Source organism: Chenopodium quinoa, unplaced genomic scaffold, assembly GCF_001683475.1.
Source record: "Chenopodium quinoa cultivar QQ74 unplaced genomic scaffold, ASM168347v1, whole genome shotgun sequence".
Lineage (NCBI taxonomy): Eukaryota > Viridiplantae > Streptophyta > Magnoliopsida > Caryophyllales > Amaranthaceae > Chenopodium > Chenopodium quinoa.
In genome coordinates this window covers 2,241,940-2,386,118 of record NW_018743946.1, presented here as the reverse complement: position 1 = coordinate 2,386,118, position 144,179 = coordinate 2,241,940, and the positions used below count along the sequence as shown (strand labels likewise).

The 144,179-nt window shown below is 34.6% G+C and overlaps 3 protein-coding genes and 3 long non-coding RNA genes across 15 annotated transcripts; 2 read left to right on the top strand and 4 right to left on the bottom strand.

Moving 5' to 3' along the window:
* Positions 1 to 54,988: 54,988 nt before the first annotated feature.
* On the bottom strand, positions 54,989 to 55,553 carry LOC110689072. Its single transcript, XR_002504799.1, has 2 exons — positions 55,309 to 55,553; positions 54,989 to 55,150 (listed from the first exon to the last, which is right to left on the bottom strand). It is a non-coding gene; the product is annotated as an uncharacterized LOC110689072 (long non-coding RNA).
* Positions 55,554 to 63,681: 8,128 nt separating this feature from the next.
* On the top strand, positions 63,682 to 68,173 carry LOC110688985 (50S ribosomal protein L18-like). Its single transcript, XM_021865729.1, has 3 exons — positions 63,682 to 63,841; positions 66,567 to 67,071; positions 67,739 to 68,173. Exon 2 carries the CDS (start codon positions 66,637 to 66,639, stop codon positions 67,006 to 67,008), a length of 372 nt encoding a protein of 123 aa, XP_021721421.1. The 5' UTR covers positions 63,682 to 63,841; positions 66,567 to 66,636; the 3' UTR covers positions 67,009 to 67,071; positions 67,739 to 68,173.
* Positions 68,174 to 71,341: 3,168 nt separating this feature from the next.
* Positions 71,342 to 73,333, bottom strand: LOC110688984 (NAC domain-containing protein 92-like). The gene is made up of 4 exons (XM_021865728.1): positions 73,146 to 73,333; positions 72,739 to 72,958; positions 72,319 to 72,596; positions 71,342 to 72,086 (listed from the first exon to the last, which is right to left on the bottom strand). The coding sequence occupies exons 2-4, from the start codon at positions 72,929 to 72,931 to the stop codon at positions 71,532 to 71,534; spliced, it is 1,026 nt and encodes a 341-aa protein (XP_021721420.1). The 5' UTR covers positions 72,932 to 72,958; positions 73,146 to 73,333; the 3' UTR covers positions 71,342 to 71,531.
* Positions 73,334 to 88,118: 14,785 nt separating this feature from the next.
* LOC110689052 (pentatricopeptide repeat-containing protein At5g15280-like) lies at positions 88,119 to 91,877 on the bottom strand. The gene has a single exon (XM_021865798.1). It carries the CDS (start codon positions 91,875 to 91,877, stop codon positions 88,119 to 88,121), a length of 3,759 nt encoding a protein of 1,252 aa, XP_021721490.1.
* Positions 91,878 to 105,786: 13,909 nt separating this feature from the next.
* Positions 105,787 to 109,037, top strand: LOC110689071. 3 transcript variants are annotated; one of them, XR_002504798.1, is made up of 4 exons: positions 105,787 to 106,083; positions 106,701 to 107,847; positions 107,996 to 108,062; positions 108,758 to 109,037. It is a non-coding gene; the product is annotated as an uncharacterized LOC110689071 (long non-coding RNA). The 3 variants fall into 3 exon arrangements; XR_002504797.1 differs by having other exon boundaries at positions 105,787 to 106,790; positions 107,736 to 107,847; XR_002504796.1 differs by having other exon boundaries at positions 105,790 to 107,847.
* Positions 109,038 to 115,716: 6,679 nt separating this feature from the next.
* LOC110688983 lies at positions 115,717 to 125,360 on the bottom strand. Of its 8 annotated transcripts, none has more exons than XR_002504757.1 (14): positions 125,312 to 125,360; positions 124,772 to 125,226; positions 124,415 to 124,684; positions 124,128 to 124,311; positions 123,725 to 123,811; positions 123,477 to 123,606; positions 121,908 to 122,191; positions 121,498 to 121,626; positions 121,193 to 121,310; positions 120,970 to 121,059; positions 120,779 to 120,848; positions 120,145 to 120,367; positions 119,760 to 119,852; positions 115,717 to 116,160 (listed from the first exon to the last, which is right to left on the bottom strand). It is a non-coding gene; the product is annotated as an uncharacterized LOC110688983 (long non-coding RNA). The 8 variants fall into 8 exon arrangements; XR_002504753.1 differs by having other exon boundaries at positions 123,725 to 124,311; positions 124,415 to 124,471; positions 124,605 to 124,684; XR_002504755.1 differs by having other exon boundaries at positions 123,725 to 124,311; positions 124,415 to 124,471; positions 124,646 to 124,684.
* Between the last annotated feature and the right edge of the window lie 18,819 nt (positions 125,361 to 144,179).

Genomic DNA, 144,179 nt, shown 5'->3' with positions numbered 1-144,179 from the left:
GTGAAATTATCTACATACATTATTGTTGTATTCATCTTTTATCTTTTTTTCATATGATGTTACCAAGTAAGAAGGTTAAGGTATGTCATGCAATAAAAGTCATTGAAGAATCTATCAAAAAAAGGGCAAGGTTAAGTAAATAAAGACATATGCCCTTAGTTTTTCTTCTTCAACATAATTATAGATAAAGTTACATTGATTACATAGTCAACTGATTGAACGGCGTTGTTCAATTTCAGATAGTAAAAAATTAAAGTAAATAATAATTGAGTGAATGAATTGATTAAAAAAATGAAAATGTGAAAGTGAAGATTTATTAGTTGTCATGATAGTGTGGGAAATGGTCCAGGGGATGAAACTAAATGCTGCATAATGAATAAGTTAGCTATAAATAAGTGCACCCTACAATAAAAGTGCGTATATAATTGGGATGTGTTCAGTAAAGAGAGAGCTGCATTTATATTACACAGACTTTATTGTTGTTAGTTTCACGTCACCTTCACTTCCATAGACAAGAATATAATCAATTCTTTGTCTTTCTTTGCCCTCTTCTTTTCTTTTCTACCTTTCTCCTACTTTTTACCGTTTAACCTATGCTATACTAGGGATTGTATGTCACTACTCAAATCGTGATATTATATTATTATTACTCGCTTTCTTTGTATCTTAGAGTTCTTTAATTTTTGTTTGAATGGTAATTGTCTGATGGCATATTAGTTTGTATAATGATGGAGTGTATGTCAATACAGATTAACCAATTCAATCTTTATTGTTACTCAATCATGACTTGAAATCTAGGGGTGAGAAATTAAATGGTAAAAAGCTAACATCAAATGCACATATTTCTCAGTATAGAATTGATTTTGAGGTGATTCAAGTTAGAGGTAATAACTTGTTTCAATAGATTTTCAATAACTAACATATCCCCATGTATAATAAGAAACAAGAAAGTTACAATCTGTTCGGGTGAGTTTTGGTAACTTGTATCTAGACTAATAATGGTTTATCGTCTTATTGGAAACTTGAACAGTCGACGTATATTAGCTGCCCTCGGGGATTGTACGAGAATAATCGTTCATATGCTAAAGTCAGTAATGGGATGATATGAGTAGCACGCTAGAAAAGTGATTTGAGAGTGTTTAGGTTAAGAATATAGTACCATAGATATAAGATATGTTGGGGTATTTACAGAAATCCCCAAGCATCTGATTTGCTACATGTCGGTCCACGTGGGTGTCTTGTCAAGTGGGCAGTGGGTGTCCACGTGGCCAAAAGAAGGTCGGTCTCCATGTGGCAGGCTCGAAAGGTCAATACGGATATGAGCCATCATTGATCATGATCCAAATGTGCAGATCCGGCCTGGTTATCTAATCCATATCAGTGTATATTATTATTTCGTACAACTAGGTGCCCAAGTGAGCTAGAGCATACGTGAAACTAATGTGCTCGTTTGAAAGGTTCGTTTGATCGGTGAATGTAAAAGTTGCCTAAAATCATTTGATTCCCTCTTAGTGAGCGTATCCCCCCCAAGGGAGCGTGTCGATCGAGGAAGTAGATATTCTCAACTTGAAAAGCTTAACCGGCTTGAAAATTTCGAGCAATTTCCCTCAATAATGTTAAAACAAAAACAAATTCCCACTATACACTCATTTAAAAACAAATTCCCAAAATACCGTCCATGTATGATTGGTATTTGGTTTGGCTTAAAACCACTAGCAACATTAGCTGGAAAAAAAAAAAAAAAAAAAAAGCAAAGAGACCGGTTATTAATGAAATTAGGTCTCTTTGAACTTAACAGTAATAATGTGGGCGCTCTCTTTCCTGTTATTGGCTAAGACATGGTTTCAGAAAAGAGACCTCCTTTTTTATTGACAGGTCTCTTTGCCTCCTTACTTTTTTGTAAAAAGATTAAGGAAGAAAAGAGACCTGTTTATTGAAATAGGCGGTCTCTTTTCTGAAACCGCTAATAACAGTAGCGGTTTTAAAGCTATAACCGCTATTGTCATTAGCGGTTTTGAACTGAACTGAACTGAATTAAGCTGAGCTGAACTGAACTGAACTGAACTGAACTGAAATGAAATGAAATGAATATTTTATAAGAGAAGGAAATTAGGAGCTGAGCTGAATTGAACTGAACTGAACTGAAGTGAGTTGAACTGAATTGAGCTGAACTGAACTGAACTGAATTTCAACGTAAGAGAATAGGCCCTTAGTTTCCAAATTGACGCACAAAGGAAATTTATTTTTATTCTAGCATTATTGTGGGAAATTGCTTTGAAAATTTCTGATTTTCCCCATGTGAGTGTATATCTGAGAAGTAGATGTGTAGAACTTGAAAAGCTAAGCCAGCTTAAAAATCTTTGTTGTCCATAAGTGAGCGAACATGGGAAGCGAATATACTTCACTTGAAAAGCTAGGTTGGCTTGAATATCTCTAATTTGCCAAAGTGAGCGTATCTGGGAAGCAAATGTGCTCAACTTGAAAAGCTACATACCAGGTCAACATATTTAGGAAGTAGATCAAATCAATATAAGAAAATTGTCTTTTCGTAGCTATTATTTTGTAGTGAATATACATTCGTTACAATATGCATGTACATTTGTGAAAAAGAAGAAGAAATTGTATCATTTTACAATCGTGTCGTCATGGAAATCGATCCCATATAAAATCGATATGAAAAACATAATTAATCATATCCACCCTTTCACTACAAAAATTTGGCCTATTAGCGACAAGCGAAATCTGTTGCTAATTTCTAAAAATCCGTCGTTGGACATAGCTAGCTACGGATATATTGACAGAATCACTCTGTTGGCAAAAACCTTGTCGCTAAATGGATTTAGAGATGGAAAAAAATCCGTCGCTGGATATAGCAATGGGAAGAAAAAAATTCCGTCGCTAGATTTAGCGACGCAAAAAATAAATCCGTCGTTGGATTTAGCAACAAAAAATATTTTGACTCTAAAAGGAGAGTCTATTTGGTTCGACCTGACTCGGCTTTGCATGTAAGGCTCCTTGAATCCCCAATCGCAAGAATTGCAATTGATAGGAGTCAAACAAGTGACCTCAAAGTCACATAGTGAAACTCTTACCAACTATACCAAATATTACTTGTTTACTTCTAAACACATAATTGATAAAGTGAAAGAAATATTAGAGACGGAACTTAAATCTGAAAATTTTATCATACACCCGGGTGTACCATGCATGGTACACCTGGTCAAAATACAAGACTTGTAAAAAACGCGGAAAGAACATTGTATATTAATATAAAGAACATTGTATATTAACATAAAGTACATGAGAAAAAAAAAAGTTCAAAACATTTCCTCCCTTGATCTAACGTATTGGTTTGTTACTTATATTCCAAAATTTGATTTATTATTTACACTCCATCTTATAAATTACTGTTGGTTAAAAAACTTTCATTTCTTTGTATGGAGAGAGAAAGTGGTTTTACATAGAGAGAGAAACAATAGAAAATTATGAATTTCAAAGTGATTTAATATTATTATGGAGTTGTTTCAATGAATCTTGTAATAGAAAGATGTAATTGACGAATTCGTTGTTTAGGAAAAAGGTAATTTTCAATTTATCTATTTATTTTACTTTGTTTTTTCTTAATTTTGTGTATTTTTAGAGGTTGAAGAAGATGTTCTTTAACTTATGATGAATGTTCTTTTACCTTTTTTTGGATCCATATTCATTTTTTTAATTGGAATGTTCATTGATTTTAATTAATATGTTTTTTGGGTCTGAATTATATGTTCATTACAATTAAATTTATTTATATTCTTTAAGTTATATAATTAAATTTAATATTCCTTTTTAGTTTTAATAATACAAGATATGTCCTTTTTACTTGAATAGTTTTTTCTTTTATGTTCATTTGAAAACTAAAATTTTGAAAATAAAGTTTTAAATTTTGATTTTTTTTTTATATCTGAAAACAAAACCTCGAATTATTTTTTTCAAAAGATAATTTTAGATAGAAACTGAATATTTTGAAATAATTTAACATTATTACGGGACAAAAATCAATTAATAATTATCTTTTACCTTTTTTGAAACAATTTCTCTGAATTTATTGTGTTCTTTATATATCAATGTTACGTTGTGTTCTAGTTTAGAGACGTATTTAAAATTTCGTTTCTAATTTGGAGACGGATTTGAAAATCCATTTCTAGTTTAGAGACAAATTTAATTTACATAATCCGTCTCGCTCATATAAGCAACGGAAAAAAATCCGTCTCTAATTTAGCAACGGAAAAAAAAATCCGTCTCTAATTTAGCAACGAACAAAAAAAAAATCCGTCTCTAACTTAGCAACGGAAAAAATAAATCCGTCTCTAAATTCAGCAACGGAAAATAAATTCGTTGCTAGATTAAGCAACGTAAAGAAAAAATCCATTCTAATTTAGCAACGGAAAAAAATCCATTTCTAATTTAGGGACGGAATTTCAATTCTGTTGCTAATTTAGAGACAGCTTTTTTTAATTCCGTCACTAAATTAATTTAGAGACGGATTTTTAAATTCCGTCTCTAATTTAGAAACGGATTGAATTCCGTTTCTATATGGACATTTTTTTGTAGTTTTTTTTTTTTTTTTTTTTTTTTGCACATTTATAAAATTATGGAAAATCGTATTGTTTGTGGTCACCACTAAACCCAAAAATCGACATGAAAAGCCTTTTATACAGTAGATATGTAAATATTGTTTAACAAAGAATACATAAATATGTCATAACTTTTTTTTTTTTTGAGAAAATATTTCATAACTTATTGGTAAAACATTTAAAATTAGACATTGAGGTTGCATGCATGTTTGAATCTTGTAAAGATCATATGTATTTTTTTTTAAGAAAATGAGTTCAACATGTATAGCGATTATGAGTAAAATGAGTTCAACATTTATAGCGATTGTAATCGCTACAATATATAATCACCACGATTTGGTATAGTTTTTCGTATTGATTAATGAGGACAACCCCAACATTATCGAAAAACAATACTATAAGCTATGGTAATGGCGAATATTTTATCGAATAACCATTTGCTGGAAAAGCTTTTTGTAGCAAATATCGATACCAAAAGTTAAATTAATAGACCCCTACGAAAAGATAATTTTCTTGCAGTGAATATGCTCAAATTGAAAAGCTACCAAGTGAGCATATCTGGGAAGCAGATCAAATATGCTCAACTTAAAAGGCTAGGCAGGCTTGAAAATCTTTGATTCCCCCCCCCCCCAAATAAGCATATTTGAGAAGCATATATGCTCAAATTCAAAGGCCAAGTCGGTTTAAAAATCTTCGATTTGCCCGCCCAACTGAACATATCTAGAAGAAGATATGCTCACCTTTAAAGGCTAGGCTAACATGAATGAAAAATTACTAGTGGTTAGTCATAACATCTATCACTTAAAATTGATTTATTTTTAGGGAAATTTGTCTAGGACAACCTTTTCAAAGATAGTTTTTGTCTAGGACAACCTTTTAAAATTTACTTGGCAAAGACAGACCCTAATATATTTTTTTTTTGTTAATGACAACTGTAGACACCCAAATGTGTCTCCCCAAAACCAAACCCAGTGATGAGTACCTTTCACGTAGAATCATAATCGAATGAAGCGAAAGTGTGGAAAGTCTAGTGTTGCGGATAATTTTAATTTCTTTTCTCTTCTCTCTGTTTTTGAAAAAATATTTTAAGAAAACAGCCAATCCAGTTTGTTTGTTCCATGATATGGGTCCAATAGTAGTGTAGTTGGATGGGGATTAACAAGAGCTTTCCAACGATATATTATAAGCCCAATTCCGATGAATATTGAGGAAGTTATGGCCAATTTACCAAACTTGGCCCCGTTTGAGCTTTATGTGCGGCCCAATGATATTGGGGAGGGCCTAATATGATTTATAATTCCTAATGCAATTAGGAATGGTTTTAGTCTTCTAGATCCTTCTAGAAGGTTATTTTCATTCCTAATTCAATTAGCATTGATAAATTGACTTTTGTTGACTTTTCAGAGTTTTAATTAAAATCAAAAAGCATTTTCGAGGAAAAGATACGATTTTATCCTCCAGTACGACAAAACTTATCTGATTTTTGAAAACGCGTCAAAAACAGGCCTGGCGCCTGACTCCAGGCATTGGCGCCTGGAACCAGGCTTGGCGCTTGGCGCCAGTCATTGGCGCCTGGTGCTAGCCACTTGCGCCTAGCGCCAATAAGCTGGTGTTGGCGCCAGCTCTGTTTTGCGTGCGCCAATCTCGTTTTGCGTGCGCCAAGTGCTCTGTTTTGTTATTATATCTTTTTGGTTGATTTCTCTATAAATAACGTATTAAAAACTCCGTTTTCATTCATCAACAATCAGTTTTCAATTATATTCACCTACAATCAGTTTTCATTCGCAATCATTAATTCTCTAATTCTCTCTTAATCATTCACCAATTCTCATCAAGTTTTCTTAATCATCTCTCTTTCTTTCTATTCTTTCTCTAAACCTTGCTTTTACATACAAAATTCCGCATTCGCAAGATCTAGAAACACTTAGCCATATTCGAAGTTGCCTTCGCCCTAGACGTGAAAGGTTTAATTTCTGAGGGTTTGGTCCCAAATCTCTATTTCAATTATTTAATTTAATTGTTGATTATTATTTTCCTTGAAGTTACTAACGTGTGTATTTTGTTATTAGAAAGAGGTACGAGGCATCAAAGTAAGTACTTTAATGGTTTTAATTGATATTATGATGTAGAAATCATGTTTATATTGTTATTATGTTATTCCTAGTATCATGTTTAGGGAAAAGGTTATAATATCAAATATGCTTATTATGATTCTTGCGATGCTTCCTATGTTCTTCCTAATGCTTATGATTGTTAGTATCATGTTAGGGTTAAATACTTGATTTTTATTGCTTAGTGACATGCTAGGATTTGTTATTAATCTTATTAGTATCATGCCTAGGATCTTGCTATTATTATGCTTTAATATTAACATGAACATGATTATGATTATAATTGTTATTATTATTATTATTTTGATGATGATTATTTTAATTATTATTAATATGATGATTATTATTATGATTTATTATGTTGCTTGATGATTTTATTGTTATTGCTTGATCACACCTTTTATTGCATGTTTAAAGGGAATTTTGGTACTTGTAATCACGCTTAATAAGATAATTAATAATCTTGTTAGGGTTAATTATGATTATAATTCAAGTGATCGCCAATAATAGATTTGTTTGTGCATCATACTCAACCAACATAGATAAACAGGTTTAGGGTTAAACCTATTGATTGCATGTTAATTAAAAAGCACACATGAATACGATCAGAATAAAGTAGAGGCCTATTATTAAGGCAGGTTCAATTTCTTTTAAGTTGGATTTGTACCTTCATCCCCGAACCCTTATTTGGTTCTAGACCTTATGGAGTTGACGATCTCTTGGATCATTAAGGGGTGTAACCTTCACCCTGTGAACGGTTTACAAGTTCCTAAAACTTGTTGGCGACTCTTTTGCTCTATCTTCTTCCCTTTTGGACGCCACCGTACTTTAGTGTATGATCACAGTGGGGTCCAAGCTAGGGGTTTAACGCTTGAATTTATTCCCTACAGTTTTTGGCGACTCCACTGGGGAGGATTTCTATTTTAATTCCTGAATTTCTTTCGGCAATGATTTAGAATGAGTGGATCATGAGACTCGAAAAGTTCTAAGTATTTCATGTGCGTAATTTTGATTAACATTATTGTCATATGCATAAAAAAAGATCTCATTGGAAAGACCATCCGTAATGAGTTAAAAACATAGGATTTTACACGTAGGAAATTTGAGAAATATCTTTCACAACTAGGACCGAAATAACACCGCGCGAAACTGAAAAATTTTATCGAGCACAGAATGCTGCTGAGGCATGTGGGAAGTAGCGTCAGGGGCCAGAGCATTGGCGCCAGCATTTTAACCGTAGCGCCAGACGCCAGTATTGGCGCCAGGCGCTACAGTTAAAAGCTGGCCCCAGTCTCTGATTGCTGGTGCCAATTTCCCCCAATACCGAGCCAGAAATATGCGTTCTAATTTTGACCGATTTTTCGTATTGTTTGCTTTATCCTACTTCCTGATTGAATTTTTTCTCACTTTTCTGAAACCCATATGTGTTCTACATATGGACATAACCCTTTGGGAATTCATGCTCCATCTACCCGATTGAACGCTCCGTGCAACAAAGGGTACATCCGAGATGTTGAATTTACCAAACCATGGAAGCGAGTTTTTTCTAAAACTCGCGGTGTCCCATCCATTCGCGCCAACCCTTCACGGTTAGGCTTCCGCGCGGTGCATCCGGACAATTAACCGTGGACCCTATATTGACTAAACCATATCCCGATCTTTAGAGAACTAGAGCCATGGTTAGGTTGCGAACTCATTGCATCATATTGTGCCTACTTGATTAATTGTGCATACTCTATGTTATTTTTCCTAACCGTTTGTTTGACTTGTGTTAAGACTAAATAAACTGATTAACGACTAAAGGACATTGTTTAATTAATTAATTTGAGCTAATAAATAAACATAAAATCGAGTCATAGTTCCTTTAAGTCAACTCGGATTTTATTCCCGTATACTGCACAAACGTCAACTTGCTTTGGTCATAGCCAAAGTTCTAGGAAGAACTACGAGTCGTACAACCTATGTATCTGTAGCCCCGAGTTTTATCTTTAATTTAGTGTTGGTTTCATCCAAATCAGAGTCACAGATAAAAAGGTATGACTAAAATACCACAGTCTATCCAATTTAATGCATATACGTGAAGTCTTAACTTAGTCTTTGCTTGAGTCTAGTCACATAGTCTAGCCACATGGTCATGACACGAGTCTTACCGTACCATCTACACTCACTAGTCTTAGCACACACTTTGAGTATATGTCACCATGACCATGTCTTAGGTTCATGCATGAGTCGGTCTTTTTCCGTCATTTGAGTTGCGGGGTACATTCTACTCCTAATTCTTCATATCCCTCCATCTACATCATTCTTCTTTCACATTCCATTCCAATATTTCTTCACTTCCTCCATCCATTGCATGTTGAATAAAGTTTGAGTCAAATAATTAACAATGAATATCCCCAAATTCCTTTTTCACAGTACTTGGTCGAGGAGAGAAGGGCGATTAATCAAGGACAACACCTTTGTTCAAGTCTTACTTTTTGATAAACCGATTCGTCAAAAGAGGAAGGCTAAAAAGATAATGGCAACTCAAGAGGAAGTTAATGAGCTTAGGAGTCAATTGACTAACGTGACTGAGACACTGAAGCTACTCACACTCAAAATTGATGACCCTGTGAAGCAACAACAAATGAACCTCATGCAAGAAAGTCTAAGCACGCTATCTAGCGACTACAAATTTCAGGGCATGAGTTCACAAGGGGTCTCGCTGGACAAGGAACTTCTTCCGCATAAGTTCAACGCCACTGACATCCCAAAATTCAAGGCAACAGATAACCCTTACTTCCATCTAAGAACTTTCGAAACTATAATGAGCATTAAGGGTATCGATAAGAAGGTTCTCCCCTCTCTATTCCCACTATCTCTCGAAACCGTTTGCCAACAATGGTTCTTCTCCCTTGACAAAGAGAAAACCTCTACCTGGGAATCGATAGTAAACGCTTTCGTTGATAGGTACAAGTGCAATATCCAAGTTGAAACCGACCATAGACAACTTGAGATGTTAAGACAAAAAGAGAATGAAGGCTTTACTTCTTTCTTTAATAAATGGAGGGAAACTTCCGCCAAGATGATTGAGGTCCCCACCGAAAAGGAGTCTGTGAGGATGTTTATCAAGAATCTCCAAGAAAAGTATTCAAAGCACTTAAAATAACAACACAACTTGAATACTTTCAAGGCCGTTTATGACATCGGAATTGAAATCGAAGACGACCTCGTAAAGAAAAAAGATACTAACAATAGTAACCACTGTGGCTGGAAAGGAAAGAAGAACGACAATCCTTCTTCTTCCGAAAACGCTCACTCTAGTAATAATGTTAGTACCTCTGACCATAATGGTGTCTTAGCCATGGACAATCAAGGATCTAAAAGGAAACCCAGGCGAGAGTTCACACCCATTGGAATGACCTACGATGCTGCTTTCGACCGTCTTTACAATCGAGGATTAATCAAACCTATTGGCCCTACCGAGGACCCAACACCAGAAAATTGATCTTCGAGATGGAATCCAAACTCCTATTGCAAGTACCATCGAGGACGCGGTCATACCACTGATGAATGCTACAGGTTTCAAAATCTCATTCAAGATCTCATAGAAGCAAACAAGATCCCATTGCCTCTAGCTAGCGAGAAGACTGGGTGATGATGAAGCGAATGACGCAAGACAAGAGGCGAGCTTCAACGACAAGATTTCGTGACCTCTTTTTCTATTTCTTTTTCATTTTTTCCCTTCCCCAATAAGTCTAGCATAGGCACCTTTTTATTCTCCTTAGTTTTATTTTGTAGGATCATTATATATTTTCCTTTAATAAAAATGAGCATTTATTTCCTTACATATGATCATTTCATTACGTTGCATATAAAAAATATATATAAAAAAAAATCCATGTCAAACTAAGCACAAGGTATACCAATGATTTGAGGCACCCTTGTAGCCACATCATATCTCCTTTCACTTTTCAAATTTACAATCCTTTCTTCATAAACCACTTTGAGCCTCGTCTAATGATAGACCTTTCTTTCTTCAACCTACATCTACCTAACCTTGGGATGGGATGGTGAGTAACTTATGCAATTATAAAAAAGTCTTGAGTGAATTCAAAAGATTAAAATAGCAATAAATAAATAAAAGTGTACAAAAGGGCAAGTGTTCCAATGTCTTTGATATGAAAATATCTTTGATATGAACACGTCTCAGATTGCGTTTCCTATCGAGTGCTCGGTACCGTGCCTGAGAAACATGGATTCCAAGTGAGTGATAGACCGCATGATCGGGATTGCCCACACTTACAAAAATAAAATAAATGCTAGAGCAAAAGATAAAAGAGAGCTAAAAAAGAGTAAAACCTCAAGCAAAAAAAATATATATATAAAGATTCAAAAGCAAGGTTGCACACCTTTGGGGCTTATCTAGGGTCTTGAGCCCTTATCCTCTTCTTCTTTAACCTTTAGCCTAACCACGTTACAACCCTTAAAAGACCTTTTTGAGGTATACACACTTGTGCGAGGTTCGGCTAGAGCTATGTTCGGCCTGATTCCTAACGGATACGTAGGAAACCTCACATTGAGGTGCGGGCGTAATAAACATGCATTCATATTCACATTCACACACTTTCACCATGGTCATATCAAGGGATTTCCAATGCTCATCCCTATTCACTTAGAGCTAAACTTGGGGGCTTGATCCCTACATCATTAGCTTACCTAGCCTAAGAGTCACCACCATTGGACTCTTTCAATAAATAATATCTTTCCATACACTTAGCTCTTGTGGCTTAGCTTTAGTGTCACTTTCACACACATCACAGATACATGACTAAATATACTTCCCTTAGGGACCCTTTGTCATGAAATATTAACGCTGAAGCATGCCTTGTCATATCAACATCACTCATCAATCATAATCATCATTGCATCACGAAGTATGAAATGCTTAGCCTCTGTGCCTAAGTTACCCTAGTACTTTCATTTGAGATAGCCTAGGATGGATTAATCCTTGCACCTTGAGAGATAGTATCAAACAACATTTGACTAAGCTCATTCAACATGCATCTTCAAACTTTCGATTCTTTTTCGCGTCTTTCTTTTTCGGGAGAAAGTCGGTACCCTCCACAAAAATGAAGGAAAATATTTTCTTTTTTGCATTTTCGAGTCGCACGATCACATTACAATGCACACACGAGTCATGTACACATTGAGTCATGTCGTGTCATATCACTTTGATTTGAGTCTAACACATGTGTCAAACTCTTTGAGTCGAGTCAACCTCGAGTCAAGTTTATACCTTGAGTTCTGTCAAGTCAATGAGTCAAGTAATGCTAAACCTTAGGTCAACCCTAAGATGGTTAAAAAGATTAGAAATGTTCTATAGTCAAAAATAAATACAGGTGCAGCTGAATAGGGAAGACCCTATCACAGCGTTCGGCGACAGAGTCAATTCTTGGCGCCAGAGATATTTCAGCAGCGACAGAGTTCGAAGCCTCTCAGAAAAGTGATTTTGACCTTATACAACAATTTCGGGTTCCTTGGTACGCCAGTTAGCCCCTATAAAAAATTTGACATGATTAAGTAGTCGGTTTGATTACAGTCTAAGTGATCGACCTGACGAAAGATCGTCTCACTTAGCTTAAGCGCCTAAAACACTGGCTCATTACAATCGGTTTAAAAGCAAGCACTTAAACAACAATATTTCAAAATATGGATTGTCGCGCATTCTTCTTAAACAACAATTTTTCCAAGATTGGATTGTCATCTCTGGCAAGGTTTCCAAGCGTGGATTGTCGTGCTCCTTCTTTATTGGCAAGTTTTTCCAAGTTCGGATTGTCATACATTCATAGATCGCTGGCAAGTTTTCCGAGATTGGATTGTCATACACACAGTTCCCTGTGGCAAAATTTCCCAAAGGATTGTTGTAGGTCTCTACTCATCATAAATTTCGGCAAAGGTTCCTCAACGTGGATTGTCATTCATTTCAGTAAGTGGCAAATTTTCCCGAAGTGGATTGTCGATCGACTCTTTTTTGCAAATGTTCCAAGACGCGGATTGTCAATAGTGGCAATATTTTCCCAAAAGGATTGTCGCATAGCGTTGGCAAATTTCCAAGGTGGATTGCTTTCAAGAGTTATATTCCAAGATGTGGATTGTCGATCGTAGCAAAGTTCTTATGAAAGATTGTTACGAAGCATTGGCAACTTTTCCAAAAATTGGATTTTTGCAAATTTTCCGAGATACGGATTGTCGCTTCATCGTGGCAACATTTCCAAGGATGGATTGTTACGTGGTATTGACAACTTTCCCTAAATCGGATTGTCATACATCATACAAGAGGAGTGTCGACATACTGGTTCACAAGCATCAAAGCGCCGACGTACTGGCATAGCAGCATTAAGAAGCAGTGATCTCTTCGAAGACTATCACAGCGGAAATTGGAGTCATATCAAAAAGAATCTCTTTGTTCAGAGACGCGTGAACATATCTCTTTGTTCAGAGACGAGTGAACATCAAAACAGCAAGGTGACGTTCCCTAGATTGTGGAGAGTTGTCACAACAACTGAGGATTGTTTCGAGAGAAATAATCTTCGATAGTATTCCCTTGGACGTGGAATATTATCAAAGCGGAGGAGGATAGTTTCAGGCGAAGCAATCTTCTAATTTGGAAGCAGTTACAGGCGTAGCGGTTTTCAAGCGGGATGACATTCTCTAGCTTGCAAGAGGTCATCAAAACAATCGGTTACTTTCAGAGACGTGTGCTCGGCGGTGCAAGATACGCGTTTCTTAATTCTTTTATCTGTTTAACTAATGCTAGTTTTGCAGGTATCGGCGTTACAAGAGTGGTTTTAGATCGCAGAACGTTCTGAATCATTCTCCGTCCCTATCGATACTTTGACTTTTGTTTTCGAAAGTTGCGTTTCTCCAAACTCAGTCAAAGTTGGGGCTTCTGTAGACACCCAAATGTGTCTCCCCAAAACCAAACCCAGTGATGATACCTTTCACGTCGAATCATAATCGAATGAAGCGAAAGTGTGGAAAGTCTAGTGTTGCGGATAGTTTTAATTTCTTTTCTCTTTTCTCTGTTTTTGAAAACTTATTTTAAGAAAAAAGCCAATACAGTTTGTTTGTTCCATGATATGGGTCCAATAGTAGTGTAGTTGGATGGGGATTAACAAGAGCTTTCCAACGATATATTATAAGCCCAATTCCGATGAATATTGAGGAAGTTATGGCCAATTTACCAAACTTGGCCCCGTTTGAGCTTTATGTGCGACCCAATGATCTTAGGGAGGGCCTAATATGATTTATAATTCCTAATGCAATTAGGAATGGTTTTAGTCTTCTAGATCCTTCTAGAAGGTTCTTTTCATTCCTAATTCAATTAGCATTGATAAATTGACTTTTGTTGACTTTTCAGAGTTTTAATTAAAATCAAAAAGCATTTTCGAGGAAAAGATACGATTTTATCCTCCAGTACGGCAAAACTTATCTGATTTTCGAATACGAGTCAAAAACAGGCCTGGAGCCTGACTCCAGGCATTGGCGCCTGGAACCAGGCTTGGCGCCTGTTGCTAGCCATTGGCGCCTGGCGCCAATAAGCTAGTGTTGGCGCTAGCTCTGTTTTGCATGCGCCAATCTCGTTTTGCGTGCGCCAAGTGCTATGTTTTGTTATTTTATCTTTTTAGCTGATTTCCCTATAAATAACGTATTAAAAACTCCGTTTTCATTCATCAACAATCAATTTTCAATTATATTCACCTACAATCAGTTTTCATTCGCAATCATTAATTCTCTAATTCTCTCTTAACCATTCACCAATTCTCATCAAGTTTTCTTAATCATCTCTCTTTCTTTCTGTTCTTTCTCTAAACCATGCTTTTACATACAAAATTCCGCATTCGCATGATCTAGAAACACTTAGCCATATTCGAAGTTGCCTTCGCCCTAGACGTGAAAGACTTAATTTCTGAGGGTTTGGTCCCAAATCTCTATTTCAATTATTTAATTTAATTGTTGATTATTATTTTCCTTGAAGTTACTAACGTGTGTATTTTGTTATTAGAAAGAGGTACGAGGCATCAAAGTAAGTACTTTAATGGTTTTAATTGATATTATGATGTAGAAATCATGTTTATATTGTTATTATGTTATTCCTAGTATCATGTTTAGGGAAAAGGTTATAATATCAAATATGCTTATTATGATTCTTGCGATGCTTCCTATGTTCTTCCTAATGCTTATGATTGTTAGTATCATGTTAGGGTTAAATACTTGATTTTTATTGCTTAGTGACATGCTAGGATTTGTTATTAATCTTATTAGTATCATGCCTAGGATCTTGCTATTATTATGCTTTAATATTAACATGAACATGATTATGATTATAATTGTTATTATTATTATTATTTTGATGATGATTATTTTAATTATTATTAATATGATGATTATTATTATGATTTATTATGTTGCTTGATGATTTTATTGTTATTGCTTGATCACACCTTTTATTGCATGTTTAAAGGGAATTTTGGTACTTGTAATCACGCTTAATAAGATAATTAATAATCTTGTTAGGGTTAATTATGATTATAATTCAAGTGATCGCCAATAATAGATTTGTTTGTGCATCATACTCAACCAACATAGATAAACAGGTTTAGGGTTAAACCTATTGATTGCATGTTAATTAAAAAGCACACATGAATACGATCAGAATAAAGTAGAGGCCTATTATTAAGGCAGGTTCAATTTCTTTTAAGTTGGATTTGTACCTTCATCCCCGAACCCTTATTTGGTTCTAGACCTTATGGAGTTGACGATCTCTTGGATCATTAAGGGGTGTAACCTTCACCCTGTGAACGGTTTACAAGTTCCTAAAACTTGTTGGCGACTCTTTTGCTCTATCTTCTTCCCTTTTGGACGCCACTGTATTTTAGTGTATGATCACAGTGGGGTTCAAGCTAGGGGGTTAACGCTTGAATTTATTCCCTACAACAACCAAACCCCATTTTCAGGCGTTGACCCACCGAAATCCGGCGTTGACCCTCACGTGACCCTTATTTCTCCTAATTGCATCCCACCATCATACCGCCGTCATCATTGACCACCACCATCATCACTGACCACCATAAGAACCACCAACACCATGAACACATTCGAGATCAGATCGACCACCAACACCAAGGCCGCCATAAACACCTTCGACATCGAACTATTACAACCACCAATCTTCTTCATCTTCTTTACCGCCGTCGCCGCCACCACCATCACTAGTCGCATTCTTCTTTGTCTCAATTAAGGATCTCAAATCGACACAAAAGAGAGAGAAATGGGTGTGCAATCTTAGAAAATCGACGAAAATCTATTAGATCTAAAGCTAGGGTTGGTATTTTTGTGGTAGATTTCGATTTGTTGCGGTCTTCGTGGAGGGTGGGTGATTGTAGCTAGGGTGGGGTTTCAGGATTTTGCTGGTGGTGGGGTTTAGGGATTTTGGGATTTCGCTGGTGGTGGGTTTTAGGTGGTGGTGGGGTTCGTTTCAGATTTCACTGGTGGTAGGTTTTAGGTTGTGGTGGGGTTTCAGATTTTGCTTATGGTGGGTTTTAGGTGGTGGTGGGGTTACTAGTTGTGGTGGCCTGGTGGAGTGGTAGTTCGAGTGGAGTACGCATAATGGTGGTGAAGGGGTGTCAACGCTGGATTCCGGTGGATTAACGCCTAAAAGTTGGGGTTGGTCGTCGTTAACAAAAAAAAATTATAATAAGGTCTGACTTTGCCAAAAAAAATTTAAAAGGTTGTCCTAGACAAAAAAATGTATTTTAAAAGGTTGTCCTAGACAAATTTTCCTTATTTTTATGATTGTCACATTAACATGGCGGGAAGAAGAGATTTTTAAGTAAGTTGAGTTTATATATAAAAAAATTAATAATTAAAAAAATAAAACAAATGAATGCCTAGTACTGTAGTAGTTACTTCCTCAAATTATTGAGTTACTATTGTATTTTGTGCAATTTAATTTTAATAATATTCATATTATTTAATTTGACAATGACTGACTATGTTTGGTAATTAGCTAATACTTCATAGTTGTTTGTATTAGTTAATATGACTATTTGGTTACATTATATATACTCCATATTAACTAACTCTTTAAATTGTTTAATTTACCAATACCCTATTAGATATGTATTCCAACAACTTGTAAAGGCTAAGTTGCCCTTTTCAAATTAGCTAGTTTTTTTTAACTTCAATGACCTTTTAAATCATCTATTTTCCAGACACATACTAAAAATAGTTGATTTTGTTGTCAAAGCATCATATTGTTCCCTTCGATAGTCAAAAAAAAGAAAAAAAAATAATAAATAAAAAAATTGTTCCCTAAAACGCTAAAACCTCATCAATTTTTTATATTTTTTTATTTTTTTATTTTTTTATTTTTTTTTTATCAAAAGTCTATCTTTTGTGGTATATACTAGAGAAAAAAAAAATTATAGTTTTGTAGAGCCTTATAAGATTTATTTTGTCTCAAATATATACTATATATATTATTATTAACAAAACATTAAATTTTGTTTAATTATTTGTTTTAAATCCTAATAATTTAAACGTACCAACTAAACATATTCAAGTATTACCTCCGTTTCATATAATTTGCAGCGATTATACATTTTTACTCTCTACTTTATGTCAAATTGTTGTAATTAATATGAAATGAAGGTAGTACGTCGAAGAGAAATGACTTAAATGAGTTGAGAGATTAAGCTAAAAGGAAAAATTAAAAATAAAAAATAAAATAAAAAATTATTTTGTCAGATTAGAAGGAAAAATTCTTTTGTTAGATAAAATGACAACTCTGAATTCATTTATTGGACGAACAAATTTTTTTATTTTTTATTTTTTTTTTTTTTTTTGGTGAAGCAATTGGACGAGCATACATAACTTTTTTTTTTTTTTTTTTTTTTTTTTTTTTTAATTACGGTGTGAGTACATTTTTACTACTGCATGGATAATAGAATCCACATAAAAATTGATGATTAATTGATGAGCATTGGGATTTGGGATGCACATTTACTCTTGTACGTAACATGTAGTTCTGGGAGGCCTTCCAAAGGGAGGTTTGATAGGTACTTGTATATACATATCAAGGGGCATTTGAGACATTTCGCATGAAATTTACCCATCTCTCTCCTCCTTTTCTCTCACCCCCACGTGCTGGATTTAAGTGTACCACTGGGTGATTAATAGTATCACTAGATGATCAAATAGTGTCATTGAACATTCTGTGGTACTATATATTCACTCAATGGTACTGTATATTCATTTAATGGTACCAACTATTTATAGAAATAATATCACTATATATTCAATGATATTATATAAGCTTTTAGTGGTACATTTAAAAATTGGTCCAACTTGCTAATCTCTCTCCTCCTTTCTCTCACCCCCATGGGTACAATACTTTTTAATATTTTAAGGTATGATATGCATTTGCAAATACATATCAAACCTTCATTAGTACTTCCTCGTAGTTCTGGTAATTTTGATATGCTATGATTGGCTAATTGCTATTCGTCTAGTAACTTCCAAGAGTGTCACGTAATTTACACTGAAAATTAGCTGTATTATTAAAAAATTTAGATAAATTGATTATTGCGTCTAAATGGGGGTCCATAATAAAACATATTAGATGTAAGCCCGTGCGATGCACGGTTTTTAAATATTTCATTTTGTATATTTTTTTTTGTAATTTCTTAATAGTAGTATTTTTTTTGTTTTTATTTTATATTCTATTATTTTAACATTAATTTAAGGTAAAATATTTTGTTAAGTTTTAAATTATTCTTATTCAAATTTTACATATATAGAACTTGAATTTATAAATTGAAATAAATATTATCTCATATCGGATAGTTAGATAAAATCAATAAATCAAATATATTTTTTAATTTTTAATTATTTGTTAAAATAATATAAATCCTAATGTAAAAGATAATATAAAAGATAATTTCTGTTTTTTTTTTATAATTTAAATCTTAAATTACTATTTTTTGTTTTTAATTATCAAATTTCATTTGTTAATTTTTTCTTAAATGGCGACTGAATATTCATATTCTAAATTAATATATAAATCTAATTTTTTATTGGTCGAAATAAATCTAATTTTTTATTGGTCGAAATATAAATCTAATTTTTCATATACATTTTTTTATATAAATATATTTTTTGTGATCTCTTAATTTTTTTCTTGCATTATAAGTTTTAATATATGAAAGTATCATATCATCATATATTTACATAAAACCATTAACATCAAATGATAATTTATATTTTTTAAATACCAAAATATAATTTTTAGTTTTTTAAATAACATAAATCCTAATATCTACAGAAAATTTTTAGTTTTGTAACAAATAAAAATGATAAAATTTAGTGTTCTTAAATAATTAAAATCCTAATAAATTACTATTTACCGTTTTTACCTACGTGACAAAAATTTAAAATATCATTCATCACTTTTGTTTAGGTGGCGAGTGATTTTTTTAATTCTAAAATAAAATAGAAATATAATTTTTTAATTGGTCAAAAATATAACTTTTCTTATGTGACGCTCTCAATGCTTTCCAAAAATGCCTACTTTCAAATGATAATTTATATTTTTTGAATATAAAACGGTTTTTAAATATATCATTTTGTATATTTTTTTTTGTAATTTCTTAATATTTTTTGTTTTTATTTTCTATTCTATTATTTTAACATTAATTTAAGGTAAAATATTTTGTTAAGTTTTACGTATATAGAATTTGAAATTATAAATTGAAATAAATATTATCTCATTCATCATTAAATCAAAATATATTTTAAATTTCTAATTATTTGTTAAAATAATATAAATCCTAATGTAAAAGATAATATAAAAGATAATTTTTGTTTTTTTTTTCATAATTTAAATCTTAAATTACTATTTTTTGTTTTCAATTCTCAAATTTCATTTGTTAATATTTTTTTAAATGGCCACTGAAAATTAAAATTCTAAATTAATATATAAATCTAATTTTTCTTTGGTCGAAATATTATTTTTGCTTATGTGGTGTGTGATGCACAAATTTTTATATACATTTTGTATATAAATATTTTTTTGGTTTCTTGCATTATAAGTTTTAAAATTTTGTATGAAAGTATCATATCATCAGATATTTACATAAAACCATTAACATCAAGTGATAATTTATATTTTTTTAATTAAATATCAAAATATAATTTTTAGTTTTTTAAATAATATAAATCCTAATATCTAAAGATAATTTTTAGTTTTGTTACAAATTAAAATGATAAAATTTAGTGTTCTTAAATAAATAAAATCCTAATAAATTACTACTCGTCGTTTTTACCTACGTGGAAAAAATTTAAAATTTTATTCGTCATTTTTGTTTAGGTGGCGAGTGATTTTTTTAATTCTAAAATAAAATAAAAATCTAATTTTTGATTGGTCGAAAATATACATTTTCTTATGTGGCGCTCCCAATGCTCTCCAAAAATGTCTCCTTTTTTTTTAATAAATTACTATTCGTCGTTTTTACTTAAAACCATTAACATCAAGTGATAATTTATATTTTTTAATTAAATATCAAAATATAATTTTTAGTTTTTTAAATAATATAAATCCTAATATCTAAAGATAATTTTTAGTTTTGTTACAAATAAAAATGATAAAATTTAGTGTTCTTAAATAAATAAAATCCTAATAAATTACTATTCGTCGTTTTTACTTACGTGGCAAAAATTTAAAATTTTATTCGTCACTTTTGTTTAGGTGGCGAGTGATTTTTTTAATTCTAAAATAAAATAAAAATCTAATTTTTGATTGGTCGAAAATATACCTTTTCTTATGTGGCGCTCCCAATGCTCTCCAAAAATGCCTACTTTATTTATATATATTAGATTAGATTAAATGGAATTTAATTTTAAAAAATGAGAAATTTGCATGAATAACAAGGATGTACGGATTAAACGATATTAATTTATTTTAGTTTGTAAGGAGTCATTAGAAAACAATCTTAAGTTTAGGATGATCTTTCCAACTCTCATCCTAGCCCTTAACTTTGACACTCTGTGTATGTGTTAATTGTTATTTATAAATATTTATTTTAATGGGCCTATAGACTGGCTTAATTTATGTCGAAATTATTTTAACCTCATATAAATAAAATCAACATGATTCCTTCATTAACTAATTGTACGCTATTGCTAGCTAGGTTGAGTATCTCAATAGACTTAGGAGTTATAAATCTTATTTATCTTCTTTTTCAAAGTGGGACAATTAATCTCACAACTTCACAGGTAAACTATTTGCGCAACATATTTGTCATTTTTTTTGAGTGAATTTAGAAGTTTAATTTAAAAGTTCCCACACTTTAGTTCTTTCATTTCAATATTCAACTATGTCATGCAACTTTGTGTGACTAAATCTACTCATGTAACAATCATTATTTGGGGTAAGTTTTAGGGAGGGAAACACGAACCTAAATATTTATGATCAATCCGCAAGTTTGTTAAGTTTAAAAAGTTATATAAACAAATTCTAGATGCATGGAGAATTATATTTATATACTGTTAGACCTAATGATATAGATCTACATACTCAAATAAAACTACGTCAAAACTCACATATAGGGTGCAATGTGTCTTATTCACCTTTCAATTATCTAAACTTATTTTATCTTATTTGAATTAGTGGAAGATCCACCCGCTGTTCACACTGGGTCACGTAACCTAAGAAATTTAAAGATTAAAAAAATAATAATAATAATTGAAAGCAAGTGTTGGTATATCACATATCCTTTTCTATGTTTCAGTAGTTGAAAGCTTGAAGTGACATTCTTACCTAGTTGGCCTAGGCACGCACAGGATCAAATCCCATACCAAACACTTGGGCTTGTTTGGCATTGTTTTTTGTTTTCTGTTTTTTTGAAAACCAAAAACCAAAAAAAGGAAACAAGAATAATGTGTTTTCACTTTTTTGTTGTCAGTTTTCAAAATTATCATGATTTTGATAAGTTTGACTAATTTTTAAATCATTATATGACATATATCATATGATTTTCAAAATCAAAAAACCAAAAAACTGAAAACCACAGCGATGCCAAAGAAACCCTTATTTATTTATTTCAATTTTTTTTTTTTTTTTTTTTTGCAATTTAGATCTATGCAAATAGTAGTCTTGTAATTTTTTTGACAAACAGTAGTCTTCTAATTGGGTATGCTCTTTGTTTAATTTTACTAATTGTGATAAATAAACTAGCCTTCTGGCCCGTGCAATCCACGAGTTGCTAATAGGTATATGATGTAATTAATTTTTTGTTTTATAATATGTTTTTTTATCAAATGGAAATATAAATAGTTTATAAAAGAGAAGAAGGGGTGGAAATTGAATAAACTTGAAAGAGATATAAATTAGGGAAAAATGAACTAAACAACATTTATACATGGATTAAATTAAGACTTTTTTTTTTTAATTAAATGTTAGGAGGAGGATAAAAGATAAGGTAAATGAAATGACATGTGGCATTGTTCAAAAAGGTAGTTTGTGGGTGAAGGAGTTATGTCTTCGTCGTGTGCAATAACTAGATATATAATTGGATCAAATTATGGAGATAATTAAGTTCGTACTTTTGGGTCATCGTTTTGCCATAGCTAGAGGTACTAACGATCTTTGGACTAGTAAAATAGCCCAAAGCCCAATTGGACGGATCCTATAAGGTCACACAAAGGGGCTAGATCGAGCATTAGAGGACAAGGCCCATCACGGGCCTCATCACTATAGGTGGCCGGCCATATGGAGTGGACAAGGGAGTTTTTGGGCTTCGTGCCCTAGTCTAATTATAATGAGATTATAAATAAACTAGGTGCCTAGGTTTGCAGCAAGTAAGCAATTAACTGATCAGTGTGATCAAACCCTAATTAGCAAACACGAAACCCAACCCCTCTCATAGTCCTCTCTCTCACGGCTCTCTCCTCCTCCTAGGCGCCGGTGGTGTGTCGCGGAAGTGGTGGTTTGTGCGGTGGTCGGTTGTCCATAAAGGTGGTGATCGCGGTTTTCCTCAATCACTCGACCAATCTAGTATTGGTGGACGGCTCGTTCGAATCTCGTGGACTAAGTAGAGGAGCAACGCTTGGGGCTCTATTCTCTCCCTGATTTGCCTGTCGAATAGCTTCGTGGAATTCACGCGTCAAAGGTATGATTATGTGTCTTGTGTGTTATGCATGTGATTCTTGGGATTGGTACTAGATTGAATATGATTCATGTTTTTCCGTTGCGTAGTACCTATAAACCCCTACAGTGGTATCAGTTAGCCTCTTGCATGAACGCGCTAGATCATAATAATACGATTATTTGATGTCCACGTTAATTTTATAATCAATTAAGAGGGAGAAATTAATTTAATTATGGTTCAATTATTATATTTAATGTGATTAAACTTTTGGAATTGATTAAATGTGATTTAATTATGCTCAAAATAGCCATGAAGAGACCGAATTTTAGCCCTAATATGTTCGACATTTTCGAACACCCTAACCCTAAATTTCGATTTTTTTCGAAAATCCTAGCCCTAAAATATGATTTTTGTGCTTGATTTTGATTTAATTCGATTTATTTTATGATTTCATAATATTAATCGATTGATTTATGCATAAAAGTTTTTTATGTATGATGATCAATTTAATTTTAAAAGTTAGAATTAAATTGGGATTAATTTTATGAAGAACCCTAATTTTAAAGTTGAATGTGATTTAATTTTAATCTTATGGACTGATTTAATTTAATTATGATAAGCATTATTTTAATTAAATTAAAACACAAAAAAAAAAATTAGGTGGTCGGCAACCGCGGCTGCCGACCAGGTGGCAGTTCGAGAAGGAGGGAGGGAGGGCAGGCGGTCAGGGGTGGTTGTGGGCAGCAGCGTGCAAGCGTTGCACGGCTGCTGCCACGGCTGCCAAGCAGCTGCCCGATGCTGCCTTGCGGCAGTGGCTGCTGTTAAGACAGGCAGCCACCGTGGCTAGCTTCGGCTAGCCAACCACGGTGGCCGGCGGTGGTGGCTTGCGGTTTTTCAAAAAAAAAAAATTATCTTATTTCAAAAATTATTTCAAGATAATTATGAATTATTTTGGGATAAAATCAGTTTTATTTTGGATAAGATAGAATATTTTGAAAATATGATCTTTTATTTTTAAAAGATAAAGTTGGTTTTATTTAGATAAAATCTTTTATTTTAGGATAAAATCAAATATTCAAAAGTTGTTATATTTGATATTATCCATATTTAAAGTTGTTAAATTGGTAATTATCCTAATTAAATTGGTTAATTTTGGATAAGATTGATTAGGATATTCTGAGCATATTCCAAAAGGATAATAATTGATTTAAATAATGTGATTATCCCATAATTAGATTAGGATATAATTAATTTTAAAATTATTTGATTGGCTAATAATTAGGATAGAATCTTCTAAATTTGTTAGGATAATCATGAAAGATTAAATATGATTTATCTTTCTAGATTAAAATATGATTTGATTCTATCTCATGACTAAATTAAATATATGATATTTTATAACGGTCATGAATAATATATGATATTATCTAATTATGATTAAAATATGAGATATTTTAGGAAATGCGTTGACTTTATTATGAACATTCGATGTTGTAGTTTAGACAAGCATGTTGAGTGATTTATTATATGGAACTTTTATAATATATGATATTATGTTGCTATATATAGACTAGTATGGCCCATAGATTCTTAAATACAATCTGCGCATCGTGATGTATTTTTGTTATCTAAATACGGTCTGCGTACCGTTAAGTATTTTTGTAACTTTTATTTAATGTAAATAGAATAGTTATTTAAATAGTGTTAGTCCAAAGAAGCCCATGAAGTGAAGGCCCAAAGGAGCAAGGTGGATGGAGATCCATGATGATTCAAGTGGGAGCCAGGGGCCATACTATGTCATGATTTATTGCATTAGTAGATTATGCATGTTAGATTTTATTTATGTTGATTGATGATGCGCTAGAGTTCACTAAATAATCACAACATAATAAATCTAGGTCCCAGTAATATTGAGATAGCTTTTCCAATTAAAAACCCGATGAAAACTTTGATATTTTATAATGTGTCATGCCTCAGCTGGGTGTCATATTATATCTTAGGGGAGTGGGGGTAAATCACGTTTTACACTTTTAATTGGTTATACTCAACAAGGTTACCTAAAGAGTTTAGAACCTTGAAGCTAAGGGTAATAATTAAGCATGTGATGATTAATTATTCAACCAAGAGTTACAAGAGTTGTAATCAGTAAAGAGTTTACTCACCTTGAAAATGTAATGGTTGATGGTAGGGCCTCAGTCCGGTCAATTATTGCACAAATAAAGGATCTTGGAATCACTTAAAATTCAAATGGGATCAATTAATTATTGAATAATTATTAAACTTTGCCTTATTTTGACATAGATGGGTAGCCGTAATCACAATGACAACAATGTTTACAACCTTCGACCATTCCTTGAGAAGGATAGGTTGACAGGGGAGAACTTTTCCACTTGGGAAAGAATGCTAAGACTTGTTCTGAAATTTGAGGGTAAAGAGGATATCATTGATACCCCATTACCAGGACCTCTGCCAGAAAATCCAACTGCGGCAGAGATCAAGAAGCACAAGGAAGCTCATGACAGAGCTATACCTATCACTTGCTTAATGATTGCTACTATGGAGCCTAGTCTTCAAAAGCGTTTTGAGGACCAGGATGCCTATTCAATCATGCAAGAACTCAAAGCTTTGTTTAAGAAACAAGCTAGAGTTGAAAGGTATGAGCTCCACCGTGAGATTCTGGATTGTAGGATGGAGAAGGGAGCCACAGTTCATGATCATGTTTTCAAAATGATCGGCCTAATTCAAAGTATGGAGAAACTGGGGCACCCATATAGTGATGATTTGGCAACAGACATCATTCTCCATTCACTACCAGAAAGTTTCAACCAGTTTATCATGAATTTTAACATGACTGCCACTACAAAGACTATGAATCAATTGCATGCAATGCTGGTTAGTGCTGAGAAACAAATCCCTAAGAAACCTAAGAAGGAAGTTCTTATGATTCAAAAGGGAAAGGGGTTCAAGAAGAAGGGGCAAAAGGCTAGTGCAAAGAGCAAGGGAAAGCAAGTTGCCAAGGCTCCTGAAAAGCCTAAGACGACTCCAAAGCCCAAGGCTGCAAGTGAAAGTGAATGCTTTTACAGCAAGAACAAGGGGCATTGGAAGCGAAATTGCCAGAAATACCATGACTTCCTCAAGAATAATGGAGCATCAACCTCAGGTATAATGTTATAAACATTTTAACTTTCACTTAGGTATGAGATACCAAGTTGCAGTGCATAACATAGTGATGTTGCGCAGGAACTGCAAACAAGTGAAGCTAGCTTGGAAATGGAGCTTGAAGGTGCACTAGAAGTATTTGAGTGGCCAGAGATAGCTTCATAGTTTTAAATTTTGATTAGTTTATCATGATTTTAGAACAATTTCCAGTTTTGATGAGACAATATTTCGGTTTTCTTGTTTTGAATACTGAATTTGGTTTACTTGGCTTGGAAAAGTGTTGATCCATGACCAAGGTAATAAGTTGTTTTCATTTTGCTAGATATGATTTAATTTTGTTTTATGACATTGTTATAAGTAGATCACAAAATAAGATTTAGATGATTCAAAATACACTTACTTATAATAAGTAAGGATAGGTCACATTAACCATTTGCACATCTAAAGTTATGGATGGACTCTCATTCTTATATGATTATGAATCACTTGAGAATTAGAAGTCATGCTTGTTAAGTTAAGATGACCAAGTTGCCTTTTAGCAAAAAGGGTAAAAGAAGCTAAAATGACCTTTTGGTACTCATACATATGATGTATGTGAATCAATAAGTTCAAAACTAGCAAAAAGATTTAACTATTTCATTGCTTTTACTAACGATTTAAGTAAATATATCGATAATTACTTAATGAAGTAAAGCTTGGAAACATTGAAATGTTCAAAGTTCCAAAATGAAATGTAAAATCAGTTTGAGATAAACAATTTAACACCACAATATGATTGTTGTGATAAATATCTAACTAAAAAAGAATGATCATCTAAAGGGAATTGTTGAATTAATTCACAATCCAGAAACATTACAATTAAATTGTATGTTTATGAAGAAGGAATCAAACTTTTCTTGCCATTGTTCGATCCAAAATTTAATGATTTACAAATATCGTTTTGAGGATATGCATTAGAACAACAACAATTGCGAATATACTAAACAGGAAACTTAACCAAAGCAGAAGAAAAAATGTCATAAGAGTTATGATTTGGAAATGTTCCAAAAGTTATCTTTTCTAAACAGGATTAAGGGTTATGAAATCAATGTAAAATGTTTACAAAGATAACATAATACACCCTAAATCAGAAAAGTAGTTCTTCATGGGTTTTTTCTCATGGAAACTAATAGGTATTATTCCTACAATCGCGTAGAAACAAAGTGTTTGTTGCTCGCGATAGTGTCTTTATAGAAAGAATGTCTTCCTACAAAACCAAGTGGGAGTAAAGTTAAAGTTAGATCTCGATGAGATTCGAGACGAGCAACAAATGGATGTGGATAACACTACATCAGAGACGAAGGCATATGAAAACAGCTAATTTGATAAAACATGTGTCGAAGAAAGCTAATTCAACTAGCGAGGCTTCTATCGTTCCACTAGAATGAAAGACTTCAAAGATTTGAAGAGAATAATTCTATTGTCGCTCATACCTATCGTAGGTTACTTGGGATCTAAACAAACAGCTTGTTGAAATTCTGAGAAAATGTGGATTCTAAAATTTTCTTATTAGAATGGTTAGAATCCATGGCCTACAAGCAAGCTTTGGACAAATGCCAACTCAGGATATGGCTTAAAGCTATGAAATCCAGTATGGACTCCATGTTTGTAAAAATGTGTTAGTCCATAATAGTCTTACAAATAGGGTCAAACCTATTAGTTCGGTAAGCCTATTCGGATTATTCTAGTTATGGAGATCAAAAATCACCTTCATGAAATGTTCTTGATGGTGAACATGTATATGATACAACCTAAGAGTTTGAAATCTAGAAATTTCTAGAAAGTTTTGCAAACTTCAGAAATTCATTTTATGGATTGAAGTAAGCATGAAGGAGTTGGACCATTCGTTTTGATTAGGCAATCAAACAGTTTGATTTCCTTAGTAGAACGAAAGAATTTTTGTAGAGACAAGAAGTTTAGTGGAAGTAATTGGTCTTTTAGTCTAGTATGTAGTTGACATACAATTCATATGAAATGATATATAAATGCTTGAATAAGTCAAGCAGTGGTTAGAAAGATTGTTTCAATATGATAGACTTAGAAGATGTTGAGTACATATTGGGAATTAAGATCCATGAAGTGAATCTTGAAGAATGATTGAAATGAATCAAGAGACTTATGTTGATAAGGATCTTGAAAAGTTCATGAAGCAAGACTCTAAGGTAGGATATCTTCCCATGTTTCATGGTAATACACTCAGTAAGACTCAGTGCCTTCAAAAGCTAATAGAGTTGAGTTGTATTGATAATGTACCTTATGCTTCTGCAAAAGGATCCATTACATGTGCCATGAAATTTACATTGCAATATGTTGCATATGACTTGTGCATGTGTAGCAGAATTCAAGCAAACTCAGAATAAGCATACGGAGAATTATCAATAACAGATCCTTGAGTAATTGAGAAGCACTAAAAGGAATTCTTCTAGCTGCTGTGTTAAATGGTAATTTAAGCAAGTTGTCCAAAGGTTACATGAATGCAAGTTTTCCAAACAAGCAAGATGATTCTAGATGGTGATCTGAATGCATATTTGTGTATGGATGGAGAAGGACAGTGAGCTTGAAGAGTTCAAAGCAGAGCACTGTTACATACTCATTGTCAAAATATGTGTATAGTTACAGAGGAAGTTTGGATTAAAATGTCATGTGACTAACAGGCCACATTTGCCCAAAACAAAGGAGCCAGAGTCACATCACAAATCCAAACAAAAGGATATGAGATATCACCTCAATTATGAGATCATTGACCAGCGGAAGGTCATGTTCTGCAAAGTTTTATTATGAGTAAGAAATCACTAAACCCCTTCCATGGACTAAGGTATGAGAGTCATATTAAAGTCCTAGGATTGAAGCAAGTTGTGTAATTTAAGTTGTATATGTTTTGAGAAAACATATTACATGAGAAATGCATCAATTTGCAGAATTATGTTTAAAATAGAAATTATTATTTCTCTTATTTAATTATGGTTTTGGAAATTAAATAAAATGTCCAAAATAATTATGAATTGATGGGCTCATCAGGTTGATGACCTGGTGAATTGAAACCCCACAGGTGAACAAAATTCATATATTATTTAAAGTTCCTAGTTCAAGATCATTAAAGTGGACATAAATTATTTCATTAAATGAACTAGCATGTAAGATTGATTGGATAGCGTAGTTTCATGGGCTATAGGGGCATAGTGATGCTCGGTCAATCACTTGGATATGCATGAATGATGCATGATCGAACTATTTACCTACTTTGAAGTTCAAGTATAGAGCTTCCGTATATATTAGTGGATTCCTTTGACATGAGTGGAACATTAATTTCATTCAATGGATGTTGTGACTGTGGTACACTTAAACGTCTAGCCGTAACTGGAGATTATAAAGGGTGTTTCCCGGTTATTTCAGAAGTTGAGTGGGAGTCATGTTACCACAAGATTGGATAGAGTCTACCTATTAAATTAGGAAATGTGTCATGGCCGCTTGAAGAGGGAGAATTCAAAAAATACGTGGCCGCGTTCAAATGTATTACACAGTAATCATTTGGTTTTGTAATTCTAACTCAGATTTCAAGAAACGATTTGTAGATTAATATGATCTCAACATGTGATGCAATCATATTATCAAATTGACACATATATTGACTTAAGGAATTTGAATATTGCACCCTTGTCTCAGACAAGTGGGAGATTGAAGGAGTTATGTCTTCGTCGTGTGCAATTACTAGATATATAATTGGATCAAATTATGGAGATAATTAAGTTCGTACTTTTGGGTCGTCGTTTTTCCATAGCTAGAGGTACTAACGATCTTTGGACTAGTAAAATAGCCCAAAACCCAATTGGACGGATCCTATAAGGTCACACAAAGGGGCTAGATCGAGCATTAGAGGATGAGGCCCATCACGGCCCTCATCACTCTAGGTGGCTGGCCATATGGAGTGGACAAGGGAGTTTTTGGGCTTCGTGCCCTAGTCTAATTATAACGAGATTATAAATAAACTGGGTGTCTAGGTTTGCAGCAAGTAAGCAATTAACTGATCGGTGTGATCAAACCCTAATTAGTAAACACGAAACCCAACCCCTCTCATAGTCCTCTCTCTCACAGCTCTCTCCTCCTCCTAGGCGCCGGTGGTGTGTCGCGGTGGTGGTGGTTCGTGCGGTGGTCGGTTGTCTGTAAAGGTGGTGATCGCGGTTTTCCTCAATCACTCGACCAATCTAGTATTGGTGGACGGCTCGTTCAAATCTCGTGGACTAAGTAGAGGAGCAACGCTTGGGGCTCTATTCTCTCCCTGATTTTCCTGTTGAATAGCTTCGTGGAATTCACGCGTCAAAGGTATGATTATGTGTCTTGTGTGTTATGCATGTGATTCTTAGGATTGGTACTAGATTGAATATGATTCATGTTTTTCCGCTGCGTAGTACCTATAAACCCCTACAGTGGGTATAGCTAGATATGCAACTACTCAGTGTAATTATCTTGGACTTTTGATTGTCTTGCAGTGTTAATTGGATTTTGGAGAAATTAAGCCGCATCTTCTATTAAACAACCAGAGTACCGTCAGCATGGTACTCCAGGGTCAAATTGACGTCGTTTCTAGCTGGGACAGTAGGTAGTCAGCCTCTTCCTCTATTATTATCTCCTCCTCCTTCCTGATTTTCTCCTTTTTCTTCCTTATATACTTTGCTTCCCTCTATTTCTTACAATTTCTATGAATTTAATCCTCTTTTTTCCAATTGCAATCTTTCGTTCTGATTTTTCTCTCAATTCAATCAATCACTCTTTTTCTCTTCTCTTTTCGTCAATTACTTTTCTAAATTGAATGTAATTTTGCGCAATTTGCTGGGTATCGAGGTCGTCGATGATGTTTGATTTGTATCGGCTTGGCTTCATCCTGAACCAAGGCAAGTTGTATGGAACTTTTTGAGTAAGGCTTCGACAAGCAAAACCCTGGCCAAGAGCTCCCCAGTGATGACAGAGGAACCAACCAGCCTGCTGGGTTTGAGCGGCTCGATTTTGCACAATTGCAAATTTGATGATTCTTTTTCAAAATTAACATATAATTTAATTTAAAAAACATAACGTCAATTAAAAACAATAGGTGTTTTAACCATTAATTTGCAAGTTATATAAACAACATGCTTCTATATTTTTATAAAATAACATAATGTTTTATAAGAATTGGAATAATCTGCCATCAAGTTATAAAAACAACATGCTTCTATTTATAAAATAACATTTATTTGTTTTTTCCCTCAAAAAAAAAATAACATTTATTTGTTCTAAAATAATATAATCAGAAACATTTATCAATTCTCAAATAATATTTCTAGTTATGAAAATAGTATGCTTCTAAAAAATCATAAAATCTGAAATAACATTGAGTACTTCTAAAATAACATGATCTATAACAATAAATATCATGTTTAGCAACTGGAATAATATGCTTCTATTTTATGTTTGAATGTTATTTCATTTTATTAATTTGTTATTTCTTGAAATAAATTTTAGTGCGCTTTTTTTTTTTTAACTTGGGTTTCTAACCTATTTATTAGATTGGGTCTGGAGTACAATACTAGGTACTCCAGGAATACCTAATACTAAACTAAGCAGTCGATGGTTGGTGGTGACCCAACACCCATAAAATCCCTGGATCCGCCACTGATCTGAATTTTTTTACCTGTTATTTGTACTTAAGTAACCTTCATAAGAACTTTAATTAGTTGAATTTCTTTTAACTTATGACACCTAAATAAGTGAAAATAAAGTAAACACATGTCTTAATTGTTATGAATTTTGATATCAAAATCCACATTTAGCTAGTGCTTGAAATCTCAAATGAAGGGTGGTTTTCAAAAAAAAAAAAATGAAGGGTTCCACTTCTTCCTAACAACCTCGGTAATTTGAAGGAGAAGATTTTTAGTTTTAATTTTATTTTAGCTTTTGCCTTTTAGGATCTTGCTAACGAGCGCCCTGAGGCGTTAGATAAGGATAAATTATATTGGTTGAAATGGTATTAAGTTAGGAATTCAAAATCACGCGTCGTTTGGTGTAATTAACGTTAATTGTACTCTAATATTTACACTTTAATTCTCTTATCTAACGCCCCAGGCGCTCATTAGCTTTTGCCTTTTAACAAATATAGCTCACTAGCTATATATAGAAATTTACGGAAGATGTAATAAAACCGAATAGCGCTGCATGCATAGTCATAATAGGCTTTTAATCGTTTCCTTTTAGGACTTTTTGAGAGATTGAACCATTTTGCACTCCTCTTAAATTCAGTGGGTTAGTGAGCATTGAGTCTTTAAATAAATTATGGGAGAATTAAATTAAACCCACATGTGTGTAGCAAGAATCTTTAATTTGACGGATCCAACGAGTTCAACAAGAAGTATTTATCTGTCCTTCAAAGTTTCTCCACTTTCCAACCTATTTTATGCAATATATAGATTAGTATTCTTAATTTAGACATGTTAAACTTATCTTACATGTATTAGAATAATGGTTTTAAGATTTTAATGATCTAGATTTAGGTCCAAAAGTATTGGTGTTGTTTGAATGATGAAAGTAAGAGATTAATGAATGTGACAATAAGCTCTAATATTTCTTCTAGGAACTAAAAGAGGATTGCCGCAACAAGTAATGACTGGTTAAAAAACATACATTAGATGACAATTATTCATATCATATGTCCATCAAGAGTGAGAAGATTCCAAACTATACTCGAAAACAGAGGTCATAATAATGCAATTGAAAAATGAAGAGCAAATTTTAAGCCCAAATATAGGTATGCCCTCCAATCTTTTATGCTCAACTTATTTACTAATAGAGTATAAAACATATTTTTGGAGCTCAACCATCAGATTAACCTTTTGGTTGACTTAATCCTCTAATATGGTATCAAAATCAGCGTGACATAAAAGGTCACGGGTTCGAATCTCATCCACCCCTACTTTCAAGTAGAATATTAAGCGCTGAGTATGAGGAGAGACCATGCTATATCCACACTTCTAGCCCAAATGGGCTCTCGTGTGAGAGGGCGTGATAGAGTATAAAATATATTCATGAACCTCAACCATCAACTTAAGCTTTTTTTTAGATGGTCCACTATCATGGTATCAGAGCCAGGTTAAGTTGTGTTGTAATATGGATCAATATTATGGACAACTCACATGTGAGGGCGAATGTTGAGCCCATGAGAAAACCCACATGTGAGTGGTGTGTTGTCCCATATTGGTTTAGTTTATAAGAGTTTGTATTGGGAAGTGTATCCCACATGGAAGAAATAAGAAAGTTGTGTCCACTTTATAAGGCTAAGGGGCTACTCCCTTCATTGCCATATGGTTTTTGAGGTGGAACCTCCTTGGTCTTGTAAAGTGGTGGACTTGCATTCTCTTAACTTTAAAAACAGTGTGTCTTGCACCATTATACAACACTGACGAAGTAACCTCTGTAATACTGAATGAGTAACTCTTATATCTTTGTATGACCAGCCACATATAAGACATAGTATAAATTTAATTTGAATATAGTGTAATTAAAATATCGTGAAATGGGTCTTGGTAACCTAAACATGAACGAGAAGAATTCGGTCAAATAAGGCTTAAGGAGGTTCTATACTAAAATCAGTTAGTGATAATAGGAGTAACTCCTCTATCTTATAAATTGAAAATATATTTCCTTTTCCTCCAATATGAAATACTCAAAAGTGGGTTATAACAGATGATTTGAGAAAAAATCATCTTAGTGGTTAGACATCTTGTCGAGGTAAATCCTTATCCATTAGTGTTAAAGACCCAGTTTAGAAGAGTTCCGCAGTCTAGACTGATACCGTGTTAAAATTTTAAAAGAACATGAAATAGGCTTAGACAATCCAAACAAGGAGGAGGAAAATTCGGTTCATTGACAAGGTTCGAGGAGACTCCGAACTAAAACCAATTGATGTATTAGATTGGCAACGTCTTATGAGGGGACACTCACAACTTCAGTAGTGGGATAGATTATGAGCAAGAATTAGTAGGACGACAGAGAATACACAGGCAATGCAAGTAAGCGAGAAGCCGTGCAATTATATCACAAGATTTACCAACACAATTCTATAGCTGTCAGTTGAGATTTGTGGTAATGTCTCCCTACCATGGGTTGTAACTTTGACTTGTCAACTGGCACTGACTTGAAATTAAGATTCTCAAAAATTAAATTTAATACTTGGCCCATCTTTGAAGTTTACATTTCATGTTATACTGAGTAAATCACTTGAGATACTAGTACTAAGTGATAAAGAAAAGGCAGATCCCAATTTAGTATGTGGGTCATAATTTTAACTGCCAAGCTTTGCTCATCCCAGACGACACTCACATAGTACAACGCCAGCCCTATTTGGTAAAACTACTAAACTAGCGGTAGCATGTACTCGTAGTTTTTAACAGTCGAGTAGCAGATAGTTGTTAAAACAGTGAAAAACTGTTAATTTGTAGTAATTAGAGGTTATTGTTAAAGTAATACTTCCTCCGTTCTATTAGTATTGCAACAATGAACTTTTTGCACTATTCATCACTCTTGTTTGACCATATAATATGAGTTATACGTTAAGCAAAATATAGTCAAGTGAGATCTTGTTGGATTCGTCTTATAAAATACTTTCACAATATCAACTTTTTATAATTTTTACTCTTACACAATTATAGATATTTAGCATATAAAAGGTGTTTCGGGATGCGTAATTTCCTCCTTGTTGCAATATTAATAGAACGGAGGAAGTAGACAATAGTATGAATATTTGACATAAGCACCGGTTGCAATACAAAAATACATTTATACTTCGTATGGAGTATTATTTAAAAAGGTAACCAAAATTTGACAAACCCTTTTCAATATCTTCTACTTTTGAAATGCTAATTTTTTTTATGAATGAGAAAAGCTACCTCCAGCACTACCCGCTACCCAAATTACTATCTTACCAAACACTTTTTTTTTTGGAAAAATTGCTAAAAATAATACAACCTTTAACCCAATTTTTTTTTAATAATACAACCTTTTGATTATTTTGTAATATTACAACCTTTTAAGAGATGTTCATTTTAAAAAAGACAAAATCGAATTTTCGATGGGTTTTGAGGTGAGAGAAGGGGAGAAGATATTCCCCCTCCCCACCCCCACCACCAAAAGCTCATCCCCTCCCCTTTCCTAACCTCAAAATACACTAAAAATTCAATTTTGTCTTATTTAAAATAAACACCTTTAAAGGTTATATTATTACAAAATAATCCAAAGGTTGTTTTATTACAAAATAATCCAAAGGTTATATCATTTAAGAAGAATGGGCTAAAGATTGTTTTTTTTTTTTTTTTTTTTTTTGCAATTTTTCCTTTTTAATATATTTTGACTTCGGCCCTGTTCACTTCACTTAAAAAAAATAATATTCAGTAAAAATAATTTCAGTTCAGCAAAAATAAGTTCAGTTCGCTAAAATTAATTTCAGTTCAGTAAAAATAGTTTCAGATCAGTAAAATAATTTCAATTCATTTAAAATCAGTAACTTAAAGAAGAAATTGAATAGAAATTCAGTAAAAATAATTTCAGTTCAGTAAAATTAATTTCAGTTCGGTAAAATTAATTTTTGTTCATTGAAAAAAATTTAAGTTCAGCAAAAATAATATCAGTTTAGTAAAAATAATTTAAGTTCAGCAAATATAATTTTAATTTAGTAAAAATAATTTCAATTCAGCAAAAATAAGGTGAAGAGAACAGAGCCTTAGTAAAGACGCTAAACGTCACTACCAAACAAGGCCACTACCTAGTACCTATGTATATAATTATTGCAACTTTTATCTTCTATATAGATTTAAAAATTACTGTAATTTTTTCTTATTTGCATAATGTATTGCAATATTTACCTAATTTTAGAAGTTTACTTCGTAAAATTTGTCACAATGTTTTATTTAATTGTTCTTATAATCAATCTCATTCGTCATTATATGAGTCCTTTAGCTTTAAATTTCTCTCTTCACTTCACCACATGGACTTTTAATAAAAAGGACTGATCACATATGTACTAGAACTGTATTAAAAGTTTGTGATGCAAACCTTTTAAATTGCGATAAAAGAATCTTTTCTATAAACTGAATAAAATTTTGTGTGGATTAGTGTGAGCCAAAACGGCAAAATTATAGCATCATACAAGTAATATTAAATAATATTATGAAAATATATAATCGTCACTTCTCAATTATCTTAGGAAAAAACTTTATTGGAGGAGTACAAAAATGGGGTCACAACCTTTAAATTCGATTTTTTATTACTGCCAGCTCCAGTCGTTTTATATGGTCCATCATCAAATCAACTACCTCTCATTAATTTTTTTATTTTTTTATTTTAAGGGTACCTCATTAATGTTGATATCCTTTATAATTTAGTAAAATTAACCTTTTTATGATTATATTTTTCAGATTTTTTAGGAGACCACGTGGTCATATTTCTGTCCCTAAAAAGCCCAAGACAAAATCCCTACCTTTAATAAAATTTGAGATAATTCTTATATGAGAAATTATAAGTTAATCTACTTGATAAAAATAAAAAATTTATCAAATGGCAAATTAACGACTTAATTTATTTACAAATATGACATGATGACTAAAAAATGAATTCTATAATAGTTGATATATTTACAAATATGACATATTGACTAGGCAAAATTGTTGATTTATTTACAATTTTTCCATTTGATAAATTAATTTTGTTTATCAAGGAGATTGACAATTTGAACAATTATACTATTTAAAATATTTACTCATATTTACATTTTTTTCATTAATTTTAATTGCCTCGTTTTTAAATTCTAATAAAATGTATACGGACATTTATATCCTAATTAAATATTTATTTACATATTTTTTATTATTAATACGCCAACAACTATAATTGTGATATAAAGCCAAATCAAAAGAGCTTTCCGGATAGGACTAACTATGAAGCGATCATTATGTGAGTTAGTCACCCTAACATATTTAAAAGACATAAAGATTAAAATCTAAACCTTGTATGGTTGACATTTAAAATTGGGGAAGTGGAGAATTATGCTAATAGGTAAATTTAATATAAGTAGTTGTTTGGTTTACACACACACAAACAAACAAAAAAAAAAGAAAAAAAAAAACAAAAAGGGTTAAAGTGGGAATTCATGAGAATTTTAACTTCTCACGTTACATAAAAAGTAATATCAAAATCCCTCTTAGTTAATCTAAATTCTCATTGTAAAAATAAAATAAAAAAGTCAAATCTGTTGTATTGTCTCGGTAAAAATAATTTCAGTCCAGTTAAATAATTTCAATTCAAGAAAAACAATAAGCTTAAAGAAGAATTATAATAGAAAATCGGTTAAAAAAATTAAGTTCAGCAAAAATAATTTTAATTCAGTAAAAATAATTTCAATTCAGCAAAAATAAGGTAAAATGAACGAGGCTTTAAAACCATATTTTTGGATACTCTAGGAGTTGGGTCAAATTCCTCTTTTGGATACTCTAAGAATTAGAATATGAGTCGTTCCATCTCATACACTACCTCTGTTACATATTATTTGCAACGATTTGACATAAAGTAGAGAGGAAAAATGTCTAATCGTTGCAAATAATATGAACGGAGGTAGTAGCAAGTAAGCCCAATTCTTAGCATTTGAAATCAATTATCAAATGTTAGAACTAGAAATCCACACTTCACTAAGTTTTTTTTGGATTTTTCTAAGTTATGCCCCCAAACTTCCTCGATTTCTAAGTTGTGCCCATGTTTTTTCAAACGTCTAAGCTGTGCCCTCAACCTAACTCATTTTTATTAACAATAACCTTTGACGTTAACATTAACCTTTTTTTTAATTTTTTTTTTTTTCTGATTTTTAATTTTATTTTAAAGCGTTAAACCAATTAGAACGGGACACGTGTCAAATTAATAACGCCACGACACCATTGTTGATAGAATAACTTAAATTTCATTAACAAAAATGGTTGTCAAAGGGTATTGTTGATAAAATATCATGAGGTAACTCCGCCATGGAACTTTTTAGTACCTCGTATTTTACACGTTAGTGACACCAATTGGACTAATACAATTTTATTCCACTTTAAACTCTCATAAAGAATAAAATTTCTTTCTAACATTCATTCGTTTGCAAATAGGCCTTAATAGATGAAAGACCATACAATCATTTTTTTTTAAAAAAAAATACATAAATCTCAAGAAAGAATAGTTTTTTAATTAGACTAATATTTTGATTAAATTGGTATTGCTTATTAAAAAGAATTTTTTTTAATATAATTTATATTGCGACCTTTTTTATTGATGAAAATGTAAATATATTATCTCATTCGTCCGCCATTAGAATAAAATCATTAATGTAAAAAGATTTTTTTTTAATATTTCAAATTCTTAATCACTATTCGCAGCTTTTTTTAAGGAAATTTTTTTTTTTTAATAATTCCAACTTTGGCCTATTTACTTTGAATAATCCTAACTTTTGATTATAATCTAATAATTCCTTTGATATGAGTTTACCTCCAGTAGGTCCAACCGGTCAACATGGAGCCAACGACTTGTTATGATAGGTACCATGGCACGTGTCAACATGTGATTGATCTAAATTAAACAAAAAAACTCAAACCCAAACAACCACCACCAGGCCACTCCACTTCCTCTACCATGAAACCCTAGCCCCAACCTCTCGAAAACCGGCCATGCACCTCCCCTAAACCTAAAAAAAACAGTCAGTCGGCCCTTCCCTACCCCTTAAAAAACCCCCATAAAACCGGCCGGAATTTCCCCTCTCCACCCCAAACCCCGACACCATTGCCCCCTGTAACACCCTAGAAATTCCTTTCCTTTAAATACCCATTCTACTCTTTAAAAAAAATACGATTTAGGAGTAACTAAAACATTACCGCCACCGTGAAAACGGCTAAGGCAATTATCAAAGATACACAGCGGAAGACTCAACATTAAAACCGATTAAACAAGTCAACTCAAAGTCAACCAAACGAAAATAAACAAGTCAAATAAAATCAAATTACAACTTGGAACCATTAAAGGCCCTTATTCAAAAACTGTTCCCAAATCAAACCTTTATGTTAGTCCACACATAGTATATCATAAATAAATAAAGCCATAAACACATTGTAATCTAATGAAAACTAATAGGATTCACTCTTCACTCATGCCCCATCATGATCATGCTTCAATACTTGAAAAGTTTATCTCTACTTGTTTCCACTACTCTCCATTAAAAATGGATCATCATAGGGCCAAGATAAAGACATGGCCAAAAACACAAACACACACAATCAGCAAAGCTGAGTACATAAGCGTAAATTAGCCACACTAACATGCTTTCACCTATCAACACACACTTACCTCATTGCACCTGTTTACAAACACACCAATCAACATAACACAATGACTAGACACTAATTAATTCATTTTGCATTGATTACGCATCGAACGGGTTTCCACCTCCTAACCTCCCCTAAATAAATTTGAGGTTAACTGGCACGGGAGCTAACCGTGCCAGCGACAAAACCACACAAAGGTGGCGGAATTCCTGCGCATAATAATAAATAATAAAAAAGGAATATACAGCGTCCTGCACTCCATTAGAAGTTATGGTTAAATATAAAACCCCATAACTCCCCCCATTGTTCATACTCAAGGTATATACGTTCCAAGAGTTTTGGTGCGTAATCTCTTTCACTTTACGTTATTTACAGATTATTAGACTTGGTGATGACTCTCAAAGCATAATAAGTCAATCAACAATAATTATACAATCAAACAAACATACCAATTTAATTCTTGAATAATTAGTGACCACATATTATTTATTGTTGAACCCTTTTTAATTCTACCTCAGTGTCAAGGACACCTTAAATGCATAATGCGCCAAAAATCCTATCCCTCGGTGTTAAAAACACCTTAAGTGCACAAAGGCACCAACATACTATTTATTCCTTGTGTACATAGACACTTATATAGCTCCTTCCTCATGCTTAAAGCATCAATAAAAATTATATGAACCATAATAAAATTCCTTTTCAATATTCCAAACCAAATTAAACAATTAGTTTAATTAAACATGCTCTCTATCATTCCATAAATAAATATGTGGTTCATAAACAATATTTCAAGCTATTATTTTCCATTCAATAAACCATCACAAATAAATCATGCTTCATAATCCAATCACCAATAACATCCAAATCACAATTTTCATTCCAAACCTAGCATGATGTTACTTATAATCAATCACACACATTTAGCATGCTAATACATCACATAATTATGCTAAGTACGCGAACGTTCCTCAATTAAGCTCTTAAAATAGCCAAATTCTCTACAACAAAACCCGAATCAAGTCTCCTACATAAAGAGACAATAATACTACATTAATTACCCTTGTATACACAATTTCCAGCAACTTAAATTCACTTTAGACTGCTTAAAATAATCTGAAAATTATTGTAAAACCCTTAATTAAACTTCTCTTTAATGGGTAATTAAACTCTTTTTATAAAATCACAATTATACTACTTTATACAAAATTCCAGCATTAATACTTTGTTAAAAACTCCTTAAAAACTCATTAAAATCATATCTTTATACTTGGTTAATAATCGAAATAAATGGGTATTCAAAACCCCCAAATTAGTTAGTGAAAGAACCTTAAAAAAAAGTCATCTTTAACATTTTAAAATCCAAACCATATAAAGTATGAAATATGAGTAATAAAATCAAACCAATAATCTAAAATTTTAAATTATAATCATCAAAATATAGAATTTGATACTAATTAAACAAGTTTCAATAATAAAAATCCAAACCAATACTAATATGTATAATTATACAAATTAATGAAATTAAACCAAAAGAGGAGAGATGAGAAAGGGATGATGATGATGACGGTGGCAAGGGCGGTGGACGGCCAGCAGCCGACAGCTGGTGGGTGGCTGGGCGGCGCCGACTACGGCGGGTGGAAGAGCAGCAGCCGTGAATGAAAGGGGAAAAAAAGAAAAAGGAAAAGGAAAAGGAGGAATAGAGGAAGGGGGAAGGTCGTGGATGACCATGGTCGCCGGCAGGTGGCCGAACGGACGACCGGTTGTTCCCGGCGATGGCAGCCGTGAGGTACTTCCATTCATAACCCACCAAAACCCCATGTTAATGGAAAGCTACGGGAAGGAAGGAAAAGAAAAATAAAGAAAAGAAAGGAAGGAAAAGAAAAAGGAAAAATTAAGAAAGAAAAGTAGTGCCTTTGACCATTTGACCTTTTTGGGTGGTTAAATTTTGGGGATTCAAGAGCTATTTATAATGTAGAGTAAATTATTGACATTTGGGCTTATATGAGATAATACAAGGGGGAGATAATTGGCCCAATAAATGAAAGAATGTTTGTACTTGTTGTAGACATAAGTTGTAACTATAGAATAGGTATTGATCAATTCAAAACTCATTTTAATTAAATTCCATACTTAAAATAATTTGACTCTAAAGATATATATATATACATAAATAAATAAATAAGTGAATACAATATAAAATATATTAAAAATACGGGGTATTACACCCCCTAACCTCCCCCCTGCCCAAAACAGGTCGAAATGATCCTCCCTCTCTTCCTCAACCCTTAAAACTTTCTAGGGGGCCTTTTTAGGGGTTAAGGGAGGATGGGTCATTTCGGATGGTGGAGTGGGGAAGATTAGGGAGGGCAGTGGTGTCGAGGTTTGGATGGGTGGGCACTTCCGGCTGATTTCAGGGTGGGGGTGGGTCGGGAATGCGTGTAACACCCTAGAAATTCCTTTCAAGTAAAATACTTGTTTTGCTCTTTTTGAAATACTAAACTGCCATCATGAAAACGGGTAAGGCAATTATCAAAGACACACATCGGAAGACTCACATTGAAAACCATTCAAAATAAATCAACTTTAAAAGTCTAACCAAACGAAAGTTAAGTCAAACGAAGTCAACCTACAACTTGGAACCATTGTAGGCCTTTTTCAAAACCCAAACAAATATTAAAATTATTGCGTTAGTCTCATAAGCAATTATATAATAATTAAAAGCATATTTAACACATTATATCCTTATGGAAACTAATCAAGATTCGCTCTTTACTCATGCCCATCATGAATATGCTCCATCACTAAAAAATCTTCTCTTTACATTGTCCCCACTATTCGCTACTAAAAATGGGTCGACGAAGGGCCAAGATAAAATACAAGGCCGCCAAACAAACATGCAAACACATAATCAGCATTGCTGAGTACATAAGCGTAAATAGTTGTAGATGTACGAACAGAGGTTCGATAACCCCAAAGGGCGAAATGTAGCTTACTTGGCCAATCTTTGTAATTTTCTGTCATCTTTTCGATGATAGTTTTCACATTTTTTTTGGCCGATTCGACTGCACCATTTGTTTGTGGTCTGTAAGGTGATGATCGGTGATGCTTGATATGATATTTTTGTAATAATTTCGCGCATTCGGCTTGGAAATGTGTTTTATTGTCACTGATCATCTCATGTGGTACCTCATAACGGCATGTGATATTTCTCTCAATGAATTGAGCTACATGTTTCACTGTCAGCTTAGCATATGAGGCAGCTTCGACCCATTTGGTGAAATAGTCGATTGCTACGAGAATGAATTCATGCCCCCCTTGTCCTGGTGGTGTTATTTTTCCAATGATGTCAATGCCCCAAGCGGAGAAAGGCCATGGAGAAGTATATGTGCAGAGAAGCGAAGGTGGAACATGCTGTAAATTTGCGTAGACTTGACACTTCATACATTTCTTGACGTATTCGTGACAATCTCTCTCCATAGTAGTCCAATAGTAACCTTGTCGTTGAATCTTTTGGACTAACATTTTTGCATTCATGTGTGTTCCACATATACCAGCATGAAGGTTTTCCATGGTTTTATGTGCTTCTCTCTTGGCTATGCATATGAGATTTCTTCCCATTGCAGTTCTCTTGTGGAGTTCTCCCCTGATGAGCACATCTTGTGAGGCCAGGAGCCTCAAAGAACGGCGTGCCCTTTTATCAGTATTAGGAGGGTATTCTCCTCTTGTCACATAATTAAGGATATCTGTATACCATGGCTCTTCATCTTCTTCTTGTGGTTCTTGTTCATCGTCGAGTGCGTGAACATAAGCCGGCTCATATCTTCTTTATATGGTAAATGGCATCCTGATTGTATCAGTTGGAATTCGCACCATTGATGCTAATTTAGCTAGTGCGTCGGCGAATTGGTTTTCTTCTCTTGGCAAATACGTACATTCCACTTCATTTAGTTGCTCCGTGAGAGTTTCTAAATGAGCTTGATACGTAGCGAGACTTTCACTTCTCACTTTCCATCTCTTGGAGATTTGATTAATGATTAGTGAAGAATCACCATAGATTCTGAGTTTCTTAATTCCCAAGGCGACAACTGTTTCTAACCCCAAAATGCATGCTTCATATTCTGCGGCATTGTTGGTGACATCAAAGTCGAGCTTCATGGAAATTGGGATGTGCTCTTCATTGGGTGATACGAGCAAGACTCCAACACCACATCCTTTTTGGTTTGAAGCTCCATCGAAATAGAGTGTCCAGCTATCATCTTCAGTCATGAGTAAATCTTCGTCAGGGAAATCGTACTCATCATCTTCTTTTTCAGCTTCTTCTAGCGGAAAATCTGCTAAGAAGTCAGAAACCGCAGAACCCTTGATGCCTTTTGTGGCACAAATCTCAAGTCAAACTAAGCAAGATTGACTATCCACCTTGATAATCTGCCATTGAGTGTTGCTTTTTCAAACAAGTATTTGAGAGGATCCATTCTGGACACGACATGCACTGTATGAGTGAGCATGTAATGTCTTAGTTTCTGTGCGGCCCATACAAGTGCGAGATACAACTTCTCAAGCGGTGTGTATCGCGTCTCATATCCTTGAAGTTTCTTGCTCAAGTAATAGATTGCATTCTCCTTGCTTTCGATCTCTTGTGCTAGCATTGCCCCCATCGTTTCTCTTGTGACCATAAGGTAGAGTCGAAGAGGAAAGTCAGGTATTGTTAGCGCTAGCACGGGCGGGTTTGCCAAATACTCTTTGATTTTGTCAAAAGCCTTTTGGCAATCGTCATCCCATGTGACTGGGACATTTTTCTTGAGCTTCTTGAATATAGGTTCACATATCGCTGTGAGCTTTGATATGAACCTACTTATATACTGCAACCTTCCAATGAAACCTCGGATCTCCTTCTCATTTTTGGGTGGTGGCATGGCCATGATCGCCTTTACTTTTGTAGGATCTATTTCAATCCCTCGAGAACTGATCACGTATCCAAGTAATTTGTCTGACGTGACTCCGAATGCACATTTTGCTGGATTTAATCTCATGTTGTATTTACGGAGTCTTTCAAAGAACTTGCGAAGTGCAATAATATGGCCTGGGCGATCTTTAGACTTAACGATCATATCATCGACATAGACCTCCACTTCTTTGTGCATCATGTCATGTAACAATGCTGTAGCTACTCTTTGGTAGGTGGCACCCGCGTTTTTCAACCCGAATGGCATTACCGTATAGCAATATGTACCCCATTGCGTGATGAATGTGGTTTTCTCCATGTCTTCTTCGGCCATCAATACCTGATTATATCCGGCGTAACCGTCCATGAATGACAGGAGTGCATGATTTGCTGTATTATCGACCAGAATGTCAATGTGAGGTAGAGGGAACCCATCTTTTGGGCTTGCTTTATTGAGATCCCTGTAATCAACACACATTCTGACTCTTCCATCCTTCTTTGGAACTGGAACCACATTTTCTATCCATTCCGGATATTTGGATACTTCGATGAAACCTGCGGCCAACTACTTCCTGATTTCTTCCTTGATTTTGAGAGCCACATCCGGTTTCATACGGCGCAGCTTTTGTTTGACAGGCTTCATACCTGGAATGAGTGGTATCATATGCTGAGTTATATCCCTGTCAATTCCTGGCATATCTTGGTATGACCAAGCAAATACATCAACAAATTCACTCAGCACGTTAATTAGCTCTTTGTGTTCATCTTGACTTAGTGTTAATCCAATTTTCACTTCTTTAACAGTCGTATCATTAGAAATGTTAGCTGTTTTTGTATCTTCGATAACTACTGTTTTATTTTCATGTTCTTCTATTGCTTTTATTATTTCTTTGTCATTTTTATCATTAGCAAAGCAATATTGATCAGGGCTAGGGGAATGACACACATCGTAAGCAAAGGTACTCATTTTATTGAATTCATTGGCTAATACATCTAGAGAGGCAAGGTCGGCTGCGACCTCACCGGAATTATTAGGACTAGAAAGAGAGGACTCAACAAGGGACTCAGGATTGAACTCTATAGCAGAAAGAGGGTCGGCCTCGGACTCTAAGGACTCGTCTACAGACTTAGACTCAGACTCGGACTCGGACCCAGACGACTCAGACCCATCAAACAAAGGACCCTTGCCAGCGGTTATTTCCAACTTCTCTCCACTCGGCGTAGTGATCCTGAATGTCTTGCGCCATCCCTTTGAAATGTTGTCAGCTTGGACGATCAACTCGGAGGGGTCAAAATCCTTGTTTGCTATGACAGCTTGAACGAGCTCGGAATTATCATTGCGGACCGGCTTGGACTCATTCTTCTCCATTCCAAAAAGGAGGTTGATTCCTAGATCATCAGAGTTTGGACTAGTTGGCTTCTCGGTTGTGAAGAGCTCTTCGTCTTCATTAACAAAGTCACAATCGAGGAACACCTCGAATCCTGGTTCACGGATCCCATCATGGACAAATGGCTCAGGGAATTCATAGCATGGGAAGTCTTCCTCTTCTTTGATGTACTGGCCATTGAGGGTGAACGGATATGGATCCATGGCCATTTCTGTCTTCGTGATTCGAGCATTATTGCGAGCCTTCATCTTCAATGAAGCTTGTTTCAGATCTTCTTTTGTTAGCTTGAATCCCAAGCCAAAAGTATCCTTCGTGAGTGCACCAGGATGGCCCCAAGATTCAGCCATTTTCTTCTTGAGTCCAAGAGTCATTCAAGGGAAATGACCTTGCTTTTCAGAATGGCATTGATACTGGTGTTTAAATAGGGATCGAAGTCGAGATGGCACTTTTCCTCTTCTTCAATCACGAGAACAGCATCTAGTGAAAACCCCCAAAGATCTTCATCTTCTTCGTCATGTTCAACATGGACGATAGGAGTATCAATAACTTGAATGCGCATAGGAGAAGCATCGATAGTAATCGGAACCCCTCCAACTATGGCTTTCACTTTCTGGTGCAGCGATGATGGAATCGCCTTTAGCTCATGAAGCCAAGGGCGTCCTAACAACAGATTGAAAGAGGCCTTAATGTCCACCACCTGAAATTTGGTGCGACGTTCAATGGCCCCAGTAGTTATATTCAGTATGATAGTACCCACGGCTTGACGACGAGTATTATCATAAGCGCGAATCCCTTCAGTGGAGGGAGTCAATTCTTCATTCTTTATGCCCAACTTCTTTGCAGTATGGAGTGGGCACACATTGGTTGCAGAGCCATTATCAACCAGGCTCATAGGAACATTCATCTGCCTACACACCACAGTGAGGTGTAAGGCCTTATTATGTTGATCCCCTTCCGGGGGCAGATCCTTATCAGAAAACGAAATTAGATTGCTAGTACTTGGCAACTCAGTAGTGAGAAAGTTGACCAGTCCTTGAGGAGTCATGTCATCATCAACTCCTATCTTCACCAGAGCATTCATCACAACCTTTCGATGCTCGTGGGAAGTGGCCAAAACTTCCATACATTCATCTCCACCTTGGTCTTTTGCAGTTGTTTGACCACATCGTTGTTCACAGGATCGATGGGATCTACTATCGGATGTGATTGTGGTGGAGGTGAAGGTGGATTAGGTTGTTGCAACCGTCCAATTCTGGTGAGAACCTTGACCTCAAAGTCCCCCCAAACGTCTTCACTGGTTCCAAGAGATGAACAGGCTATATCCTTGAGATAGACGTCTTCATCGTCGCTATCCCAAATTCCATTCACTTCTTCAGTACTTGAGATAAATACAACTTCCGGCAGAGGTTCATTCACAGGTTGAATGAGTATCGACGGATCAAAGGAGACTTCATCCCCCATGATAGCCAAAGCATCAGAAAGAGGACATGTTTGAATGTTAGGCTTCTTGCCCCCTGGAGGGACAGGAAGTTGATTAGCATCGATCAGATCTTGGATTGCATCCTTCAGCCTCCAACACTTCTCGGTATTATGACCCTTGCCTTGATGAAACTTGCAATAAGCATTGGGGTCATACCTAGCGATCCTATTCTCTAGCCGAGGTTCTGGAAATGGTCCGATTGGCATAATCAATCCTTGACCATGCAAACGGTCATAAGCAGCATCATAAGTCATTCCCAAAGGCATGTAAACCCTCCTTTGCCTTTGGAATCTTTGAGGAGGAGCATTAAGGGCCAGCACATCATTGATATTGATATTGTTGGTAACATTATTGGGCTTAGAAGACGAAGAAGAAGGAGTGTCGTTCTTCTTGTTTTTCCAAGTGTTGTTGTTATTGTTGCTACCAACAGACTTCATCAGTTCATCTTCGATATTGATTCCAATATCGTATACAACGTCAAAGGTACTCAGAGGCAGAAACTTCAAGTGTTGCTTGTACTTATGAGTTAGATTGGCAATGAACAAGCGAACCATTTCTTTCTCCTTGGGGGGATCCACCAGGAGCGCAGCTGTTTCCCTCCACCTGCTTAAGTAAGTGGTGAAGCCTTCATTATCTTTCTGTTTGAGAATGGAGAGTTCACGTTCAGAAGTCTTGGCCTGGATGTTACACTTGTAACGATTCATGAAGCTTTCAGCAACATCCTCCCAAGTCGTGACATGTTTGGATTCCAAAGAATAGAACCACTGTTGACAGGCATGCTCTAAGGAAAGAGGGAACACCGTAGGGAAGAGTGTCACATCTACTCCCTTAAGAGCCATAGTTGCAGAAAAAGCCTTCAAATGGAAAAGCGGATTATCAGTAGGCTTAAATTTGGGAATGTCAGCAGTGGAAAACTTCTTAGGAAGCTTGTCTCTTATGGACGAAGAGGCGACAGGCTGTTCCACATAAGTGAACTCTTCAGAAATCTTGCTCATTTGTTCCTTAATCTTGTCCATTGCAGCAGTAGTGACATTGTTCTGATTGTCTTGTTCTACAGTGCTGACTCTAGTGGTGAGTGTCTACATCATGTCAGACAATCTTTCAATTGTCCTGTTGAGGTTCTCAATGTCTTCCTTAGTGGCCATTGGTTGAAAGTAGACTGGAGATGGATCTTGTGGAGATGATTGAGGTGGTTTCCTTGTACGCCTCTTTGGTATAAGAGGTTGTTGAGGTATGGACTCGAACCGTAACAATCTACCCCTGCTTCTTGACCAAGTGTTGTGACACCGAAACAAACACACCTTTAATGACCAAACTTAACCTTAACCCATCCGGATTAAAAAAAAAAATTATTAAAAAAAAATCTATAGTTTTGAAATTCTATTTTAAAAAAAAAAACATATGGGAGGATACCATCCGACTTGATCCGAAAAAAAACGACACAAAAAAAAACAAGTCTTCCCTAAAATACGGTCAAAAGGTGGTGCACGACTTAAAAAAAAGTGTGTGAACATAATGTGTGAGTGATTAAGTGAGGTTATAGACGCGTGTTTTGACCGTATAGCTAGACACGACACAAAACTGGACACATCATTCGCACAAAAATTGAAAAAAGGACTGACATGACACTTTCCTGGGCACCGTGTCACGGTACAGATTGTCGTGACACGGTGTAGTCTACCGTCAGACGGAAGACAGCCCCGTGTCACGGCACTGTTCACCGTGGCACGGCAGAAAATGTCGTGACACGGTGTGCAGTTCCAGGTCAGTTTTGTGATTTTTCCAGATTTTAACTGATTTTAGGTCCGTACTAATTACTATGTGAGAATAAAAACCCTCGGTCATGGGTTAAACAAAAGAGCAAGCACATGAAGGTTAGAACCAAACAACCACATAGCATTTAGGCACGATGATGTAAAAAAAGTTCGCAACCTAGAGTCAAGATCTATATTCAACTATTGGTCAAGCTTTGGGTGTCAAAAGGGTACTATGGTTAAGAGTTTGGACGCGTTAGAAAGGCAGCCTCTCTTGAGGGTGTATGCCAACGGGCGGCTCCGCGAGTTCGTGATGAAATCGAACTCGACTCCATGGTTTGGGTGGATTTAATAACTCGGATGAACCCTAATTGCCATGAGCGTTTTTGGGTCGATAGAGCTTAAATCCCCCGGGGCTAAGACGCATGTAGAACACATACGTTTTTTCAGAAAAATCGAAGGAAGTCGACTTTGAGGAAAGAAAATAAGCCACCAGACTGATTTTAGGACTGCCGTGACACGGCAATCAGAAGATCTGACTGGTGCCCTGTTTTCCTTCGCGCGCAACCAAGTTATCCAATTTTTCCTACGGGACAGACCTGAATGCGACGTTAAAACGTCTATGCAGATGCAAAAATGCCAAATAAATCACAGGAATATTTTTTCAAGAATCTTTCAAGTCTCATCCACTCATCTTAATTAAATATCGATCACTCAAATCGATAAATAATTAAGAATCCTCCCCAATGGAGTCGCCAAATTGTAGGCGTCGTTCAAAGTGCGCCTACGTTAAAGCATGTGGTGAATATGCTTGGCACTCATAGGAAGTGGGAATTGACGTATACGATTAGGGACAAGGAAAGTAGGGAGCCGCCAACAAGTTTTTAAGGAACTTGTAAACCGTTCACGGATCATAAAAGGCAACCACGATAAGGGACAACGATAGGCAACAACGATTGACCCGTGAAGGTTACACCCCATTCATAATCCATGAGATTACTAACTCCATATGGTTCGGAACCACGAAAGGAGGATCGGGGATGATGGTACAAAGTGAGTCATGGAGTCACATTCGCCCGTATTGGCCTCTACTCGATTCTTATAGTGAAAAGCATTCCTGTGATCTCAAAGGCATACAAACAATAATTCAATTCGCTCCAAACTATTATTTAACTAAATTGGTTTAATATTAATGCACACATAATTCTAAAATATTGGTGATCACTTCAATTAATAATAAGATTAAAAGGACCCTAAACCGGTTGTCCAAATTATCTTATTAGGCGTGATTTTCAATTACATATTCCCTTTAAACATGCAATATGGTGATCATAATAAAAATAGTAGAACAACATTAATATTAAAACCAAATTAATCACAATTCCAACAACATAAAATCGTTAAAAAAATAATAAAAATAAAAGGAGCATGATCCTTACTTTGATTCTGCTTGTTTGCAACTACAAAATAATAAACGAGTTAGTAACTTCAAGGAAATAATAAAACGATGATTAAATTAAATTAAATAAAGTAAAATTGATTTTGGGGCCAAACCCTCAAACAATTCTACCTTCCACGCCTTGGCTTAAGGATAGAACCACGAGTAAAGTATGGACTCCTTTGAGTACTTGAAGAAGGAATTTTGAAATAAAAAGGGGTAGGCTAGTGTTTAGGCTAAAGCATATAATAGAGGAGAATAAAATTAGAGAATTACTCGGTGCCCCGTACATCAGAAATGAGGGGGTATTTATAGGGAAAATGTGCTGAGGGAGCACACGGAACCCTAAAATGATAAAAACCCTAAAAAAGTATCCCGTGACACGGTCAACCTGTACCGTGACACGGGAAGATCCACCGTCAGATGGTACACTTTCCTGTGACACGGTACATAATTGATGTGACGCGGGAAATTTTCAGAAAACGGGATAAAAAACGCGTTAAGGGTTTACGCGGAAAAGACACGGACTGTCCCGTGTCACGACAGACCTCCCGTGTCACGGGAAATCCCACCGTCAGACGGGAAGGATTCCCATGACACGGTAGGTACCTGCCGTGGCGCGGGAAATTCCAACCCGTTTTTCCGTCTAAATACATTTTTAACCCTAATTTCCTTCGGCTTTTTAAGTGTCGATTGATAATTTCGGGCCTTTTCTGACTTTTATTATTCGGGCTAAAATAAGAAAATAATTAAATAAAAATAAATAAAAGGTTTGGGCCAAAAATAAACAATAAAACAATAAAATAAAAAAGGTTTGGGCTTAAAATTAATTAATAAGTTTGGGCTGAAATTAAAACTATGCTTTTACCAAACATCAAGTCTAATCCATGGACTGTTCAAAAATATGAATTTAATAAAATACGATTTTTTAAGCACTCTCGGGATTAAATACTAAACCCGACCAATAGTGGCGGTGAAAGGTTGTTCATCATCGGGTTTGGTTTTGGGGAGAAATTTTTAGGTGTCTACAATAGTACACACTAACATGCTTTTATCCTATCATCACACAACTTACCTTGTTGCACCTGTTTTACAAACATACAGCATACAACACAACTTATAAATAAATAATTACTTATTTAATTTGATTATGCATCGAACGGGTTTCCCACCAAACCTCTACCTTGGGGTAAACTACCTCATAACTCACCCCATATGTTCATACTCGAGGTATACTAAAAATAAAAAGAAAAATACATCGTCATGTACTTCCAATAGAAGGTATGGTTATATATATAAAACCTCATAACTCACCCCATATGTTCATACTCGAGGTATTACACTTTACGTTGTTTACATATTTTAAACTAGGTAATGACTTTTAATTCACAACACAATCAATCGACATAATATCATTCAAGTAATTAAACATTCCAATCTAACTCTTGGATAATTAGTGACCACATTTAATTTAATGTTGAACCCTTTTAAAACTACCTCATGTAGAAACACCTTAATTAAGCGCAGTGCTTTGAACACCTTAAGTGCACTTAGGTACCGCAATACATTTTGTTCCTGTGTACTTAGACACTTAATAGCTCAATTCCCATGTTTATAGCATCAATAAAAATTATGTGAACCATAATAAAATTTCCTTTACATAACCCAAACTAAATTAAACATTTAGTTTGATTAAATATGCCTTTATTCATTTTAATAATATAAGTGTGTTTCATATTCAACATGCCATCATAGTTAGTTTCAATCAATAATTCACCTCAAATAATTCATACTCCACAAATCAATCACCAACAACAATCCAACCGATAATTCCAACCAATATATACCTGTCATGATACTAACTTGAAATTGATTAAACAAATTCTAGCATGCTTCTACATACTTAAATAATTACCGAATACGCGAACATACCTCAAATAGATCTCAAAATCTTTAATGTAAAAAGATAAATTTTTTTTTGTTTTTTTAATAATTTAAATTCTAATCACTATTCGTAGATTTTTACTTAATCTCTCAAATCTCATTCGTTAACTTTACTTATACGGTGATTGATATTTAAATCCTAAAATAAAATATATATGAATTCCCTTTTTTCATTGGTCGAAATAATGTTGTGCGTGTCGAATGCTTTTACAAAATGCTTTCTTTATATGTACTGCATTTTTTTAAGTATATTAGGTTGTGTTCGTTGGAAAAAGATTACATAGACGATTGATGTGCAATTAACCCGAGTATTAATGTTTTTATATCAATTTCATTCTTTTTTTAACAAGTTGGTATCAATTATATAAGTTCGTGTCTATATTTGTAACCTGCTCTAAAATTCATTTCAATGTTTGTTATTTTGCTTTCTTTCAACCTCTTCCCTAACCGACTTTGTCATCACAAACACTAACAATGGGATGATAACAACCAGAAGATCGAATACACTTATCATCCCACAACTTTAATGTTTGGGGTAAGCAAAATTCTCCAATTTCTTGCACTCTCGGTTAGTCATGGACGGATCATTGAAGAGACTCAATGGGGCTTGGCCCTTGATAAATTTTGGAGAAAAAATAAATATAGTAATATGAAAAGACATAACTAAACTAACATATTACGAAGTAGTTTTCTATTTACATAGGAAAGCCAAATAATTAGGACTACAACAACTATCTAATTAATTTCCAACAAATTAGTGACGACACACTACCCACAAAAACTCCTCGATCTTTCTCTTTTAATTCCCCCATCAAACCATCAATTTAATAAAAATGAAGTAATGCACTTTTTTCAAGGGAGCGCAATTGAAAACATCAATTAAAACTGCAAACAAAAATCAGTAATATTTCGTTAAATTTTTATTTGAATCTTGCAAACAAACGCCCCAGGACATTAGATAAACAATTTAAAATATTTACTAAAGTAGTACAGAGTATTAATTTAGGGATTCATACCAAAATCGTGCGTTAATTAGTGCGATTAATGTTCATTTTTATTCAATATTTCTACTTTCATTTATTTATCCAATGCCTCCGAGACGTTCGTTAGCTTTTACCTTTTTATTTTACTATAACATTAATGTTAAGTTTTTGTATTTCCGTATTATTGAATTTGTAAATGACTTTCATATGCTTATTTAATTATAGTCTTGTTTAAGTTGTAAAATTATGTAACTCCATATAAATTATTGATCCCGAAAAACTTTCAAAATCCGCCACTGTCATTAGTAGAGAACTTGCAACGTGTAAGGTTTCTTATGATAGAGTCATTTAAAAACATGACTCTTTTAGTTGTCTTCCCAGAAGCCTAGGAAGTAGTTATGCTTTGTGTGTCCTTAGGAGTGAAGTGGTGTCAAGGGTTCTTGTTTCTTCATTAGAGCGCATTCGCCTTTCGGTTGGTTCTACTCTTAGCAGCTTCCACTTCAAATTTGCTTTTGTGTTCTGGCAAGTTCCTGTTCTCCTCACTGCATTCAAACTACAATCTCTATTTCGAGTTATTTGGTTAGCTGGCCCATATCTGACCCAGGGCAGCTGGGCGCCTGTCAGGGCCCACGGCCAAAAAGGCCCCAATTTGTTCAGCTCTTAAGTCTGGTTTATTAGTTATATAAATTAATTGTGCAAATATGATGGTAGTACTTTGTGTGGCCTAGTGGCTTGATGGCTTAGATATAGTTCCTTTATTTCTCATAAGGCCGTGAGTTCAAAACCTAAAGCTTTATTTTTGCTTATTAAATGAGGTCTTCTTATTTGATCATTATTATCTTCATCATGACACATTATTTATTTTATTTATTTAGTTTTTTTGAATAAATCAGGACACACTATTTTTTTTCTTTATATCTTTAAAAAAAATTATAATTCCCTCAAACACCCAATGAAATTAGATATAAAATACAACATACTCTATAAGTTATTATTCATACGTTAACTTTTAGAACAATATTTATCAATTAGCCCACTGTTTTATGTATAATTGCAACCCATTTTTTTCTTTTTTTTTTTGACAAAGAGACCCAAAATTTTGTTAAAAAAGCAAAAATGCTAAGCTTTAAAATTATGCAAACAAGAGATCAATTTCATTTGTTGCAAAAGTTTTTAAATTATACAAACGCTCTATAGACTATTAATTCAAAGTAATAAAAAGAATTTCTCCCAATATTAAAAATTTATGTACATTTTATTTATATGGAGTATAATTTCATTCAATTCTATTGCAACACTTTAACTGAAAATATGATATTTTGAAGAAAGTGGTGCAATTATTAGAATACTGGTGAAGTATACATATAGGGCCCCAATTAGGGATGGCAATGGGTCGGATATGGACAGGATCTGAATAGATCCATATCCAGATCCATGTTTGCACCCTAGATCCATATCCGATCCGGATCCGTCGGGTATGGAAAAGGAGGATCCATATCCATATCCGTTGGATCCTACGGATACGGGTCCAAAACGGATCTTGTACATTGTACCTATTTTTTAAGCAAAAAATTTAGTATTCATTTAAAACAATGGTTCAACTTTCAAACTTCATTAATACAAGACAACTTATACAAATCTCAATAATCCATTAATACAATACAAACAAGTACAACAATTTGTGAAATAAGATGAGCATCCAGAATCCATCTCTCAAGAAGCCTTTAGGCCAACTACCAAGAGGGCTGGAAAATGGAAAAAACGACAGTGAGCAACAACCATATAAATCTACTCATTTGGATAATATCCTAACAAATAAATTATAAAACATTACCATGACAAAAATAGCTTTAATAAAACCAAACATAAAGTATAGAATTTAAGGATTAATTAAACTACATACCACAAATCAATGCACTGTAAGTTACTTGCGGACTTGCGGTCGTCGGAGAGGATGGGTTGGAGTGTTAGACTCACGGTTGCCGGAGAGGGCTGTTGGAGTCACTTGCAGAGTTGCTGCGGTGGATTCGTGGAGTAATTTGGGAGAGACAAAGAGAGAGGAGAGGGAGTTAGATAGGTCAGAGGTGTGTGAGATTTTAGGGTTTGGGGGTTTGATAGAGTTAAGAGTCAGAAAGAGATCAACTCATGTGGGGTGTGGGCTGGGCTTGTATTTTAAAATAATTTTAGCTTTAAAAAAATGGGTAAACGAATCCGAATACAGGTATTTAAGTCAGACCCGTATCCAAATCCGTTTTTTTAGGATAGGATCCGTATCTGACCCGGATCCATCGGGTCCAATTTTACAAGATCCATATCCGTGAAAACGGATATGGATCCACGGATCTGGGTCGAATACAGATCCATTGCCATCCCTAGCCCCAACATATTATTTCTCTCCAGGGCCTCCGAAATCTCAAAAAACGGCCCTGTTGGTTAGTTTGGCAATGCTCAATCCACATTACAGATCAAGTAAATTTTTCTTGGTGTTCTTGGCACCAAATTCAATAGTGTTATAGCAATGACGGGCATCACATGTGGTTATGCTATGGTGGTCATCATGGTGTTATATTATGGTTTATAAGGATTCCCATTCCTGTTTACGTGTTTAGTTTGATATGTTGGGTTGTAATTTTCTTAATTTATGTACTCTTCATAGGTTCTGTTTTTCTTTAATGAACTCTTTGTAAAAAAAAAAGCTATCACCAAATATCACTGAACACTTTAATAATTCACCAAATGTCATCAAGGTTTTCAAAATTCACCACATGCCACCGAGTTTTTCAAAAAATTCATCGAGTATCATTAATGATGAACGACCGTTAACTTCGTTAGTCATTAAGGTTTAATTATGACACATGTCATTATACGACAGGTTTATTTCAATCATTTATTTTAATTAATAGATTTTCGTGACAAAAATTGTTCGTGACAAAAATCGACATGCAAACTCGGATATTTCTCGACACACAAAATAGGGCATTTACGTTATTTTTTTGTCATTACGAGCTTAATTTGAATTCTTTAAGGAACAAAATGACCGTAAAACTTTACCTGGACAATTTTCGTCACGAAAATCTAGAAAAAATGTTACTTTTTTTAATTAAAGTGAATGATTGGAATGAACCAATCATCTCATGACATGTGTCATGATTAAACCCTAATGACTAACGGAGTTAACTGCCGTTAGTTAGTAATGACACTTGGAGAGTTTTTTAATAATTCGGTGGTATTTGGTGAATTTTGAAAACTTTGATGGCATTTGGTGAATTATTAAAGTGGTTATTGACATTTGGTGAAATAGCCGGAAAAAAATGTATTCCCTGACTTTTATTCAAAAAATAAAAATAAAAAAACCTTTTCCTTGACTTCCTCACTTTCCTAACTAGAGTTCCTTGGTTTCCCCTATTTTTTCTCTCCTCCATTGAAGCAGCTTGTGAGCTTTCTCTCCTGGATTTTTCATTGAAGCAGCGTGTAAGCTTCCTTTCCTCCATTGAAGTTGCTTGTGAGCTTTCTCATCGGCTTCTAAGTTTCGCCTTTCCTAATTTCATCCATTTATTATTTTCAATTTATTAAATTTATTATTGAATTTAATTATTGGATTAAACTGATTAACTGAATTATTATGATTTATTGAATTTATTATTCAAGTGCCTTTTTTGTTGGGATTAATGTATATCCTTTGATTAAACACAAACATGTAGTTAGGCCATGTGTTGTGAATGTCTATTTGCAGTGTAATTCTGGGGATTAATATATCCTCTGAGTACATGCCTGTCTTTTCTTCTTTTAATTAATCATCAACATAGTCGATTTTGACAATTTGGAGGCCCGGGGCGAAATTGAAAGGAATGGTGTCCTTCGAACAAGAGTAATTCTGATAGTGGGTTCAGAATTATTAGAAAGCTAATATATTCAGTAAGGTCAAGTGATCGGAATGCCTAGGTGGAGGCCGCTTCCGATCAGTAATATTAATGTATAATTAATATTATAGCTTAATCTTGACTGAACCCTTCGGGTCACACCCAAGCAATTAACAAACCAACTCGAAGAAATAATTCGGAAGAAATTAATGAGTTGCCTGAGTATTAAATATTTAGACATCGGAAATTCGAGCTAAGAGCGTCAAAACCGAGCGTCGGAAGTCGAGTAAAAATAGTAAATGGCGACGCGAGACGCGCAAAATAATAATAAATCAACAATATTCCCAAAATACCCCTAGCATCGGAATGCCCCGAGCATCCGAATGCTAGGGGGATAATATGCTAGCACAGGTGAATAGCATGCGCACCATGCCGAGCCAAGGGTGGCTGGCTGGTGCGTGCTAGCGCACCGTGCATAGCAGCAGCTAGCAGCCGCAACCACACCAAGGCAGCAGCTGCTAGCAGCCCGCACATGGTGTGCGCGACATGCTAGCAGCAGCCCGCACTTGGAGTGCATGGCTTGCTAGCCACAACAGCAGCTCGCAACTCCAAGTGCGAGGCTGGGCTTCGGTTGGGCTACGGCTGGGCCTAAGGCACATGTAGTAGGGCCGAAACTCATGGGAAGCAAATGGGAAGCAAGTGGGTGAGGGACATGTGGCACAAGGAGAGTATGGAGTGGGGAGAAAGTATGGTCCCCTACTCTCCAAGTGGTCCTCACTTCCCTTTACATGTAATAGTGACACTTGTAGATTTATTATTAGTTTGATTATTTATTTTAATTTAGCTTTAAAATAAATTGTGGAATTTCATGCTCCCACATTGATAGGATAGAAATTCCCACTCTCCCTCTTGCCTATAAATACCCATCTTGGGTTTTTGGGAAGAGTGCTTGAGTAGGAGTTCAATAGAGCATTGCATTAGCAAAAACTCTTAACCTCACATAATACTCGGGTTTTGGTCGGACCTCGCTAACCTCGAGGTAACGGACCTAAAAGTTGGTAGTTGTTTTTGTGGGTGTTTCTCCGTCGGAGGCTTTCGTATTTTCAGGGCTAAGCTTCTCAAGTAAGAGCCCAATTTGTGGGGCGAAGCACGGGCCAAAGGTAAATTTCTTATTTTACCCTTTTAAGTTTATTTATGCATTAGTGATATTATTTATTGCAAGCGTGATCCTTGGCTCGGGTTTTTTCCGCAGTGAGTGCAAACCCTAACCAAAAATGATTATTAAAAAATTATTTATTTTTGTAATTATTAAATAGTTATGTAATTTGTTAATTCGTAAATAATTTTATATAATTTGTTGAATATTTTCTCTATTTATTTAATTCCATTATTTGGACATTTTTACTATTCACTCTTTTCTTTTAACCTTGTTTTGTGATTTATATTATAATTAAATATTATATTATTATAATTTAATTAAATAAATAATTAGTAATAATCGATGAATAATGACTAATCAATAATCCATAAGTATATATTTCAATGACTAGATATTTAATGATACTGCATACTAAAAAAATTCGTTCTTGGTTTGATAATGCACCATTTTGTTTTTTTTTTGCTTTTTTTGTCATTTTCATATGGAAAATATTAGTGTAAAATAGAAAAGCATAAGTATTAAAAAATACATATGATAAGTAGAAGGAAAGTCTAACATACACTAGTAGAAAATACTTGATGGGAAGCCCCAAATGGCAAGCGGTTTTAAAAATCTGCTTGCCATTTACCAATTTTTTTTTTTTAAAACTCTAATATTGAATGGCAAGCGGTCGCCAAAACTGCTTGCCAATATATAAATGACAAGCGGTTTGGGGTTGAACTGCTTGCCATTAGATATATTGGCAAGCGGTTCAACCCCAAACCGCTTGTCATTTAAAAAAACCCCTAAAACCGTACCTGCCCACCCCTCCCTTTATTTCTCTCTCTCCTCTTTCTTTACTCGACTCTCTCTATCTCCTCTTTCATTTTTGGTGCTCTCTCTCTCCTTTTTCTTTCTCACGTTTTCTCTCTCTCTCCTCTTCTCTTTCCTTCGATCCTTTCTTCTTTCACTTTCTTTTTTTCTTTGTTCTTTCTCATCTCCACAAATTCGAACCAAAACCAAAAAATTTCGAGCAAATTCAACCAAAACCCCAAGTTTTCGAGCAGATTGAGGACAATTTTGGGCAAATTACAAGTACAATTTCAAGCAAATTCGTGCATGCGTTTGGGTGTTCAAGTTTTTTAGGTCAAATTCGACCATGAAAACTCTAGATCTAGAGTTTTTATGGTCGAATTTGACCTTTAAAACCATAATTTCAAGCCCAAATTGGCGTTTTCATGGCGGGGATCTAGTTTGGGTGGAGGTCGTGGTGGGCTAGATGGGTTTTTTTTAAAGGTGGGTCAAGTTTTTTTTTGTTTTTTTTTAATTTTGATTTTATATTTATTTTTGGTGGGGGTACAGTCTTGGTGGGTGGGGGGTCGTGGTTTGGGTGGGGGTCTGGTCGTGGTTTGGTTGGGGGTCTGGTCGTATGGGTGGGGGTTGTGGTTTGGGTTAGGGTCGTGGGTGGGGGTCGTGGTTTCGGTGAGGGTTCTGGTGGGTTTCGGTGAGGGTTTTGGTGGATGGGGGTTAGTTGGTGGTTCTGGTGGGTGAGGGGTGGTGGGGGGTCGTGGTGGGGTTATGGGTTTCGGTGAGGGTTTGGTGGGTGGGGGTCAGTTGGGGGGTTCTGGTGGTGGTGGTTGCTCGTGGGGGTCGTGGTCCTGGATGGTGGTGTTGCTGGTCGTGGCTGGAACATGAGTTTTTTATTTTTTTTATTTGTATTAGTTGTATTAATTTTATTAGTTGTATTAATTTTTTTTATGTAAATGTAATGTTACAACAAATAATTAATAAAAATATTAATGTTTTTACATATGTTTGGTTTATATATCAATTTATGTGAAAAAAACCAAATTTTTTTTATACCCATAATGGGCAACGGTTTGGCGCCAAAACCGCTGCCCTTTCTCTAGTAATGGCAAGCGGTTCTGTACCGCTTGCCATTTAAATCGCTAATGGCAAGCCCCCTAAGCCCATGCGGTTCAAAAGCGCTTGCTATTAGGGGGTTTGAACCGCTTGCCATTACGTTTATTCTACTAGTGATAATACAGTAAAATAATGAAAAAAATAACCACAATAAGTCAAACTTTAGGTGATCTTCCAATATTAATTAAAAAAGTATTGATGTCTATATTCCATAAAATATTTAAAGTATTATATTTTATTTGTGATCAGTCAAACAAGTTATCATTTGACTTATACTATAATTGATAGAATATGAAACACTTCATATTCTGTAATTATTATTTGTGTAATTATGTAGAGAGACTCTTGATTATTCTTGTACATTTGCTATTTATATTGAAGCAATGGGAATGCATCTCTCAAGGAGATTTACACAATCTAACATGGTATCGGAGCCAGCGTGACACAAAGGTCACGAGTTCGAATCTCATCCGCCCCTCCTTCAAAGTGGAATTGATTCGCACAAGGTATGGTTGGGCTTGTGTTGCATCCACATTTCAAGCCCAAAGGGCCTTTCATGTGAGGAGGAGTGATTATAGAGTATAAAACATATTCCTGGGCCTTAACCATAAGCTTAAACTTTTGGTTGAGATGGTCCACTAACATGTACACAATCTTACAATAATGAACTCTAATTTAAATAAGAATTGTCTTAATTAAAAAATAAAATATAGCTTAACATTAACTTATACAAAAAATTAATTTTAATTTTAATTATAATAAATAATTTTTTAAAAGACTAGAGTGTCGGGTTTGGTGTGGAGGGTTGGGTGGTCATAGGTTCGTGCCGACTAGGGTGGGTGAGAGTTGTGTGGGTTCGATGAATCAGCTAGTTAGGGCTAGGTGAGAGTTCGCCGCATAAGTGTGGTTTGAGAGTAAGGGTTGGGCTTTGGTTGGGAGTTCGCCACATAAGTGGGGTTCGAGAGTTAGAGTTAAGGTTTAGGTGGGTGTTCGTTGGACTAGTTGAGACAATATGGTGTAAAATTAAAATGTATCCAATTAATGGAATCGATGTTGTATTAGAGCAACTCCAATAGTAAGCTAATTAGAAAATTAGCTTTTTTAGGCTACATAAGATTATAAAGCTAATTTCTTTTGTAGCTAGTTTGTGCCATAGCTACTAGCTTGTGTCCTGGATACTAGCTTGTGGTGTTTGCTAGAGAGAAGAAGAATTTTTCATGCATGTGTCAAGATTGCAGTTTAGCTCAAACAATTTGGAGTAAGTGCAATAATTCTATGTTTTGTCTCACTCTCTTTGTAGTATGAGTGACTAGTGAGAGCACTGTTTTGGTAATTTTGGGTAGAAATGGTGAGTTTAATTACCATGTGTTGGGCTATGGTGGGCGCAAGGAACAAATGAATAATTGAGGGTGAAAATCCGAATGTTGAACAAATTGCAGCTTATGCTTTGAAGATTAATACGAAGGGGCGTGAGGTGGGATAGTTGAATAATAAGGGGAATTGATGGGGGGAAAGATTGTATTTGTGGGTGGGTCTCCTTCGGCATCTGTTGTGGTTAAAATTATAGTTGATGCTGAGTTTTGGGGGAGATGGGGCTGGGTGTAGTTTACAGGTATAGTGAGGGGGTGGTGCTTTGGGGAGCTACAGTGTAGTGGAGTGAAAAATGAGAGACTAAGTTTGCAGAGGTGAAAGCGGTATTTTAGGGCATGAAGATTGCGAGACGCAAGGGTGTGAGTTGCATTGAGATTGAGAGTGATAATCTGGTGGTGATTGAGGCAATGAGGAAGCATTTGTATGACCCTAGTTCCGATCCTATCATCTTATTTTATAGGATATTCTAGATTTTTTTCTTCTAATTTTACTAGTGTTTCATGGTCTGTTGTAAAACACGGGGGTAATATCATCTGATTATATAGGATATTAAAGCTGTCACTTCCAAAGTTATTCACTAACAATTTCCGTTTTACACAGAACACTAACCAACTCATACAATTAACTAAGTGAATTCTACACTTGCTAGGATCTGTAACTGCATTTATAATAAAATGTAGGTGACCGTCAACTGATGTTGAAACCGCAAAGTTAACACTACCTGTACAATTGCATAGTTCACACTTCACATGACACTATTAGTTTGCCATAATGGCCATGACAAAACAGTCATCCTAACCACATTTCTTTGAGGAAAACTCATCCTAAACACATGATAAATTGTGATTAACTTATGTTACCATACTTTCCTTTCGTTTGTTGTAAACTCAGTTTAATTAATGTAATTTTTGTCGTTTTCAAATTAGAAAAAAAAAAAACATACAAACAATTTATACAAGGGTTTTTTTTTTTTTTTTAATACAAATTATACAAGTTTTGGTGTGTGATGATAATCCCTACGTACCTTATAAAAAGTACAAGATTATTCTTATGAATAGTGTTATGCTTGTTATACCCTTCTATTTACATACATACCCTCATTAATATGTACAAGTTTTTTGTTTGGATAATTATACCATTTAAAATGTTTATTTACTTATTTACCCTCATTATGATTGTTACCTCTTCATTTTTTACTCTTAAGATTAATGTGTGGACATTGATACCCCTTAATATATATATATATATATATATATTTTATTTCATTATGTTGCCAATCATTAAATTTGTGATGTAAGGTTAAATCAAAAGAGATTCCGGATATGACTAGCCATGGCACGAGCATCGTGCACGTTAGCTACCCTTGTATTTGGGAAAAGGAAGTGTAAATTTAAAGTAATACTCCATTCGTACTTTTTAAAATAGGTTTACTCTAAACCCTTAAAAAGGTGTGCGCCATCCCATAATTGGACGATCACATAAAGACTCAACCCATTTATTTAATGTATTATTATTAGACGGACCTATCCCTTTAATAACCGTGACGGCCCTGAGAGCATCAACACTCGTGGTATAATTTTATACCACGGTGTAAATATTCATCCAAAAGTTGCAAATTTTTACTACCTTGGTGGCATAAAATTATACCATCAAATGGTATATACCATCCCATGGTAAACTTTTGCTTCATTCCACGTGAAATATGAACCAACCAGATCACGTCACGTGGCCTGATTGTCATACATCTTTTATTAATTTTTTTTCAATTGCATTTTAAGAAAAAATTATAAAGTCAAAAATTATGAAAAAATTACAATTGTTCATAATTTTTTCAAGTTCACTTTTTTCTACCTAAATTGCTTATTTTTATTTAATTAACTTTATAAATAGTAAAAGTGTGCTGGTAAACTTTTTTTATACCATAGATGACGTGGAAGAGTGAGAAAGTAGTAGAGAGAGAGAGGTGGTATAAATTTTTATAGTACGACTCCATGAGTGATGATGGTCTGACGAGTCATAAGGGATCCATAGAATTGCTCTCTCTCATATATCCATTGAAGGGCACTCAACGTTCTCCATTGAACCGCAGTTAGCGTTCTCCGTTGAATCTAGTTCTTGTATCCCCCATTGAAGCAACTTCTAAGGTAAGTTGTTTGTATTTGTTATTATCATATCAAATATCTCTGAAATTATGAGATCGATATTTGAATCAAATATCCCTATAATTATGAATCAAATTTGGTTGCTAATGTATTGCACAACACTTTAATCTTAGGATTTAACTATGAAATATCAATTTCTCAATCTACTGTCAATTGTTAATGCTAATTGTCTGTATAATCATTTAGGGTTATTCTAGGGTGGATTTTTGAACTACTAATTAAAATTACTTAACTTATGAAAGATTATTACTAACGACTTCGTTGCTAGAATTTTGCTATTCAAATTCTTGAGCAAGTGGAATTTAACGTGATTTTTCAAGTTTAGTTTGATAATTGAGTCAAAGTTTGGCTGCTGAGATGTTGCAGGATTTTGTTTACAACCTTTTATATTAGAGAACTATGAAAATGTTGTTGTCATGGGCTGAAGGCGGCCGTCCATGTTTCCCATACCTGGGGTTGGGCTTGTTGACATATCTTCACTCATTTGATATCAAGGAATAATAATTGAGTAACCGAGGGAAGAGAGTAGAGTAAAGTAGAAGTAGAAGTTTGGAATTATTGCATATTGAGTTTTGTGTGCAGGATTTTTGTTTATAGCCCTCTAATATTAGAGAACTATGAAAATGGAGTTGTTACCATGGGAAGGCGGCCGTCCATGTTGTTCGGACTAAGGGTCGGGCTTGTTGACAAATCTTCACTCATTTTGATATCAAGAAATAGAAATCGAGTGACTGAGGGAGCAGGGTAGAGTAGAGTAGAAGTTTAGAATCATTGCATATTGAGTTTTGTGTTGCAGGATTTTGTTTACAACCCTTTAATAATAGAGAACTATGAGAATGGAGTTGTTGTCACAGGCCAAATGTGGCTGTCCATCTTGCCTAGACTCAGGGTTGGGCTTGTTGACAAATCTTGAGGAAGTAGGGTAGACTAGTAGAGTAGAGTAGAAGTTTAGAATTATTTCGTATTGAGTTCAGATAATTTCAACCTATTAACCTAATCTTGGAACTGCTAGAAGAGAGAAGAGAATTGTAAATGCTAAACGCCTAATTCATGGAAAATCCTTGGATAGAGGTGAGTTAACTTCTTATGTAAAAAGCAGGGAATTTTTTCGAGTTTATGAAGAAACTGTTTAGTGTTCTCGTTTGAGTTCTGTGCCTGTGGAATTACGAAATTCGGAATTGGTTAGGCGGAATTTCAGATTTTGATACCTGCTAAATAATCTGAATTTACCAGGTTGTTATGGGGATCAGCATCTTTTAATAATTATTGAGCTGAAACCCAATGCTTGATGAGATCAAGTCTGTTAAATGAGAATTAATGTTTTGGGAATTTATCTGTACAAGGTTGAATTTAACTGCTGAGCTAATGTGTAGATGTCTGGCATTGTGCAATATAGCTGTAAGATTTTGACCCAAGAGTAAAATTGGTTTTGAAAGTACATGTTGTAGACTTGTAGATCTGGAAGTAGTTTAAACTAATATTGTTAATATGTTATTCATAGTGGGTTGATATACGTATTAAGTCCACTGGCACTGCTTATATTAGTCTACAAGTCAATGTACTTAGGTGGATGGATTGAATCAAAGGTTGTTCAGGAATGATTCTAAGAGCATGTTTGGCAAGGGATTTTTTTGCTTGGAAACGGATTCTACTAAATCATTATCTTTACTAAGTGATCTTTGCTAAGTGTTTGGTTAGAAGCTTTGAGTAACAATTACCATTACCTAGGGGTAATGGTTTCCAGTTTCCACCTATTTTTTACCTCTCTAAAACCTAACGTGACAATTACCCTTTACCTTCCTTTAACAAATAGAAAGGAAGTTAGGTTAAGTGATTTCTTTCTATGGTTAAACCAAACAAATGAAAAGATAATGGTTAAATGATTCCTATTCCCCCTTTTATTTGTTTCCTTTCCATTCCGTTTCTAATATTCATACCAAAGGCCCCCCTAAATAGGACTTGAAGTGACAACACTCTTCCTTGGTTGCATTAATCATGGAACTAAGGCTATCTGGTGTGATAATGGAGTATGTATAGAGTTATATGTTAGTTTAATGAACATCTGCAGGCCATAGGGACTGATGAGTAACATAAAATTCGCATAGAAATTTAGTTATTTGAGTGGTAAGAAAAAGGAATATAATATTACTTGGGTTGACTGTGTTGTGACGGTTGTGTACTGTAAAGAGCACAATCCCTCTTGGTGCTGAGCTACTACATCCAAAAAGACACAGCAAGATGTTCATGTCCAACCCATTGGACGCATGAAAAATTCACTCATAAAGCCAAGTCGGACTATGGACATGTGTACATGTCCAACCTGAGTAACATAGCCCATCCCTCTACACACAAAACAAATTCAGTACCCCTAAGGACCTCTACAATGACAAGTAGGAATCTTTTCTCGACAACCTTGATTATTGCTTATTGTGTTAAATTGGATATTGTATGACTTGATTTGGTGAAATTTGCTGACCTAATCGGACTACTATCTTATCTGAAAGTTGTAGATTGAAAATTTTGAAATGACTCTTTATCTTCTATTATTCTTAGTTGTCCTTTGTAATGGTCAGTTATTCACTCCTATAGTTTTGTGTGCACTCTCGATTTGATTGTTTTCTGCTTGCTTGTCTTGAATGATTCATTAATTTGTTGATATATATGCTTGTTAAATCCTCCTTGATTTTCTTGTTCTTTTCTCATCCAGGTATCTAGCTTGAAACAAAGGGGTACACTGCCAAAGCAACATAGTATAAGCTTACCTGGATGAACAAAGGATGGCAGCTGTTATGAAGAGATATGTTCTAAAGTTGTTTATATCCTTGAAGTACATCACAGCAAATGTAGTAGATAGGAACAATGGGAAGATTGTTGCCACTGCTTCTACAGTTGAGCATGCTCTCAAAAGCTCACTTGAGTGTGGTCGGTCTTGCAATGCAAAGGCAGCAACTGTTGTAGGAGAAGTTTTAGCTAGGCGATTAAAGGTTGAAGGTCTTGACCATGGACAAGGAAGAGGGATCCATGTTGATATGAACAAGGAGGTGGAGAAAAAAGGCTTTAAAAATCGTACCAAGGTGTGGGCTGTTGTGAACGCACTGAAGGACAATGGCGTTAAGGTCGTACTTGAAGACAGAAATGATGATGTCTAAGCAAATTGTTAAAGCTACCTACTTGTTTTAGCTGGGTTAGTTTGGATCTCCATATGGTCTCCTGTGAGTCCCTCCTTTCCTTTGTTTGTCTTTTATTTTTACAAGTGTAACTGTTTGATATCAGGTGCAGTAATTTTAGCAATTGAAAGGAAAAAAGAACATAAAAGAGGGATCATAAAGTTATGGAAATTGTTAGCCACCTTGTAGCTGATATACTCCCCTGTTCGGCTAGTTCCCTTTGCTTTATGGGCATTGCTAGCCCATAGACAAAAAGCAAATGACAGAGGTGTAGCTTAGGGGTATAAGGTTGTTACCTTGTAAAGTCTAAGCCAAAAAATTTATGCCTGCAGATCCAAAATTCATTTATGCTGAAATAATATCATTTGTGTGGTGTTATTAAATGTTGGCCGATGATTATGGGCTGTCAATCTATTATCTCAAGGTCCTGTAATTAGACAATGGATTGTTTGTGTTGTGTCGTCATTAATTATGAGCCTGAAACAGTAAACGAGGAGTGTTCTTTAAGTACTATGCAATTTTTTATTTCATACTCTGTAATTTGTTGTACACAATTAACTCACTCACTGTGCCTGCAGTAAGAATGGCTGTCCAACAATTCTAATATGAAAAATCTGGGTTTCTAATTTTACTATTGACGAACATTTTGCCCCTAACTTTTGCAGTGTTAATGCATACACTTTTGTGACATTTAGATCAATTGTATATGCAGATACATCATACATGGAGATGATGGAATTACTGTGACCTTGCCGAATTCATTTAGAATGTTGCCGATGAAGAAAAACTGATTTTGCTAGGCACTTCCTAAATTGTCATAAAAAATCCAAATTTCTAGGTGCAATGCAGACCATAGTGCCTGACTAGTCATAACCAGGGTTTCTTTTCTGACTTCTCTCGCTGTTGTACTGATTAGGTTTCTTCTCTGGGTTCCTTGACATTGTGAGTATGGTTAGGTTACAATCGCTGTAGAATTTTTTTTTTTTCTGAAGCTCGTTCAATATTACTTTAACAGTTGCTTTAGCAAGTATTCCAAATTTCCAAGTCTGGCTTTATTGTATTCTACAGTTTATTTGTATTTGAGAATGTATAAATGATTTTGATGCAAAAATGAGGTGTATATAAGGAAATGAAGAGAGCTTATTCATCTGCTTGACGTTTCTATTGCAATAATTCATTTTTATTCCTGGATTTGTCATCATACTTGTACCTCTAGTAATTAATAACATTGATGAAAATCTGTCTGGAAATTCACTTCTGGGGGAGTTTGAGAAAGCATCTCAGCCTGAAGCTGCTGTTTTGGACGAATTGGCTGCTTCAGATGTCACTGCCCTTCAGCATAGGGGATTCTTTTGTTACATCTTATATACGTATTTCCTTTATAGTGCGACAAATTGGTAACTTAATCTTCTCACTTTTTACCATTGAGCTATTTTATGCTTTTAGCAAATTAATAATTAATGAAAATATGAAATAAATTGTAAGCTAACTGCAACATGTACAATTCAGTGCACTGAGCCTGCAACTGAGACGCTCAGAAGTTGGAACTTGAGAGAACGACAATTAATTTGGTTTTGGCCACCAAAAACCATTCGAAGGTGAATATATATTTTGTTATATTCTCTGTTCTCTTTGTTCAATTTTCCCGACAGTCTTGGAGGAGGACATAATCAACCTCCAATTGTTCAAAAAAGATCAGCAATTTCTGAGACCATCATTTGTAATTGGTCCCATCAAGGGATTCGAGTTTAGAGAGATCGGGAAGGGTTTTTGCAATTGAAAATTCCATAATCTAAAATTACAGTAGGAAATTTTGCTTCTAAATTGTAGGAAAAGATACTGTAAAATCAGGAAAAATGTAAATTAAAATGTGGGCCGAATTTGATTAATGTAGGTGAAAAGCTGTGACGTGTTTAGAACACTATCTTAGAAGCAAAATTCGCCCCGACTATGGTGCAATCGGAGATGGCGTTGCCCCCCAAGATTTAACATAGCGATTTTTCTTAATGTGCACTCAAAAGGAGAGATTAGGAACTCACAACATGCTCAGAACTGATTTTAGAGGAAAACAAGAAGAATAGAGAAAGAGAAAGGAAATTGTTTTTTTTGGTATGTTTTCAAAAGCCACGAAAAATCAGTTTTATAGAGGAAGAAGATCGTAACTAATGGAGAAAATCAAGCCACAAAATAAATCGTGTGAGTAAAATCAGGGACAGTTACAAACGTTCAAAAAACTGAGTCAAATGTTGTTGCGGGCTTCGTAACTGAACGATAAAGGTAGCCCCACCACACCGCGCACGTGCCACGAACATGAACCGAATCGGCCGGACGGCGGCGGCGCGCGCGTGGGGATGCACCCTTCTAGCCCACAACAGTAGGGAAAGCACTTCAAACATTAAAATACAAACACACATATTTAAACCAAGTAAACCTTCCTTATCCCACCAATGTGGGACAAAGAGTTTTCCTCTAAAAACAAGAAACCTTTCTTTGCATTATTTCCAACAGAGAGAAGCTTACTATTAGAATTCAAAGCGAGGTTCCTTCTTAAAACCAATTGCCAATAGAAGTATTGCGCTTGCTTTATAAACTAAAAGTCTTTTGATTTATTTTTTAAGGTGAAACAAACAACACTCGCACTTTGTAATTTTGAATAACCCCTCAAGTGTAAGCCTATACACTCCCCCTTGAATGAAAACACATCCACTGTACTATCTACAGAGCCTGACTCTAAGACAAGGTAACACTCATTGTCTCACAAATGACCTTATCGGCATAAGGTCTAACATAAACGGTGTCTATCAGATGGTGCGATCAAATCTAGCTTTGTCACCGGTTAACAAATGGAGGAGAGACAAGGGGAAAATCTTAAAAGCCCACTACCAAAGCCGAAAGCATGGTTTCTTCCGCTTGGGTTATAAATGGGGATGGCCAAAAATTTACCTTAGCAATCGACAAAATATTTTGAAGTATACTTTTTTCAAACAATACTTGTAAGTGTTCCATATTGATAAAGAAATAAAAAGAAGTTAAACATCTTATAAGGCTAAAAAAGTCACTACTCTTACTACCAGATATAGTTTTGGGAGTTAATACTAGACTTATAAAGTAGACTATCTATCTTAATAATAGGTGCGACTTAAACCCGTATTAACAAATACTATGATATCAGATTTTCGCAGTCATAGCTGTGTGAAAAAACCAAACTTCTAAGCCCATGTAAAATCGAAAATTTTGCAATGAACTCACTTCACCGGTTGGCGGTTGTTGGCCTAACACGCCGTAATTTTTAACTGATTGATTGATCCATTGCTAGCAAAAGGCCAGAAAAGATGGTGTTTGTCACTAACTAATCAACCAAATCACGTTTATAATCTGCAATTTAAATCAATTTAACCAAAGTTACTCGTTGTAATAAAAATATTAACTTTGAAATTGGCTAATTAGCTAATTAATTACAGCAATTGTGCACTAATTTATTGGCCATTGTGTTAATTTATTGGATATGTGTTAATGTGTTTTTTTTTTTTTTTTTTTTTTTTTTTTTTTTTTTTTTTGAAATCATGTGTCAATGTGTTTGACAATTGTTTATTATGATGAAATATGGGTACACCCAACACAGCACCCTTTCAATTTCTCTTGAATATTAAAGAAAATAGAAAATACTATAATGTGTCAAGTTTCCCTAATCATGCCCCTATTGTAAACACTTTTTTTTAATATTGATTTAGGCAGAACCACAAATTAAAATAGCGATCTTAACTTGGACCAAATAGCTGATTAAAATGACAGTTTTGTCCAAAATAAAACTGCTAATTCAAATAGACAAAAATAAACAACTAGTTTTAATAGAATCATCTCTTTTTGCTTCTACAATGCTTAACTAATTTTAGTTAGAGGTTTACCTTTGTTAATTGCTAATTTAATGCGCAATGTTTTTGCTAATTAATTAAAATAATAGGTCGATTCATTCTGATGAGATGGACAATTGATAAGCATATCATATTTAATAAGTAAAAAGAAAAAAATATGTTCAACAAAAAAATAAATAAAAAATAAATAAATAAAGGCATAGCTAGAGAGAAATCAGACATCTTCAAGCATTTTACGGATATTGTTCGTGATTCCCGTTTAAAAAAGTATTCAAATTACTCTAGGACAGTAGGACAAACACATTAAATTAAAAAAATGTGTAACAGTTATTCAAGTGAATACTGTAACACAATAAAATTATACTTGTATAATGTTGAACGATAATAAATTTCCCTGCCAAAATAAGCAGTAAATTGTATATTAATCTATTTTCTACGGTTAGTGATCTCAAATAAATTAACTGAAGATTAAAAGATGAGCAAGTTTTTTTCCTATAACATATAGAAAATACACTTACAATGGACCTAAATTTTACCCCTTTCTATTAAACTATACATAAGACTAGTTTTTAATTTAAATACTTAGTTTTTTTTCCCCTTCCCAATAATTTATGCCAAATCATCTCTAATTGTTCAATAATCCCATAAACAATCATGGTCAAATGGACCAATTTGATTATTATTAACAATATCATGATTTGAAATACCAGATGAAGACATATCAATGCCAGATAATTCTTCTTTAGTAGGGTTGGATTCTTTGCCTTCGAGTAGAAGCTTCATCATGGGTTGATCTTGTGTAAACAATGAATCAACAAATTGAAAGTCGGGCATTTCTGGCTCTAATAACATGTTAGAAAGCGAGGTTCTAGAGTAGGTTCGAAATAGAGGGGAGCAAGGGATGTTGTTGCCAATGCCAAACATGTTGTTGTTATTAGTAGTAGTTTCCTCTTGCTTTGTTGTTTTGATGAATTGTTGATTCTCAACCATAGATGGGTAGGAGAAGCAGGTCACGTGAGACGGGTTGGCATCCACGGCCTTTGTCGTCTCACCATTGTTGTAAGGTGATGAGTCCATTAAAGGTGGCAGGAAATTTGGCTGTAACTCCTCTAGGCTCACCACCTCCAAGTAATCCGGCTTCTTTGCACCCAAACTCTTCTTGAATACGCGGGAGATCACCCAGTCATTCTGTCCATTCAAACAAAACACCATAACAAAGAAACAGTTAGTTTTACTCAATTAACATGTAAAGGTTGAAAAATATCGACTGTAAAAAAGTTTACAAACTTGTTACTTCATTCAATTACCCATATCAAATACTCGACAACAGACATGAATTATTTATTTTATTTTATTTTTTGGATTCAAAATCATGAAAAACAGGGGAAATTAGAGAAATATTTTTTTGTTTCTTGATTACCTTAGCATTTTTAGGGAGATTGTACTTGGACAATTTTCCTTCTAATCGATATTCATGCATGACCCAATTGGTTTTTTCACCCTTAGGAGCTCTTCCAGTGTAGAAAACCAGGGTTTTCTTCATACCAACAAGAACTTTGGCCTTAAAGATCTCCTTATCTTTTCCGGTGGCCTTCCAATAACCGGCCTCGGTTGCTCGGTTTGTTCTTAGTCCAGTTGGGTATTTTCGATCACGAACAACAAAGAAGTACCATTCTTTCTCCCCCATTTTTGCTTGACCTGATTCATCAAAACAAAACCCATTTTGAATTAATACAACATTTTTTTTTCTTCTTAACACCAAAAACAAGCATTTATATGATAAATGGTAACAAGAAAAAAAAAATAAAGAAATCTTAAGAGATTGCTCTTGAATACTCACTTGGTAAATCCCATGGTTCAATCTTGTTCAAATCTGCTTCTCCGATCGCGATTGTGCTGAAGTTGCTGTCAAGGACTTTCTCTGATAAATAATGGGTGATCAGCTCTTCGTCGGTAGGGTGAAAGCGAAAGCCAGGTGGTAGTTCCATGTTCTCATCTTCTATAGTAATCGTTGAATAATTATCCATCTCCATTTCGCTAAACAAGGTTGCAAAAACGCTCTAAAAATAATTAAAAAAAACCCACAAAGATGTTTTAGTAATGTGTTTTCAATTAAAAAATGACATGAAATAAGCTTAAACAATGTAAAAAATTGTATAAACAAGAAACTATAGCAAGGTAAATTCAGGGGAAAACAGAGGAAATAATAAGAAAAAGAGTTTAAGAAATTAAGGAGTAGAATAAAACCTTTGATATTTTTTTTTTGGTGATTTAGGAAATGGCAAAGGTGTTAAGAAAAGAGGTATGGTAGCACAACAAAACACCCTTAAATACAGGTTTTTGGAGAGGAAGAAAGAAAGAAACGTGAATTGTAACGCAACTCTCTCTTGGGTAGATTGTTTCAACCTTCGATCTCTATCCTCTACTTCAACTTTTCTTTCTTAATTTGACTAGAATCATTTCATCTCTTTTTAGGGAGATTAGTAATTAATTTTGTTAGTATGATAATGAAGGTTAATAATCTGGTAGACGCGTATACAGAAAAAGGTCCGGGAAAACCTCATCGTCTGTATCTTAAATGACTTTGATAAGTAATTGTAGAGGATACTTTGTATATTTACTAGCGTAAAATGTACGTCTGAACTTGAGATTACAATCCGCGCATTTACCGCAAAAGTAATCACTTTATTACTTATAATAATGTAATAAAGTGAACTTTATCCAACTTGGTGTAATAAATGAGTATCTTGTGAGCTCTATTTACCTCTTGCTAAAATAAATGAATTTAAACAATTAAATAAAAGAAAAAAGAATTGTAATTAGTTGTTGTTGTTTAACCAAAGCCCATCTACTGTGTCAAATTTCAAACAAAATAGAGTAAAAATTAAAGCATATTCTTCTATTTTATGATATATATGATGTTTGATGAGGACATTATACTCTAAGGAAAGCTCTAAGAAAACGACTGCTACCTTAACAATAAGACTTGAAGAGTCCATTTCCCACGGTTAACATACAAATTTCAACTTCATTAGCCTTTTGCTAACTGCTATTTAGCTCTATGTGGGACTGTCAAATGCAATGTCTTAGTCAGGTCTTTATATTTTAGACCTTTTTACAGGGGAGTTAATTGTAAATTATGTGAAATACATGTAATAATATCTAATTGTATAAATTAATGAAATTAAGAAGTGTACAAGGTGTGCTTTAGAAGGTTAATATTCGTGCAGTGGATGTCAACTAATTTAGCTGGTTAAAGTTTTACTAATTAAAAAGTGGTATTTAAGACCTGAAATTGAATTCCGTCTACATCATTGCACTTATGTCGTTCGTTACATACAAAAAAAAGGCTAATATTCACTTGATTGTTATTTGTTTTCTCCTTAATAGCTCAAGATCAACGTGTCATTCATAGTGTGATCTAATTGTAGAATGACAAATGGGTTAATCGTTCCCCTCACATAATGTATTAATTGTTTTTTATTTTTCTTTACTTTCTTTACCTTCAAAAATCAATGGAAATGGGATTGCAACATAAAGAAAGAAAACTGAAAATTAATTTATTTTTTATGAACTTTACATCATTAGAATTTGGATACATTTTTCCCTTACATAAGTTTACATGTTCTTATAAAAAAAGATAAAAATAAATAAAAATTAAATAAAAAAGTAAAAAAAAACTTATAAAAAAAATAATAATAATAAAAAAAAACCAATATACTTATGTAACATCTTTTAAATTTTACATTTCATATATGCAAATGTGTGAAATAGGATGTTTAGTTGAAAACGTAACATGTAGTAAACAAGGGCGGATTCAGAAATTTTTTATAGCCCGGGCCGAAGTTATAAGGCATTTCAAATAATAAAGCCATAAAGGGATATGAGTTTAAGAAATCCACACAAAAAAAAAAAAAAAAAACAAGGGGAATTGAACTATTGACCTTCCAAATCTATGGAACAAGTAACTAACCAACTAAGCCAACTATAAAAATTGAATACTTATACAAGATTTTTTTATTTATATAAGGAAATTTTGGATTTTGGTACCTCAAAAATGGGGGTAATTGAATTTTCGTACCCGTTTAAAATTAATTTTTAAATTGGTACCTCCGAAAACACAAAACTGTAGATTTCGATACCTCCGTTCATGTTCCGTTAAGTTTTCCGTTAAAGGGGCCCATTATCTAATTATTTAATAATTTAATTTATTAAAAAAAAAACATTTTATAGAAAAAATAAATAAAAAAAAACCTTAAAAAATAATAATAATAAAATCAGCCACTGCCACCCTTCCCCTGTGCCGGCTTCCGGCTGTGGTGGCCGAATTCCCCAGGCACCGGCGCCGGCCACCCCTTTTCTTTCCCTCCCTGTTTCCCCCTCCCCGAAACCCTAGCGCAACCACCTAAACCAGCCCAGCGAGAAGCCGACAGCAGCAAATCAACCCACCACCGCCGCAGAACTCCTCTCCCCTACCCGCCGCAGAACTCCTCTCCCCTACCCAAAACCGTTGCCGAACTGCCGAAACCCCAACCCACACCCATACCAAAACCCACAAACCGCCGTACTCCTCTCACCCTTACTCTGAAACCAAATCGGGGCTGAGGTTGTTAGGGTACAGTTGGGCTCGTTTCGAAGGTCGATCGAGGGTGGTCGGACGGCTGGTTTCATGGTTCGAGGAAGGTCGACCGGCTGACTTCGTGTGTCGAGGGTGGTCAGTTGGGATTGGGTGACGGCGGTGGGGGTTGGCGCTAGTGGTGGCTGGTTAAGATTTTAGGGATTTTTCATTTTTTATTATTTTGGGGTTTTAGGGTTTCGATGTGGTGGTTTTCAGATCATGTGGGTCGCGGCGACGTGAGGGAGGGGGTCTGGGCTGCCGGCGAAGTGGTTTGAGGTGGTGGCCTGGATTTCGGCTATGGTGGTCGGGCTACGGGGTATGGTGGTTTAGTGGAAACGATGGGCTACGGTGGTCGATGCGGGCTGGTGGGGGGGTGGCGTCGGCGCGGGGAGTTAGGGCTGGGTGGCGGTTGAAGGGATGTTGCTGGGCGCGGGGTTGGTCTACCGCCGGCGGAAGGTGGGTGGCTGGTGGTATTAGTGGTTGTTTTTTGGTTTTTTTTTTATTATTATTTTTTAAGTTTTTTTTTTATAAAATGTTTTTTCTTTTTTTGTAATAAATAATTAGATAATGGGCCCCACTAACGGAAAACTTAACGGAACTGGACGGAGGTACTGAAATCTACAGTTTTGTGTTTTTGGAGGTACCAATTTAAAAATAAATTTTAAACGGGTACGAAAATTCAATTACCCCCATTTTCGAAGTACCAAAATCCAAATTTTCCTTTATATAATATCAAAATATGGGCATTGGGGGGGGGGGGGGCCAAGGCCCGAGTAGGCCCCCCCTTGGGTCCGTCTATGGTAGTAAATTCATTCAAGTTTTTAGGCTTTTATTATATTTGGTACAAATTATATAACCATGGAAAATAGATAGGAGGCTAGAGCAGTTAGCTAGTTCTTCGACTTTCAGACTTGTGGTCAGAGGTCGAATCTCACCGAAACTCATTCTAAGAGGGAATCCCTAAAATCCCCAAACCAAGATGGGCCTTTTCCTTACCATTAAAAAAAATACGACCATGGATAGTATTGGATCAAGCTATGCTAGGTCATTCATTTTACTGATCAAGTTGGGTCAACACTAAAATCAAAAATTGAGCGAGAAAAAGATGTATGAGATAATTAATTATTAACATATAGTGTATTGCAATGATAAGTTCTTTTATATGAAAAGAGCAACATTTCAATTACAATTTTACAAAAGACTTAATGCAATGAAATTTAAACATTTAATTATTTTTTTTTAAAACATTTAAATTTTTTGTAAAACATTTAAACGTTAAAATTTAACTAAATATTTCTAACAAGATCAATTTTATTTCAAGAAGAAGTGATTAACCCACATTAATTAAGTTCAAGTTTTCTTCACGCCTTTTTACTCTCGAGCCTAATTCGAATCATTCTATTTAATTCTAATTTTGTCAAGTAGGTTCAACTAATGTTATTTCACGACTTTTAATCTAGCTAATTTCATGCAGAGTTTGTATCTATTTAACTCGGCATTAAGTTCAACTAGCCTTTTGGCCCGTGCAATGCACGGGTTATTTATATAAAATTATATTGAGAGATAAGTAAGGAAATATCAGTAAGTCATTATAGGGTATAATATGTAATCAGAAAAATTGTATTGAGAGATAAGTGAAGAAAAATCAGTAAGTCATTATAGGGTATAATATGTAATGGGAAACATGATTAAAGAAATTAAAATTTTGGAACTTAAATCGAAAAAAAGGCTTAAATAAAATGTGGAAGGGCTAAAATTAAAGAGAGAATAGGAAAAGGTTGAATTAAAGGGAAGAGATGAAGTGTGTATGAAAGATGAAGTATAAGTTTAATAAAAGCATTAAAAAAAATGGTGTAATAAAAAATTAATAGTGTAAGATGACATGTAGCACTATGGTTAGAGAATTGTAATATAATGAATGGGGACATGTGTCTTTCTTAGTTTCTTGGTTATAGTTTTTAAATACTAAGTATAGATATAGATTTCAGACCGTGTTTGGTAAAAATTGGGTCTTAAGTTAGTTAGGTATGTGCTAGCTTTACCAAGTCAGTTTTTTAATTGTTCTTTGCATCCATCACATTAGAATAATCAGCCATTCAGCATGTTTTCATTTACTACTTATATACACCATTTGCCTTTCAAAAATATGAATTCCACATCATATTACTTTATATTATTCTTTAATCTTCAATATAAATAAAACAAATTATTATACTATACTTTCTGATTTTCATATATGTGGAGAACTTATCCTTCTTTGGGTAAGTCTAACAATGGTAATTGAGTAATTGAATTCCTAAATATAAAATTAGGAGAAGAAAAAATAAATAAATTTTTCACATGAGTAATATGATTAAAATAATGAAGATTCGCATGTATGAATACGACCCACCAACGTATTATATCTTATGGTTAAATTCATCCCACTATGCCACTTATAATTGGTAGCCTAAAAATAATGTGTGACCCCCAAAAAAATCATACTCTTTAATTAAATAAATAAAAATTAGACCAATCCCAATATCTAGCTGACGGTATCAAGCAATATGGGCCATAATATGAACAAGTGATGGAATAAGACAACATAAACTTTGCAAGGGCTTGTTGTTGTCTCTCTTCTTTGCATCCATTCATTAGCTACAATCAAGTTTTGTTTGTCAATTAATTGATTATTCTTCTTCTAGCTCTTCTAGCTCATACTCTTTATTTGTTTATTTATATGTCGTTTTCTCATATCTAGTATTTTCACTGTTTCAAAATAATTAATAGAGATTTAACGTTTTACCACTCACATGATAATTTTGATTATTTTTTATAATTTAAACACGGATATTATCATATAAAATAGCGTTAAATTAGTATCAATACATATTTCACGTGTTCTAAAACAGAGAGAGTACAAAATAATTGTCATTGATTTATACTGGTCAAACTATATCACTTGTTCTAAAACCGAGGGAGTACAAAATAATTGTAACATTATTTTCATTATTTAACATTCATTCGTTAATTATTTTTTACAGCGGTCTTTTGAAAAATGACTACTATATTATTTTATTAATGATATATAATATGATCGGTTTATTTTTTCACGTTATAAAATAACCACAAGTATTCTTATAATATTTACAATATAAATATAAATTTTGAAACTTTAAAATAAGAATAAAAAATACCTAAATGAAATTAAAAATTTGATAAATAAAAAAAATGTTGATAATACGCCTTAATACCATTAATAAAACAATATAATTAATTACTTTGAAAAACTATGTCAATTATGATCTATATAATCATTAAAACATTCTGATAGTCATATTTCAAACGACTACTGTAAAAATTTTCAAAGAAACTATATTTAATTTTCTTATCCATCTATGCTAATTTAAACTTATTTTTTTTATAAATGTTTATTTAAAATATAGAAAAATCTAAGTTTCTCGCTTTAATAAACAATTAACATTTATCTAATGGCAATAGTGTAATAAATTGGTTTGGTATTCATGCAATGTCAATAAAAAAAATTAATTCCTTTGCTTTTTGTATAGTAGACATCAGGGATGTAAAGTAAACGACATTATTGACTTAGGACCTGTTCTCTTCAGCTTAAGTTCAATTAAGCTCAGTTCAATTCAATTCATTTCATTTCATTTCAATTCTTAATTTCCTTCGTTCTCCCATAAACATTTCAGTTCAGTTCAGTTTAGTTCAGTAAATCAGAACATGCCTTTAATTTAAAATTGTTACTTGTTTCAAAAAAAAAAAAACAAACATTATTGTTACTTTACTAATTAAAAGACTACATCTTACTTAGAAGAGAGGAGAGAGAATTACAATTACATATAATTGCAATTACATTAAAGTATTTAACACTTCAACACATACTTGAATGTATTAAAATACCTACCCCTAGATAATTATAAACATGGATTTGCTCTTTAAAATGAGTGAAAATAAGTTTACAATACACATCCGTTATATTTCTTTCCAACATCGAGAAAATAACTTAAATAACACTAGACTATGTAAACTAGTTAGTGCTGTGCAAAATTTACAAATCCTCGTATTAACTAAACTAGGTTGGGAAAAAAATTATAAAATAATTTATTATTAAAACTTCTACATACCAATGTATAAGAATTATTTAATTCAAACTTAAACTGCACAATTTGGAAATTAATTGGAAAAGTGCAATATATCTATAACTAATACTAAAGTAGCAACCGCTGACATATTTCATTTATTCATGTTGTACACGTGTCAGTTTCTCCTTTAATTTTTTCCCACCAAGACTTTTTTTTTTCTCTTTTACATTTTTTTTATGGAAAAAACTAAATATTGACTACAAAATAATTTAATGCAGAATACTATACAAATAACTCTTCACAACTTTTATTTATTTATTTTTATTTTTTTTGAACGGTTTCACAATTTTTTTTAATAAACTTTTTGACAACCATTTACCCAATGGAATATTAATTTATGTTTATTTTTAATGAAATATTGTTTTATATAACTCTTTTTTTCACTATATCCGTGCATCGCACGGTAGCTAATAAGTCCCATATTAAACATAACACCTTAATCTAAAAAGAAGAAAATATCTTAATGAAGATATAACAAAATATCTTCAATTACCCATTTTAATTAAATCATGAAAATTTGACAAAAACAACCTCTTGAATTTTCATTTACTAAACTTCCCAAAAAAGAAATATTGAAAACGACTCTCTTTTTCATATATGCATATAACCTTACCTTTAGTTGGATTATGATAGTTTACACATTTATCACTTTCCTAAGCATCACCCAAATGTATTGTCTCTCTTCTTTTTTAACCTCTGTTTCAAATTTAATGCAACAATTCGACTTTTGTATTATTATACTCCGTATTATGTACTTGCTTTAAATAGTATATTTTCTACCAATACATACATATCAAATGTTTTCATGTAAGGAGTTTGTGGATTAGTCTTTATAATGTGTTCATTTATCAACTTATTATACTTTTTACTTATCTATAGTTGCAAATATAAATAGTCAAAATTATATACTGACACATATGTCAGTCAAATTATTGCGATTAATTGAAATGAAGGAAATTATTCCCATCCTATACATGTGTTAAATTTTATTTTGTTGATCAATCACCATTCATTCATTCAAACATGACTTTAGAGATGAAAGGATTAATAAACTATAGGGACACCCTAGGAGTATTGGGGTTTAAATAAATACAATGCTAATTATATAAAATAAATATTTGGACTAATAACAAGTTTAATCCCAAAAAAACAAGAAAAACACTAATACATGAACTATATATATCGTGGTAAGCTTGGGTCCAAAACTAAATGTTTTACATATTTACATATTATTGTAATAATGTCAAAACAAAGAACGCTTAAATATCTAAATCACATTATTTTGCATATTGGAATGTTATTTATTTTCTATAACATACGAAGCCTAAACAAATAAGGTAATTTTATCTCCCATACAATGGTTTCATGTAACTAACTTTTCTTAGCAATGTCCACGTAAATTAATTAATGTACTAAGATACACCAAGTTGATTTTATTAGATGTTAATCTTTTGCTTATCGTCAATAAACAATTATTTTGTCATTGCTTATTAATTAGGATATATAAGTATCAAAGTACTTTTACTACATACAAAGTACTAAAAGAAGAAAGTGGTACAAAGTATGGTACAAGCTAGATACATTAATCATTTAATTTTGATCCAATTCAAGTTCATCTCAATTTAAAGTTTGAAATTGAATGATAGAAAGAACTAATTGAGAGAAGTTATCTACTTAGAAATTTTGCAATTGATGATTAGAGATTTTCCTTGAAAAATCTTTAGAATACATGCATAGAAACTTAAGACTTTTTTTGTGTGTGTAACGTAACCCAAAAATATTAATTAATTTTTAACTTGTTGATGTAAGCTTGACAAGGCGTTTAGGATAGAAAGATTTTCCTCAAAACTATCATCACTCAGCTCGATCCTTAAACTAACATATTTACTTTTGACAAAAACTTTTGTATACACCCGGTTTACAATAATATTAGTAGTGCTGTCAAATTTCAAACCGAAACCTTTTAACTGCCCGAAACCAACCGACCCAAATGAGAACCGAACCGATTAAAAACCGAAAACGACCCAAACCGTATTTAAGTAAAACCGAAACCGAACCAATCCGAATAATGTCAAACCGTATAAGAACCGAACCCGTTAACAAACCGAACCAGTTCTAAATCGAACTGAAATCAAACCGAACCGAAAAAGAGCCGAACTGTTTCTAACCCGATACCGTTTCCAACCCGAAACAAATTGAACCGAGGTAAAAACCGTTTACACCGAACCGTTAACAAACTGCAACTCGTTTACACCGAACCATTTATGAACCGAACCACTTACAAATCGAAATGTCTATAAATCAAACTGTAATTTCGATCTCATAATAACTCATCAAATCATGATTATGACACATCAATTAGATGATTGAATAAGAAGCAGCTAATAATGTGATAGTAACACAAAAATAATTCATTAATACACTAAACTTTTATAATCTACGTTACTTCGTAATAAACTAGTAAGATCAGTATGACTAAACTTGAAAATAACATGATATGTATTTTTTAAATCGATGAGAATTTGTATATAATATAATGCCTAATGCCTAAATATAAAGTGATGAATTAGTCTCGACTTGATATAAAACTTGCTAACCAGCAAAAGGTTAGCAAGTACTATGAAATTTCAAACCAAAATTGTTTAAGTGCCCGCATCCAAACGATCCGATTAAAAACCGACTTTTTGAAATAAAAAACCATTCCGAACCATAATTTAGTAAACGTGAAATGGAACTGATCCGAATAACGTTAAACCATATAAAAGGCGAACCTGTTAACAAACTCAATCAGCAGGGACTGATAGTCATCATCGAGGGTATGACCAATGCGAACCAAAATAAAACTGAACCGAACCGTTTCTAACTCGAAACCGTTTCCAACCCGAAACTGTATGAACAGGTATCAAAACCATTTACACCGAACCGTTAACAAACTGTAACCGTCTGCACCGAACCGTTTACTTCCCGAACCGTTTACAACCCGAACCGAATTAAAACCGCTCAAGAATAAACCGAATCGAACCGATAACTATTTAAACCGAACTGAAACCGACCCGCAAGCCATTTAAACCGATTTCAAACCAACCCGATTTAATACCAAACCGATTTCAAACCGAACCGAACCCGAACTGTCAAACCGTTTTGACAGTGCTAAATATTAGTGTACATCAAGCAGTATAAGGGTAACTTTTAGCTAATTTTAGGGTAATTTTTTGCCTTTTTTTAGGTAACTTTAAACATAATACACTTTTTTATATAAATACACAACAAGGAAAGTTTTATAAAGGTAATTTAATTACATTCAATCACTAATATTTGATTTTTTGTCATTCAATCACTAATAAAGCGTAGATAGTTTTTATTTGTATTGGGTTATTTTTATGCCAATTGGGGTAACTTTTATTCATTTCAGGGGTAACTTTTGGTCACTTTAGGCTATCTTTATAATGGATGTACAATAATTATTGTTCACCCGATTTTTTAAAAAGTTTATGTCACCATGATTCGTCTCTAATTACAAGAGTTTAAAGTTCTAAGACAATAATAGTGATTTCGAAATTGCAACAAATCTAACTACCATAAGTACTTAACACAACTACACAAGGTATATATTAATTAAGGAAAACACATAAAATATTCATTGTTGATTACACAAATCTAATATATAACATAAGTCCATATAGCTTGTTTTCACTTTAGTTCCTCAACTTTAATCCCCTCAAAACTTATTGCAACCAAGACTTTCAATATAGTAGGCGACCATTTGAAGCATTATTTCCTAATAGAAACCGTTAAGATTTTCAATCTAAAAGAAAAGCTAAGGTTCATCTAAAGTGCCTTTACAACATTCATACACATGAAATGAACAAAATTCAATGAACAAAGTGTACAAGCAGTCATGCTATACGTAATTTATGTATACTATATATCAGTTAGCTAGAAAAAATTCATCACCCAAATTGCCCACTACACTATTTTGCTTGGTAAGCTTATCGTTGTGTTTTGCCCATGTTTTTCTTGCAAATAAAAGTTATTTGTCTTCATATGGAATAATCTGTTGATATACAAAGACTAACTTTAAATTAAAATACGGAAATATCATCACATTTTATCCACAATTGTCATTTTAATCAAAGCCAGTTGTAACAAAAAAGAGACAAAATTTTCAATGAAACAATCTCGTGAACTCCTAATTATTTATAAATTCTCATAACTTTCATATTTGTTGTAAAGATTATCTTTCTTTGCAAATTGGTTATATCATTTGCTGATGCACGAGAATATATACTCAGAGAACGCCTTAAGTAAATTGTAAACTAACAAAGACGTTGTGGTCATTCATGTTTTACATGGAAAGGATACATGACTATCAACTATCATGGTCTTCCATTCTCTAAAAATCATACTAATCAAGATTATACTTAATTATTTCTTAATATGATCAAAACCCAATTAAAATATACCCTTTCCCTTTCAGGAAACTAATTGCTTATATAATAGACGCGTGGCAATTTCAGCCCATTTTTCAGGAATTTTAGTCGTGTATCCAACCATAATTAAACATTATCCGACGGCTTTAATTTAATATTTGTGTCAACATTAGTATCTAATACGTCACATCCAAATAAAATCGGGTAATTAGACACTGCCGTCATGTTTATATTAACTTATCAACCTTCCAACGTGTACAATTTTATGTGGCTATAATCAAATAATTAAGTTCTCCTTTCACTTTGTATAATCGTATTTTATACTTTCATATATACGTATAAAGTATTTTATGTGTGATATATCGTATGTCGTGTTCATAATGTACAAGTGTGTTGTACATGATTTTGTCTTTATATGTATTTGTATCTTGGTAGCTAGTATGTCGATCATTATAGGTTGGTTAAGTTATTTCACTTGTTTAGTGATGCAAGTTTAATGTTCTAGTGTATCAAATACTCGATCATATGCAATACTAATATTCTCAACCATAATACCTAGTTTAGCATATTCATCGCATTCTTTATTTTCATAACCTTTGGTTAAAGTCAATATATGGATAATACAGTATAAAACATAAAAGTTAAAGAAATCATCGATTTTAAAAAATAACATATATGTACATAGCATATTAATTATTATGGCATGTAATAACAAGGCAAATAATGAAGTCCTAATGACCATGCACTACCCAATCTAGTGCAACTCGACAATAGAGCAGTAATCTGAGGGATCCTTCCGTTCTTGACTGAGCTATATATGAATGCGAACCTGTTGAATTTGGTCATTCAATTGCAACGCAAATTGGTCACTCAATACCTTGAATTTGCATTGTATCTTTAGCCCCAAACTCCATCTCACACTATTTTCAATTTATTGAAGTGGTGAATTTTTTTTTTTTTTGGGACAACCTTACTCAGGGCATGTTCACATTTACTAAACTGAGCTGAACTAAACTGAACAGAATATAGCTGAAATGAATGTTATATGAGAGAAAGAAATTAGGAACTAAATTGAACTGATTAGAGCTGAATTGAACTGAACTGGATTGGATTGGACTGAACTGAACTGTAATTAAGCTAAAGTGAACATGCCCTATATATATTAGCACATCTAGCAAGTCATTTAGTTCAGCAGTCATCGCTTGAAAGTAGAGTGGAAAGGTAAGGAAATCACACTAGGCCCCTACTGTCAAACAAATGTTGATAGTGGAGTTTAAAATTGTGACAAAGTCATAGGGTGAGTTTCCACCATCTTCACCAAGTTTACTTGGTAGATTCTATGTATCAATAAGGGTATATTTATAAAAAGATTACTCTCATGTATGATATGAGTATATTAAATACTCCATGCTATTATGGATTACTTAGGTTAACATAATTATTAAAATGAAAAGGTTATGGTTAACCATAGCGTTACTAAAAAGCCAAAACCAATAAGTATGCTTTTGGATATGGAAGCTTTACAGTATGAGCTAGCTAAAGGTGGGCCCTGTTTCCTAAGATGCAGCATGAGACCATGACAAGGAACATTCCACCTGGCTTATTAGAAATTGTAAGAAGGTCTAATACATAGTAGTATATTTAAGACTTTTTAATCAAGAGTTAGGCTAACCAAACCTACTTAATTAAAATATTTGAGTTATAAAGCTTAGCATAATGTATAAATCTCATAAATCATGATCAATATATGCGTCAACTTTGTTGAAAGTTTATGCGTTCATGATTAGATTATCGATAACAGATGATCACATATGCAAAGTACTATTTTATAATATTCAAAAAAGCTATAAACTTTTCCATAATCAATTATGATTTGTGATTATCTTTGCCAATTATACCTTTTTTGAGATAGATAAAGAAAAGAGTATGAAAATCGTCCACTTAATAAAGATTATTTTGAGTAAAATTCTAACATTATACTTAATTACAAAGTATTAAGACAATCTACGACTTTTTTTAGTATTGGATTGAGAAACTACAATAATTGTTGCTTAATTTTATGTTTCCATGTTATTTGTCAAACAACCTTGCTAATTTAGTGAAGTATTTCTAATTCTAGCGAATTCCATTGGAAAGGTGAGTCAATAAAGTGACATGTATTTCTTAGTTTTGAGCCAATCATAGTATGCCACCATGTAAAAGGCGATTTCAAGCTAGTTTACTTTTGTATTATATTATTTATTAGTTGTATTAATAAACATAATTAGGTAAAGAGTCATCGTGGCAATTTTTTGATTACATGTTTATCATAAATAAAGCATATTCGCATATCATGCCTCTAGTTTATAAAATAATATAGTGTCTAGTCCCTAATTAAGTAATTATACATCTCCAAAAATTTAAACAACTAATGTGAACAAAAGACTATATTAGAACAATGGAAGAACCTAATGTATTTTTTGTTAATTACAAATTAAACTAATAAATAAATATGTTGATCATTTGCATGAATCATGATATAATTTAACTTAGCCAAAAAAGACATGCATGGACACTTACAACCCTATGGTGGGAGGTAATAAAAGATATTGATGGTAGCAAACTTGTATGTAATTTTGTAGATAAAAGATTTTTTTTGCGTTATAGCATTAACACTATATGTCATTCCACCTTGCTTTAAAATTTACGGTCGATGTCAACATGAGTCATTTTAGACGCACTAGTTAATAATCAATGCAAAATATATGTTCCTTTAACCATCTGATAGTACTATTTACTTATTTAGTGAAATCTTATACATATGTCAAAATTTACAAAAATGACATGTCATAAGTTTGATAATCGATATCAGATATTGATTAGGACTTCCTCGAGACAATAGCACCATTCGAGTTTGGCCAGATTTGGACAATGGCAGTCTTGGTAGGAACAATAATGAGTTGTGCATGAACATTAATGTAAAAAGTTGAGTATCCAGCTTAAGGTTCGATGTCCTCTTTTTCTTAATTAGATGGCTTTACATGTTTGGTGTAGCTCTATATGCAACAACTGATATATAAATTCTTCCAGCTCCCTTGGACTCATATGAGAGATGCATCATCTTTTCTTTTGACTATTATACATATCCTAGCTATATGCATATATACTTTTGGAAAAAAAATATAGGTATTGATGCATGTATGGCAAGCTGGTTTAGAGCAAACATTCAATGAACTTATGGTATTAAAAAAATATCTGAATGCCAAAAGCATTAGGTCAATTAGGAGGTTCAAAATCAGGTTGAATCAAACGAATCGTATGTACAATCAATGTTGAGAGAGTATAGTCGCATGCATAATTTTACTTTTTTTTTTTTTTTTTTTTTTTTTTTTTAAATCTTTTAAATTGGAAAGAAGAGGGTCATTTGAGCCTTTGAAGAGGGAAGATAAGGGAAATCTTTTATATTACCTCCCTTAACATCAGGAATACGAGGTGAAAGCAATGTCACTACTCCATCACCTCAACTTCTAATCGCATGCATAATTGAATGAATCAAATGTATAATCAATCTTATCCTATATACGTACTACCATAGTATGTGTAAAGGAAAATTGGCCTAATGTTATAGAGTAGTGTATGATGAAGTTTAACATGTTACATATGAATAATATTGGGCCATGATTCAGGGCCCAACAATCAAATTAAGCAAATCTGAATTACTAACTATTGTAATTTAGTTCTACTTATACAGTTATACTTTGAATTGTCATATATTTGTTTTTTTTTTTTTTTTTTTTTTTTTTTTTTTTTACCAAAGTCTTAAGAATTGTTTTAACTGATAAAGCTACTAGAAATATCATAGGAGGGATAAACTAATCATCATATAATTGTATAACCAATTATAAGAGGAATCTGTAATCAGGCTCGGTAACGCAAGCCAGATGTTTCTCGTAGTATAAGATAAACTACTAATATGTACATTTTGCTAAAGTCCTATAACTCATTGTGGGATGCGAAAAGAAAACAAGTTACAAAAAGAGAACATACATCACTTCAGTTTGGACTTCGGATTTTCTGAAGGGAATCCACTTTTCACAAGCAGCATTGATAGAAAACCTTCATTGTCATTGTTACTTTTCCGATCATTGGAGTAGCTTAAACTGCTAATAAGTGACCACTGAGTGCCAAAATCAGGTTCATAACCTTGTCGCTGCATCAAGTTCAGTAATTCTGATGCCTTGGACAGGTTGTTCTCAAATCGATATCTATCAATCACTGAGGAGTACATCCCCTTGGTAGGAGTTTCACCAACTTCGATCATTGAAATCAGAAGGCTTTCAGCGTCCTTAGTTTGTCCGTTTCTGCAGAACTTCTGAATCAGTAGGTCCCAAGTCCCTATACTTGGTTTAAGATTCCTATAAAACATCTCATTAAAGAAATCCATAGCACAATTCAAGTTGTTGTACACACAAAAACTTTGAACTATACAGTCATAGGAGGATGCATCAGGTATGCTTCTGTTCTTCAAAATTTGATCCAGGAGATTTACTGCGGTTTCCAGTCTCCCATAATGGCAGAAGTTCCGTATTAAATTGTTATAGTAACTGGTTTCAGAAGTTGAACCTTTCTCAAAAATTTGAGCCAGAAATCTTTCTGCTTGATGTGTTCTACCACGAGAGAAAAGGCCCTCCAGAATGGCATAACGTACAGTAGGACAAAGACGGCATCCTCTTGATTCAATCTGATTACTCAATTCTAAAGCATTCTGAATTTCTCCATTTCTACACAAGTAGCGTATTACAGCTCTGAGGCTACGATTGCTTGGTCTAAAGCCCTTAATAATCATGTCATTCAGGAACTTCATTGACCTAGGCATATCTTTGCAAACTGAAAACCCGTGTATAAGGATATTGTAACCAACTTCATCAAGTTGCTGCCTGCTTTCCTGTAGTTCATCCAAAAGTGCATCAACAAGGTAATGTTTCCCTGTTCGGAAAAGAGAGGAAGTAAAAATGTTATGTACAAGGGAATAGGGAGTATTAGTTCCATCAACCATGAAATTCTTTAGTCCCCATGCAAAATGTAACATCCCCATTTTGCATAACAGGTATATCAGATCCCGGTAACTGAACACTGAGAGACTGATACTCCTCTTCATCATGACACAAAATAGCTCTTTTGCTGTCTTCAGATTACCACTTTCGCAACGAGCCTGAAGCAGAGAATTATAAATCTCACCCTTTGGATGATTATTTTGCAAGAACATTTCTTGAAATAAACCATCTGCCTCTGCAACTTTTCCAGCCCTGCAGCAACTAATAATAAGGGCACTGCGAAGGGAGAACAAGACCGAAGGATGGTCCTTGAAACCTGCATCCATTAGAGAAACTGCTTCTTTAAATCTATCGAACTTGCAAAGCTTAGGGATTAACAACATAAGAGCATCTGGAGACAAGGCCAAATTATCAGCTCGATTTTCATCATATGTCATTAAGGCTTCTGAGAACCTTTTCTCCAGACAGTAGCCTTTAATAAGATGGCTATAAACAGTGTGGTCCAACTCAAAATTCTTCCGTTTAAGTTCTTTAACCAAGATATCCCCTACGCAAGTGAAGCCATTAGAAGAAAGCTTTTCAAAAAACAATTCACAAATTTGAATTTGCAAGTCAGGTTTTGCTGCCAGCATAATGTCAAAAAGCCCAAGCACTTCTTCAAGCATTCTTCTGTGGCATAAATTTTCCAAAATAGTGATAAAATCATCCCAATCAGGTGACCAATTGTCTTTCCGTGCATGACCCCAGCAGTAAAGAATGTCACCCATGCTCCCAAGCTTGCAAAAAGCCACAATTGCAGCAGTATATGTTGTGTTAGAGATTGGTAGATGCCTTCCGCACATTTCTTGAAGAAGTAATCTGCACTCATCTACGAAGCCCCCTTCACCTAAAGCCTTGATAATACAATTGAGAGTTTCATGATCTAGCTCACCAAAATGCTGAAACACCTTATCTAGGAGAGCTGGAATTGCCTTGATATGGCAATTTGATTCACATAGCAATCTTACCAATACAGAAAGAGCCGGAATTGATAATTCTTGTCCCCACTGAAGCATCTCATCAACCATTAGCAGTGCCTCTTTAACATTATTGGCACTACATTGCCTCATCACAAGCAAGTTAAAGTCTGGAACCAAAGAATCTTCAAGAACACCCATTACAGTTTTCTCAAACTCGTCCACATTTGTGTCTAGATAAAGACCATTCCCCAAAGTATCAACAAATTCAGTTCTAAAATTCTTAACATCGTTGTCCCTCTTCAACTTTACGGTCAATGGATTAAGCCCCAAAATAGCAAACGCTTTCGATATTGGATTTTCTGAATGTGGGAGGGTAATCAAACCATGATTTACCATCTCAGACATCATTAGTTCGACCTCATTAAATAGCCTGGCATTAGAATACCCAGCTAAAAGAGCTCTAAAAGTGAAAAGATTAGGTTTTACCCCATTATCAATCATTTCATTGAAGATTTCTCGGGCGTGCTCTTGCATACCTGCCTTGAACAAACCACTGATAAGTGCATTGTAGGAATGCATATCAGGTTTCAGGCCTCTAGATAATATCTCGGAGAGATAAAAAAAGGAGTCTCTTACCTTTCCATCAAGGCAACTCCAACTGATGAAGATCCCAAATGTTATCTCATTCGGGACAAAACCTAATCTCTCTAACTCCCATAAAAATGAATCTGCTCTTTCAATACCAAAATTACTGCACAAGGAATATATAATCTTATTACCAACAAAGATATCAGGGGCACATTTCATTTCAACGAAGAAACTCAAAAGATCTTCGAAATCCTTCTTCTCATAGTACACATCCGCAACCTTACCCAAAATCACTGTATTTGGCTTCCATCCAGTAACCACAATTTTCTTAAGAAGCTTCCTAGCTTCCCTAATCTTCCCATCCCGACATAGAAAACTAATTAAACTCTCCAAATTCTTGGGTTCAACATCACCTATATTGAAACCCACTTCAACTACATCCTCATAAACACGAACCGCTTGATCAACTCTACCTTCCTTCATCAAAAGGCTGAGTAGGGAACGGTAACATGCCAATGATGGAGCTAAAGATAGCCCCTTCATTGCATCATACATAAAAAATGCTCTATCCAATTCACCCATATTAGCATATCCCTCAACTAAACGACTGAAAACTTCCTCATTAGCCAGTAAAATTCCTCGGGCTTTCGCAGTCGATAACAAAGATTCAACCTCCGTAAACATCCCCACATTAACAAGCATAGATGCCATAACCTCATAAGATTGAGGCAAATGCTTAAACCCCACATTTCTATCATCAACCCTCCTAAAAATCTCCCACAAAGATTCAACAACTTCAACATCAATACTCAAATTTTCACTACTCAATTGAAAACCCAGTAAAATTTCAAGCACATCCTCAGGTTTCCAAGTTAAAACCCTCAAAAAATTGCGACAAGTTCTAGGAGATACATAAGAAATATTCAAAATCAATTGATTTATAGAAGAACTAGCAATAGTAGAGTTGTCAATTCGATGATCCCACAAATGGGAACATTTGGAAAACACCAAATTTCCAACAAATTGGGGATTAACTGGAGAAGAATTAAAGTGGGTATTGCTTAATTTGTTAGATGATGAGGAATTGCTAAGAAAAGCAGAGAGTACGAACTGATGATGTTTAAGGGGAAAGAATGGTGATAGAGAAGAACAGACCTGGTTAATAATGGAGGTGCGGAGATGAGTCGAGCTGATGCGCTGAAGCATTCTAGTGCTGCACGAAGAGTCATGTCGCTAAAGGCATTAAAGGGCCTCGGAAGGTAGTTTGCGGAATTTGAAATAAGGACTACGGATGAATTTGGGTTAGTAAACTACTTTTAGGCCCGGGCGATGCCCTGTTTCATTTTTTGTATTTCTACCTTATAAAAAGTGGGAAGTTGTTCTTGTGAATTGTGTACAGACCTTTTTACCCTTTAAAATGTTTATTTACCTTCTTACCCCTTTATAATCCCTACCCATTAATGAGTTTTGCGCTTTAATTTCTATCTCCTCAATCTTTATTCACCATCCCTGAGTAGAAGAAAACCCATAAAACCAAGCTCAAGAATTGCTAGAGTTTGTAACTTTTTTTTTTTTTGAGGAACCTGATAGTTCTTTTATAATTCCAACAATTTATATACTTGGCTTTCCTATTTCTCCTTAATCTTAATGTCTCCTTCACCTTTAAAAAAAAGGAAAAATTGAAAAGAATAATCCCACCTTTGCTCCATCTGCTCAAAACAGGCCAACCTTTGCGTATTCTGGGAACAATCCCACCTTTCACCCATAATTCCAACAATTTAGATACTTGGCTTTCCTATTTCTCCTTAATCTTAATGTCTCCTTCACCTTAAAAAAAAAGAAAAATTGAAAAGAATAATCCCACCTTTGCTCCATCTGCTCAAAACAGGCCAACTTTTGCGTATTCTGGGAACAATCCCACCTTTCACCCTTATTTTCTCAAAACAAGCCCTTGACCTATTTTTTATATTGTTAACCGGTTTTAGCAAGTGATATGCCACGTGTCACTAACTAATTGGCCTAATATTTTTTAATAATTAAAAATAAAAAAACAAATTAAAAAATAAAATTTTTCCCAACTTCAACCCAGCCCTGAACGACATCCATTCCAACCACTGAGCCGCCTTTGCCTGAACGACTACCACCGTCCATGGCCCAGCCTCACCTTTCGGTCTAAAACAAGCCCGCCACCTGAACGACCACCCTCATCTTCCCCTTCCCTTAATAATTATTGTTGTTCATGGTTAATTTATTACCCAACATTTGATTTATTTTTGTTGATTGTGAAATCGGGTAGATGTGAATTTTCGTGGGTAATTGAAAAAATTGAGGATTTTATTGTTCCTTTATTGTTTAATTTAAGTTTGTAATTGAATATTTTTGGGTATTGTGTGTTAGAATTGTGGATAAAAGCTACAATCTACCTTGCTTGCCATTAATAGGAATGATAATGTGAGGTTGGTGGAGTACGCATCAAAGAAGGGTGGTATGCCGAATGTGAGGCGTCGCTGCGTTGGGTGGGGTTTCGGGGCCGAGGTTGTGGTTGGTGTTTTGAGGTGGAAGACAATTGTGGTGTACGTAGCGGTTGTGATGCAGTGGTGCTTGTGAATTTAAGGGGGTGGGGTTTCGTGGGTGATAAGAGGTGTCGTTGGTGGTGGGTTTGTGGTGAAATGGATGGAGGTAGTGTAGGTGGTGGGTCAGTGGTGTGACTTGCAGTTTTTTGGGGAAGGGGAAGCGGGGAGGTGGGGATACGGAGGTGGGGTAAGGTGAGAGAGTGGTGGCTGGTGGCCATGGTGGGGAACCATGGAGGGAAGGGGGAGGAGAGATAAGGTGGTTTTTTGTTTTTAACTTTATTTATTTATTTTTATTTTATTTTATTTTTTAGAGAGAGGTTTAAAAAATAAATAAATAAATAAATTTAACCTGTTAAGCAAGTTATAGGTAAAAAGGCTTGTGGTTGGCCTGTTTAGAGCAGATGGAGCAAAGGTGGGATTATTCTTTTCAATTTTTCCTAAAAAAAAGGTTAGTATTGTTCAATGCATTATTTCACACGACGACTAGCAAGAATTTGAAGTAATAACTACCACCTTGGCAACCAAGCTAATGTACTTTTAGATTGCATCAACAACATCTTTTACAAGACTTCGCTTCTAAAGTGGGCTATCAAAGCCATTTCCTTTTCATAGACTCTACTAAAACAGCTTAGCAACAACATGAATAAGTACACAGTGTTTCTTCATACAAGAACACTGCCACATACAACATATTATGCTCAATGTTTGGTTGTAATTGTTGCTTTTGAACCTTTTGTTTGTAACATTTTCGAGGTTATGGTTTAAGAATATTATGCGTTAAGTTAGATGCTTTAGTTGTCCAATAAACCTTAAAACTATGGCCTAAATTCGTAAGGCTTTATTTATAAAAAATAAAAAAAAACACACACTTATTTTAAAGGAAAAATTGCCCGCAATAATCCGACCTTTTGCCCGTCCGCTGAAAATAATCCCACCTTTAGATTATTTTTTAATAATCCCACCTTTACTCCCCGATCTTTTTTATTGGTCCCTACAGGTTACCTTACCTATTGTAGCCGGTTTTGGGATGACGTGGCTTCCAACGATTATAATCCTATTAATTTCCCTTTTTAAAATTGTCAGCTCCTTAATTTTCATTTCTCTTCCTTCTTCGTTCTCTGTTCTAAAAAAAGCTCTCCCTTTATACTCTGAATTTCATCTTCGAATTCAATTTCTTCTCAGCTAAATCTGTCACAAATGGCTAGTAGGAGGCATAATGGTTCAAGTAGTTCTACGTCGTCGAGAAATTTTGGCTTGGTTTCCCCAAAATTGAAGTGCAGGTGTGGTTTGGAAGCAATTACTCGTACGGTTAAGAATGGTGAGAACGTGGGGTTGAAGTTCCATGGATGCCCTAGATGGCCTGTAAGTTCAATGTGTTGTGCGAAATTATATGTATTTGATTAATTAAGATAAATTAAGATAATTAAATTGGGCATTTGAAACTAGGGTTTTTATTCTAATTGAATTGGGGATTTATCATTTTTTTCAGGAGGGTGATTGTGGCTTCTTTCAATGGGTTAATGTTAACCTCAAAGATATTGATGACCTACGATTACAAGTGTTTGAAAGAGATACGCAAGTAGCTGAAAAAGAAATGGAGATTGATTTACTTAAAGAACAATTGAAGAGGGTTGAGAAGAAATTGGGAAATAAAGAGGATGAGTTGGATGACACAAAAATGGAGCTTTGCCACACTCGAATCGAACTGATGAAGGATACAAGGAATGAAAAGAATTTTTCCCTTGCTCTGTTTGTTTCATGGATTTTCTTTGCTTTCATGATAGTGATTTTAAAGGCATGACTGTGATGTATTTAATGATTGTAGGTAGTTTAAGTAAGTTAAGTTAGTTTAGTTTGGTTAAGTAATGCTTTTTGGTCATTTGAGTCATGTATTGAGCAAAGACCTAGTTGTTATGTAATGACCTATACATTGATGAGTTAATGAAAGTTGTTTTGACAATGAATTGCACAATACTTGAATTTCTGACTGAATGCATCATCATATAGCTGAATAAGTTTAACAAAAGAGGGTGAAACTGTTTCCCAGCCATACACAAAATAAACCTTGATAAGGTTCATGACTTAACAATGTATACTTACTGTTGGACTTCACACAGCCAACATGATGAAAAGACAATATCCAAAAGTTTTACATAAACATAGTTAAGGCTAATATAGTAGCCATAAAAGTGACATGAAACTATTCATTGACTTGATGTAAAGTGGAGATTTGGCTTGATTGACTGCACTGAAACCAGGACATAGATGATCTTGTCCTTCTTTGATTTCTAAGGGTCTGCAAACACATAGAGAACAGAGAGCTTCATTAGGTTTTAGTCTTATTAACATTGAACCATGTTATTTTGACAATGAATAGCAACTCACATTAGTGTGGGCTGATCCATCAGGTGCAATGTACACACCTACACCTTGTGGAACCTACAGCAAACACATACAGTTTAGGCACATAAGCACACAACATAAATAGGTTTAGGGTCTAATTGAGGTGTTTATAAGAAGAAAAAAGGACCTGGTTCCTTCCCCTGCCCCTTGAGCCACCCCTTTCCCAGCCTGATCCCCTTGTGCCACCTCCAGCACCCCTACTCCACTTGCACCACCTCTGCTAGAACCTGCAGCACCTGAAACACCTCTCTCAGCAGGAGCTCCTCTACCAGCAGTAGAGCCTCTCCCAGAAGCAGCCCCTCTCCCAGTAGCAACAAAACCTCTCCCAGCACCATCTCCTCTACCCCTTCCACCCCTAGAGCCTCTACCCATTGCTATCATTCTTCCTCCTCTACCAAGTATGGTAGGTTGAGCAGTTTGGTTGTAGTGACTTGTATTTGGCTGTTGGGGTGCTGATGGCACAGCCTGACTACCTTGTGTAGGTGGCACATCCTGACTAGTTGTTGGGGGTTGAGTTGCTGGTGTAGCTTGAGCATCTTTAAGAGGCCTTCCTCTAGCCCTTTTTGGAGCAGGTTCAGCTGGCTGCACATTGTCCTTGTTGGGGCATTTTCTTTTATTATGCCCCTTAAGCTGGTAGAGTGAGCAAGTCATTTCAATCCCTATTCTTGTCATTGTACCAGATTTCTTAGGGCTCTCATGGGGGTCTTTGATACGGTTTTTCTTTGGCCTCCCTAGACCAATTTTGATTGGTGGTGGAGCAATACATTGGGACACTTTTGGCCAGTGTCTTTCACCTTAAATTGGTGGAATTGAGCCTGCCAAACACAAGTAACATGTAACAAGTCTGCATACAGGTTGTTTTAACTAGAGAAATGGGGAAATGGATTAGTTGTTATACCTGCATAAACTGACATGTAAGTGTCCTTGAAATATGATGAATCTACATATAACTCAGGCTCTTTTCCCATAAAATAAATGCAGGCAATTGTATGACAGCATGGGATGCCAGTCATGTCCCATTTTCTACAAATGCAACTCCTATCATCCAAGTTCACCACTAACTGATCCAATATGTAACTAACATTGAAATGAATTTCAGAAGAAGGATGCACTTCACACTCAGCAGCTTTTGTCTTTTTAATTTCCAACTTGGATTGAATTCTTGGACAGAGTACACCAGTAGCTTTCATCATGGCTTGCCTTTTGACTACCATCCTTTGCATCAAAGAAGTTCTGATATCTTCCAACATGTATAGCAAGTGTTTGGTCCTTGCTTGAATGATGAAACCATTGAAGGTTTCTGCAATGTTGGAAGTTATTGCATCTGTTTTTATTGCAGGACTGAGGAAAGCTCTGCAAAACAACTCTGGCCTATGCAACTTGAAGTCATTGGCAGCATCCACATGGATTGATGCAAGCTTAGCCAGGTACTCTTCATAATCAGCCTCATTGTAGCTCTTTGCAATACTCCAAAACAACAATTTCATCTCATCTCCTCTGTATTTTTTGTGCTAGTAAGCAAATATACATCTAGCACAGTGTCTATGTTCTGCCCTAGGTAGGACAGTTGAGACACTACTCACAATACTCTGAATTTAAGCAAAAAAAAAAAACACATGAACAAGTAAATCATCACAAATCAAACCATATAAACACTATACCAAATAATTTGTTTAAAGTTAAGGCACATACCACATGCTCATCAGAAATGATTGAGATGTCTTCCCCTTCTCTAAGACTTAGGAAATTTGCTAGCTTCCTAAAGAACCATTCCCAAGAGGAGTTATTCTCTCCTTCAACAACTGCCCAACAGACAGGGAACATTTGGTCATTGTTGTCCCTTCCCACAGAAGCCAACAACTGACCCCCTAAAAAAGTCTTCAAGAAGCATGCATCTACTGCCAAGACCTTCCTACAACCTTCCATCCACCCATTCTTTAACCCCTCAAACAAATGAATAACCTTTGGAATACAGGTTTGTCAGCTTGTTTTACTAAGTCAGTTACAAGCTCAATTTCTGTCCCAGGGCTGCAATTCTCTATTTCTTTTAAGTACCCTGCAAGCTTGTTGTAGTGGTCATGCATTGACCCATGTAAAAGCCTATGAGCATTGTACTTTACCTTATAGGCAAAGTCTCTGGTCACCAACATCTTATAAGTCTTCCTTATATACTCCTGAATCTCTTTTGCAGGCCAATGTGGCCTGGATTTGAAGACATCCAGGAATTGCTTTGCCACCCAACTTGATTTCAACTGCCTGTTTCTTTCATGTTTCTCTGACAAGTGTGTTCACCTTTTACTGTCTTGACAACAATTGTAGCCCTCCTTGTGTCCCAAGAAGCATACACATAAAAAGGACACTTCTCTATGCACCTAACACCCAATCTTTGGGACCTTTTTTGTTGCTCACAACAAAAGAAACATCCCTACCCTGCAGAATACCATACTTAGCAACTGCATCCTTGAAGTCCTCTCAGTTGGCAAACTTCTGGCCAACCTTCCATACAAAAGAATTGAAGTATGTATGCTTAGACACTAACAGCCCTACCCTTTTTTTCCTCCCAAGAATTAACTCTTCTTCATCACCACTATTAGGGGGGGTATTGTAGACACCCATTTTTGTCTCCCCAAAACCAAACCCGGTGATGAGTACCTTTCGCGTCGAATCATAATCGAATGAAGCGAAAGTGTGGAAAGTCTAGTGTTGCGGATAGTTTTAATTTCTTTTCTCTTCTTTCTGTTTTTGAAAACTTATTTTAAGAAAACAGCCAATCCAGTTTGGTTGGTCCATGATATGGGTCCAATAGTAGTGTAGTTGGATGGAACTTGGAAAGAGCTTTCCAACGATATATTATAAGCCCAATTCCGATGAATATTGAGGAAGTTATGGCCAAATTACCAAACTGGGCCCGGTTTGAGACTTATATGCGGCCCAATGATCTAGGGGAGGGCCTAATATGATTTATCATTCATAATGCAATTAGGAATGGTTTTAGTCTTCTAGATTCTTCTAGAAGGTTCTTTTCATTCCTAATTCAATTAGCATTGATAAATTGACTTTTGTTGACTTTTTAGAGTTTTAATTAAAATCAAAGAGCATTTTTGAGGAAAAATACGATTTTATCCTCCTGTACGGCAATTTCTATCTGATTTTAGAAAACGCGTCAAAAAAGGGATTAGCGCCTAACGCCAGACATTAGCGCCTGGCGCTAAGCCTGGCGCCTGGCGCTAATGTTAGCGTCTGACGCCAATAGCCAGCGTTGGCGCTAATCAGGTTTTTTGTGCGCCAGAACTCTGTTTTGATATTTTATCTTTTTGGCTGATTTTCTCTATAAATAACATCGTAAAAACTCCGTTTTCGATAACCAATTTTCATCTACAACCAATTATCACCAATTCACCTGCAATGACCAATTCTCTCTCTTTCTAAACCAACTCTCATCAAGTTTTTCTTCATTATTCTCTCTCTCTCTTTTCTAAACTAGCCTTTTACAAACACAATTTCTCATACATTAGCACTAGAAACACCTAGCATAATTCGAAGTTGCCTTCGCCCTAGACGTGAAAGGTTTAATTTCTGAGGGTTTGGTCCCAAATCTCTCTTTCAATTATTTGATTTAATTGTTTTGTTTATTATTTTCCTTGAAGTTACTAACGTGTGTATTTTGTTATTAGAAAGAGATACGAGGCATCCAAGTAAGTACTTTAATGGTTTAATTGATATTATGATATAGAAATCATGCTTAGATTGTTATTTTGATTCCTAGTATCATGTTAGGATGTTTTCCTTAATTTGATGTTTAGGGTGACAACAATAAATTCCTAGTATCATATCTCGGGTAACTTTAATATTAAGTATGATTAAAAGTATGATGTCTTATATTTTCTTCCTAATATTTATGATTTTTAGTATCATCTTAGGGTTAAAGATTTGATTTTTATTGTTTAGTGACATGCTAGGGTTTGTTATTAATCTTGTTAGTATCATGTCTAGGATCTTGCTATTATTATGCTTTAACATGATTTATGATTATTAATTATGACTATGATTATTTTTATGATTCATGATTATGGTTATGAATATTATTATTATTTTGATTATTATGATTATTATTATTATGATGATGATGATGATTATTATTATTATCATGATTAATAATTATGAACATGATTATTATGATTATGATTATAATTTTATGATTGTTATGATGATTATTATTATTATTTTGATTATTATCATGTTGCTTGATATTTATTTATTGCTTGATCACACCTTTTATGCATGTTTAAAGGGAATTGGTACTTGTAATCACGCTTAATAAGATAATTAATAATCTTGTTTAGGGTTAATTTGATTGTAATTCAAGTGATCGCCAATAATAGATTTATTTGTGCATTAATATTCAACCAACATAGATAAACAGGTTCAGGTTAATCCTATTGATTGCATGTTAGTCAGAAAGCGCATATGAATACGATCAGAATAAAGTAGAGGCCTATTATTAGGGCAGGTTCAATCTCTTTTAGGTTGGATTTGTACCTTCATCCCCGAACCCTATTTGGTTCAAGACCTTATTGAGTTGACGATCTGTTGGATCGTTAAGGGGTGTAACCTTCACCCTCGTGAACGGTTTACAAGTTCCTAAAAAACTTGTTGGCGACTCTTTTGCTTTATCTTCTTCCCTTTTGGACGCCACCGTACTTTAGTGTATGATCACAGTGGGTTTCAAGATAAGGGGGTTAACGCTTGAAATATTCCCTAAAGGTATGAATTTCTTCATTATTGTCTTCATAATCACTCTGAGCTCCAGAACCTGCACTTTCCCCTACCTCTGTCCTGTTCCCTTGATTCTCTTGTATGCTCAAACCCCTAGCAACCTCTACTTGTATTTTCCTTGCAATATCAACTAGCTGGGTAGTTGTGTCCCTAACCCTTTGCCTAGCTATATTATACTCCTCATCTCCACTATCAGATTGATACTGCAAGTCCTCACCAAGATCTCTTCATGTTCCCTCTCATATTCTTCCTCTAACTCCTCTAAAAATTCAACCTCTCCTTCTACATCAGCACCACCAGCCTGCTCCCCATCTGTGTCCTCATCCCCATCACTTTCATCTGTATATACTTCCCCAAAGAAAGGATTAGAACTCACTCCCTTGCCCTTGTCAACCAGTGGGTTGTAATGAGGGTCTTCATTGTCAGTCTCAGTGCTATAATCTGGAATCAGGTCATTAATGGGAATGGGGCTATCTGGCCTTGAATCTTCCCACTCATAAGAGTTTAAAGGGTCAGCTTCTATGTTTGAGGCTGCTAAAGTGGAAGAGAAAGTGGGAAGAGGTGTTGCAGTTTGTGAGCTGGGGTTTATAACATATTTAACTCTAAAAAAACTTTGGTTGGATAAGGTAGTGGTGGGTTGAGTGGAAACATATTCAGTGGGAGCATCTTTTTTAAAAGTATCAGTGAGGGCATCTTTTTTGGCTCATCTTTTTTTGGCTTTAGTGAGCTGTCATGGGTTTTTTGGGAAGGTTCAACAATATCCAAAGGCTGACTTTTCTTTCTTGGACTAGATCTAACCTATGGTCCCCTTTGAATTGGAAGTATTTTAGGTCTCACTGTTTTGGGCTGGTTTTTTTTTTTTTTTTTTTTTTTTTTTTTTTTTTTTTTTTTTTTTTGCAGAAGCTTGTATCTCTGAGGGGAAAGCTATTGGGTCATTGTCATCATGCATGGCATATACCTCCACCCCCCTGTACTTCTCTGACACTTGTATCATATCCCTCATACTTTCATCATCTGTCACCTTCCTCAAACCATCCACCAAACTCAACCCAGGAACCAAGTATAAAAACCCCTTTATTCTTCCATCATATCTAGCACGCTTCATAACCAACTCAATCAAGTAAAAAGAACACAGTTCATCAGGGTCTACATTAAAGGTTTTCCCCATCCCATTCCTATAACACAACCCACCATTGTTAACTGTCTCAAACACCCCTCCATGCCACATTTTCAAGGAAATTTTACCCATACCTAAATTAACAACAACTAAATTACAATCAACATAAAACAACCAAAATTACTCAATGAAAACAGAATAAAACATCAATTAACATATTAACATAAAACAAAAAATAAAGCACAAATTTTTACTAGATAAATACGACAATTCACAACCAAACTGAACAAATACATAGTAATTACACAAACAAAATAATCTAATTCCAGTTGAATTGATTTAGGGTTCGAAATTCGCATCCAATTACAGAAGGATTAATGGGGAAATTTAGGGTTAGCAACTTACCTAAAATGGCGCAAATTAGGGTTTAGCTGTTTAAATTCCCCCAAAAATGGAAGCTTGGGACTTTACTGCAACGTAAGAAGGTGGTTGAAGCTTCAATTATGGCTATCGATCTACTTTCTAAGCTATATTCAATTGCTCTGCTGAAGAAGTTATGAGGGAGGGAGAAAGTTCAGATATTACAGAGGGTGGTTGGGAGGGAGAGATGACATGTCTAGTTTAAGAGAGGGAAAATTAAATCCCCTAGTCCACGTCACAAGTCTTTACCTTCTTAACCGGTTTCATGTAAACTGGGACCAATAAAAAAGATCGGGGGGTAAAGGTGGGATTATTAAAAAATAATCCAAAGGTGGGATTATTTTCAGCGGACGGGCAAAAGGTCGGATTATTGCGGGTAATTTTTCCTATTTTAAACACATAATGTAAAACAGTAATTGTCCACAACTAAAGTAATTGTTGTTTCACCCAAACACTGCCAAGTTTTATCTACACTTGTGATAATATTTTTTTCTTTTTTTTTGAATAGCACACTTGTGATAATTACGTACACATGTGATAAATGGATATTGTCATTCCTAAACACAAGCTAAAAAAAAGTTAACTTGGCTGCCCTTGTATAAAAAAATTATAATAAATTAAAGTGAAATTTATTGGTGGTTTTATAATTTTAAAAAAATATTTTTTTTTGGTAAATATTATTAAGGTTTTTTTAGAAAATAACACTATATATTTTGCAAAAAATGGGTTATAACACCAACAAAAAAAACTTTGATTATAACACCACAAAAAATGGATTTCACCACCAACTAACGATTTTTTGGATGAAAATTGTTAGTAGGGCCCTCAAATGACACATGTCAATACTCTATTGGTTTAAAATAAATAAAAAAAACAAAAAAAACCGTTAAACTCTAACCCAACCAAGCCCTGCCAGCGGCACCACCTATCCTAGCCGCCGATAACACAAACCCAGCCGCCGACACCCCCAGCCCCCACAAAAACCGGCGAATCAACCCCTTCCTTCTCCCCGAAAACCAACCCAGCCCCCACAACCACCTCTCGCACCGCATCAACCTACCAAAGCAAAGCATCCCCCACAACTACCTCGCGCACTGTATCAACCCACACTACCACCTCGCTCACTGCACCGACCCACGTAACCACCTTGCGCACCGGACCGCACCTCCCTAGCAACCACGCACACTCAAGAAAGCAATCTGGGTTCAATTATCAATAATTATAATTTTAGGGTTTGTCGATTTTGATTATTTAGGGGTGGAGGTGGCTGATGTGGTGGTTTTCGAGGAGTGGAAAAGAGGTAGGATCGGTTTTTTGAATTAGGAGAAAGGGAGGGGTAGCTGGGGTGGTTCTACCGGTGACGCATGGGGTCTCGGCGGCGGTGGAGGAAGTTCGGTTGCCGGGGGTGGAGGATAGGGTTGCCGGCAGTACGGTGGAGGAATATGGCTGGGTTAGGGTATAAGTTTTTTTTAATTTTTTTTACCAATATAGCATTGCCACGTGTCGAAAGTGAGCCCCACTAATGGATTCCATCCAAGAATTCGTTAAGTGGTGGTGAAATCAAAGTTTTGTGTTTTTATGTGGTGTTATAATTAAAAATTAGAGATTTTGTGGTGTTACAATCTAAGTTTTGAGAAATTATTTGTGGTGTTATTTTCTAAATTTTCCTATTATTAAACATTATCAAAATTCAATAAGAAATATGCAGTAACCTAACTTTTGTACTTCATATTAGTTTGTTTTATTTGTTAAAGGAATTTTTATATATCATTAAAAATTTCTTCAAGGTAAACACATGTGTTGTTTTGAAATTGCTATTTATTTTTGTGTTACATATTTTAAATACATAAAACGTATATGAATTATGGATGGGTAAATGAAAGAATGAGATTATATTGAAGTATATATATAAGTTAAATTAAAAATTTAGAATTTATGAACATAAAATTTTTGTGAGGAAACATTGATGATCGCTTTTAATATAACATGACCCCACATTATTTATCAAGTCATGACAACACATGGCAAGAATAACGACATGTGGCATTAATACAATTCTTGCCATGAGTTTTAATATATATATATAGATATAGATTGCTAAACCAGACATGTTATATATCGGGTAACACCCATATTTCTGTAAGACTTTATGGACATTCCCTTTACGTAAAATTTACCCATTTCATTGTTTATTTTAATATTCAGTCTCTGTTTTAGTTACCCCACCACCCACCGGTCTATTTGCCACCACGTTACCATTAAAAATTAGTGAGTATCAGGGTTTTACTTTTGTAGTTGTGCAACTGCTAACTTTTAAGGACATTTAATAGTTTGCATGTAGCATGTGTCTTGTGATACAATATTATTTTGTGTGCAAGGTTAGAGCATAACTAGCATAGCACCTGTGCGATGCACGGGTTACAAATCTTATTAGTTATTACTTATATTCATTTATTCACAAAATTTTAAGATAAAACGATTAATGAGTAATAATGAATTACTTACATAGATGTCTTAATCATGCATTTTTAACCTCTTAAAGTAATGATATTTACTTTAAAGACAATTTTTTTATTCTTAAATTGAATGTAAAGTTTTTAAATATAATTCAATTCAATCAATGAACTACTGATAATCAATCCCTACATTAAGTCATTTTTATTTTCTCATTCCTACTTGAGTCATTGGCCACCTCATTTTAAAAATGATTAAACTTTGTCCACTAACTCAATATATACAATGTTTTTTCTGTGTGACTGGCACGACTAACACACGCAAAAACACATTTTTTCTGTGTGACTGGCACGACTAACACACGCCAGAACACGAGTAACCCCTGACCGAGTAACCCCAAACTGACTGAGTGACCCTTAACCGATCGAATTACTAACCCTTGACTAATAACCTTTTACCGACTGAGTAATCCCTAACCAAATAATCTCGGCCACATGGTGTAGCCAACCAGATATGAAACTTTATGAACTCAATATATGCTTGGAAAAATAATTTCTATTATAAAACAACATGATCATTGTATTAATATTGTATTTTGTACATCACAAATAATGTCATATCTTTTTTCTCTATTGCCTCTAAAACACTTGAAATTTAACATGTAACTTTTTAAGATAGGAATTTGTATATTCCCATATAGCATGAATATAGTCACACTCTTTATAGACATTTCATATGTTTATCACAGTTTTTTGTATGCGGTCTGTTGTACCGTGCGACAAGGATTACTTGGTCAGGGGTTACTTGAAATGTCGGGGTTACTCAAGTTACTCGGTTAGGGGTTACTCGAGTTACTCCTTAAGTAATCCCTACTCCTCAAGTAACCCCTGACCGAGTAACACTTCAAGTAATCCATGACCGAATCCCTTAAGTAACTCCTGACTGAGTAACCCCTCAAGTTACCCCTAACTCCTTAAATAACCCTTAACCAAATTACTCGAGTATGTAACCCCTGACCGAACACCTTAAATAATCTTGACCTAGTAACTCGAGTAACCCCTGACCGAGTAACTCATGACCGAGTAACCCTTCAAGTAACCCCTCGAGTAACACTTGACCGAATAACCCCTAAATTAACCCTAGAACTAAGTGAACCCCTCGAGTAACCCCTATCCGAACCCCTCAAGTAACCCCTGACCGAGTAATTCTAGTAACCCCTGATTGAATAACTCAGGCAACCTCTAACAAAATAACTCGGGTAACCCTGCCACACGGTATGGCCTGCTGCACCAAAAAGTTGTTATAGTTTTTATTATGTATGCAAAAAAAAGTTCTCATATTTTTCTTTGGCAGGGTTACCCGAGTTATTTTGTTAGAGCTTTTTATTAATCCCAATTTCTTCAATTGCTTTACATAATTACTTAATCATCTTCTTTTAAGAATTGTTTCCAATTTTTCTTCTATTTCCACTTAATAGCTTCACCAATTAACCCTAAGTTGTTCAATTTTTTGCAGTGAATTTTGAACAGCCACGGCACAGCGATGAAGATTGGCCAACTTCTTGTTTCCGTCGCCCTTAATTTTATGTTGCTGGTTGGAATACTCTTTCTCTACACTCAGTTCTATGTTGCCTCCATCTACACTTCCAACCCACCGCCGTCCACCCACGGTATGTTGAGAAATTATCCAATTTACAAAGTGTGTGTCATTCTAGATTATGGTTTTATTTTTCTAGTTTTTGTTAGTTTTGTTTGGACAATTAAAGTTGCTTTATTTGAAAATATTTATTTGTGGCTGGCGATTATTATTAATTTGTTCCTATTCAAAATTTGACAATTTGGGGATTTTGGGAAACTAATGATAAAACAAAAAAGAAAAATAGAGTGGGTTCATCCTATTTAGTTCTTTGGCAATTATAATTTAATGGGTTTCTATTGAATTTTGATAATATGAGTTTAATTAGTGCTTAGAAGAAGATAATTGAACTACTAAAACTTAGTTTGGTCTTTTACCCTCTGACTAGTTTTGTGCTTGTCGTTTGATGATGGAGTTAGGGCCTTTAGAGTAGTTGCAATCATCTAAATACCAAGGATTATTCCATTGTTTAATGCTTGATTTGAGTATTCCATTGTTTCATGCTTGATTTGTTTAATTTGTTTAAAGGTATATGAGTATTGTTGATGTTTTAATTGGATCTTGTGTTATGGTTAGATATACATATGCATCACAAATGCATTTTGGATTTTGTCATTTAGAGATCATATTTTGATATATTTTGTGTACAAGGTACACCACGAGGGTCCTTTGCTGCCATCACCGTTAACGCAGATGTTAAATTGGCATTGACATGAACTCGACTCATATCTCGTTTTTGTGGTATTAAAACTTGACTGCAATTGACTCTTTCTTTGTTTAGACTTGGTGCTTGGATTCCTTAATTTGAAAATTTATTTGGATATAATAATATGATAACTGAACTTTCTAACTTGTCACTCACCTCAAGAAAGAATAAAGTATCTACAGTGTGACATGCTATGCACCAATACAAGAGATGATAATGTTGCACCAAGCACTTTAAAAATTAGGAAAACATGCCTCTATAAGCTAGATAAATAGGAGCATCAACACGACAACACCTTGATTGAATAAAGATTTAATTTCACAACACTTGAAACCATATCTAAACGAAAATATCTATCCTTTTTTTAATTATTTTTTTTGGAATGAAATAAAACTTTATATATAAGGGTAATATTTTGTACTTGTGGTTGAATATTAACAATCTTTGTATGAATTTTGGTTGATAATGGAGGTTTGATATTTAATGAATCCATAGTTCCATATGAAATTTATTGTAGGTAAAGGTTAGACATCTCATCATTTGCATTATCTTAGCTTGTTTATACAGAATATGTATCTGCATGCATGTCAACTCTGTAAGCTGTCCATAGATTTTTTGTATAATAAATCAACTGGTCCGACAAAAAACTCATGCCCTTGAACGATCATAGAGCAATTTTCCTACAAAATTAAGAAAAAGGTTATAATGCTTAGAACTATTAGTAGAAAATACTTGAATTTCTGAATAAGTAATCTCTAGCTTGTAATGATTATAGATACCTAATGCCAAAATCTTAAGATTTATGACCCACTAACCTCTTGAATTTTTTTCCTATGTCTCTTAATAACTTTAACATTTAGGCTTTGGCTAGCATTCAGGAAGTAACATACCTCACATTCACAAAGTCTGCACTAGTGCTCTTCAGCAAGTATTCCTCTACAATGTATTATGTCATCTCATTTTGTAATTGTTTTAATTAGTTCTCAGATCTTAAGTCTGTTACATAACAAGAAATTGATAAAGATTAGAGATCGTGCAGTGGTTCACAAGTTTAGACAGTGAGGGTCGCATTTATGAGTTGTAGTATATCAGGTAACATTCTGGCCTTGTTCATCTGTTGAGACTTGTATGTACCAATTTCTTGGTTAAGCTCCGTGAAACTATACATGAACTTACTGATGGGATGAAGGATCTTGGGCTGGAAATTAATTAGAATCATTCCACTTTTTTATACTCCCAGGTGTGACAGTGCTGACGAAATAGCAAGGGGTTGTGATCTTGGTATTATAGCATCAAAATGCTAGCAGGTTAGCCGTATTCAGAGTACATTTAATTGCGTTCATCTGTACAAATAATTTAATATATAGAGGTAATATAGGCAGAGTTTTAGATTTTATTCTGAACGTGATAATTTTCTAATATGACATGTGAGTAATACTAAACTCTGCAAAATCTTATAAAGTAAGGAAACAAATTTGTGGAAATTAGAGTAGTATCAACAATGAAGGAAGCTCATATGAAGAAGTTGGTTGACATAACTATTGAGAGTGAGCTGACATAAGTATTGTGATAGTTTTTTACCTTTTCGTTCACCTATTTGTCACTTGTTCTAATCAAATAGAATCCAATTCTTCAAAGTGTACGAGAGTACAACTTATAAATATCCATGAAAAAATTGGGAGTATTATAATATTCTCATTCTTACTAGCATTATCATTGTTGATACTCAATATGCATTCATGTGCTCCATTTTTGTATGGTTTGTGTTCCCTTCAAAATTTGATGCTTATTAAGTATGGTAATTTATCTATTCTTTTATAATTTCATTAGTTAAAAGTCAATGTTCTAGTTATGTCAGATCACCTCATTCATTTATCAAAATTATTATGGCAGTTCCTAATTTATATTGATATATAGTGTCTATCTATCTTATGTATGTATATATGTTATACCTATTTGATAATCTCTAATGGTTCATGACATTTATTTTAATATGCTTCAGAGACCAAGTATGAAATTATCCAACAATTTCAAGTCAAGAAACGACTATTTGGAGTAGTGACATATAGAGCTTCAAATCTTATCTTCTCAAGGCTTCCTTTTAATGTCATCATGAGATATTCATATCTTATTCCTTCTTGTGTTTTTGTCATACTATTATCCCTAAACTATTGTTAGAGTTATGTTTTGATGCAATAAACATGTAGTTCTATATGATGTTTACTTGTAATTTATTTTTCTAAGTACGAAATTTTGTATATACTCTTAATTTTTAATGAAAATTCCCCTTATTGTCATATTTTTATAAATTCGTGTATGTATATAGATACAAAATATGTAGGTTCATATGCAAAAAAATTAATAATAAAACTAATAATAATAATATATGAATTGCCGTTGCATTAGGTGGTAATTAAATATGGGACATATACCATTGTATTAGTTTCAGCCGTTGCATTAGGTGTCAATTTTATCATAATTATTAGTCAGTAATCTATTGCCACGGCTAATTAATGCCGTTGTATCATGTATTGAGCTAACGCAATGGATCATAGATGTCGTGGCATTAGGTGTCATATACCGTTGTAGTAGACCTACTGCAACGCCAGCAGATGCCACAGTACATGGCCGTTGCATTAGGTCTAATGCCACGGATTTTGACACCTAATGCAACGGATTTGGGGGTTGCAATAGGTCAAAAATGTATATATATCAATCAACTTTTTTACAATTTGCAGATGTTATGCATGAGTGTGTTGTGACTTCAGTTGTTGATTAAATGGTTTGTTTATAGGTTTAGCAAAAGTTTAAAAACTTGTTAAAATTTAGAGATTTTGCGTTTAGGAGTTCTGTAACAAAATATTATAGCAAATGAATTATATATAGAATTAAGTATGATATACCTAAAATCATATGGTAGAAAATTAGTAAAGTCATTATAATTGTATCACAATTTCCCCTTTTTTTTTTTACAGAAAACACAATCTACATATTTATAAGCTATTTACGATTTACAACATGTCTAATTGTTTAAATATAAGCTAGAAAGCACATTATTATCAAGTTTGATCTTATTAGATTAAAATTGTTATAAATTTTCAATATATCAACTTTGTATAATTTAAATTAATGCACAATTATATATAAAAAAAATAAAAAATTTAATGGTCAAAATAGTGAATTGGAAATCGTTTAAATGTAACACTTAACAAAGTGGCTGGAGGTAGTACTCCGTATTATATTTTTTTTAAAATAAGATATATAATTTATACACATTAGTATATTTGAGTGATAATCTACATTTAATATATAATCAAATATATCTTTTACTAATCCGTAATATAAACTTGACTTAAATATAAAATATATGGATGGAGGAGGCTAGGGTGAGATCCATGAAGAAACTTGAAAAGGTCATATCCCACAAGTATAGTCTCAAGTTGAATTTTTCAGGATAAATAATTGGTTGAATTGAGTTTGATAATAATTAGTGAGGTTGACAATAGAGCACAATTAGCTTCAACATCATTAGGAATGGTGTTATAATTAGTAGCCATATGAATAATGTGGGGAGAAAAAAAATAGGTTGAAGGTTTAACCTACTCTAATATAGTTGTACGTGTGCTAATAAGGAAACCTAAAATATAATGTACGGAGTACAAAAAAAAACAAAATATACTCTCCTTGAATTAAGCAATTTAAAGTCAAATGATATGGACTAAATATATGCTGAAAATCCGTGAATAATATTTATTAAAAAACAATATTAATAAAGTCAAGATGTTATCTCGGAGTATCTTTAATAATAGGATCTTTGACAATTATACATTTTACCAAAAAAAATTAAAAAATAAAACCCTAAAACAGGGACATGTGGCAACCATGGAGCTAGTTTACCTTGTTTTAGTATACTATTCGAGTGCGCCGCGCGCGTTGCGCGCGCACCGATTTGTAAATCTTATTAAGAAAATTAGTAGCAAGCGTATACGTAAGTTAATTAGCTTAGTTTTTGTAAACTTGTACATGATATATGCATGTATACATTATAAATTATTGCATTATTGTGTAAAGTATTATTACTTATTGATATCATACATAAATGACAGGTCTTAAAAAAAAAAGATTTTATCATATTTAATGTAGAACATTTGTGATGAAAGAGGTATCATCAATTTACTGCATAATCTCTTTTCTCAACCCCTCAAGTAATCCCTCACCGAGTAACTCGAGTAACACCTGACTAAAGAATTCAAATAACCCTAACAAAATAACTCAGGTAACCCTGCCACAATCCATTTCATAATAATTGCAACACTACTTTCTTTGGTAAGAGTCCACGACTATTTTATTATTTCTCTCTGACCAACCCAATTTACACTTTTTTATTATTATTTCTCTCTCCTACAAACAAATAAATATATACTACTAACTATAATATACATTATAAAATCACAAATTTTTGTATGCAACTTGTTGTATCGTGCAACAAGGTTTACTTGAGTTTCTCTGTATAGGATTACTCGAGTTGTCGGGGTTACTCGAGTTGTTGGGCTTACTCAAGTAACCCCTGACTGAGTAACCCCTCAAGTAATTCATGACTGAACCCCTCGAGTAACCTCTAACTGAGTAACCAAATGTCATTGATTATGATAATATATCAAATGACTCACATTTTTATTAGCACCGTTTTGTTAATATAATTTAGTAAACCATTAATGAATCGTTAAAATAATCAATTTGGTTTAGTTTTTGTAATTTTGTGCATGAATTCGTAGTTGTATGAAATATAAATTTTTCATATCAAAATATATTTATGTTAGAAATTAATTATATCACAAACAATTGATAAGTATTGGCACTTATATTGATATGGAATATAGAAAATTAGAAAAGTTAATATCATTGCTCGGATTGAATTACATGTTTGAGCTTTGTCTTAATTGTAATAATTATTTTTCGGTCGTGAGTTACTCGAGTTGCTGGAGTTACTCAAGTTACTTGGTCAGGGGCTACTTGAGTTAATCCTTATCGAGTAACTCCTCAAGTAACCACTAACTGAGTAACCCCTCGAGTAATCCATGATCAAACCCCTCGAGTAACCCCTAACCGAGTAACCCATCCCCCTCAAGTAACCCTTAATTGAATAATCCCTTAAGTAACCCCGGACTAAACCCTCAAGTAACCCCTGACCGAGTAGCTTGAGTAACCCTTAAATGAGTAACTCGAGTAACCCTTACCGACTAACCCCTCAAGTAACCTTTGACCAAGTGAACCCCTTGAGTAAACCCTGTCCGAACCCCTTAAGTAACCCTTGACCGAGTGAACCCCTCGAGTAACCATTGTCCTAACCCCTCAAATAACCCCTGACCAAGTAACTTGCGTAACCCCTAACTAAATAACTCGGGTAACTTCTAACAAAATAACTCAGGTAACCCCTGCAAGGCTGCCACAGTTTGTTGCATAATAATTGCAACACTACTTTCTTTGGTAAGAGTACATGACTATTTTATTATTTCTCTTTGAACAACCCCATTTATAATTTTTTTTATTGCTATTGCTATTATTGTTATTTGCTATTTGCTATTTGCTATTTTCTATTTGCAATTTGCTATTTCTATTGCTATTTGTTATTTGCTATTTGTATTGCTATTGCTATTTGCTATTTGCTATTTGATATTTTCTATTGTTATTGCTATTGCTATTGCTATTTGCTATTGCTATTGCTATTGCTATTTGCTATTTGCTATTGCTATTGCTATTTGTATTGCTATTGCTATTGCTATTTGCTATTGCTATTTGCTATTTGCTATTGCTATTGCTATTTGTATTGCTATTGCTATTGCTATTTGCTATTTGCTATTGCTATTTGCTATTTGCTATATGCTATTGCTATTGCTATTGCTATTGCTATTTGCTATTTGCTATTTGCTATTTGCTATTTGCTATTTGCTATTGCTATTTGCTATTTGTTGTTGCTGTTGCTATTGCTATTGCTATTTGCTATTTATTATTGCTACCGCTATTGTTCAATTGCTATTGCTATTGCTATTGCTATTGGTTATTGGCTATCGGCTATCAGCTATTGCTATTTGCTATTTGCTGTTGCTGTTGCTCTTGCTCTTGCTCTTTCTCTTGCTATTTGCTATTTCTATTTGCTATTTGCTATTTTCTATTGTTATTTGCTATTGCTATTGGCTATTGCTATTGGCTATTGGATTTGCTATTTGCTATTTGCTATTGCTATTGCTATTGCTATTTGCTATTTGCTATTTGCTATTTGCTATTTGCTATTTGCTAATTTCTAATTGCTAATTGCTAATTGCTATTGCTATTATTGCTATTATTGCTATTGCTATTATTGCTATTGCTATTGCTATTGCTATTGATATTTCTATTGCTATTGCTATTTGCTATTTGCTATTTGCTATTGCTATTGCCATTGACATTGCCATTGTTATTTGCCATTTGCCATTTGCTATTGCTATTGCTTGCTATTTGCTATTTTCTATTTGCTATTTGATCTTTGCTATTGCTATTGCTAACCCTTGAATGAGTAACCCTTCGAGTAATCCATGATTGAACCCCTCGAGTAATCCCTCCCCCTCATGTAACCCCTGATCGAGTAACCCCTCAAGTGAACCCTTAAATAACCCCTAACCAAGTAACCACTGACCGAGTAACCCTTGACTGAGTAACTCAAGTAATCCATGACACAGTAACTTCTCTAAGTAAACCTTGGCCTTCTCCTTTGTTCTTTATTATTATATCATATATACTTTCTCTGTCCTTTTCTCTCAGTCCTATTCCCTATTTATCATTCTCTTTATTTCTCTTCAACCCCCTTGCATTTCTACAGTCCCTATATTTTTTTTTTAGCCTCTCTCTATCTCATCCTCCTTCCTTCATAACCCAGGCCATATTTCTATCCCTCCCTTATTTTCTAACTTTTTTTTCTCCCGGCCTTTATCCCTTCTTCTAGCCTACCTCTTACCTCTTTTAAACTGGTATCTCTATCTTTCAACTTGCCCTATCTTTTAGGCCCTCTTTGTCTCTCACTTCAAACTCTTCGCTTTCCTAGTTCCCTTTCTTTCTCTCAATGATTCTCTATATTTTGGCCCTTGTTTCTCTACCTCCTTATCCCTTTCTCTTATCTCCCTCTCCTCCTCTATCATAAGTAATCCCTGACCGACTAATCTCAGATTGAGTAATTCTTCAAGTAACCTCTAAATTAACCCTCAAGTAACTTGACCAAGTAACCCCTGACCGAACTCCTTAAATAACCCCTTATCATGTAACTCGAGTAACCCTTGATCGAGTAACCCAAACCCTTGACAAAGTAATTCGAGTAACCCCTGATCGAGTAAGACCTCAAGTAACCCTTAACCGAGTGAACCTCTCGAGTAACCCTTATCTAAACCCCACAAGTAACCCCTGACCGAGTAACTCGAGTAACCCCTGACTGCATAACTCGGATAACCCCCAACAAAATAACTCGGGTAACCCCTGCCACACGATGTGGCTTACAGCACCAAAATGTTGTTTGATAATCTATGTTGTGACAAAATCGAGTTCAAATAAGTGAGAAAAGATAAAACAATAATCGAAAATTATAGGTCGCACTTACTCCCTCTCTCCCTCGAGCCTTCTCCTTCGTTTATTTTATTATTATATCACATACTCTTTCTCTATCCTTTTCTCTTAGTTCTATTCCCTATTTATCACTCTATTTATTTCTCTTCCAACCCCCTTGCATTTATCCTGTCCCTATATCTTTTTTTAAACCTCTTTCTATCTCATCCTATTTCTTTCATAACCCATATTTCTATCTCTCCCATTTTTCTAAATTATTTTTCTCTAGGCCTTTATCCCTTTTTCTAGGCCGTTTTCTAAATTATTTCTATCTCTCCCATTTTTCTAAATTATTTTTCTTTTTTGAACTGGAATCTCTATCTTTCGGTCTGCCCTATCTCTTATCCCCTCTTTGTCTTTCTCTTCAAACCCTTCACTTTCCTACTTCCCTTTCTCTCTCTCTCGATGATTTTTTCGATTTTGGCCCTTGTTTCTCTACCTCCCTTTCCCTTTCTCTCCATCTCCCCTTCCTCTCCTCCTCTATCTCAAGTAATCTCTGACCAACTAACCTTAGACTGAGTAATTCTTCAAGTAGCCCCTGAAAGAACCCTCAAGTAACCGCTGACTGAGTAACCCTTGACGAACTCTTTAAGTAACCCTTATCGAATTACTCAAATAACCCCTGACCGAACTCTTATAATAACCCCTTACCTAGTAACTCAAGTAACCCCTGACCGAGTAACTCGAGTAACCCATGACCGAGAAACTCCTCGAGTAACCCTTGGCCGAGTAATTCGAGTAAACCCCTGATCGAGTAATCCCTCAAAAAACCATTAACTGAGTGAACCTCTCAAGTAACCCCTATCTGAACCCTACAACTAAATCTTGACCGAGTAACCCCTGACTGCATAACTCGGATAAACCCTAACAAAATAACTCGGGTAACCTCGACCACACGGTGTGGCTTGCTGCACCGAAAAGTGGTTGTGTGATAATATATGTTGTGACAAAATTGAGTTCAAATAAGTGAAAAAAGATAAAAACAATAATCGAAAATAAGCTGCTCACTCCTAAAAACAAATGAAGTATACAATCTACGTGTGACCTTGTAAGTGGGGTTTTACGGATGTTGCTATAAAAAATCTGTTGTTTTTGTTTTTCATAGATTGTTTTGCATTTGAGTTAAAACTCACATGTCATGCTTTCACCCTAAAATTAAATAAAATTGGAAATCAAATGATAAATTTATATTGATCACATGCTTTATATTCAGATTATGCCCATTAGTAGAGATATACAACTTTGGTATGTGCAATATTAAATCAAATTCAATACTATGCTTTGTATATATATTATGCCAAATAATAAAGTAGCAAAGTAAAAGCAAGGATCTACAGTCATGGCAGAATTAAACTAACGATTTAAAGTACGCATGGTTCTCACACAATACATATATACAATACAAACCCCTCACTCATTAAAGAAGCCAATTGTGGATTTTAAAATAAAACAAAAAAAAAATACTTAATTAAGTAAGATTGCTCCACAAAATCATACAATGATGCATGATCTTAATTAAGAATCCAGCATATATATAATTAATTAAATATGAATAAAGTAGTCCTTAAGTATCTATTTAAGTTGAATAGAAGTATCATAAGCAGCACCAGCTCGCCAATAAGTAGGGATGACTTTAGGAACCAAAACCCATCTAGCTCTCTTACTTACACTTCCATCTAAGAAGAACCTCACTGTTAGAGGACCCCTTGGTGGATTTGCTATGTCCCAAACTGCTCCGTACGCTCTCCGGCATCTCTTCCATTCTAGGGCTTCTTCCTGTACATTTTTTAAAGACATCACCACCAAATATACATGAACGTAGATAGAGCTTTAGCAATTGATTTCTCATTATAAGTGTCAAAACAATAACGCGAAAGCCTATTTATGCAACCGAATTTCATCGTAATAAAACGGTGTGTACTTGCTAGTGATTTATTATATAATTGAATGGTGGTGAATTGCATTTGTATTTGTTTAATTATCACAGGTGACTTAATATTAATACATTAATTATTCATTGAACTACTATATACCATTTGTTAATGTTAATCCTCTTATAAATTATGATGATTGTAGACACCCATTTGTGTCTCCCCAAAACCAAACCCGGTGATGAGTGCCTTTCACGTCGAATAATAGTCGAATGAAACGAAAGTGTGGAAAGGTCTAGTGTTGCGGAAAGTTTTATTTCTTTTCTCTTCTCCCTGATTTTGAAAACTTTATTTTAAGAAAACAGTCAATCCAGTTTGGTTGGTCCATGATATGGGTCCAATAGTGGTGTAGTTGGATGGGGCTTGCAAAGACCTTTCCAACGATATATTATAAGCCCAATTCCGATGAATATTGAGGAAATTATGGCCAATTTACTAAACTGGGTCCGGTTTGAACTTTATGTACGGCCCAATGATCTAGGGGAGGGCCTAATATGATTTATCATTCCTAATGCAATTAGGAATGGTTTTAGTCTTCTAGAACATTCTAGAAGGTTCTTTTCATTCCTGATTCGATTAGGACTTTTCATAGTTTTAATTAAGATCAAATAGCATTTTCGATGGAATTATATTATTTTATCTTCCAGTACGGTAAATTTATCAGATTTTCAAAAACGCGTTGAAAATCAGTTTGGCGTCCAACCCCAGGCCTTGGCGCCTGGAACCAGGCTTGGCGCCAGACGCTAGCCATTGGCGCCTGGCGCTAGCCACTGGTGCTGGCGCCAACTAGCCAGGGCTGGCGCCAATGCTGTTTTGTGATCTTCATACTCTGTTTTGTTAAATTATCTTTTTTGGATGATTTTCTCTATAAATATCGTATCAAAAACTCCGTTTTCATTCATCAAGAAGCATCAATCATTCATCAATTCTTTTAATTCATTCTCTTCATCTCCATTCAAATCATTCATTCATTCATCAATTTTCAATAATATTAATTCATTGGCATTCTTTTCTTTTCTTCAATCCTTTCTTGCTTTTTCATACAAAATTCCGCATTCACAAGATCTAGATACACCTAGCCATATTCGAAGTTGTCTTCGCCCTAGGCGTGAAAGGTTTAATTTTTGAGGGTTTGGTCCCAAATCTCTCTTTCAATTATTTAATTTAATTGCTGTTTATTATTTTCCTTGAAGTTACTAACGTGTGTATTTTGTTATTAGAAAGAGGTACGAGGCATCAAAGTAAGTACTTTATTGATTAATTGATATTATGATGTAGAAATCATATTTACATTGTTATTATGATTCCTAGTATCATGTTTAGGTTAATTTTAATGTTAAATATGATTGTTAGGATGCTTCCTATGCTCTTCCTAATATTTATGATTGCTAGTATCATGTTAGGGTTAAAGATTTGATTTTTATCGCTTACTGACATGATAGGGTTTGTTATTAATCTTGTTAGTATCACGCCTAGGATCTTGCTAGGCTTTAACATGATTATGATTATCATTGATTATGATTGATATTATTATGTTATTTATTATGTTGGTTGATATGTATTATATTTTTATATTGTTATTGCTTGATCACCTTCATTGTCTGTTTAAAGGAAATTTGTACTTGCAACCACGCTTAATAAGATAATTAATAATCTTGTTAGGTTAATTGTGATTATAATTCAAGTGATCGCCAATAATAGTTTTTTTGTGCATTAAATTCAACCAACATAGATTAAACAGGTTTAGGGTTAATCCTATTGATTGCATGTTAATCAGAAAGCGCACATGAATACGAGCAGAATAAAGTAGAGGCCTATTATTAGGGCAGGTTCAATCTCTTTTAGGTTGGATTTGTACCTTCATCCCCGAACCCTTATTTGGTTCATGACCTTATGGAGTTGACGATCTCTTGGATCGTTAAGGGGTGTAACCTTCACCTCATGAATGGTTTACAAGTTCCTTAAAAACTTGTTGGCGACTCTTTTGCTCTATCTTCTTCCCTTTTGGACGCCACCGTACTTTAGTGTATGATCACAGTGGGGTTCGAGCTAATGGGATTTAAGGCTTGAAGTTCTTCCCTACAATGATTAATTTCAACATTGAATTTATTACTTGCAATTTTGGAGAGAAATTAAAGGTTTTTTTTAAAAAGTTAAATTTCTATCTGTTTTCTTCTCCACTCAATCAATATAATAATCAAATTCAATTAAATTGTTTTCCTATTGGACATACATTATAATTATTTCTAGGGTTTAAAGATTAAGCTTGAACCATGCATCAAGTTAAAGAGAAAAATTACAAAAATATTTATTTCTTTATCTTACAAAAATAAAATATAAATAAAAGGTTATTTTTGTATATACCTCAAACATTTCAACAGCAGTGTTATTGGCCACTAATTTTCAAGGAACAGAGTCATCTAAGATTTTACTGCTAAATAACTTTATGATGGAACAATCATTTTCACTTCAGATTTATTTTAGTGTTGGGGAGTGATTGATAAGAGCTTTCCTCAGTTTGAAGGAGAAATAAAGATAAAGCTTCATCAATATCTAAAATGCATCAGGAGTATAAAAACTTAAAAGGGAGTAAGGGAGGGAAATAGACTATGTTGGATGGGTAATGCTCCGAGTGCTATGTATTATATAGCCCCACGAAACTATACAAGTAAAACATAATTGTGATGAGTCTTATCTATATAAGTAGTCAACTATCCTAACTGCTTGGCAATGGTCTTCAACAATATGTAAAAAGCGTGTACTTGGGTATAATACTCACTATACACTCTTGACCATCATCTCAATTGCACAAAGCCACAAAGCATTAAAGCAAGACGAACCTCTTTAGGTTCAAGAGAAAGCTTTCTAACCTACTCAGTCTAATTCAATTAACACTTGATCTATGGGAATGCGGAACCTAGATAAAGTAAAGCATCGTGCCAAAATAATGATATCCAGAGATTTCGCCAGATAAGGACCATTTGTGGGGAATGCATTCAGGCTATTTATATCCTTACAAAAATATGAACAGATCAGAACCACCGGGCAACACCCAGTCAAATAATTTTGGTCATTTATTGAGGAATTGGCGAAATTAGAATAGCACAGTCAAATATTAGCAAAATTACTACAAACCATTTCTAATCCCGTCAAAATAAACCAAAAATACATAACTATTTTCATCAACACCATCATATGCATCATATTTCAACAATCAAGCAATTTCAGCAATTAAACAATATCCCATATAATTTCCCAGCAACATAATCATTTTCATCAACACCATCATATACTCAAAAATAGAACAATAATTCATAGCGCGAGTTGCAAGATTACCTTAGAGAGACCAGAAGAGCATGGCATACAACAGCAAATGGGCCTAAAACTATCCCCCCCCCCCCCCCACCTGTAACATGGAGCATATGAGTCTCAAAAAGAGAGTACCTGATCATAGTCTATGTAACCTGTGCTCTCATCCAATCTATATGGCATGGTCTCAAAGAATATGGACACAGCTAATATCTTCTTGGTATCACTCTGCAAGTAAAAAGAAAAGTGATTTAGCCTGCATTTCAACATGAGCATAAGAAAACTCGTAAGCCAGTCCTACAAACTGAAACTTGATACTCTAATAGGCAATTTTAATAACGTGTGATCTAGAAACTTAAATATCACTTACTAAGGAAGCTGGAAAAAAGTGAAAGAATGTAACTTAGTTTAAGTAATGCAAGTAATGAGTTCTTCCGGTAAGCTAGATTTAAAAGGTGAGATTAAGCTAGATGATGTTGGTAAAACCACCAGCTACAGGATTTAAGAGGAAATCAGTTACCTACTCCAATATTAAAGAGCAGATGCAGCCCAACTACGAGAACAGGTACCCGAAAAGGAGTGTTTGGACTCCTCCGAGCTGGAAAATCAGTAAACTATTCCATACTTTTCTCAATCTCCCTTTCTTTCGCCCCGAAATCCGACAAAGCAGAGAAAGGAATCTCCTCATTAGCTATAACAAGAAGAAACACTGTATTGAAGCTTGAATTCTGGAATTTGAAACCCTAACCATTGACATTGACGACGACATTAGAATGGGCACATGTATTATAAATGACAAAAGGTGGTAATTACTACAAATTACCAAATATTATTCCAAAAAGGCTTACAAAATTAGCAAACAAGACTCTAAAATTATCCAAAAAGCTTGAAAAAAATCTAAAGTAGAACCCATAAGGAATATAAGTGACCTGAAATGTAAAGGGAATTATAGTAAGAGAGTCACAACCTTAGAAAAATTCGTATCCAAAACAAAATAAATCTTTCATAGTTAACTCCAGATCAAAATCCATCCAAAATTAGTACTTCATCATCACTACTTCAATTCAATTATCAATTACAATTATTGAAATTGAAGGTAAAACTTGTACACAAACTTAACAAATAAAAATAAAAAACTAAAATTAAAATCTTACAGAGTCCCAGTCGATTTGGGTGAGGTCGATAGTGATTAGTGAGGCATGGTCCCTTATATTTGCTTCTGACCTACAACCAAAAATCATAAAAAAGTCTTTTACCAAAAAATAAGAGATACAATCAATAGTTGAAATCAGGAGAGATAAAGAGAAAACATCAAAAAGCAATAGAAAAGAACAAAGAACAATACATCAACATCTTGTTCATCCACAAGAAAGTGTTATTCATCAACCAGATATTAAAACCCTCTTGCTGCCATGAGAGAAGTCTTGTCATCTTGCTGCAAATTAATGTTCTTAAAATTCATGCTCCAATCATTTTCATGAATATAAATGCACTAAAAATATTGGATTTAAAAACTAACATTAGAAATTCAAAAAAAAAGGGGGGTGGGGGGGGGGGGGTAAAGAAACCTTTTTTGTTGAACAGATGGTTGACGGTGGCCAGAAAGCAAACAAATTATTCTCCGGCTTGCCAAAAGAGCTTATTAGAAGCTGGACCAATGGAGGATTCAGAGTGCGTGCTTCAAGCCTTCAATGGAGTAGAGAAAGAATTAAAAGGCAATTTAAGAGCACCATTCACGATAATAATGAGTACTTTAGTTAGCTCACAACTTTATAAAAACTATAGATTATATTACCATTTCCTAGGAAACATATGAATATTACAAACAATGATCCCAACTTTAACAAAAAATAAAAATATAGTTAACTTTTACCTGCTTCCCACTTGAAGTTTTGATTTCAAGTTCTTCACAATTGATTTTTATCACTTCTCCATCAACCCAACAAATATCTGGGTCTTCTACCCAAACATGAGACCCCACAATAATATTCACCTTAGAACCCTGCAACCAAACATCAATGGCAACAATCAACAATCGTATTCTATATAATTAATTCTTATTAATTTATTAATAGATCAATTCATTATAATTCTAAGCTAGTTTATAACCAATATCATCCAACAATTCAGCTTTATAAACAATATTAACAACACAAAAATTTATAAATTAAAGGAAATTTTGATTTTTACCACCTTCAAATAACGACTTTATTGAATTTACCACCTCCAAAAAAAAAAAGATTTACTTTACCACCTCATAAAAAAAATAAAATTCAGTTTTACCAACTAATCAGGACTCCGGTGACGGAAAACGGTTGTGGGGCCCTTTCTCACCTCCCTTTCTCACGATTTCTCTCTCTCCTCCCTTTCTCACCTTCCCTATTCAATTTATCACCTTCCTCCTCTTCAATTTCTTCTCGCCTCTTCGATATCTTCTCTCTCCTCTGTAATATCTTCTCTCTCCATTGATTTTTCATCTTTCTCTCTGTAAAAAGTCTTGCCATTGGAACTCCACATTGGCATTTTTTCTTCTTTGAAGATGATATGCTAAAAGAAGACATTCCCCTCTGAAATTCATTAACAAAAGCATTGAAATTAATTGTATATGAACACAATTATCATAATCTAACCCTAATTTTACTGCCCAATTGAAATATCAAAAACCACCAAATTAATTTACACTTACATGAACCCTAATTATTTATAATGAAATTGGGGTTGAATTAATAACACAAAACGTGCAATTTCAATTATACTCAGCAATTGCAACATAATCACGCAAACAATTGCAAAAAATTACAACAAAATTCATGAAATTTGCTTACCTTTTTGTTGTTTGTCGTCGAACAGTTCAATTGATTCAGGGCCTAGTACAATCTTCAATAATTTGATAATTTGAGGATGTGGCCGGGATTGTTAAGGATCACCCAAATTAAGGATTTGTGAAGAAAATCGCAAAAAAAAATAACTTCAACACGAATTTGATGTAGAAATGAAGAAGTTAGGTTTAGATAGAAGGGAAATCGAGAGAATTTGGGGATAATTTCAAAAACTAGTCGTTATGGTGGGCCCCACAGGCGTTTTACGTCACCGGAATTAGGAATAGGTGGTAAAACTGATGTTTAATTTTTTTATGAGGTGATAAAGTATATCTTTTTTTTTGAGGTGGTAAATTCAATAAAGTCGTTATTTGAAGGTGGTAAAAGTCAAAATTTCTAAATTAAAATAAATTACCATTTTTAATAATTTTTTCTGAATTCCACTAGTTAATTCTAAAATGTCTCTCACAAATCCCTAATTAATCCCATTTCACACACATAATTTTAAAATCATCAAGAACCAATATCTCATTTTCCATTGATGAAAAAAATTGGAAGCCAAACCCTAAGAAATCAATCAATGGAAATAATAATAAAATTGAATTGGAGACAAAAAACAGATCGGACCAAAATGCAGGAAATCAAAGTAAAATAACAAAAAGAATTTAGATCAGCAATCAAGCAATTTCAGCAATTAAACAATATCCCATAGAATTTTCCAGCAACATAACTATGTTCATCAACACCATCATATACTCAAAAACAGAACAATAATTCATAGCAAGAATTGTAAGATTACCTTAGAGAGATACCATAGCAAGAACCTATAGCTTATTTTTCAATTTGATACTACATTATTTGAATCTAATTACCCAACTAACTTCAATTTTTAAGCTACTCTAAATGGAAATCCAACAATACCCATTCATAAACACGATTTCAATCTAATTGCATAAATAAATTAACAAAACCCAAAATTCAAATTCACCAAACTAAACATGTGAAATGGATTAAACATAAACAAGAAAGATACCGGAAACTAAAGGTCTTGGAGGAGCGTGAAACTCGCTTGATGCTTCTGTTTAAAAGGTCCTAACGAGCAGAAAATGTCACTTAACTTATCACTTCAGTTTCAATTCAAGTTCTCCGTCTTCCCTGTTAATCTGTTCATATACAAAGTTAAAATAATCGGAAAAACAGTCAATAAAACAGCAAAAATATCAAATTTCAGCAAATAAACAAAAACTCCATCATAAATCAGTTTAAAAAATAGAGGGATACCATTAGGACCAAGATAAGAGTGAGTAATGTCGCAAAGCTTTTCACAAGCTTCAATAGTTCAATATTCTTTCAGAAAGCTTATTCGACCTAGAGAGATGACATTTGAGATTAATTAAACATTATAAAAATTGATTAAAATTTATAAAATGATTAAACTCGTCTTTTGCTTGGTCAAATTCTCACTCTACTCGCTCCCTCTCACCACCAATTTAATAAACAGATTAAACACCCACCTACTTCTTTCTCTTCACTCCCCATTGATAAATCATAATAACCAATTGAGAGAAATCATCAAAGAACAATAACAAGATTATATTAACAATAATTAAGCAGAACAAAATTTGATTAAATTAGATCAAGTTAAAGAAAATCATAGAGAAGAACTGGTTCCAGAATCTTCAACTTGATTAAAATTAGATGATGATTTGGGCCTTTGAAGTGTAATCTTCTCCAAGCAGCAGTTCAACAAGAACACAACCAGCAGACCAAATGTCAATTGCTGATGTGTACTCAGTTGCTCCAAATATCAGTTCTGGTGCACGATAGTATGTAGAGCATATATAAGATATATTTGGCTCTCCTTTCACCTGCCATTAGAATTAAAAATATGCTCTTAGCCAACAAAGAGAAGATAGTATCAACATCACTGAAGCGAACACAAAAAGTTAGAACAGGAACAAGAGGACGAACCAAGACTTTAGCACTTCCAAAGTTGCAAATCTTTAATTGGTGTATATGTGGGTTGACCTGAATAAATAAAAGATGATATGAGAATAACAATAGAAAAATAAAAGATGATATGAGAATAACAAAAGGAAAAATTGATTTTGTACAACAAGTTAATTCTAAAAATACTCAAATGGGAAAAACTTTAAAAGACCATTCCAATAGGTTTTGAAGCTTAATGTCTCTATGGCATACTCCAATAGTCCCATTAATGTAAGCCAATGCTCGACAGATCTGGTGTCAGTAAAAGCTATAGTTAGAAACACTTTAAGTACCTAATATGCTAATATACTTTAAAATCAAACTCCAGACTATAGATACCTGGTATGTGTACAGCTTAGCTTTACATATATCAATGGAATTCTCTAATTGATCTTGTTGTAGTGTCTGATGACACGGTGAACAGTTTCAGGGACAAACTCAAGCACCAGATTAAAATAGAGCTCATCCTTCCCAGTTGTGGAAAAGAAACAATGCTTCAAAGAGGTAACATTTGGATGACCCAAAAGGCACATTGTTTGCAACTCGCTGTATCTCATCCTGAAGGACTTTCTTTATAGCCACAATTTCACCCGATTCCAAGCACCTTGCCTAGACATCCCAACATTAGTAAATTAGTAATGTTATACAGGGTGGCTTCAAGTCTAAAATAATGTTGTTTATTTGCTTTTGCAAACAAAAGATGAAAGCTTTTAATCAGTTATTGCCAAGTTTACCCGAAACACTACTCCAAAGGATCCTTGTCCGATAATACGTTCAGCCATGTAACTCACTGTCTGAAAACACAAGGGCATAATTTAAATAAAAGCACATATTTTACAACAGAATTACTACAATGTATATAAGGCAATCCCATATTACCTGCTTATCTTGTCCATTTTTACCACCAATGGTGGTGACAATTACACTAGTAGAAAAATAGCATTAGGCACCCCCCATATGGCACCGATTCAGGCCAAACCGGTGCCAAAAATCGGCCCAAAATTGGGCGGGTTTTTAAAAAAAGGGAAAAAGCACCAGTTCAACTCAAACCGGTGCCAAAAATAAAAAAAGGCACCAGTTTGAACCGGTGCCAATTAAACCGGTGCTCTTTCAAAAAAAAAAACGCGGCCTTTTGCTTTATTTTCTTCTCCTTCCTCTCTTTCTCTTTCATTCCTTTCGACTTCCCCACTTCACAGTATTGTTTCATTGGAGACGATTTCTCAAGCAACCTCCCCCTTTTCCCTCCACCACAGCCGCCACCTTCACCGGCCACCAACATTGTCGAAAACTACCGCCGTTAATTCTCCCTTGCCCTTGTCTTTTCCCTGCCCTGCCACCCTCTGTCTTTCACCGGCCTCCACCTCCCTTCGTTCTCTGTTCGAAACACGTACAGCAGCACGCACCGCCTCCACCTCCACCAGCGCGCACCGCCTCCACCTCCGCGCTGCCTCCACTAGTGCGCACCACATACATTCACCGCCTGTCGACCTCCACCAGCGAGGGTCTTCCAACTAATTTAGGGTAAGTTTTTATTTTTTTGTTAAAAAATGGAACAATTATTTTGAAATATGTAATTCTATTATTTTCAATAGCATTTTGAACAATTATTGTTAGCACTGTCAAAACGGTTTGACAGGTCGGTTTCGGTTCGGTTTGAAATCGGTTCGGTTTGAAATCGGGTCGGTTTGAAATCGGTTTAAATGTCTAACGGGTCGGTTTCGGTTCGGTTTAAATAATTATCGGTTCGGTTCGGTTTCGGTTTATTCTTGAACGGTTTAAATTCGGTTCGGGTTCTAAACGGTTCGGTTTGTAAACGGTTCGGTGCAAACGGGTTGCGGTTTGTTAACGGTTCGGTGTAAACGGTCTTTAACCCGGTTTAAATTCGGTTCGGGTTGTAAACGGTCCGGGTAGTAAACGGTTCGGTGCAGACGGGTTGCGGTTTGTTAACGGTTTGGTGTAAACGGTTTTTAACCCGGTTTAAATTTGGTTCGGGTTGTAAATGGTCCGGGATGTAAACAGTCCGGGTTGTAAACGGTTCGATGCAGACGGGTTGCGGTTTGTTAACGGTTTGGTGTAAACGGTTTTTAACTCGGTTTAAATTCGGTTCGGGTTGTAAACGGTACGGGTTGTAAATAGTCCCGGTAGTAAACGGTTTGGTGCAAACGGGTTGCGGTTTATTAATGGTTCGGTGTAAATGGTGATTATACCGGTTCAAACAGTTTCAGGTTGGAAACGGTTCGGTTCTTTTTTGGTGTAGTTTTATTTTAGTTCGGTTATAACTGGTTCGGTTCGTTCACGGGTTTGGTTCTTCTATGATTTAACATTATTTAGATCGGTTTTATTTCAGATTTACTAAATTACGGTTCGAGTCTAGATCTGTTTTTGATTTCAAAAAATTTTGTACTACTTTCTAACTTTTTGCTAGTTAACAAGTTTTATATCAAGCCGAGACTTCATCACTTCATATTGAGGCATCATATTATATGCAAATTCTCATTATTTTTATAAATACATATCATGTTATGATTCAAGTTTAGCCATACTGATCTTACTAGTTTATTACGAAGTAGATTATAAAAGTTTAGTGCATTAATGTATTATTGTTTTACTATCAGATTATTATCTGCTTCTGATTTGATCATTTAGTTAACAGTGTCATAATCATGATTTGATGAGTTGTTGTAACATCGAAATTTGCAATTTGGTATTCGATTCTTAATTAGTCAACAAGACTGATAATTAAGGCTCGTTTATCATTATATATTTGCATAAAGTTATATATGAAGATATTACAAAGTAGTTTGATTTATACAATATAATGAAAGAACACATTAATGAAGAAGAAGGTAATATTGATTCTATATCCTTTACTGGTTTACCCCTAAGGCTTAAGTCACTAATTAGTAATTAGTAATTATTTAATTAGACTAACAAGTTAATAAGAAAGACTAACTTTTAACTTAAGTCTAACATATCAAATACTGAAATGGTATTAGTATATTACCGAGTAGGATAGTCTAGTACACTATTATTCTATTATGCAGCTATGCTAAATTGACAATTGCTTATATACTATATAGTCATATTACGATATTAGTCAATCACTCATGTAGTCATAACACATTTCTAATTAAGTAATTTGTATTTATGTACTAATCTACTAGTCAATTATATCATTTATAAGTTTACACGATTACAAGTGTATTGCTTATACGTACAAATCCGTAATATTACTAGCTCTCTAAGATATGACGTCATTATATTATTAAACGGTCTTCGATTTTTTTATTAATTGCAACGCTAGACATTTACACGCTAACTGATTCACATTTTATAATCTAAAGAACTTAATATTTTAATGTGTGTGTTAAAAAAATTTATAAAAAATTAAAAACTGATATTATGTAGGTGTATATCGTTTTATCGGGATTCGAGAAATGTAATTAGTTTTTTTTTTGAAACCATGTAATTAATCAATTGTATAAAAGTTTGTTTAATGTTGTTAAACAAAAATTAAAAATTTTGATTATTACAAAGTGGAAAATTGATTTTATTTTTTGGTTGACAATTTCTTCAAAATATGAATGGTGGGAAATTTCCCTCCAAAAACCAAAAGGAAAAACAAATTTTAGATTTAGAATTTAGATATTTTGAGTTAGAATTTCCCTCCCAAAATAAGAAAAAAACCCTAGCTTCCTTCTCTTCCTTGATTCTCAGCCGTCATATATAAGTTTTTTTTTTCCCATCTTTCTTTCTTCTTTCGTTCTTAGCTTCTTTCTTCCAGTTCTTTCTTCCAGTTCTTTCTTCCAATCTCCAAGCTCAGCACCTTCTTTCAATCTCTCTCTAGCTACTCTCAAGCTAAGTTGAAGGTAAATTTATACTTACTCAAGCTAATCTCGATTTTTTTTCCGATTGTTCATGATTTTGATTGTTTCCGATTTTTTTTCTGTTTTTTTTTTTTTTTTTTGTTTTTAGCAATTTATACGATTTTACAACCATACCATCCCAGCTATATGATTCTGTGATATACTATACTTCGTATTAATCAATTACATGTATTTTTTCACTAATTAATTTCTTATACATTATCTGTATTCTAAAATTGTTTAATAGCTGAGATTAGTGGTGTTACTGGAATCTTATTGGTAGTAATGTGTTAAAGATTTCCTCAAGTTTAATCTTCTGAAGAAGTATTTGTGAATAATACAAGATGTGAGATTGATCCTTGTTAGAATTTTATTTTTAACAATCTTCTGCTGCATTTAGACTTATAGATTAGGAAACTCTTAGCTAGAACGAAAGACCACTTACTGAAATGTAAAATTCAGATGTAAAATAGAAAGACCACCCTATTATTCAGATGGTCATTCATTTTAAACTCAGATGTGAATTCCACTGCTGGCTTTGGTTATGTGAGGTTAGCAGTCTTGTTTTGGGATCTTGGTTGGGGGTCATATATTTCTGAATTCTTGTTGTTTGAGTGGTTTACACCAATGTCTGTTCCTTTTATCTATTAAATTTCATCTTTTCCCCCTGCTTTCCTATCTCAGACGTTATCTTGACATTTTGTTTTTTGTTTTTTGTTTTTTGTTGTTGCTATTTTTGTAGTATATCAATCCAATTGTACAAAATTCACAGCATCCTCTGAAAGCAAACTTATTGTATGCAATTGAAAGGATTTTGAAGCTCTCAGTGCCAAATTTGTACGTTTGGCTGTGCATGTTCTATTGCCTTTTCCACCTCTGGTGAGTTGATTGCTACATCTCCATCAATCATATTGTACCTTTGACTAGTGTAATAGGAATGGGTCCATTGAAAAACATGATCAATCATCTTAAATTGAATAGAGGTAATTTATGTTAGCTTGAGCGGAAGTGGAGAATGGGTCGGACAAAGGTTAAATTCATGTTTAAATGTTTAATGGTGGGACTAATATAATACTAGTAATAAAGTTAAGTCCTTTTTTTACGAATTCATGTTCAATAATGAGGAGTCCTCAGAGGGTTGTTTCCTCTATAAAGATTAAAGAGTATGAACAAAGTTTGCTATTAGGCTATTAGCCATAGCAAACTAATTTGTACTCTGAGCAAAGAACAACTCTTGTAATATACGGAGTACTTTGTAATAATTAGATAAATAAATAGATACATTCATAAGATGATACGAAGGAACTCATAATAAGAGTGCAAAAAGTGGTAAGCCTCACAATATTTGAAGTTATATAAAGTGCAAATTCAACTACCAAACATAGTAGGTGTCCAAGATCTAACCAATGTAATCAAATTCTCTCTTTCTTTGTCAAAAAAAAAAAAAAATTCTCTCTTTCAAAATTAGCCAAGTCAGCTATCACGATCAAAGATGATTTATTATTTTAGTATCCATCCAAAGTTTTGAAAGATCAATAAATCTACAATCCATTTTTTATTTTTTTTTAATTGACTGAAACATATGAAAATTGACATATATCCAGGATTTTATCCCAAGTAAAGGCCATAAATTATTCCAGTAATGGAGCAAGAGTTTAATGGTTTTGATGAGGATTCTACTGTTCAGAATCAAGATTCTACTCAATATACCACTAGTGGCAGTAAGCGTGGACGAACATCAGATGTTTGGAGGTATTACACCTTTTTTGATAAGATGGTTGGTCTTGCTCCGATAAAATATGCTCGATGCAATGTTTGTGGTAATGAATATAAAACACCAGGTAATGCTGGTACTTCAACTTGTAAAGCTCATACTAAGACATGCATGAGTAAAAATCCACACCATCCGAAATAATGAAAGTGGTGTTGAGCTCCCGTTTAATCAAACTCGTCATTTACAATTGCTTGCTAGAGCTATAATTTTGCATTCCTATCCTTTAAGTATTGTGGAGCATCATGGCCTTAGGGAAGTTTTTACGAATTTGAATCCCAACGTGAATCATGTGTGTAGAAACACTATTTTGAAACATTGTATTGTTGAGCATGATAAGTTTAAGTCGATGTTGTTGCAAACTTTTTCTGGAGTTGAAGGTAGAGTTAGCTTTACTTGTGACTTGTGGACAGCATGCACTAATCGAGGTTATCTTACTTTAACGGCACATTATGTTGATAAAAATTGGTGTCTTAGGTCTAAAATTCTGAATTTTAGATATTGTGGTCCTCCTCATACTGGTGTTGAGGTAGAAAAATTTGTGCTAAAACTTATTGGGGAATGGAACCTTCGGGGTAAAGCTTTTGCAATGACTGTTGATAATGCTCGATCCATGGATGTTATGGTTAACCTTTTGAAGAAAGATTTAATGTTGACTTCTCCTCTTCCTTGTAATGGTAAATTTTTTCATATTCGATGTTCAGCTCATGTCTTGAACATTATTGTTCAAAGAGGTTTAAAAGAAGTTGATAGTAGTGTTCAAAAATTGCGTGAGGTTTGTAAATATATTGATTCTTCAGACTCTAGACTCACTCAATTTGAGCATGCTCTTTATGAGGTTAACTGTGTGTTTAATGGAAAGTTACGTCTTGATGTTGTGACTCGTTGGAATGCCACATATACGATGCTCCGAAAAGCTTTGGAAGCCAAGGAAGCCTTGAAATTGGTTATTGATAGGTTTATGGGTTATGAATTCAAACTTTCGAATGATGAATGGGATACCCTTACTAAAATATGTAATTTCCTAAAGCCATTTCATGAGACCACTGTATTATTTTCTGGTTCAGAATATCCTACTGCAAATTTGTATTTTGCTAGTGTTTTAAAAATTGAGCACACAATAAGTAAAGCCCATATAGATTCTAAACTTGCACCCATGGCAAAAGTTATGCTTGAAAAGTTTGAGGGCTATTGGGATGAATATAGTTTGATCCTTTCAATTGCTATTGTTCTTGATCCTCGTTATAAGCTTGTTCGAGTGACGAAGATGTTAAAAGTGCTGTATGTTGATGAGGCATGTGTTGAAAAGGCGAAAGTGATTAAAGATGCTCTTTTGGAGTTGTATAACTTTTATTCTTCTATGTCTTTCGGTTTTACATCAAGTACAATTGCTCCACCCTCCATTTCAGCTGTTATCGATAATTCAAATAGTCACTTGGATGATGATATATTCAAGGTAATCAATTTCTGTTTATTATGGTTTACAAAATTAATAATTGTATGTTTTAATTTTATTATTTAATAAAAGCATTTTGTTTGAACTTTTCTAGTATGTTGATAATGATGATGATGATGAGGATGACTCATCAAATCGACCATCGATGGAGATTGATTCTTATTTGTGTACTCCTCGGCAACCAATTTATGAAGGGCAGAAGTACGATGTTCTTAAGTATTGGGAATCTCAAATTACTGTGTACCCCATATTAGCTGTTATGGCTAGGGATGTTTTGGCCATTCCTATTACATCGGTAGCCTCAGAGTCTTCTTTTAGCATGGGTGGTCGTATTTTAAACAAGTATAGGAGTGCGCTTTTGCCTAAGAATGTCGAGGCGTTGGTGACCACACAAAACTGGTTACGTGGTTATGATTGTGATATTGAAGAAGACGTCCTTGAAATTGGTAAACAAGTGATAGATGAAAGTGTTGCATCTAATTAAGAAGACGTGATGTTGTATTGTAGTGAACTAGTGATGTTTAATATATATTGTGTTGCTTCATTGTTAAAATGTTTTAATTTCATAGAACAAGTATTAATAGTTTTAGTCACATTACATATTGATATGTTGTTCCTTATTTGTCTCGAATTATTGGTTATTATTTCTGTCCCGCTAAATATTCATCTTGACCTGCAACCGACTCGCCCCTTAAATGATTTGCATCGACCCACACTGACACGCCCAATAACCACTCTTAGTAGTAAGTAGTTTGTAAACGGTTCGATTTATAAGAATTCGGTTCATAAACAGTTCGGTTTATAAGCGGTTCGGTTTATAAACGGTTCGGTTTGTAAACGGTTCGGTTTGTAAACGGTTCGGTTTGTAAACGGTTCGGTTTATAACGGTTTTTATGACGGTTTAAACGGTTTCGGTTTGTAAACGGTTCGGTTTATTTTCGGTTCGGTTTCCTTTCCGGTTCGGTTTAGATTTGGTTTGGTTCTAAAACGGTTTAACGTTATTCGGATCGGTTCGGTTTCGGGTTTACTAAAATGCGGTTCGGGTCGGTTTTCGGTTTCAAAAAATCGGTTTTTAATCGGTTCGGTTCTCATTCGGATCGGTTTGAATCGGTTCGGTTCGGTTTTTGACAGTGCTAATTATTGTTAAGAAAATTAAAGTCAAGGAATGTATATAATTTTACCTAATTTTTTTAATTTTTGCATTGGTTGTTTATTTAGAAATTTTGAATACATATTATACATTAGAGTAATTTTGTATGTTTAGAGTAATTTTGCATTACCTTGTTCCTTAGTTGAAAAACTTGTATGTTTTAATGGGTTATTTTGAGGTTGATTTAATGAGTAATTATGAATATAATAGAGATTAGTAAAAATGTTACTTAATTAGTTGAGTTTTTGTATGTTTTAATGTGTAATTTTAGGTTGTTTTAATGGGTAATTGTGAATATATTAGTAATTTTGCATTACCTTGTTCCTTAGTTGAGTTTTTGTATGTTTTAATGTGTATATTAGTGACCTTGCTACTAATTAGTTGTGAATAAATTAGAAAATTGTGAATAAATTAGAGAATTGTGATTACATTATAGATTTGTGAATAATTTAGAGAATTGTGATTAAATTAGAGAATTGTGCATAAATTAGAGAAATAGTGATATTGCCACTTAATTAGTTGTGAATAAATTAGAGAATTGTGAATACATTAGAGATTTGTGAATATATTAGAGAATTAGTGACGTTGCTAATTTTTGTTTTTTTTAATATATAGATTCATATGTGAATTGAAGCACGAGTTTAATTCGCTTGAGGACTACATATTGAGCTCAAGTGGGTAGTTGCTATATTGGTATGACTTATAAACTTTACTTAGCTATATTTCTTTCTATTTATCCATTTAATAAAAGTTGATTCATGAAATTGCAACTTGTGTATTGTTTAATTGCAAATAAATACAACAATATATAGAATACTTGCATCATCATATGCCTAGATACCCGTTCAAGGCTTTATCATTAGGAGAAAGTCTTGAATAGTCCTCGGTTGGGACTGTTCTTGAATGTGTACTCTCACTTAGGTGGTGAATGTATGTTTTCTTTTCGATTTTAAGGAACATCTTAGCTTACCATTTCCTCACTATGTTCTCTGGGTACATATGTGGGTAATTAATTATCTACATCGTGTACTTGGAGAACTAGGGGGAAATGCTGCCGGATTTTCCTTAAAATTGGAAAGTTGACATACATTCACTAGTGAGAGTAGACATTCAAGGATGGGTTAGGTTGGAGTGATAAGGACCCTTTGGAGACATGCATTTTTTCACTGTATGAATGGTATATTCACGTTTTGTACTTGAATTTGATTTACATAAAATATGTAGCACTTACACATTATAAATTATATGTTGCTATATATGTTTAGAGACAATTTACTAAATGGAGAAGGATCGTGGTTGGATGTATGGTAGACGCGATACATTGGAATTTTGGAATGGGGTTCAAGAGTTTTGCGAGAGGGCTTTAGCTTATCAACGCAAACTGGGAGGCAAAGGCCTTTATTGTCCTTGTGTTGATTGTAATAATGTGAATGTGGTCGATAGTGTTGAAATCATTAGAGATCATGTATTATGTCGTGGGTTTAGGCAATTATACCATGTGTGGATTTGGCACGGAGAAAGTGGAGAGTACAGTGGGGATCTTGATCGGAATGATGTGCGTGTTAGAAGCAATGAGATCCATATGGACGAGGAATACGAGAATGATGAGTATATTGTTGATAATGGTGATGATGGAGCCGATGATGATCAGGCGGATGAGGTCGAGGATGAACAAGTGGATGAGATGTTGCATGGTGTTGAAGGTGAAGTGTTTGAGTTATTATCGGAGGCTTCCAAAAAGCCTTTGTATCCCGGGTGCAAAAAATACTCCAAACTATCGGCCGTGCTAACACTTTTCAACAATAAGTCGAAGCATGGGTGGACGGACATCAGTTTTACTTCTTTGTTGACCACATTAAGTGATATGTTGCCTAATGGGAATGAAATTCCTAAGTCTTACTATTACGCAAAGAAGCTCATGTGTCCCTTTGGTTTGGAGTATAAGAAGATACATGCATGTCCTAATGACTGTATTTTGTATCGAAATGAGTATGAACAACTGCAGAAGTGTCCACGATGCAAGCGGTCGCGGTACAAGTGCATGAGTTGCAATCCTGGCACGGAGGGACCTCCTGTAATCCTGGGCACCGTGCCGTGCCGGGCCGCCGCGGGCCGTGCCTGGCGGGCCGCGGGCTGGTTCGTGTCGTGCCGGTCGTGCCGGCGGGCCCAGGATTTCGTGCCGTGCTGTGCCGGCCATTTTCACAGGCCAGCCCACGGCACGGCACGGCCCTCGTGCCTGGCGGGCTCGTGCCGTGCCGGCCACGTGCCGGGCTGCAGGCTGGCCTGCACGGGCTGGTGCAGTTTTCATTTTTTTTTTTTTTTTTTTTTTTTTTTTAATGACAACATTATTAATTAATAAGTTTATAATGTATATAAGTTATAAAATTATAATTATAAGTTTTATAAGGTAACTTATAAGTTTATAACTTATAAGTTATAAGTTATTAAGTTATGAATTTTATAATTATAAGTTGAATATTTATGTTTTATAATTTGTATATTCAATATTTATATTTATATATTTACTTTATACTATTACTTTAAAATTTAATGTTTATGATTTATTAGTAATTGGTATAATTTTATTTTTTTTTAATATGAATTTACAAATTGTAACAAAACGGGGAAAAAAGGCAAATTGGACTTTGGATGTGAATAATGCGTACTTTATATTATTATTACTTGAGTTGAGAAAATTGTACAATGATAACAATGATAAAAATCATACAATGATGGTATTAAACAAAAATTGGAAAATGATAAAATTGATATTTTTAAAATCGTACAATATACAATAATTGTCTATTCTTCTTCTCCTTCTTCTTGCTCGTCTTCGTCTTCGTCTTCGTCTTCGTCTTCGTCTTCGCCTTCGCCTTCAAGGTCATCGGCTAGTTGCATAGATTGGGAACTAGCCGAACCCGAACCGGAAGCGGAGGTTCCTTCTTCGTTGTCGTTGTGGTCGTAAGAACGGTCTTGTGAGCGATTTTCCGCATCCAACCAATCTTTGAAACACACGCACATTTCTAGTGTTTCGGGTTTTAGACTTGTTCTTCTATCGTCTAAAACCCTTCCGGATGCGCTGAAAGCTCGTTCGGAGGCGACGGAGGAAACTTGGATAGCAAGAATGTCTCGTGCCATTGCCGCCAAAGTTGGATGCTTCGAGCTTTGTTGTTTCCACCATGCAAGGAGGTCGAGACTGTTTATCTCATCGTCGTCCATGCCTTTGGTGAAGTCGTAACTCAGGTACATCTGCAACTCCGAGACGTCGCTTTGCGTTCTCCTGATTGATGAATCACCTGAAAACCTTGAAATCAAGTTAGTAGCTTGTGAAAATAAATGTTTGGCCTTCTTACTTACGTTTTTAGATGGTTGGGAAGGCCCTGAGCGAGGAACGGTGCCATATTTGGCTTCATAGACTCTATATAAAGCAAAAAACTGATCCTTCACATTAGTCTTATAGTTTTCTACATCATCGTCAAGAAACATGCATTGAAAGTAAATGTCAACTAACATAAATGTGTTTTCATACTTTTGCCTAGGATCTAATATGGAAGCAAAAATATAAATCAAAGGAATCTGACTATAATATTTACGCCACTTTTTTTCCATTGCTGGAAGATACTGATCATAATCACTTTGATCGCGATGATCAGCGAAAAGTTGGGCGAGTAAGCATGCATTAGAAAGAAAGTTTTGAGCACAAGGATTGTAAACAGTAGAAAAACAATACGTCATGTTATATAATAACTGTAAAAATTGCATATATCTTTCACAGTTATTCCAATCATCATCATACAAAGCATTTTGTGGAAATTTTTGGTTGTAAAATAATGTTAAACGGGCCCTTGTACTCAATTGCCTTTGTTAACATGTCATAGGTGGAATTCCACCTAGTTGGGCAATCGGTTCTAATTTTTATTACCCTTATCTTTTGTTGTTTTAGAAAACTCTTCCATTCTTGGTATCTCATGTTAGAGCTATTAATAGACATAATAGCATCTCTGATTTTGCTGTAGTATGGGCCAATTGCCCGAACTCCATCCTGTACACATAAGTTAAGTACATGGCAAACACATCTAGTATGAAGAGCTTCACCGTCTAATAGTACATCGGTTAAGTTTTGTTTGATAAGATTAGCTGTGTATGTCATAGAGGTTGCATTATCAAAAGTCATAGACATCATTTTATCTCGAAGGTTGTATTCGTCTATTGCTTGCATTAAATGGTGAGCAATGTTAATGCCGGTGTGTGGGTATTCCAGCATTTTGAAATGTATTATTCTTTTTTGTAACATCCATTGATCATCTACCCAATGGCAAGTCACACATAAATAGTGATATTTATAACAACTATCCCAAGAATCGGCTGTTAAAGATACTCTACAGTTAAGGTTACTCAATTCGGCTTGTAACCGGACTTTGTACTCTAGGAAATTTTTCATTGCTGCGGAACGAACGGTTTTCCTAGAGATTCTTTTATGTTGGGGTTGTAGTGCTTTGTTAATGTAGGTGTTGAATGCGTCACTTTCCGAGAAAAGAAAAGGTTGTTCGGCGTGTACTATCATTTTTCCTAGTTCATCCCTATCCCTCTCATAGTTGTATGTAAAGCCGTATGGATGGAATTGGGAAATTTTGGGCTGGGTTGGATCACTAGCTGGTTTTGCACAAGCTTTCATGTGTCTAGATAAGTGTCCCGTCCCGTTTTTGGTAACTGCCGTGAATACACTATTACATGTTTTACATTTTGCCCATTGTTCACCATCTTTACTTAGGACAAAATAACGCCATACCTCACTCCTTCGGTTTTTCAAAAGTAGCATCTCAGTTTCGGTTAACCATTCATGATGTGTGTATTGGTTAGTAGGGGGACTAGTGGGAGTGGCAGTAGAAGGGGTAGAACCGGAGGGAATTCGGGTACTTTCTTGGCTACCTTGGCTAGAACAATAGTTTTGTTGATTACCGATATAATTAGGTGGAAATTGGTATGGTGGTAGTGGAAATTGGTTTAGTGGTGGTGCTGGAAATCCCGACGTATTATATGGCTCATAGCCCGGGGGGAAGTAAATGGGGTCATTGGTTTGACTCGTAATTTGGGGGCTCGTTGTATTTGGTGGTTCCCTAGAACTACTACTACGGATAAGTCGGCCTTTCCCCCTAGACCTAGATGATGGGTTGTTCGATGCCATAATTAACAATTAATTTTTTAATAAAAAGTGGTTAACTATAATAATAATAATTAATAACAACAATTTTAACAATAAAAATATCAATAATATTAATTAATAACAACAACTATAACAATAACAATAACAACAAAAATAAATAATAACAACAATTGTAACAATAATAATAATTAATAACAACAATTATAACAACAACAATAACAATTAACAACAATAATAATTAAACAAGATTATTCTAATAATAACAATAAAACAATAATAAATTTAAGATTAGTTTAGATCTTACAACCGTGCTTCAACGCTCCACTAATTACGATTACGAACTTTTTAATTTTTTCCGATATTAGGAAAATAATTAGAGAATTTAAGAGAATAATTAGAGAATTTAAGAAAATAAGGATTATTAGAGATTTAGAGAATATAAGAGATAAGAAGAAGAGATTGTGATTTTGTGATTTGGGAATGAAATGGAGGTGAGTATTTATAGAATTTTTGGCAAAAAACTAGCCGTTTATAGCCGTTTAACTAGCCGTTGGCCCGCGGGCCGTGCCTGCGGGCCGTGCCTGCGGGCCGTGCCTGCGGGCCGTGCCTGTGGGCCGTGCCTGCGGGCCAGCACGGCGGGCCTTGCCCGTGCTCGTGCCGGGCCGTGCCTGGGAATTCTCCACCGTGTCCGTGGCACGGCCCGTGGCACGGAAGTCAAACTTCGTGCCGTGCCGTGCTTGACTTCGGGCCGTGCCGGGCTGCTCCGAACGGCGGGCCGTGCCGGGCGGCACGCGGGCCAACCCGGCCCGTGCCCAGGTTTAACCTCCTGCTAAGGTGTTGTGGTATCTTCCCATTATTCCAAGGTTTAAGCGTTTGTTCTCAATACCAAAAGACGCTAAAAACTTGAGGTGACATGCAAAGGGAAGAAAGAAAAACAGAATGCTGAAGCATCCAGCTGACTCTCCACACTGGAAGAACATTGATTTGAAGTTTGAGGAATTTGGTAATGAAGTCAGAAATTTAAGGCTTGGATTGTGCACGGACGGGATGAATCCATTTGGCACTCTTAGTACCCAACACAGCACATGGCCGGTACTTTTAGTGATTTATAATTTGCCTCCTTGGCTGTGCATGAAACATAAGTATGTAATGCTTTCATTGCTAATAACTGGTCCTAAGCAACCTGGAAACGACATAGATGTTTACCTTGCGCCGCTTATTGACGACTTGAGAAAGATGTGGGACGAAGGGGTTTCCGTTTTCGATGCTCATCAGAACGAGATGTTCACAATGCTTGCAGCCCTTATGTGGACCATGAATGACTTCCCTGCATATGGAAACTTGTGTGGGTACAAGGTCAAAGGGAAAAAAGCATGCCCCATATGTATTGATGACACATCAAGCGTATACCTGACTCATTCTCACAAAGATGTCTACCTACGGACTCGAAAGTTCCTTAGGCGTGATCACCCGTACCGTAGGCAGAAAAAGGCTTTCGATGGAACCGTGGAAGAGGATATTGCGCCTAGACCATTGACTGGTGCTGAGATTAGTGCTCGGGTGAAAGGGATACGAACGGTGTTTGGAAAATTAGAAAAAACTGTGGTCTCAGCTGCTCTGTTTAAGAAAGAATCAATCTTTTGGAAGCTTCCGTACTGGAGAGAACATGACGTTAGGCATTTTCTTGATGTGATGCATATAGAGAAGAATGTGTGTGATGCTCTTTTGGGGACGCTTATGAATATCCCAGGAAAAACAAAGGACGGAAAGGGTGCACGGTTAGATTTGAAAGAGATGGGGATTCGTCCAGAATTGTGGCCTCAAGAAAAGGTTAGAAAGGGGAAGGAGCCGAGAATAGAAGATGAAAATGTTTTGAAAAAAGGGAAGGAGAAGAGCAAGGGAAAGGGAAAGGCCAAAGATGCGTCAAAGAAGAAAGTTAAGGGTAAAGGGAAGGATGAAAAGAATTATTTACCCCCGGCTTGCTATACATTGTCAAGGGTAGAGAAACGTATGTTTTGTGCATGTCTATACGGCATTAAGGTTCCATCAGGGTACTCACCTAACATGAAAAGATTTGTAACCTTAAATGGAGAATTGAAGCTGACAAGTATGAAATCCCATGATTGTCACATTATGATGCAAGTATTCCTACCGATTGCAATCTGTGCTATTCTACCGAAACATGTGAGGGAAGCGATTACAAGCCTTTGCTCGTTTTTCAATACAATTTGTAGCAAAGTTCTTGATCCTTGTACACTAGATGCTTTGCAAGCAGATGTGGTTGTGACTTTGTGCAAATTTGAGATGTATTTCCCACCCTCATTTTTTGACATAATGGTTCATCTGGTTCTTCATTTGGTGCGTGATAATAAGTTGTGCGGTCCAGTGTTCATGAGGTGGTGCTACCCTTTTGAAAGACACATGGGTACATTACAAGATAAAGTACGGAACCGGGCTCACCCTGAAGGAAGTATGATGCAAGGGACAGTGGGTGAGGAGATAGGTAACTTTGTGGCGGACTACATAGCCCTTTCTTAACCTATTGGTCTTCCTACTTCTCGATATGAAGGTAGACTTGATGGTCATGGCATAATTGGGTCGAAACGAATGTCACCAGACCGAGATCAGTTCTTACAAGCACACCTTTATATGTTTCACCATGTTTCAGATGTGCACCCATATTTAGACGAGCACATGGCTAGTTTGCGTGCCAAATTTCCATCCAAAGGTGAAAGGGCACTTATGTAGTTGCATAATAAGAGATTTGTTGATTGGTTTCGTGATCGAGTAATGAGTGGATTGAATGATACTAATGTGACCGATACAGTACGGTGGCTTGCGTACGGTCCTAGGGATGATGTCCGTTCATTTGAGGGATATGACATCAATGGGTACACTTTTTGGACCGAGGCTCGTGATTTGAAATCTTCCTCCACCCAAAACAGTGGTGTAACTCTTGTGGCATCGTCAAGGGAGTTTGCAAGTTCTAATGATAAATCACTTGTCGATGCAGAGTTGTCATACTATGGTCGAATTCAAGAAATATGGGAGCTTGATTATTGTGACTTCACGGTTGCTCTTTTCAAGTGTAAGTGGATTGATAATATCAGGCGTAACGTCAAACATGAGGACTTTACTCTTGTAGATCTTGACCACTTGAATGATAGTGCGGAACCATTTATCCTTGCATCTCAAGCTAAGCAAGTGTTCTACAAAACTGACCCAATGGATTCAAAATGGTCTATAGTGCTAGCTGGCAAAAGAAGAATCCTAGGCATTGGAGATGTTGAGGATGAGGAAGAATATGATGCGTTTGATGATTCAGCACCTTTCACTGTTCCTAGACCTGTTGTACTAAATGACATAGACAACGAAGCAGGTTATATGCGATCAGACCACAACGAAGGAATTTCAGAATGAGGTAGTTTGATTAAAAGTTAGTAATGGTTTCATTGCAAAAATAGTTTAGTTATCATGTATATAGGAGCATAAGTAGGCAAAAATGATATATTTGTAGTTTGAAATTGCCTAAGTGTACTTATTATCATGCATATACAAGGTTATAGGACCATAAGTAGGTGAAATTGGCTTAAATAGCTTCTACTTAACCCAATTCTTTTGTTTTGTGTATGAACTAACATTTATTCATTCTAACAACCTATATTCAATATATTTAACATGTTTGTAGTTTGAAATTGCCTAAGTGTACTCATTATCATGCATATACAAGGTTATAGGACCATAAGTAGGTGAAATTGGCTTAAATAGCTTCTACTTAACCCAATTCTTTTGTTTTGTGTATGAACTAACATTTATTCATTCTAACAACCTATATTCAATATATTTAACATGTTTGTAGATTGAAATTGCCATTTTGTACTCATTATCATGCATATACAAGGTTATAGGACCATAATAAGTAGGTGAAAATGGCTTAAATATCTTCTACATAACCATAATAACTATCATGCATATACTTTACTATACACTAATATTGTTTTATGATTGCTTTGACAGGTGCTTATATCTCATGGCGGACGATCATGATCCTCATTTGGTAGAGGACATTGACGATGATGAGTATGAGGACGAGGATGAGGACGAGGATGATAGTGATGTGTCTTATGATGTGAATAAGGAGGATAACTTGGGTGAGCCAGAGGATCAGGCTCAAGATGAGTTCGAGCGTAGGCTTGACGATTTTGAAATTTCAGCTGAACGTGCACCGGCCATTGTAAATACAGCACGTGAGATTGTCGGTGAGAACCCGACTCCTGAAAGTCAAGGCCAAGGACAAGATGAAAACTACACATGTGGTGGAGGGGGGGGGGAAGGCACCGGCTCAAAGAAAAAGAAAGGGTCCGACGAGAAGCTTTAAGAAACCGGACGGTCCCATGGTCTTGGAGTATGACAACAAAGGCCAACCCGGGCCCAAATGGCGTCGACAATATGCTAATCAAGTTGGCATATGTTCGCGGAAAATCTCCATTACACTTGTAATGCGGCAAGTACCTCCGGGTTTGATTCAAGCATTTTGGGATGATACAAGGGTAAGTGTGTTTTTGGCACATTTAGACAATTTAAGATACATTAACCTTATGGTTGTTACTAAAGAAACTAATAATCGGTTTTAATTTGTGCTTGCAGAGGCTGTTTTCTATTCCTAATGATCCCGAGAAGAGAAGGGTGTTTGAATCTTTATTAGCGGAAAGATTCGGAGGCTTTAAGACCAAGTTGACTAATCGGTGGATCTAAAAGAAGAAGAAGGTGCAAACAAAGAAGAAGAATGCTGATGAGGATGACCGTCTCCCGTGGCAAATATGGCCGACCGTGTCAAAAGATGATTGGGAAGAGTTCGTTAGAATGAAGAGTCAAAAGAAAGCCATTGTAAGTTTGTGTAAATCTGATCTCAATTGAATAATAGCTTGACACTTTTTGTAGCAATGAGACTAACATTTTTTGTTTTGTAGGAACTTCGAGAGCAAAATCAAGCGAATACAGAAAAGAAGGAATACGTCCATCGTATGGGTCCTTAAGACTTTTGGTGAAAAGAGACCTGAGTGGGTCGGTTCGGGTTTATACCCTAAAGCGCTTCTAGTGGCATCGAAGGAACCCTCTAGTTCCACGATCACTACATTGGTGAGTCGTGCTGGTGATTTCTTTTGTTCTCTCCATTCGTTTGATAAGAAAACCGGAAAATGGGTCATCAAGGGTCCAGAAGCCAAAAAACTGGCGGATAAGCTTGTAAGTTACCTATGAATTGTTGAAATTAAGTCACTTTTGCATCTAAATCACTGTACAAACCATTAACTGTTTTACTGACCTCATTTTTCCTTATGCTATAGCTTGAGCACACTCAAGAGATGGTGGAGGGCAAATTTGAACCAAGTGTGGAGAATAAACATGGGCACGGGCCGTGCCCGTGCCGCTGCGGACCGTGCCTGGTCGTGCCGTGCCGTGCCGTGCCTGAATTTGGCGCACCCCAGCCCACGGCACGGCACGGCCCACGTGCCTTGCGGGCCGTGCCGTGCGGGGCCGCGGGCCAAACCGTGCCAGCTTATTTTTTTATTTTTTTTTCATAAATGAAAAAAAAAAACGAATTAAACGATACATATTTTTTTTAGTACAACTTAATATATGTGATTAATTTATGTTTATGTTAAATGTTAATGTTAATATATTTTGTTTTCATTTTTTGAACAACTTTATTTTAATTTAGGTTATATAAATTATTTATCTAATTAATAATTATGTTTAAGTTTATTTAAACAAATAAAAACAATTTTATTAATTTAGCAAAAAACAAAAATGCATATAATAAAAAAAAATACGAGTGCGATAATCCGAAAACACAAAAAATTGAAGAATAACTTATTTTATTATATGACGGTAGCCGGTACGAATGTACGATAATTCAATAATACAAAATAAGTAATGATAATTAAAAATCGTACAATAGTGTATGAATATTGAATAACTTCATTTATTATACGGAATACGAAGTTCGATAATACAAAAAGAATACAATAGTGTATAATGTAAATATGTAATCATGTACTTATTATTGGTCGTCTTCGTCTTCGCCTTCGTCTTCATCTTCGTCTTCGTCTTCGTCTTCTAGAGGTTCAAGTTCATCCTCCAATTGAGTTGATTGAGAAATATGAGAACTAAAAGAAGTCGATGTTCCTTCATCGTCGTCGTTTTGTGCATAAGTACGATCTTGAGAACGAGTTTCGGCATCCAACCAATCCTTGAAGCAAACACACATTTCAAGTGTTTCGGGTTTTAGTCTTGTTCTTCTATCGTTTAAAACTCGTTCCGACGCACTAAAAGCTCTTTC

Coding starts and splice junctions, on each gene's coding strand:
- LOC110688985 (XM_021865729.1), top strand. CDS start 66,637: ATGGCAGCTGTTATGAAGAGATATGTTCTAAAGTTGTTTATATCCTTG.
- LOC110688984 (XM_021865728.1), bottom strand. CDS start 72,931: ATGGAGATGGATAATTATTCAACGATTACTATAGAAGATGAGAACATG. Junction 72,597..72,738: donor TGAACCATGGGATTTACCAA/GTGAGTATTCAA, acceptor TTGATGAATCAG/GTCAAGCAAAAATGGGGGAG. Junction 72,087..72,318: donor ATCTCCCTAAAAATGCTAAG/GTAATCAAGAAA, acceptor TTGAATGGACAG/AATGACTGGGTGATCTCCCG.
- LOC110689052 (XM_021865798.1), bottom strand. CDS start 91,877: ATGCTTCAGCGCATCAGCTCGACTCATCTCCGCACCTCCATTATTAAC.